This window comes from Filicampus tigris, chromosome 16 (assembly GCF_054856515.1).
Source record: "Filicampus tigris isolate MCC_2025a chromosome 16, RoL_Ftig_1.0, whole genome shotgun sequence".
NCBI lineage: Eukaryota > Metazoa > Chordata > Actinopteri > Syngnathiformes > Syngnathidae > Filicampus > Filicampus tigris.
In genome coordinates this window covers 13,171,789-13,315,967 of record NC_141232.1, presented here as the reverse complement: position 1 = coordinate 13,315,967, position 144,179 = coordinate 13,171,789, and the positions used below count along the sequence as shown (strand labels likewise).

The 144,179-nt window shown below is 40.4% G+C and overlaps 5 protein-coding genes and 1 non-coding gene across 28 annotated transcripts in view; 3 read left to right on the top strand and 3 right to left on the bottom strand.

Moving 5' to 3' along the window:
- Positions 1–10,301, top strand: part of nfixb (nuclear factor I/Xb) — a 139,874-nt gene extending 129,573 nt beyond the window's left edge. For all 17 annotated transcript variants that reach the window (XM_086055408.1, XM_086055398.1, XM_086055395.1 and 14 more), the window contains 2 exons: positions 968–1,059; positions 4,462–10,301. In XM_086055408.1, coding sequence (XP_085911534.1) covers positions 968–1,039 — 72 coding nt within the window. In that variant the 3' untranslated portion in view covers positions 1,040–1,059; positions 4,462–10,301. The remainder of the gene's footprint in view (positions 1–967; positions 1,060–4,461) is intronic.
- A 1,340-nt stretch (positions 10,302–11,641) lies between these two features.
- Positions 11,642–21,414, bottom strand: rad23aa (RAD23 homolog A, nucleotide excision repair protein a). Its single transcript, XM_086056248.1, has 9 exons — positions 21,129–21,414; positions 20,142–20,303; positions 19,329–19,540; positions 18,611–18,654; positions 16,363–16,490; positions 16,151–16,238; positions 15,075–15,205; positions 13,706–13,867; positions 11,642–13,394 (listed from the first exon to the last, which is right to left on the bottom strand). The coding sequence occupies exons 1-9, from the start codon at positions 21,192–21,194 to the stop codon at positions 13,281–13,283; spliced, it is 1,107 nt and encodes a 368-aa protein (XP_085912374.1). The 5' UTR covers positions 21,195–21,414; the 3' UTR covers positions 11,642–13,280.
- A 13,032-nt stretch (positions 21,415–34,446) lies between these two features.
- On the bottom strand, positions 34,447–46,511 carry gng13b (guanine nucleotide binding protein (G protein), gamma 13b). The gene is made up of 3 exons (XM_086056519.1): positions 46,094–46,511; positions 38,465–38,591; positions 34,447–37,626 (listed from the first exon to the last, which is right to left on the bottom strand). The coding sequence occupies exons 2-3, from the start codon at positions 38,560–38,562 to the stop codon at positions 37,521–37,523; spliced, it is 204 nt and encodes a 67-aa protein (XP_085912645.1). The 5' UTR covers positions 38,563–38,591; positions 46,094–46,511; the 3' UTR covers positions 34,447–37,520.
- Positions 46,512–52,583: 6,072 nt separating this feature from the next.
- Positions 52,584–63,788, top strand: traf7 (TNF receptor-associated factor 7). 2 transcript variants are annotated; one of them, XM_086054742.1, is made up of 22 exons: positions 52,584–52,698; positions 53,852–54,017; positions 54,209–54,266; positions 54,364–54,452; positions 54,549–54,665; positions 55,390–55,482; positions 55,863–55,896; positions 56,607–56,829; positions 56,931–57,065; positions 57,150–57,245; positions 57,379–57,500; positions 57,911–57,984; positions 58,700–58,748; positions 58,896–59,023; positions 59,227–59,309; positions 59,418–59,457; positions 59,550–59,666; positions 60,804–60,926; positions 62,115–62,234; positions 62,335–62,466; positions 62,543–62,662; positions 62,746–63,788. In XM_086054742.1, exons 3-22 carry the CDS (start codon positions 54,215–54,217, stop codon positions 62,758–62,760), a joined length of 1,962 nt encoding a protein of 653 aa, XP_085910868.1. In that variant the 5' UTR covers positions 52,584–52,698; positions 53,852–54,017; positions 54,209–54,214; the 3' UTR covers positions 62,761–63,788. The 2 variants fall into 2 exon arrangements, with proteins under 2 accessions (XP_085910868.1, XP_085910867.1); XM_086054741.1 differs by having other exon boundaries at positions 54,361–54,452.
- An 824-nt stretch (positions 63,789–64,612) lies between these two features.
- caskin1 (CASK interacting protein 1) lies at positions 64,613–140,957 on the bottom strand. Of its 6 annotated transcripts, none has more exons than XM_086054735.1 (24): positions 140,256–140,957; positions 104,997–105,048; positions 100,411–100,508; positions 100,165–100,310; positions 99,069–99,164; positions 98,772–98,902; positions 97,469–97,577; positions 96,252–96,360; positions 95,028–95,122; positions 93,438–93,555; positions 88,635–88,880; positions 85,596–85,700; positions 84,808–84,926; positions 81,972–82,053; positions 79,806–79,915; positions 77,892–78,002; positions 75,532–75,633; positions 75,259–75,397; positions 74,936–75,079; positions 73,642–74,774; positions 73,285–73,554; positions 71,647–72,304; positions 70,117–70,612; positions 64,613–68,391 (listed from the first exon to the last, which is right to left on the bottom strand). In XM_086054735.1, exons 1-24 carry the CDS (start codon positions 140,347–140,349, stop codon positions 68,295–68,297), a joined length of 4,860 nt encoding a protein of 1,619 aa, XP_085910861.1. In that variant the 5' UTR covers positions 140,350–140,957; the 3' UTR covers positions 64,613–68,294. The 6 variants fall into 6 exon arrangements, with proteins under 6 accessions (XP_085910861.1, XP_085910862.1, XP_085910864.1 ...); XM_086054736.1 differs by having other exon boundaries at positions 71,647–72,280; XM_086054738.1 differs by lacking the exon at positions 77,892–78,002.
- On the top strand, positions 112,203–112,275 carry trnak-uuu (transfer RNA lysine (anticodon UUU)). The gene has a single exon. It is a non-coding gene; the product is annotated as a tRNA-Lys (tRNA).
- Positions 140,958–144,179: the final 3,222 nt, after the last annotated feature.

The window sequence follows — 144,179 nt, the reverse complement described above, 5'->3', positions numbered from 1 at the left end:
TGGAGTGCTCAAGTGCTATCGGCACTGAGTTTATCAATGGGATTTAAATAGAGGTACCAATCAGAGGCTGTGGTAGTACCGTATAATAGATAATAGACTATAATAATAAACTAGTAGATAACAGCCCTCATTGGCTTAAACATGTGTAAGGAAGACGTTTGTAGATTTACACAACCGGAAAAAAGAATGCACCTTACAATATTATCTTTTCAAAGCCGTGCTTTACTAAACTTAAACTGCGTATTGTCCTCACTAAAGACATCAACAAGACCTTTTCCACTGTCAAGATCACACTTAAAGATGCTGGCTACTTGGGACCGTAAAGGACATCCAACAAAGATTGGATGCCGTTTTGCTGCTAGTGTAACTACTACATTGGACTATTTGTGTGGACTACTATTACAATTGTATTTTTCCAACAAAACTTCAAACCTTAAGACTGCCTTAACGAGGAATCAGGAGCCTTCATTTGCACCGCCGGGTGTTCCAAAATGACACTGCCCCTACCCTAAACCTGCATCCATGTTTGTAAAAATGGATAAGATCAACTATTATCAAGTTTCGGGAATGTCCTTCCAAAGGTCTGCGTCGACAACCTTGTCAAAACGTCTCTCAATGCTGCTTCGTCCTGGGAATGGGAAACACGAAAAATCCCTCCCACATAGCAAGAATAAAATTGTTGACTATCAAAGGTTAGTTTGACAATTTAAGTAAGATAAATTTGAGTAAATAGTAAACAAAAAAAGCTGCAACTCGAGACAACAAAGAAAGAACAATTTGTGTTACTTGCCACTCTGTTTCATACATGGAAGAAACAATATTCGTGCTTACATATGGACAACTTTTCTAAGTAATATTAGTGGGTGATGCTGGATGGACTGCACGATGCTAGGCTTGCTTCTTTGCCATTACACAACATCTGTCTTCGTGGCCACTTATGTCTTTTTGTCCTCTTCTCTTTCGATAGCATACTCCACGCCAGGCGCCACAGCTCCCAACAGGTTTGTCGGCATCGGATCACGGGACAACAACTTTCTGAACATCCCGCAGCAGACACAGGTGGGACTTGTAGTGTCACCTAAGACGTTTTGAGTGAATGAGGGGAAATTGTCTACTTGCCCAATTCTGTTTCCTCTCCTACGGGCCCCTCACACTATTCCACATTTCACATCTGTATTTTACTGTACGTTGGGGTTTGCCATATGTGGCCAACTGCATATTTGGCACAGATGGAGCCTGCCCTTCAGGCTACAGGCACACAACTGTGGCCTATTTGATTCCCCCCCCTCTTGCTACATCTAATTTATATTTGTTACCAAGCCGTATGCACTTCCACTTCATTCATCCTCATTCTTATTATTCTATACAGTATTGTTCTCTGCAAAAAAAAAAAACGTGGTTTTCTTACCTATGTCACCTTCTTCGTTTCACCACTGGTCATAAGCCACCCCTGTTACCACCAGTACTTTTCTCATTAGTATATAACCACACCCGCCCGGAGCCAGCTCAGCTACGCTCCCAACACATGGGAACCATCTGAATCTCCTCTGCTGATCCCTCCCTTGTTTCTCTGCCCTCCATACTTTCACTCATCTTGACTTTCACCAGTCCTGTTCTTTTCTGCCCAGTCGCTCGTACACTTTTATTTTTATTGTCTTTGCTTCTTTTTTTTTTTTCTTCTGTTCTCTTGCTGCTTTCGTGCACTGCGTTCCAAAACTGTTCTTTATTTTCTCTCCTTGAAAGACATACCTTAACTGTTTTTAATTCTTTACACACATATTGAGTCAATTCTTTTAGGCTGACCTAAGCCTGTTGTGAAAAGCAGACATCCTTTTTTTTCCCCCCCAGAAATAAAGTATTGGTTCCATTTTTTTCTCAAATTGTCTTCACAACAACACGAGGACAAACGATTCCAGTAGGTGCTGCACTCTACCTTAAAATTACAGTCCATTTCCTAACGGAATCTCAAGGACATGGCATATACGCGATTAAAAAAAATAAATAAATAAAAAATTAAAATCATAAATTGTGTAAGATGATGACTGGGTTCCAGATGCCATCTAGTGGCAAGTTGAATATGTGACAGAAAGTGGGAAAGGTAAAAAGAAAGGCGGGTGGCTAAACCCACAATAGAAGCCCTGGCAATTAGACATAATGTCATGGCCAGATGATCTAGAATTTGCGATGGGGTCTCTAAACCAACATTAAGGGTGGGCAGATGGAAAGAACATAGGTCTGTCAACTGTCTGCTGTCAAGGGTTTAGGGGAGGAAGTTGGCAATGATACCCCTTTTGTTAGCAGTAAACCTTAAACAATAACACTGGCCAACAGCAAATTTTAATGAGAGATTGCTTTATGTCTTCCTAAATGTAATTTTGACACCGATTTGATAAGTCTTTACTTTTTTCCTTACATATCAGGATTTTGAGATCTTTATATTTTGTACATGGCTTGACCTATAAAAGCTTAAGCAATACGGATTGTGCCATTAATTTATCGCTATGAAGTATCAGATCTCTGATTAAAAAATGTAGTAAAAATTTCTTGACCAGTGTAATCGTCCAAAATACAATACTGAGCAGGAGTAGGATCACTGAGGCAAGGGAGGTATGTGCTTACAGATCCATTCCATTGCCCATGCTGGGTTTGATGCAACATGGGGTCTCCCCTGGAAAGTCAAGATTTAAAGAGCATAGCAGACAGGTCTCAGCAAGCCAGAGTCAGCACTAACAGTAAACTTGGTCTTAAGGAAACTATGCACAGTGAGTCGGCCTCCCGAACCAAAATTAGAACTGGAGCGTAGCCTTATAGCTCAAAGCTCTGCTTTGCATGCTACTTTTAGCGAGTCGAGAGTAAACAGGGAGATGTTGCCATGGTTGAGGTCTGCAGGGACAGTGCCCATGGGAGTGGGCTAGTTGAGAAGGGCAGGAAGAGCATGTCGTCATGCAACCTCTTAGTCTTACCAGACAAAAGGCTTCTTCCCTGGGGGACCGGATGTTTTTCCCGAGGTTCGATTTTTAGAATGTTGCTACATGCTTGCTTGACCGTCACAAAGTATTCAACATTCCAACCTAAAAACAAAACAAAAATATACACTACTGTTGACATTCTGTCATTCAATTCATGGTAATCCAAAAAAGGTTCATTAGAAGGCAACTTGGGGCTCTTTGCTGATTAGAGAAGGCGTTTCACCTTTGCACCAAAAGCCTAACGTAATGAAGAAGGCCTTTGGTAAAACATCTTCAAAACCCAACAAGAATTCCAGTTGCAGTTGCGGTTGTATGTCGCATCATAGTGACAGGATTTTCATTCATCCAGGGCCCGAAACACGATATGGCAATGTTCATAAACCAAGATGCTTGGGCACAAACTTAACTCGAACTGTGGCTGTATGTCAGTCAATCGCTGACATTTGTATTCACAATCCAGCGGCGGTTAATCAGCCAAAGGACAGCCCACCTGATTTTATAGCAGTAACTTCCTCGCTTGAAAATACATCCTTATAAGTACTTAAAAGGATACACAACACCTTTGGGAAAATGTAGTTAACACATGCTTTAATTGTTTTAGTTTGTCTCACAGTTCGGAGAGATTGATGACCCAGACTGCAGTTAGCCCCCCCAGGGGGCAGTTGAGATTATTTGTGTTCACTTTGGGTGAGCTGTGAAACTCTGTACAGATGTTCATGGATCCCAGAGGATGACTCCTACTGACTGATTTGTTACAGTGCCACCATGAAGCCTTATTTTATGTTTGTGTCAAAATACCCACATATAGTAACTGATTGAATATTGTCAGTTTTACTTAAGGCATAGAACATCCATCATATCGGTGGAACGATCAAATATCTTAATGTTCTTTAGGCTAGTGCTCCAATTTTGGAAGGGCTCATTGACTTTGAACTATTCTTGTAACACACTCAAATGTATGCGGGTGTTTATTTAATTAATGCTTAGTGTACCTTTCAGTAACTAATTGGACTTCGGTATACATCATGTATTGTATGTTGTGCAAATGATCATAAAGTTGTCCAGTTTATCTCACACATGCCTAACTGTAATTTCCTGTGATTTATTCCATTTTATTTTTTTTGCAAAAAAAGATGCAAAATAACCCCTCCCATATTGTGCAAGGTTTGATAAAAAAAAAAAAAAATACAAAAAACGTTCACATTTGACGGATGTTTACCAGTACCAAGAGGTTGTTTGAAAAAAAAAAAACGGTACTTACATTCCAAAAGGATATTTAATGTCTAGTGTTGCAAAATTATGTAAAATAAAATGGTGATTTTGGCGGGGCGTATTATTCACAGTAAATTACGGTAAGCGATATTTCTCAAATCGCAAGTATTGCAAGCAACTTTTCATAATTTGATCACCAACGAGTTAGTCACAGTTTTTGCTTCCTCTGTTTTTACATTTGTGATAAAATATGATCACTTTCCTTTTTTCTCTCTTTCAGTCTTGGTTCCTCTGACAAGATCTGTGTGAAAACCAGCAACTAGAATTCTTTCTTTACAATCGGAAATAGATAATTGTTCTACAATCAACACAGCGACTGGCCATTACATCGTATCTCACTCACAAAGGCAAAACCCAACGGAGCGCCGCAGGAAAATTCAGCAGCATTTAGCGGATCTCTGGGCTCATTGGATTCAGTCAGAGGAAGGAGCCAGATGGGGCAAAGGCGGCAAGATAGAAAGGTGACGGCATGGACAAGAGGATGACAGGACAGTGAAGGGTAAGGTGGCGAGTAGCCCGCAGGCATGTCTCCTGAAAAGAAAGGAAGCAGCACAACATTGCAGCAATGCAGGAGGATCCCAAGGATGAGAACGGTGTCAACTTCGTTGCAAGGACGCAGTGGCCTCAAAAATCAAGCAACATTTAAACAAAACCCACCGTGAATTACTCAATTATGTTTCCAAGTGAAAGCTGCATTTCATACTCCACCCAAAACCAGTCAAATTGAGCAACGTGTCTCTCTCGGATTGACCAGTGACTCTTTAATAGCTCCCTTCCGCCCTCCTACTAACTAAAGAGACACTATGCCAAAACATAGCTTGAAGGCTTTGTACCTACAGGCTGAATCAATTAACATGAATCCTATCGATGTGCACTATTTACCTACAAGGCACGAAGGTCAACCCGACTGGCCTATTCCGAGGTTTATTGTAGAGGGGAAAAAAAACAAGGCACAAGAGGCCGACACATTGTTACTCTGCGTTTGTCACATCTGCCCATACGCGTTGTAAACAGGAAGTCCAATCAGAAAAAAAAATGTGTGCCATGAACACAGTATTTGTATACACTTAAAAAGACATTGTGTAGTATTTCTAGGAGGTGTGATCTGTAGTTACAAAGCGAGCCCAGTGAACTGTCACTACCTAATTGATTAGCAATCCAAACCAACGCTGTAAAATCAGTGTGCACCAATATAGATAGCAGCTATTGGTTCCCCCCCCTTTGCCCTCTTGTAAAGTAGGTGATTGCTTTTGGTATCTTGTGCATGTTCTTTTTAGTTGAATTCCTTTTGGATTTGTACTATTTTGTAATTGTTTTGTATTTGAATGACAGCACCTTATAAAGAAACACAGTCGGACATCTAGCAAGGTGGTTAAAGCCGAGCCCGTGGTCAGGTTTTCGAAAATAATATAAACCTTTTGGGAGACTTTTCTTTTCTTCCCAAGAGTTCTAAACAACGTTGAGGCCATTAATGTCAATATGATAAACATGAAGCTACAGCCCATTTAGCCTAGCAGAATTTGGTCAGCAAAGAGAAGTGTTAGCCTCGCCCTAAGCCTACTAGCACCCGTGTAGCTCTAAGCTACGCTAATCTCATTTGTGGAATCAATTAAAACGTGAAGTGCGAAGATGGCAAACTACCGTGTTATCGGCAGGGGGACGGAACACATAAAACAGAGAATTGTTTTTAGTTTGAGGGTGTCAGAGGCACAGACACGGATTTTGTCACCGTCACGAGCCAGGCTAGTTGTTGCTTTCCAGATTTGTAGGGCAGTTTTATATGTACCATCCAAACATTTTCTCCATTTAGTCCCCCAAAAAGAAGCAAATAAGCAAAGGAGGCAAATACGGTTGCTTTTGTCAGTGCAGACTAATGCACGGGGTTCATATAAAAACGTAGACATTTTGAATTGTTCCGGCTTTAAGATTAGGAATGTGCTCAAATACCATTATTTCGATAACGTTTGGCAATTGCGATGACCATGACTCATGGCTTATGACAAAACTGGGAGGAACATTTAGGAATGGTCAGTTCATCTGTTATGCTCATCTCCCCTATTTACAAAGTTAACATTAGGTTTTTCTGTTTGTTTGTTTGTTTGTTTTTTTGCAATTATATTCACAGAATGTGGTTTTTTTTTTGTTGTTGTTGTTTTTTTTTTGTTTGTTTTACCCCCAAAAAGGTGTATGAACCTTGCAAAAGAAATGTCGGCAACTGCACAAAGTTCAAACTAGAAGATTGTGACAATCAAAAGAAATCATATCCGGAACTTTGTTTTGTTGAGGTCAACAAAAGTGGCATCAAAACCTCACCTTCGACTATTTGGACCATGATTGGCTGCTGCTGGTGGTGACACTCTCGTATGACAAGTGTTGGAATAAGAGAAATGGAAGAGAAGGGAACGGTTGCTGAACCTGGGAATGTTGCTCTTTTTCTGTCTCCCGAAAACGTTTACCCTGTTGTTTACACTCCCAGACGGGCCGCTGCTCCAAGAGCGGAGGCAACCACACTGCGGAGCAAAATGAATATGTGACATATCGTTCTGTTTTCAGTCGCAATGTGCCCACTTTTTTTAACGCTGATTTGAAAAAAATGGGATGCACAGGATTAGTCTTTAGCTTAAGGAGGTGGCTCTAGTAATGTCAGCCCCAGTATTTTGTGAATTGATGAGCCCTTATTGATCAAAAATGCACTAAAGCAATCACGCCAGCCAAACTTTTCTACCACCAATTAAAAAGCAGTGTTCACATGCGTCTTAAATGCTAACACACAGACACACACCCTGCCCAAGTAAACTCGAAGAGGGAAGTCTTAAATGTCGACAATCTGACGAGGCCTTTATGCTTGTAATCCTTTTCTACGAACGTCATGATATTCCCAGCGCTTCACTTAGACTCTGATGGACGTCCGAAAAGTTCCATTGAAAGCACTCACCCGACCTCACAAAATAACTGGACTGCCTGGCCATGTTCCTCACTGCAGGGAAGCTAGATAGTTGGCCAACCATCTCATAGAGAGCGAGTTCTGATGACTTCACGGTGGCTTCTGTCATTTCTTTTCTAATCTAAAGGAAGTGCCTCTGTATTCCCATTATGCAATTTGTCAAACATGAATTCAGGTTCTTTTTTCATATATAAGCTATAGTGAATGGTGGAAAAAAAAAAAAAATCTATGGCAGGAGAGGGGAGAGAACAGTTCACTAGATAATCGCAAGCATCTTTATATATAATACACATATATATATTTATAGATATATACTTTTGTTTTTATTTGCAATATAAGCTCAGTGGCAGTCTAGTTATTTTTTGAAGCATGGCAGTCATAGGTTGCATCTCAGTAACGGCTGATTGGAGCTAAGTAGCAGCCTCTCAATTGCACAAAATGGCAGGTTTGACAAGAAAATGGATGGCAAACACAATAATAAAAAAAAAAAAAAAACAATCAGATGATGTAGATGAGTTCAAAACAAAAAAACAACAAAAGATCAGCTTATGTTTAGTTGTTTTCATGCTTGTTTTGATGGGAAGCATTGTTGTTGAAACTCAATGATGTGTGTTGATTGAGCCACGTGCAATGCCTTGGTAGAGGATTTGTGTGTTTTTTTTGCGATTGTTTGAGGGTGTTGCAAGAAAAGAGGGACAAGTCTCTCTTTTGTTTCTGTTTATCAGTTGTTAATTGTGTTTCAAGTCCATATGCTCTGGGACTCTAAATATCAGAGTGGAGAAAAAAATCCAACTCTTTGTAAGTAAGGGGGGAATTGTTTTTATAATCTTTTTTGTGGTCTTTTTTTTTTTTTTAGCAAAACTTCATTTCTAATCATTTGTTTTCATCATGTGGGAGGGCTGAAGAAACACTTTAGCAACTCAGAAACATGAAATATTACCATGGAAACTGGTGCTTTCTCGCAAAGAGTATTATAGCCATACCGAAAAGAGAAAAATAATACTACAAAGATAAATTGATAGAATTAGGTTAATAACCCTGAGGAAAAATTACATTTACCTACGTTTGTAAAATTAAGAGAATTTACACTTTTATGACACAGCCATTTGAATATTATGACCATTTACAGCTGAGGACTTCAGAAAGAATGAATTAAACCCGCATAATTACAACTTTGTTCCAGACAGCGACAACATTTTGTTGACACTTTATTGTTATGAAAGTACAGTTTCATTCTCATCATTTCATAATTTCGTTTCTTTTCAGTGTGGCCGTAATACTCCTTTTGTGATTTCTACACAAAAGTACCATAAATCTACTATAGGCCTACTATACATAAATAATACTACACATGATTACAAAATTATCATGAAAACAAAATTTGGGAAACCTGCATTATTCTATTTGTCTTTTTGTATTTACGGGTGGGCATTGTTTGGGGGAAAAATCGTTGTAACGAAAGGCATTTTTCCCCTCATGAACTTTTCACACCATATGGATTGTATCATCTCATATCCAATATGGGACACGCTCTTCCCCATTTGGGAGATGAACAAAAAGACCGCGAATGATGATTTGTTTTCTTGTCTGGCAAGAGTTTTGTTTTATTTGGTGTAAAAATTATGTCGGAAATTTGCATTTGCTCCGAGTGGTGCTGTCACCCATTCAAGTGAACCCCACCCCTTCTCCCCCCCATCACCCACTTGTAAATGACTATAAATATTTGTTTGGTGAAGTAGTGTTCTAGACTGAGAGCATCTTAAAGGTTGTCCCTAAAAAAAGTGCCTTTTGTTCACAGATTCCATCTTGTATACTCCTGAGATCCCATCTCAAAAGGAAAAAAAAGTCCCCTCCTTCATCCTTCTATATCCACTTCTTTCTCTTCTTCTCCTTTTTAAAGCAGTATACATTGTACTAAAGGCAATTGGTGTGATTTAGTTCCTGTTTTTAATTGTTGAATAAAAAATAACAAAAAAAAGCCAGAAAAATACAGAAAAACAGACAAAAAAAAAAAAAGCTTCTCTTTCCTCTGTATCTCGTCTTCTGTCTATCTTGGACACTGGAGTAGTCTGTAGCTGCCCCTCATCCTTTTTCCTTTTTTCCCTTTTCTCCAAATGGTGGGGTTTAAAAAAAATACACCAGATTTTATTTTATTTTATTTTTTTTGTCTGAGCAGAATGCAGTTAGCTCACATGTTATTCTTATCTGTATGCTTCACATTGTATTACCATACCCATCTTCTTCAGCTTCTCCATTCAACCGCTAATGTAAGTGAACAAGTTACGCCAGTGGGCTCTGGGCTGGGTTGAGGATGGACGAGGGCTGTCATGGGTCGGGGGGGGTTAGAGCGGTAACAAGCAATCATATTTGGGTTTAAATGAGGGGAGATGTGCTGTAGAACTGCTAGGCAGACCAATCCTTGTTTGTGTCTTATTTTCTTTATAATCAAATTTGGACTTGATTATTGATTTCCCCTCCCTCCCCCATTGCAGCTGCATATCCTCGGCAGCACTAAAACACTGCACTCAATTTTGCACATTTCAAGTGGTTGAATAAAACCCACTTTAAAATAAAAAATATATTACAAAAAACGTTTTTTTTTTTTTCTTTTTTAAATAGCACCTTATAAGCAGACCGGTTCCATGGTGTTGAGGCCAAAAGGCTCATTTTAAGCACAATCAAAAGAGACGAAAAAAAAAATGTCACACACTGCCTCACAATATGGAGTCTCTAAATTAGCAGTGTGTTGCATACGTAGGGACCCAAGTGGTGTGTACAGACTTTGGCAAGCAAAAGAAAAAGCACCTTGAAAACGTACCAGCAGCAGCAGACAGCAGTATTATCAAGCACCACAGTTGAGAAGCCATATTGGAGAGGGACAGGTTGCACAGGTCAGTGGGGTTGAGGGAGGGGGCGCATATAGACACCCACCGCCACCTAAACCACCAAGAGTGCTTCTCCTCCTCCTCCTACCCTTCAAAGCAGTATTCCATCCTCAGACACACTTCCAAGAGCCCCTGGTGAAATGCATGTGTTAAAGTTTCTTTTCCATAATAATAAAAAAACAGTTTGAAAAGAGCAACACTTGATTGAATAAAAGGATGTTCTTAACTGTACATGGTGTTTGTGTTTGATTTTAGAGTTGGGGGGTGTTTTCACCTTTATGTTGGTAGCGTATACTATCGGTGATTCTGGCATCAGAAGTTGGAATAAGTTTTGCTCTGACAAACCAAAGAGCCAAAAAATATAGTTTTGCAAAAAAAAAAATGTTTAAGTTGTATTAAACATCATTACTGATCCCAAAGGCTCTGGGCAGACTACATTTGACATGAAGCTGAGATCTGGCAGGACGAGAAAAAAATAAAAATAAAATCCTCGAATAGTCAAACCTTGAATTGAAACAGAGTCACAACCCTGTTCCACAACCAATGTTCCCTGCCATTGCCTAAAGTGTACCCTGTCTCTCGTCCCAAATCAGAAGGCACAGGTTCCGAGAGCACCAGACAAGTGGAATAGAAAATGCATGCTATATATAAATATTTAGCAAATATAACATTAGCTAACATAGTTCTCTTCTGGTAAGCGGCATATTAGATTGCTGGACGTGGTAGTGGTGGTCACAGACATGTTAAAACATTTGGGTACAGTTTTAAAATGTGGGGTGAAATGCATATGTCTTCACTAATAAAGGTATAAAAGATTCGATTATAAAAGATTGGATCAATAATAGATAAAGGATAGATCAGTATATATTTAACTAAAGCTCGCTTTCAATGCTACAGAACATTTATTTTTCTTATATTTGTGCCAACTATTGTCAATAAGCACACCATTGAGGGCCTGCTGGATTATACAAGAGTCAAAGGTTTGGATGCTTGTGAATAGGCTGTTGTGCTGCCCTCTCGTGGCAAAGAAAATGGAGTCGAAGTCCGCCCTCGTCATTCGTTATTCGCGGGGCCCGCCCGCGAAAAGAGGAAAATACGCATTTAATTGACGCCTATTGAAATGCATTAAGGAGGTTTTTTTTTTTTACTGAATAAATCTCCCCAAAAATCTTGCTGGATAAAAAAACGGTGATAAACATTGAACAAACGTTTTCCACGAAAATGGGGTGGTGATAGTGGGGTGTCGGTGGTGTCAGGAAAGAAAAAATACATATATTTTAAGATTGAAAAAAGTTGGAGGTGTATGGAGGACCAGAATACCAAACACCTTTTCCAAATTTCTTCCATTTAAAGACACAATTTTACATTGCACCGGGAATTAATGTGGCTGTTCCTCAAAAAAAAAAAAAAATTGGAACAAATATATTGCTCAAAATTTTGTGCCACTTTCAAGTTGAATCTTTGTGGAGGTCAGCACTCTACTACAGTGATTGCTATTTTGTTGTCCAAGTGAGGCTGGGATAGTCAGCTTTCACTGAATGATTAAATCAAATGATCCACACAGACACAAATGCCTGAAAGACTGCTGATATTTAATGTAGCACAGCATAGTCCAAGATCATGTTGATGCTGCAAAGACAGTCAAGCACAAACTGCCCTCACATGTACAGAATCACACGTTGAACATTTGCTCCTCTTATCCGATACAATTTGTTAAACATTTCCAAACAAATGAAAGTTCCATGTATCCTAGTTAGGTAGCATGAGGCCTGACATTTGACAGTAATTCCTGCTGGACGGGACAGTATGATGGCACTACAGTTGACCGTTCTCTTAGTTGATCCTCAAAATGAACTTTGAGGTTCAAGACTTTGTAAAATACACAGACAGAATTCAAATGTAAATCAGTCCAAACTGAGCCAACTTTTAACTTAATCAAATCCTAATTGGATCTCTCTTTACCACATATTGTTCGAGAAGAGAATTGACCAAATATAACATGGAAATATGATAAGTAAATTATTAGTACAGAATATTTGGGACAAATGTATAAATGTTTACCTAAGTTAAAGCTAATACAATTAACGAGTCATTGGGGGCAGCATGAAATCATTCACGATTGCATCTCACAGAACTCACTGGGCCTCAACTCTTATAGTAGGTTTAGCTAATGTGTAATCATTTTATAAGAACTGTCTACGGGTCTATCCCTGGCAAACTAATAGAAAGATCTGTTGATTGACATGGATTTAAATGGTATCTTCCATTAACTATGGGCCGGGGGTGGGGGAGCATGTTTCTATGCAACTATTAATCATTTACAGTTCCTATGAATTTGTAGTGTTAAATGAAGAGATGCAGAAAAACAGCAGCCTCGTGTTTTATTTATTTATTTTGTCATGTTGTAAACAAAAATTTAGATTCTGGTATGTGCACCAGAAGCGACCAGCATAGCTAGCATGAGTTACTTAACATGCAGAAGAGTGTGCGCGAATTAGGATTGGCTGCTGTCTTTCTGGCCGGTGTGGACAAACAAAAGGTGACATACAAGGGAAGACCAAATATTGTCAGTTGATTCTGTCCCCCCCCAAAAAGCAAAGCAAGACCAGTTTGTGTTGAAATGTTGGACACAAACGTGGCGCTAACAATGCTGCCCATGTTGTAGAAGGGACGAATGTGCTCAGCTACAGCATTAACAAACTTAGGCAATGCAAACTGATTACGTCAGCGTTATTTGTATCACATCTGCACAGGCACGCAGACGTACGTGCGTACGTACACACACACACACACACACGCACGCACACTCGCAGACACGCACGCACGCAGACAAGCGCACACACACTTAGCGCAGCAACTTCAGCCCCCCCTTTAAGTGTTCACAAAGCGCATCTAAAATCAAATTGTGGATGTCCCCTAAACAAAGCCCACACATTCCATTGGAATTCACGTGGATTTGTCCACTCTCTTTCACACGAACTTGCATGAGCTAAACGTATCATTAAGTCTGACCTTCCTGCACAAAACCTCCATTTTGTTTAGTCATAACGTGACCCCATCCCATCCCACCCCACTCCCTTCTGGCTCTCCCCTCCCCCCTCCGGTTGAGTGAAGCTGAGGTTGGTGGCTGTACAGTAAATTGGGGGTGCAGTCTTTGAAGAGGGGAGGGGTGGGAGGGGAGGAGCAGGAAGGCGGCCGTGTCTGAGCTCTTCAGTCGTCTTCCAGGCCCTGGTTGAGGAGAAAGTTGGCGGCCAGGTTCTCGTTCTTCTCGCAGGCAAAGTAAGCCTGGATGACGAGCGCCTCGGGGAAGCCGAGCGCTTTTAGCTGCCGGGTGTCAAGAAAGACGCTTTGAGGAAAACAATCCGCGTTTATGCAGAGGTGGGCACGTTCGTCAATTTCATCGGAATCGTCAGTGTAGCGTCATCGATGAATGATAGGACCGTCGGTAAAATGTCACCGGTCCGCCAATCCGTTAATCGTCAGCCTGTCGTCGTTATTTTAACCCATCTTCGCTAAATTCAAGTTTGTCATTAGTTAGTCTTGACTGCGTGTCCGTACATTCTACAAGTAGTCAGTCTTGACGGAATGCCCACCTCTGCTTTTATGAACGTACAACATCACTAAGAGGCGCTCACCCTTTCAATGGCTTCCTTCTCCTGAGGTGTGACTTGGATATAGTTGACAGGCGCACCCTCCTCGCCCGCCGCCCCTATCTCGCCGACTTCAGGCGCCTCCCCGCCCTCGCCCACCGGCTCATTCAACATCTGGATGAATAGCTCCTGGTGCTGACTGATTTGCTGCAGGGAGGACAAATCAGACACAAACGACAGGTCAAGGAAAGGTCATCTGCACAACTCTGCATGAATAAAAATCACTCTCTCTCTCACTCTCTTTTGACCAAAATAAATAAAAAAAAGAGGAAAATACATTTAATTCAAGGGCATTTATTCAGTATGGAGGGGAAAAAATCCCAGTAAGAAGTAATTATTTTACATCAAAACATGTGTTGCACAATTATCAGCACCCCTAATGTTAATACTTTGTACGACCCGACCCCCCTTTGCCACCTAATCTTCCCCTATGAAGTTTCACAAGATGGAAAAACAAAGAAAGTGGCATCTTTGACCAATCCTCTGCAAAATCTCTCTCAATCATCCAGTGACCTGGGTCCTCTCCTCGCCACTCTCCTCATTAGCCAACTCCACAAGTTTTCAATGGGGTTGAGGTCTGGGGCCTGAGATGTGAATAGCCTGATTCTGTGTTTGGTTAACCACTGCTACAATTTTTAGATTCATAATGGCCAACACTAGTGATGAGAAAATGAAGCTTGAAGATGCTTCATGAACCAGCTGAAGTGTTTATTGAGCCCTCAAGATGGCACTCTCTGTTCAACATCGGGGCTGAAAGCACACTGACTTTCTATTTTTATCCCACTTTCTTTAAACCAACAGTGCCATCTAGAGGAGTCAAAAATGCAGCAACTGGTCCATCATGAAGCAAATTTGAAACTTCGTTTCCCTCATCACTAGCCGGCATGCCACAGAGATGGCTGGAGGAGCAATTGCTTCGTTTTTAAAAAGGGAAAACACGTTAAGTTCATTTGCCTCTTACATCAAAGCAACTCTGTAAAATTGACTTGCGATGACGCTATTAACAGTCTGCAACACCAGCTCAACTCACGCACCTGGTGACGTCAAAGTAGCGCGACGCAGCCAACGAGTGAGGTAATAATCGCGCGGCACAATGAATTGAGAATGAAACCCGTTGCCAACACTTTTAAATATTGATTTTTATCGATATTGATTCGTTGTTTCTGACCTGTGACTTAATTTACTCATATAACAGATCGCTTTTCCACATTAAATTTGGTAGGAATGGGACTGATCTGTTCCTGCCCCAATACAACATTCTTGGTGATATGCATGGTACAGTAAGATAGAAATAGAAAAGCATCATAACAAGTTGGGACAGGACACATCTGTAAGAGTCATTCATGTGCGTTACCTGCAAGAGTTGGGGGTTCTCCCTGCCGAGCTGTTGCAGAAGAGCTGGAAGCATAGCTGGGTTCTGCTGGATAGCCTGCCTCATGTGTAGAAATTGGGGCTGAGTCCGCAGGAATGCAAGGGGGTTCTCTCCTGATGATGTACGAAAGAACGGCGTTATTCTACTAAAAGGGGAGATAAATACATCACTGCAGGCCAACGCGGTAAATATGTGCACGTCATTTTGCCTGTTGGTTTCCATTTGATGCCAGGGCTCATAAAATATTTTGCCTATAAATAAAATCCAGAGCTTAGTCTGATTATGCTTGCTTCCACAGAACCTTCATGTCTCTGGATCTCTACTGGAGGCTCTTCTATATATATTTAAAAAAAATAATAATAAATTACGGTAGCCTGTGTTTTAACAGTGGTGTAATGGAACAGTCCAACACTTAAACTGTTGAAAAAAATAAAAAAAAAAGGTTGCAGCGCTGATCTAGCTGCATAGCATACTTCTTTAGTTGTCTCTTTGGAAAAAAGTTACAAAATGTTGCTATTGCTATTCTACATTTGTTATCAATATTCCATCAATTTTCCGAACCACTTCCCTTTAATATTTTCAGTGTGGTAAACGTAATTGGATATTCTAACTAAAACCTTGAACTACTTCAAAGAAAGGCACTCAGGGGTATCTTTAGCAGCTGACTCGTTAAACGAACATGGAATATTCATTTACAAGGGCACCCTCATTTTTACAGTTTTCCATGAGTGGAAAACTAGAATTTGTGACACTGCGCGGATCTTATTTGCGCATGGAATGGGAAGCTGCCATAACTGATAAACAATCTGAAACCCACATGCGAGAGAAACATTCAGTTAAGTGTTGTCTAAGAGGCCTGTGTTGCGCTGATTATACCGTTAGCCTCAAGTTTAAACCATTAAATGTATTTTAAAAAAGAAAACGAAAAAGCAACCCTTAGACGTATGCAGAGTGGCAAAGGTACAATTTTCACTACACTGCGCACTTGATAAACATCTAGACGAGCAATATCCAGCATCATTTTCTCCATTCATCATCAAAGTATCCAAATGCTTCACCTTCTGCTAGAGACGGCGCTTCTGTGGGTCCAGATGCTGGCGTGTGCGCCGGGGGGTTCGTGTCCTGAATCGGGCTGCTTGGGAGACCCTGGAAAAACGCGCACCATTTTACACACCGACCGATTATTTTTCATAATTGTTCAGCCGTTCATTGCATCGTAGATGCAAGAAAAAAATCACGAGTGCAGTTGCAGTGAGTGAGCAAGACTCACGGTGAGAAGGTACTCCACAGCTCTGTGAGGGTTGTTGAAGCTGGCCCGTAGTGCTGCCACCACTCTCTCCCTCTCATAGCCCATAGACATGATCTCTTTAAGCATTGCTTCATACTCTGCTCCAGTCACTGAAAACAGAACACACACATACCGCTGGTTATCGATATTGGCAAATCTTAAGGTGGGCTATATTTGCATATTTTTTCTATTGCTTCTACCATCTGTAATCAGTGGAAACATGGTCACCTTTACCAGTGTGAACTGAACGTTTTTTTAAAGAGAAGTGGAGAAGCAAAACGAGGACCTAAGTCTCACTTGATGTTTTTTCACAGCTGAATGTCAACGAGTAAATGTACAGTGGTCTTAAGGCCCTGATGCACCAAACCGACGTCGGAGGTTGCGAAGCGTCGTGGCGTCTTTAAGCGAAGTCTGTTTAGCGTAGTGACCACCGTCGTAGTGTCGTAACCCGTTTCTAAGCGTCTGGGGGAGCGTTTATGCATGTTGAATCGGCGTCGCCAGTCGAGACATTTGGTCACTCTGATTGTGATTGGCTGTTAGCTAGCAAATCAGCGCTCGGAGCGCCAACGGGAAGTGACAAATTCGGATAAACAGCGAGCACGCCTCCGCTGCCTTAATCTTCTTACAAGTCCGAGAGCGAGGGTTGACAATGTAAGTATTTCACAATACCGTGTCAACAACGTGATGGTTTACTTCGCGTGGAAGTTCATCGTGAGCGAAGAATAGAGCTGAACGCATTGTTTACGTTGTTATAATCCGCCCCCGGCCAACAGCTTTCCGGTTGGATTTTTCGAACAATGAGAAATTGTGACTACCGCCGCCAATGGTACGGAAGGGTATTACATCTTATGCATGCGCAGAAGATACTTTTATGGTCAGCGTCGCTGTCTGTCGTTGCGGTGTGTTCCTCCAGCGCGACGTGCCGACAGCCGGCCGGACGCCATAGGGGGTGAGCGTCTGTCACTGTTGGCGAACGTCGTTTTGGTGTATCTAGGCCTTTAAATAGCAGAATGACGAAGGCATGTGCATAAGCTCAGAGTGGCCAACAGGAATCCCCGTTCCTAACTAGGACCTCACAATAGAGGCAGCTTTTGTTACTGTTTAAAAATAGGGAGGATATGTCTTGCTATGCAGCCTGTAATGTCCCCGCTAAATGGCAACAGCATCTGGGATACAATGTATGTGTCTGACATATAATGAAGTCTTAGGACTAATGTTGTACTAAAGGATTCTGGTATTGTAGCATTAATCTAAGGCATAATGTATGCTACCTGTCAGAAAAAAACATGCTACTGAAGTCATCTGAGAAGACATTGAAGAAAAAACAAACAAACAACAAAAACGCTAAACTCAATCAATTTTGTTGGGGGGTGAACAGCAGTCAAATTTTAAAAGTTGCGGTGAATGTCGTAGATATGCTTTTTTTTTTTAAGACAACCAATTAGAATTAAAGGAACAATCACTCCTAAACAATCATAGAAAACACTACACTGGCGTGCCCAATCCTCATGTTCATGAATAATTACTGCTCCTGTTACATGTATACAAGAATGTATTTAGCATAATTCAATATAAAGAATGTCCAAATTTGAGCCAATCGTTAGTTCATTTGAAAAAACAAGTGCTTGGAAAATGAATGTTTTGAGCTGACTGCTGACAAAAAAAAAATGTAAGATGCGTAACAGAATCGGACACAGGCCGTTAACTTGGACAAACTGAATAACTACATATAAGTGTAAAATCTAAATACAATGCATTGGAAAGATATGTTTTACTTTCTATTGTTGACTGAGAGAAACAATAGGAGACGCGCAACTTACCAGGCTGTTCCTCTGTGTGTGCATTCAGAGGCATAAGTCCACTTAAACATTTTAAATCATTAAATGTACATGCACAACATACAGTGGTTACAGTGGACATCCTGATTCTGAAAAAAACTTAATTGCACAGCTTTTCATTGGACTGAAAAGGGGATTTTTATATTCAACTACTTAAATTCTTTAACTGTTATGCATGTGTAGCGGCCATTTTCTGTTTTGCCTTCTTAAATTACACAGATATGGTGATGTACAGTAGCTGTTCATTCCCAGCATATTGATTATCGCATAATTGCTGTATTTGGTACAATCCTTAACATTGGAAAATTAAGAAAGAAAACGTTGAGTTATCCTGTAATTCCCACGCCAACTTTATCCAAAGCAAATATGGCAATGATTGAGTGATGACCTACCCAGTGCAGAAGAGGCATCCAAACCCTGGCTCCCTCCACTGGAACTACAAAACACAGTCAAGATGAAAAATTGGAATATGATGCAGCTTCACCTCCATTTCCATAAAAAGCAGAATGTGTACACTATGTATAAATACAAACAGGGAGACTGTTTTTTTTTGCAAGCATCCACAACCTTGAAAACAACATTTATGATATAATGCAGGGGCTATCAACCTTTTTGAATCCGACTTTTTGGGTACTGATTAATTCGAAGAACTACCACTTTCATACACACTTCTGAAATAACAAATGTGTTCAATGACCTTTTATAATGTTAGAATGGATTATTAATAGTTAATTACATTCATTTATGTGAAGGCACTGATGATGTTCACGATGTTGGATGTGCTGTGATATCAGCTAGTCAGTCTCTGGTGTGACATATACGATAATTGTCGGACAGCGACAATTCCTTTCAATATTACAGTAAGAGAGAAGTAAGTCTCGGGTACAACACCTAACACCCGGTCCTGGCTTTCCACTATACTCTTCAACACAGCTGCGGTCCCACCTCTATTAATACCATGAGGCAGGGAAATTCACGGATGTAATTTGGACTGCCCCATTTCACGTCAATGCTGTTCACACAGAACAGTGAAACAGGGAGCGGCTGAGAAAAAGGCAGCTTTAATGAGCAGTGTAAAAAGGGCATTACTACTGTAATGACATCGTGTACCTGGCTGGTTGTGGAGTTTCTGTTGCTGTAACACTTGGCTCTTCCTTGACCTCCTCAGGCGGGGTGAGGACAGCTGCAGGGGTGGATGTTGGGGCTGGGGTTGAGGTTGAGGTTGAAGTGGGGCCTGATGTTGATGTGGAACCAGAATCCTGGGCAGGAGGTTTGGGTGCTTCTGAAGCAGGAGATGCCGCAGCAGCTGCTGCTGTCTTAGCCTTTTGTTCATGTTAAAAAAATAAATACAATAAAAACTTCTGTGAGATTAGGACTTTCAATTAAGTTACGCATTGCAGCAAATGGTACAGTACACATTACATGCATATGTATGAACTAAATTTTAGGTGCACCTGCACACATCCACAGGAGATCAAATACAAGAACAGTGTTTTAAAAAATCCTTAAATATAATAAAGCTCAGTTTTGACTGACACTATCGGAGGAGGTATTAGTTTGACTATATATTTATTATTGCATTTACAGAATGCAGTAGAGTAGAACTGCACTGCCCCTCCAGATTGTAGAATTCAAAAACATTTGGAGTGTGTAAAAATAACCACAGACTGAAAATTGAAATTACTGCGGCATAGAAAATTTGTCTGCTCAGTATAAAATGAGCCACAGATGAAATGTTATGTTATCAATTACATACAAAAATTAATTTTACCAAGCAAATTTGATACTTTTTGTGCATTGGCAATGTGGTTATTACCTGAAGAAAGCATGACAACATTCTGATAAAGCTCTTGCATGACATCTCCTCAGATATTGCAGATGTACCTGAATGAAGTCCACTGATCTTATGTTCAATGATCTCACCTTGGACACCATGACTACAACAAAATTTTTCTCATCAATTTTATAGTCCTTAATTTGTGTGTCATCTTGAAGAATTTTTCCAGCATATATCAGCTTCTGTCCAGACACCGGAAAATTGTCTTTTCCTCTCTCCGCTTCTATCTTCTCTTTTAAGGCCTTCACCTAATTAAAAGGGACAAAAACAGACTACATAAGCCATGGCATGCAAGCACTCAAAGACTTTTTTTAAACCTTCTGATGCAAAGCACAACTAGCCTATGTATGAAATTTGAACCCTGTCTATGTCACCTCAGGCCAAACTTTCTACCACCAACTGTCCACTCTATAAAACATAATCAATAAAGATATATCTGAGAGTCATATATAGAAGTGATAGTAAGGGTGCATATTAAATGTAAAGCATAACACTAATGTACCATATCTCCCATATGAATGGGAAGTAATGTGCTGGTAAAGTGCCCCCACCCTTCCCAAAGTTGTTGGCGTTGGCCTGTCAGACTGCATATTAGGGCTGTGACCATGCTAACAAATTTAGCCTGCTACTTTGTAATGTTGCGATACCTGAACGGTCAACAACAATTAGCAGTCATTAGCGTTAGCATCAACATAGTAAACATGCACTTTGCCCTACTGTATAACCACATTTAGCACAACAAAGACAAACGTAGGACCGTAAATAACCGACGTTTTTAAGAGCACGTGCTCGAAACGCCAGCCTTCACGTTGGGCAGACTTACTTTAAACTGGCTTTTCAGCTAGCTAGTTAGCTAAAGCTAACAAGCGAGGTTTCGCGTTGTTCCCACCCCGAAGCAGCATGTGCGGTACCAATACCTAAACGCACAATGTCTGCCGATACCCGTGAATCATAACTTTCGACTCCTGACAATAACTTCAAACAGAAGCACGGCGCTTAACATTCGATCAAATAGTCATATCACCAGAGGACAGTGTAGCTAAAGTTAGCAAGTTAGCTACAAGGCTACTCACCGTTTGTTCGGGATCTATCTCAATTTGAATGGTCTGCTGTTGCAGTGTTTTTAGTGTGATTTGCATGGTGGCGGTGGCCAACGTTGTTCCCGGTGTTCTTCCAACGATTAAGTATCGGCTCGATGAGCGGTTAATTTGTTTTTATAGTTGACGTTTCTGGTAGGATAACGGCTAGCCGTAAAATGTGTGTATCCATGAGCACTCAGCAAATCGCCATCTTTGGTGACAAGTTGGTGGTGCGATCAGAAGCAGAACCCGGTCGAACGTATGAGATCTCGTTCAGTGGTGCGCGACTTGGCCAGTACCAAGTACCTAGTTCTATACTGTGTTAGGGATGTACAGTATTGAACAAAAGTAAAGAGAAAAATAAAGATTAAAAAAAAATCTAATACATAATGTCTTTTATAAAAACCATTTTTGTAACTTAAAAGTAGTGAAGGGCATATACATGTTGCTTATAGGTTGTGAAATGACTAATAAAACATCGTGCAAAATTAGCAAATTATCACACCAGAAAGATTGCATCTTTAGGCTATATTTTTTCTCACATAAGACAAAATATTAACCACAAATCACGCAGTAATCACTTAATTGCAGCAGCAACAACAAGCAGTTCTCTCAAATAAGGCTCCCTATGTGGAATATCTTGCTTATTCGAATCTGTTGATGCTCCCTGGTTCGTGTCAACAAAATAAATGCTTAATTAAAATACGGCTCCGTAAAATATAACGACTGAAACGTTAACATAGTTTTTATAATTCATTACTTCCAAGTTCCAACCACTGTTTTCCTGACGACTTTTTACTGTTACTCCGTACAGATTTTTTTCTGTTTAATTTGCGAAGGCTCATGACTTTTTTCAACCTCCACAGATGACGACCTGACGAAAAAAGACATAAATAGAGAAGTGAAGTCAACCTCGGTTGAGAACTTGATTGATTTCGTGATTAGAACTTGGGAACTTATAAGGCGGAAAAAGTAGGGCAGCGGTGGCTTGGAGAAACATGAACCGAAGAGCGTTTATAACAATGACACAACAGTCATTCATTCTGTTAAGCACAAAAATCTTGAAAAATACTGTAAATGGTCTCTTGATACTAATTATTTTAAATATACATACTGTATATACCTATGTATTTGGTAGCTGTTGTTCGTTTTAAATGTATTAAATGCTACATTTTGAATAGACATACAATGATGTATGATGAAATTAAGTGTGTCGTTTCGTTGTTGCAACTTTCGGCTTGTCCCATCAGGGGTCGCCACAGTGCAGCTAGTGCAGGATTTGTTTGTCTCCTTGAGGCAACCCATCCATGTTTTATATGTATTTATTTATTTTAATGTATTATATTTTCTTTACGGATTTGGTGATCTGAGGTGGCTGGGTGCTATGTGGCACTATGCCGGGAATCGAACCCACGCCCACTACACGTTTTGTCGAAGAAGGAATGGCAAAGCATCTAAACTGAAAGTAATGTAAATGGTAAATGCGCTGTCACTTGTATCGCGCTTTTCTACCTTCGGCTTCACTGTTACTGACTATTAGTAATATCATTAATAGTTGAATGTCATTTTGCAGTTATTTTGGTCATCATAAGATAGAAATAGCGCTATACGATTCAGATATTTGAATCATTCAAAAGAATACTATACAAGATGATGATGATGATGATGATAATAATGATAAAAAGAATAATTTTAAGTGACTTGCATTTGCTTATGTAAAGTAAAAAAATGTTTGAATGTTATATACAATAGGCCTACGCGTTCCATGTTGATGCAGTTCCTTATATGCCCACCAGATAACAGTGTTGAACACCTTGCCCACCTGGCTAACACCAGATAGCCTACTGCTGATGCTCAAAATTTGAGGACTGTTAAGTATATAAGAATAAAACATTTTTTAAAAATGCTGTTCTTTATCTGTAAAGAGTTTACTGCAGTCATTATGATATTAAATCCCCCCCAAACACACACACACACCTTTTCTCGTTCAGAAAATAATACCTTAAGTTGTAATAATACAGATTTACCTATTACTACATGCCATTCTTTTCAATCCTATAAAATATAACACTGAGGACTGCTATTAGACATAGCCTATATGCTTCTGTGTGGGATTTGTGCACTTACTGTGAGTAATTTGGATGCTGGACATACTCCATTTTACAATCACTTCTAATAAACATGAATAAACCACCCACTATTTTAGTTTTAAACAAACACTCTTTGTGTCACTTGAATGTGTGCCAGCCTTCCACACCATTAATGTATACACACATTGTGCTGGTTTTGGTCATCGGTCAAAAACATTCTGCAAAATCCCCAACATGAAAGTTTTAGAAACCTGTGCACTGATCCGTTGCTAAATACTGTACCAGCTTTGGCTGGGGCTCCCAATCATGTTCATCATTTTGCTATGTTCTCTTGTGCTCCTTCCACATTTGTCTTCACTAACTGGATCGAGCTTCATTTTCCATCACTTTCATTTATCCACCTATGGTTTATCTTTTCAATGGACTACTAGACAGTTTTTTTAAGTACCGGTAGTCAAAACAGGGATATATTGAATAAAACAAAGAGTAAAAAGACCATGTGGGAAAATCTGGAAGGAAAAAGAAGACAGGAGGGAAAAGATAAATTGGATTGAAATTGGATTAAACAAGACAGAGAGAAAAAACAATTACTGAAGGGAGAGAAAGAAGACAAAGACATTCTGCACCGTGCCCTGAATGTGTGTTCATCTGGGTTAATTCTGAAGGACAGAACTATTAAAGATTAACACAGAAACATCATATTTTATTGACGCATGCTGCATTCATGGGCATATGGCTCCAAACAGTCCTACTTAAAATGGGTGAATGCATGCATGTGCATCCTGCTTCGGGATGGCTTTTGTTTACACAAATAGACTTCCTTGTCTGAATTACATGTATTTTAGGCACTGCTTTCACTTGAATACAGCCATGTTACAGCCAATTCTAATTCAGATAAGCCTTACTTAGACAAGAAGTGCACTAAACCTCATTCACAGATGCAACGCCACTGAGCTGATGTATTATTCTTACTTTTCACCCTTGCCTGCATGGGTTTAAGTCTACCTTTGTGCACTGTCATGCAACATGAATTTCCGAGAAACGTTCGCTCTTACTTATATGCTACAGTAATCCTTAAATTGTATCCTCAAATGCCCCAAGCATCATATTATTTGATGTGTTTTAATATCCTGTAAATATGTCATAATATGTCTCCACTGGAATAGTTTGCTTCATGCTTCAGCACTGTAACGCTGCTAAGCCGAATGATACTGTTACTGAGGAAAAAAATATATTGGAGTTCTGTGTGGGTGTGACACACTGAGAGCCATGAAAGCTCCTGCATAGCTGACTGACATTGCTTGTTCCCCTTCAATAGACCATCTAACCTCCCATCCATGCGTCCTTCCATAAAATGTATCTGATGATTATCCTAGTCAGTGCAAGGAGGGCTGAAATATCTGTATATCCTACATTCAAGCCATTTTAGTCTTCAACGAATCTATGTTCAATTCTTTTGGAAATTGGGCCTATTGTTTTCTTGCGCACTCTTGAGCAAGGCATGAAACCCCACAACTCCTTTGAAGCATAACCCCTTCGCTGCCTGTATTTCACTCAGAAATGTACCCTTGGTGTTCATAGGATGTTTGCTAAACTTGTATATATCATCTTATTAGATACTGTGTATTTATTTAAAACATACTTCAATGCTTTCTGCAAGGAGATTAAAGAAGAAGTCAACCCAAACATATTTTTTTTCAAGAATATGTTCCCAGCAGGCCCAATAGTTGAAACACGGCATTCTGATTAATTTTGCGTTTGTGGAATGTAAAGTAAGCAGCAAAATGCACTCATTTTTAGCCTTCTGAGGGGGGGAGACATTTTGTCTTCTCTCGACTTAAAATGACATCACAACTGCTCACAACGACCAATCACGCCTGTCCTGTTTTCTGAAACTGAGCCGTGATTGGTCCTTGGGAGCCGTTATGATGTGATTTTCAGTTGACAGAAGACAAAATGGCTGCCGCCAGAGATGGCTAAACACAAGTGCATTTTGCTGCTTAACTTATATTCCACAAACGCAAAATTAATCAGAATGCCGTGTTTCAACTAGTGAGCCTGCTGGGAACATATTCTTGAAAAAAATATGTTTGGGTTGACGTTTTTCTCAATTTAAAATATTTCCCAGGTGTCTTAACATGTGCATGGCATGCGTTCTTCAAAATACACCACGGGTAAAAACTAAAGTATAGACATATTTATGCAGTATATTTGTGTATATTGTATATTTCATATATCTGTCTAATGCAGTGATGAAGCCAAAAAACCCACGTTCTGTTGGGCCACTGGTAAGTCCAGCTTTTGTTATAATACCAGTTGCCTGCTGGCGTTTGGCTGTCTCCTCCTCTTCCATCTTGCTTGGTGGTGAGGGTTCCTGTTTGTTTTTAATTGTGGAAACAGAGTCCAGAGTGTGGAAAACAAGTGAGTGCCCTTAGCTTAAAGAGTATAAAAAGTATTAAGAAAGTAAAGTATTTTAACTCAGGGATGGAACAGTTCACTCATAGTGGGAATATCCCCGTGGCCTCCCACTGACCTGTTAAATTGGGCTTCAGGAGCTTTGTTGAAACTGATGGAATATCCACCCCCATGAGAATAAAGCAATGCCCCTTCCTTGTTTGTCAACAACTAGGCATGAGAATAGCAAATAGAAGTAGAGTGTAGGAGCCTCAGAAAGCTGTAAGGATTCAGAAGGGATGCGGAATTAGCAACATTTCTGCTCTACAGGTGAGTTTATCACCTCTTTTTGATTTTGAATTGATTGCTGGGACGCATGCCTGCGGCCGTAGTGAGGATAAGCGGTTCGGATAATGGGTGGATTGATGAGTGTACGTTCTAAAAAAGATAAAAATTCAAACCGATTAATATTTAGTGTCAAAGAAACATTCCATTACAAATAAGTCACGCTACCAACGCCGCAGCCATGGATAACGTTAGCTTGTTTAAAGTGCAATGCAATTACTGCTCGTATTGCTTGCACTGGGAATGAATTTATATACATACGGCTCAATCCACACACGATCGATTTATTTGTATTGCACCTTTCAAAGAAAAGCTATATGGTGCTTCACAATAAAATAGATATGATGTGGCAAGTTTTAGGATTCAAAGTTTGCGTTCCACTCGTCTGATTTGTATGCCGATGAGATGACTCATTGCATCTGTTGGTTGCCATGGCAACGAAGAACCCATGACTCCTGCAGTGACAGCTGAAAGGCCATGCTGGGTAAACACGGACTCCCCCGAGAGGATGACAGAAGGTAATGACACCGCGGAGAAAGAAAACGCAGAAATGACGGAAGACATGCACGAACACACACACAACTCTCATGGGTCTTGTGTGCTTTAGTGCTTAACAACCCGGGCGTCAACGTCCCTCCCTCCCTATGCTTTTCTCACTTCTATCTATATCTGTCCTTTCTAACCCCTGCCTCTTCATCTGGCCCACAGGATTCTCCCATATTCAGTCAGAAGTGGGCCACACACCATAACCTACACGTGCACACAGTTATGCACATAGAGGCACGTATGAGCGACCATGCTAATTAGCTCAAATAACAAGTCTTAGCTTGTTCTACCTGTGTGCTTGGATGAGCCAGGTTGAGCGCGCCGGTAAATAACGAGTGTGTCAAGATCTTATTCTGTCCTCATCTACGGAAATGAAGTTTGCCCCACAAGTGACCTGAATCTCCTGACAAGGAGTCAAGAGAGAAGGAGAAGGCAGCAGAAAAGGAAGGACGGATGGGTTAAAGGAGTCATTTTGGAAACCATTTATACATATAGCACGCACTCACGGACCAGAGATGGGCATTAAATCTCACATAAATCAAGATTTTATTACTGGAGCTGTATATTCCCTTGTAAGGAAAAGGAATGAGGCTACATACAAGGGCCACACTCCATGGCTCAGTGCATAAGTCTCAATCAAGCACATCTTTTAATCCCCTCTCCATATACAGCAATGGGCTTCCACTTTGTGGTACTTACACGCCCATGTTAGGCTGTAAAAACTACGTCGCAGGAAAAGTACTTTATAAAGGGATGCACATTTTTAAGAATGGTAAAAGAGCAGCGGGTGTTTTGGTTTAGCTGCCATTATGCAATAACATCTGTTTAACTTCAGTGAGATTAGCCATGATTCTCACCCCCAATTACATATTGACAAAGCCACACAAAAAGGCACTGATTTAAGTTATCAAAATTCTGTGCTTTCACTAATTGATTGTCAGTATGGTAGCTATATTGATGAGGAGTCACATTCAAGTATATCATGGTGGCCTACCACATGTCAATGCTACACACAATATGACACAATATGCTAACAATGTAATCAGATGATGACATCATATTTTACATTATCCTGCTAGGACTCCTGGACAGCTTCTTTGTAGGACGCCACAATGTCATACTGTGTCTGAATCTGATTCATCTCAGCTTGCATAATTATGCTGTACCTAATATGGTCATATTTGGTAAAAAATGAGAAATGTGAGTGGAAAAAAAATCACATTCATCCTGGAGCAAAAGCATTATTTATTTATTTTTTTTACCTGTATTAAGTACATTAAAAATGTTATCCTTTTTTTGGTGAAATGTTACTATTTTGGGTATCACAGAAATTAGTATCGCTCATACTAACTGAAAGTGTATTTTTCCACACAGTTGAGCCCAACCCACTCATTTCAACTCACAGTACAAGCTATTGTACAATGTATACTTTATGTCAACTTGTTAACTCTTAGTTCCTCAAGGCTAGGGATGTTCTGGGGCCATCTTGCTTGACATGCCTCAGTAACATGGCATCGAGATTGAGGACAGTGCCTCTGGCAGACCTGAGTGGTGGTCGCCCTTTTCAAGAATTTGCCGAATCAATTTACACGTGGACTTGGAGAAGGCATTCGACCGCGTTCCTTGAGGGAGTCTTGTAGGCAATGTGCCAGGAGAATGGGACCTTTTGATGAAGACCGTTTGGTCTTTGTATAAGCGGCGTCAAGACTTTTGGTCCACATTACCGCAAGTTAGTTTCGATTTGCTTCCATTGAAAGCCACGTCCCACCCGAAGGAGGCCCTGACGAGGGCAGAGGACTTGCTGGAGGGTCAATGTCTCTGAGCTGGATTAGGAACATCCCGAGATGCCCCTGGAGGAGCTTGATGTAGTTCTTCTGAGGCTGCCCCCCGTGCAATGCGAAGCGAAAAAAAGATGGATGATAAATGCAAATACCTACTTCTACATAGATGTCTGCAAACATTATGTGACATACTGTACCTCTCCTTGCTGACTGCTGTTATAATCAAGTAATATGAATTGATTGGAGCTGGACTATTATTGATCTCAGTATGACTGACTTTACTTAATGCTGGTGCCAGCGTCTTGTCATGTTCTTAAAATGCATCTGGATTCTGGACACATCCAAATATAGATACATAAATCTGATTTGTATTGAACAGTGGTTGTTTGATCCGGCTGTGTTAGAATGCTCCATGTTTTTGTTGTTGTTTTTTTTTTCTAATGGATTTACTGAAGCACACATACATACATGACCGTCTTTGCGCTTGTAAGCATAAATCTTAATAATGTGTAAAGTAGTCAATCATAGACTGGGTTAAATACACTAGATTGATTTCAGTGATTTCTTTCTAACTATGTTTTAAGATAAGACCTGAAAAATATGTCCAAAGACTGCGAACAAGTGAGTTGTAATTATTGAGATATACAGTAGTCCGGCGTATTGAGGGCATTTCCTTTGACATGCGCCAGCCGCATCTGACAAGGTATTGTTACTCAATTGTGGTGAATTTGATCATGCCACAGGCAGACAGATTATGTGCTCCGCAGGTATGTGTGGTGGTTGGCATCGTATTTCATTCATATACCGATACATAAAAAAACTAATTTTCCCCCATTTCAGATTTTTCGGGGTGAGGCTTAAAACAATCCTAAATACGCACTCGGCTTTTCTTGCACTAATCAGCCCTCCCCCATTACATATTAAGTACTGAGGCCTTGGCCCATTTTTCCCACTACAAAATGCAGTTAGCCATCAAGCTATGACACCTAGCCTTGCCTCGGGGTGCTTGCTGGCCGGCCATGACATCTTGGGCCATCAGCCCGGAGGTAGCTTTAAAAGTCCAATGTGTAGAATTTAGTGCCGTCTAGTGATGAACTAATAGAATGTAACGACCTAAACTCAAAGTGCGTGCATTTTGAAGCGCTTGTACGACGGTGCCTCAGAGAGACCACACGTCGCAAGCCTACCACCAATTTCTTCAGTAGAGGTACCAGCAAAATGCATCACAAACGACTTCTAGTATTCCGTCAAGTGACAAAGTAAGTGCATTGCATTTGTTACACATGCTGTAGTCATGATGTGGAGGAACTACGTTCGCTAAGTTTGTCTCCTTTGGGTACCCGTATCAGAAAGATGGCGGCGAAACATGGCAGCCTCCTATAGGGTAATATTAAAGGTTACTTCACATACGATTATATAAAGAAATGTGCGTTGATGTGATAGAACTTTTTTTTTGCATAGTACTGAAATTAATAGTTGGTTTTCAAAATGAATGAACTGAAAAAATATAAACATTCCACACACTATCACTTTAAAAGAAAAACTGAGGAGGAGGAGGAGGAGGAGGAGGAAAAAAAAACATCCAGGGGGACCATGCGTTGCGCTGCAATGGCCGCCTCAGAATGCACCCTGGTTGGCTACAATCCAGCAGACGGCCTGCAGAATTTCAGCAGACACTAAGGAGAGGAAAATTTCCCCGGCAGAGCTGTTGACCATTGCGTTGGCCGTTTGGCCTTAGAGACTGCCTGGCCGCCACAGAGTACCTCTCTGCCACCGCTCGGAAGGAGCTGGGAAAGCGCGGACTTTGAGCAGGAGGCTAGCTTAGAGCAGGCATGTATTTGATTAATTGGTGAACCCTTACCAGCCTCACTCCACTTGACCTTTGCCAGATTGTCTTCGTGTCATGTCAGACTCCAGCTTTGCCTTGAGATTGACTACCTGGTTCCCATCCAGTTGTTCCCGATCTTCCCTCATCATGTCTGACAAGGAGGGAAGTTTCCAACCAACTGTCCTTCTGTACCCTGTGTTTCTGTCTGCCTGCTTTCTACTTACCTTGAGTCTGTTGAAAAACATGTTTTGTTGGTAAGTGAATCTGAGGTCACACAAACTCCAAGGTCTCATCTCTCGTCATTCTTCCCACTTACACTATTGCCTTTAGTGAGAAGTTATATACTAAATAAGGTTTAATGAGACTGTCACTTCTTGACAGCCGAGATGAAAGCAAAAGCCAAATATGTTTCAAGGACTGAAATAAATGTTGCCCCAATAGCTCTATGTTAAGTGCAGATTTACTGTTCCACAGAAGGCTCTGACAGCTTTTTTGGAACTGGCACAGACTTGTAAAACTTGAGTTTCTTGAACGCTCCATCTGTGTATAAAAATGTAGCTTGGAAGTCAATAAGCAGAAGCTGTGCAGGATTAACCTTTACTGTGATAATGAGAGCTGATGGTAACCTTGAAGACTTGGAAATCCACTACTCTTGCCTGTGGATCAGTGTTGTAATCTCCAGGAGCAGGCTCACTTTGATGCATATGTCACATTGTTTTCAACACACCTTCCAAGAATAAAAACACATTTTAGTGTGAGGGAATTACAACAAAGTGGAGGTAGGCTTTTAAATAAGACAAATAGCCTGCATGTAGAACAGGGGTTTTGAACTCATTTTTGTCATGGGACAAAGTTTTGGTGGGCCAGCATGACTGAACCCATATAAATTCACCATATATTATTATATATACTCAACAAATTGATGCATAACTAGTTTTGAAATCATAAGCCGTGTTCGTTTTGATTCTTTTCAATTGAATTCAAATGGGGGGGTTGGAATCCAAAAAATGCTTGCAAAATCTCAATGTTATTAAAAGAGAAGACAATTTGCAATTTTTGGGTATTTTAGCAAGAAACATGAAGTCAACGCACATGCCTTGCCTTGGCTGGCCGCAATGATGTGGCAGGCCGGACCTGGCCCCCGGGCCTTGAGCTTGACACTTGATGTGGAAAGAAAGAACGGTAAATGAATATATATGTTCAGAATGAAATTAAATCCAAGGTTTAAAATTTAAATGATGTTTCTAAATATCTAACATATACATCATGAATACAACTGGTTGAATTTAAGAAACTCTGTTCCTGTTGAGCTCTCTTAGTAATGTTCAATTAAGTTTGACAGAAATAACATGAATAAATGAGTGCCCATTCATTATTTGCAGTTTACACCAGAAAAGTGAATATTATATGAGGTGTGTCAGAAACGTTCCAGGACTGGTGATGCATTTGAAGTCCAAACTACAAACTCAGAGTTTTCATAGTAATTCTTCCTTCTCAACCCTCACTGACATGCCTTTATGCACGCTGAGCAGGATTCTTCTGACACCACTGTCACGGCCATCTTGATGTTCGCCAAAACTTGTCCTCTTGATGACACACTGAGCCATGTCGGGTCAGCGTGTCTGCCTCACAGTCAAGTGGTCTCATGTAGTTTTGAGTCTCCTCCCGTGTGGAGTTTGCATATTCTTCCTGTCCTTATCTAGGTTTTCTCCAGTTTACTCTGGCTTCCTCCCACATTCCACGGTATAAGCATGGTAGGTAGGTAAATTGAAGACGCTAAATTGCACAGGTGTGAATGATTGTTTGCTTTGCTTCAGATGGAATAGGCTCCAATTTACCCATGACCCAAATGAGTATAGTCACTAAATAGGACGGATGGATGGCTAGGTGTATTTGAAATATGTCACCACCAAGAAAATGTCATAACTTAAAGATAGACAATTATCTCATACACTGACAGACATTTTCAGACCCTCTTTTACCCTAACGTTTGAAAAAAAAAATGGAAGAAAAAAAAAAATACATTCGTGGAATTGAATGGCTGGACTGTGAAAAGACAAATAAATCCGTAAATGGCAGTGAATGAGTGAAAATGCAGTTTGTTGTAAGATCAAGATTATTGTTGACTGATGTTGATCGTTGCTTTTGGCGTGCACCCTCACCAAGTTTCAAAATGTTTACATTCAACGAGAGACTTTTATGCGGGAAGGATGACTCAATTGTTCAACATTAAAGAGTTGATGAAAGAGCAGTTGACCCGTGTGTGTGCGTTGGTGACAGAAAGGGAGCAAGAGATCAGCACTACCAGCTGTATGCATTAGCGATTGCTTCCAAAATGTGTGAATCGAAGTGTGCCACAATTTCCAGTGTAAATTATGTTAATCTTAATCCAAGCAGAAATGGTCGGTCTTTTGTGCGCTGAGTGTGTCCGTATGTAAATGCACAAACACTCCAGGGTGACTAATGTCTTTTTGAACGTGCACATGCATGAGCAGATGCACTGGTATGTGTGTTTGTGAGTGCCAGAGTGTAATCTGAGCATAAATTGGGAGTTAGAGGGCCATTAAGCAGCGCATTAGACCCAACTCAAGTCAGACAGTGAGGAGACAGCTAGTGTGTGTGCAGGCGGTTGGAGGATTCCAGGGGGAAAGGGGACAAAGGGGGTGCGGATTTAGCAGCATGAGGGTGAGCAGGGATTGAGAGCATTAGTAGGCGTGGAGCAGCAAAGAGGCAAGGGGATTGAGGTGAGCTGACCCATAAAAAGCGAAGGAAGCTGAGCTAGAGTCAGCTGTACATCACTTCAACTCTAACCTAACAAACTCTCTGACACAGTGAGCAATAATAAAAAAAGAATCACAATGGTCTGATCTACAGAAGAAATGAACAATGGACTGTCACTCCGACTCATCTTAAGCAAATAACACACACAATTGTCTCGTTCACTTGTGGAATGTTCCAAAAATTGTGTTTTTTGAGCATTTTTCAACTTTTAAGGGGAAACCAACCAATCAAACGAGCAATCGTGGCTCATCTTCAGAAAACAGGTCAGCCATGATTGGTTGTTACCTGGGCCCTGAGCAGTTGTGATGTCATTTTCAGTTGACAGAAGAGACAAAATGGCCGCCCCCTGAGATGGCTAAAAACGGGTGGATTAACTCGTATTCCACAAATGCAATATTTATCAGAATGCCTTGTTTCAACTAGTGGGCTTGCATAGAACATATTCTTGAATTAATATGTTTGGGGTGACTTCCTCTTTAACTGTCTTGTTGCCTCTGTCCCATCTTTTTTGGAATGAGTTGAAGGTATTAAATTAAAAATGAGAGAATATTTGCCCCCAAAAAAAGTATTAACGTTCATCGGGTTGATCATTATCTTGTCTTTGTAGTGTGTTCAGTTGAACATTGGTTGAAAAGGATGACCACATATTCTGCTTTATTTACATTTTACACAATTTCACTGCATTATTGGTTTTCACAGTCCATTTCGGAAAGCTGGCCAACCCCCAAAATATTTGTTACCCAAAATTGAAATGTAATCAATTTAGGGTTTTTGCACCACAGTTCTGAGGTTGTGGTTTTTAATCCACGGCTCCTGGCTTCCAGTGTGAATTTGCATGTTGTCTCCGAGTTTTTGTGCGTTTTCTCTGGGTACTCGGGCTTCCTCCCACATTTCAACATACACGCTTGTATCATTCAAGACTCGAAATTGTCCTTAGGTGTGCTTGCTTGTTTGCAATTGGCTGGCGACCATGCTCGGGTGCTCCCCGCCTCTCACCCAGTCGTGTTCTTCTTTAAATCAACAGCGCTTTGGCTGGTTGCAGCTAAGTGGTGCGCTCCATATTGCCTCAATGACTTCAAGACTTGAATAATGGACAAACAAATTAATTAATTTCACTCTTATGAATCCATTCTCACATTTTGCCAAAATATAAATACATTTTAGATTTAAAAATTTTGACATGCTACTGTATTAATTACTGTATGTACCATACACTCTAAAACAGTTGGTTTAAAAATAACACAATTTTGCCTTATAAATGGACCGATACACCCTTTGGCTCAATTTGACCCAACTTTTTGCTGAAAACAACCGCAAATATGGGTAGTTTTGTACAAAACACCCCCCAAAAAATTGGGCTGTTTTGTACAAAACAAAGCAAGAAGGTCGGTCAAATTGACCCAATTAGTGGATCTGTCCATTTTTTTACCCAAAATGGTGCTATTTTTAACTGTGTCTTCCAACACATCTCTAAATGCAATTCGCATAAAACCAGGCTTCTGAATTCAGGTATGAAAATTAAGCACACAAAAAAACAAACAAACCTCTCTCAAAATCGTCTACTTTATTTAATCATATATATGTTTCTGCAAAAAATTCAATAAAAAATTATCTTGAATTTATTGCTCGTCATCTTTACACTTGGGCTTAATCGGATGCATAATCGGAACTCCAAAGCACTCTCACAAAGAATATGTGGCTAGCTATTTGCACAAAAGTTTATATTGACATTATAATAGAAGTGACATACACACACAGACATTCTGAATATTTGAAAAGAAACAAAAACGTTACAGTAGTCATAGAGAAGAGACTTAAAACGAGGGGCAGGTTAAGTGCATCTCAAGCAAACACCATTTGCTGCTTTTCCAGCGGCCGTGTACAAGTTTGTTCAATTCATTTATTGGATAAGAGACTAAACATAAAATATCAAGATTGGAACTGAGAGCACTTGGGTCCCTGGAAAAGCTGAAGCTCAGAGGTTTAAAACAGTGGAAGCTTCTTTGTAGTCCGTCTTCATGCAGCGAGGGGGGAAACGTCATACGTTCATAGAGCTAGACTACACAAGTATTCAGCAACTAAACTAACAAAAACAATTAAAAACAAATCAGATTCTTCTTCTATTCTCGTATTAACACACAGTGAACCAAGTTTTTGAGGTACAGGATTTTCTTTCCCCATTTGCCTTCATTTTAGCCACACAATTTAAGAAGTATACGGACGGATTTTATTTTCCATTTGCCTTTATTTTCGTCACACATTTTAATAAATATGGCCAGTATCTTTTTGGTAAGTTGTTCCTCTTTTTCATGTTCTACAAGAAGCATGGTTAATTTTTTACTATTATTATTATGATTATTATTATTATGATGATTATTATTATTATTATTATTACTTTATTTTATTTTATCTTTACAGTGGAGTAGGTGCCTGATTAGTTGACAAAAAAAATAATTAGCACATCATAGACTACTTTCAATTAAATATTTGCAATTAATTCATTGTACAAAAGTCACCCAATTACAGAACAGCCTTTGGGGAACTGGGTCCACGAGAAAAAGCCATTATAATGAGAGTCATTACAGTACTGAGCTGATGTGAGGTTTCCCGTGTCGTCCTTGTCCTTCTCCTTCATCACACCAAGCTGTGTGTGCGTGCATGTGCGTTTTCGTGTTCTGTCAGCTGATGCAACCACGTCCAGTGTTTACGCACACATAACCCACGATTAAACACACGTGCCCGCACACACCCACACTGGAGTCAGTGTTGAGGTCAAATGGTGATGTTCAAACCTCATGCCAAATTCTTACATTCTTCTAAGGAGATGGTGTCAAAGGTAGTAGTTGATCCGACAAGGTGTTGCATCTTGGATTTCAATGTTTTCTTTTCAAATTGGAGATAGGGAGATGGAGACAAAGGAATTCAAAGAGGAACGTGCTAGCATTCATCACAGGAGAAACTTCTCATAAATAAATAAATAAATAAAATAAATAGAGCAATTAAAAAAAATGTAGTTTAATAAGTTAAAGGGGTTTGGCTGTACATGGCTGTCAAGAGCGTGTTTGTCTATTGACTGTGTGTTTATGCTGTCCATTGGGATGGTATGGAGGGACCCAGAGTAACAATAAACACACACTCTGACCTAATGACACCTAACAACAACATGCGTTATAATGTTAAATAGGAAAACCATGCTTTAAAAGTTAATGAAGTCAGAACTACAGTGGGATGATTAGTGTCAGAGCTGTAAACGTGTCTAGTTTTGCTGTCACGGTAAACATTTGTTCATTCCTGCTATGGGAAAAAAAGGCTTTGGTTGTTTGGTCACTATTCCAGGCAGTGAATTTAGTCTCGTGGGACAGTTTGTCTATTCTGGGGCGCTCAAATCTGTTATTTCCTGAAAACAACACTCTGTACATGCCGTCTTCAGTTATGGACCATATGCACAGAACTAAAGAAAGAGTGGACTCTTTTTGAACTTTTAAATCGTTGTTCCATGCACAAACCTTTTTGTGTAAGCAGAATCAAGCAACAAGCAGTTAATTTGCAAACGACTATCGTGCAAACTAATTTGAAGTTCCAACAGCAATGGAGGGCCACATATACAAGAGATTTTTTTTTTTATGTATGTATTTATTTTACTTTATTTCATGTACTGTACTATAAGTGTCATATCCTAATTCTTCCCTCCCTTTTTACTAATCATTTAAATTGCCGATTCTTTTTTTAAGTATTCATCTGGAACAGTCAAATAATGTACCAGTGAAAGTTGCGGTACTGATGCTTACTAACAAGCGACACACTTAGAACAGTGATAATAACAATACATACTGTTAGTCATGCAGTCACAATCATCTTTGTAGAAAAGACTTCTACTGAACTTGCAGTGCCCTAAAGTTGATGAAAAACATCTCAATTAAATGCCTCAAAAAGGTGTCGAATGAAGTAGACAGTCCACACTACAATCTTCATTAAGTCTTTACATGTCATATTATTTTGAGCAACTGAGGGTCTTACGATAATTATAAATCATTTCTGTGAGCCAAGATAAATCGGCGCTGATGCAAATAATGACCATTTGCAACTTTAAGGCATCATGTCAGCCACCAAATTAAATAACATTACATTTGACTGTAAAAAGTTTGTTTCAGTTAGTAACAAGTGAGCAGCGTGTAGTTCTAACTGTATCTCGCAATGAAAATCAAAGCCAGTAGATCTTCGGCGTGCCTGACAGCGTGAAAGCTTAATAGAGTGCATTAGCTCATCAAACATGAGTGAATGAAAGCATGTATGGATGTTAACTGCAAAAAACAGAATGAGACATTGTGCCTTCCGGCTGCATAAGTAGGTTGTCGTATATAGAGACATCGAGTAGGAGTACTGATCATGTTTGAGTAACGCTAATAATGTATTTACGTGGCAAGTACCGACTTGCAGTGAAAAGTGTGGCAGTCAGACAAAAGTGTGTGTCAGTGTGTGTTTGTGTGGCCTTGTCAGGGTGTGTGTGCTTGGGACTGTTATACATTCATGGTGAGAGGTTGTGAGGCAGAGTCCTGGGGGGCATCTGTAGGTCTGTGTTGGGGGTCAAGTTGGAAGGGAACAATTTGCTGGGTGCGTTCTCCTACAGAAGGATGCACTTTCCTTTCTCCACCCACGGGTTGTTCTTCATTAGCTCAGGGTTCAGAAAGGGATCCTCCGGGACGCCGTCTTCTATCCACTTCACCAAACTTTAGAGAGGGACAGAAACATGTTTTAAATTCCACAGCGACTTTATTACCACAATAAATCTTCTATGGACTTTCCATCCTTTCCATTTATGGTAACTAAGCAAGGATGCCACACAACTGCAGCAGTTGTCAATTATCTCTGCGACCAGCTTTATTTATTTATTTATTTATTTATTTATTTATTTATTCATTTATTTATTTATTTATATATTTTGCTTATAACATCCATGAAGAAAAAATGCATGGACCTGAGACCTGAGATTGTTCTTACTACTAGTTTAGATTCTATTATGTATTTTTGCAATATGCATATGAGACACACGAGCGCAACTTTACTTTGACATTTGAGTGACTTATTTTGAAGTGATCATGTCAACAATTCTAAAAACTCTTGATCATACCGCTGCATGAACTCCCGATAACTTGACCTTGCCAGATCCTTCTTGACCTTGCATGCACATAACAGCTTCCGGTCCACTTTGTCTTTCCTATTACCCCTGAGAAATCAGGCAATCTATGTTCCAAATTAACATTTTAATAAATAATGAAACGTTTGAGACTTACAGAGATTTACATCTAAGGTTCATTATCCGCTGTGCCTAAGGTTAAGTGTTTACGGTCAAACTCCAATTTACAATTGAACATCTATTATTGCATGACCATGGCATAAATCTTATCTCTTAAGGAAGACCATATGATTTATTATGATATGATGCTTTTACATGTGTTTGAATCTCATCCAAGTACTGTATAGTCACGGCGACTAATTGAAGGATGGCATCTATTAGAGTGGTGTTGCGTATTCTTTTTCTATTGAGACTTGATCAAATGAACTCACTCCGTCACGGTTTTGGAGGACTTCTCTCTTTTGAAAGCCAACTGGTACTTGAGGCTCTCCACCTCCTTCTTCATCTGGGGCAGGTCCATCTCATCCATGATTGCAGTCTGATTTAGAGCTTGTCTATCTGTACACAGTGAAGACAAGAGTATAAATATAGGCAGAGACAACCACTTCAAATGCAGAGAGTGCAGTGGGGAGCATGTGTGATTCGCTGCCGTGTGTGTTGATGTCTACCGAAAGGAGCAAGAAAATAGAGGCTGTCAAATTTATTGAGCACAAACAGCCTCAGACGGAAGTGGATAACCCACTTAACACCGCTGTAAATACTCAGCAGCTCCAAAGGCAATTTGGACGGACAACCAAAAGACCTGTTTCAAACTAAATAATAATAATAATAATAATAATAATAATAATAATAATAATAATAATAATAATTATAATAACTGCAGTAGAAAATGTATGCAAATTTGCATCATCATTTGCTATGGTCGATTAATGTGATTATTGTATGATTTATTAAATAGCTTTAAGGAAGGAGAGTAAGAAAATATGAGGTGAGAGAAGGACAAAAAGAACATAATGTACATGTATTTATTTATTTAGTCCTCAACCCAAAATCAATTGTTTAAGCTTTTAGAAAATTAGATAGATGTTGGAGGATTTAGTATATACATATATATATTTTTTTTTTCTCACATTTTTTTTATATTAAATCACCCACACTCAGCATCTATCTAGCTAACTATCTATCGTCCTTTGTGTGATAGGTAAATCCTAAGTAATGATTTCTCCTCTTCCAATAACATTGGAGGACTGCTCAATTCATCCTGTTTTAAGCCAAACCTCTGACATAAATATAAGAGTTAAAAATCTGATAAGTGCTTTCATTTTAACATCTTGGTTCCATATGCAGAACACTACTTACATGAAGTGACTCAACAGGAAAGACGAGAATAGACTACACTGCGTGGATATGTGTGTCTTTTTGTGAGTTTGAGGCACATTATTATACAACACATGTCTCTTACCAGTAAAAAAAGACCGAGTGGGAGGGCAATGGCCAGTCCCTGCCTGAGATCCAGTTTCAGCCCCCAGAGTCCTCCAGAGATGACAGGAGGATGTTTGCCTCTTTCAAGCTCTATAACTCGCCATCTCTTCCATCCCCATTTTCTCTGCCTTCATCTCTTCACTTTCACCTCTGCTTGTCTGCTCAATCTGTTTTAGCACTCACCCTAACATCACACCCTATGTCTTACTCTCAGACACTTTCATTTAGTAATAGCAGAATTTCTAACATAAAGTACATTGTGCACTGGATCTCATTAGATTATCTGATAGTGTGACCGTGGACTAATGAAGGTATTCTGTGCCAATGTCTAATTATCTGCCACGTTGTTATTTGTTCCTCCTCTAATTAACCGTCTCAACCTTGTTCAAGTGTTCTCTGTTCTCAGTTTCTGTAGTCTTTTTCAAGGAAGAATGCAAATTTTGGATTCAAAGAAAAGGAAAAAAGGAGACTAACTAAAAGCACTGTTAACTTGCAAATAAAATCCTTGACAATGGAGACAACAGTCGTGTGGAAAATAGCAGTGAAGATAAAGGACTCGATATACGTAGGCATGCGCTCAAACGTAAAAACTGGCGCATCTTCATTTTCATGCCGATTTATGCGTCTTTTAGCATGTTTGGAAATTTTTCAAACACCGTCCTGGGTGTTCCGGCGAATCGAGGGTGTTTTCTTTTACAATGCCCCCGGTACATCTGGCAATTTGGTGGTTAAAAGTAGACTAAACTTTACGCCTGCTGGAACCAGGTCTACATTTTTTCATAAGTGGTGTAACGTGATTTTGGTGAATTTGTTCGAGGTACAGGGAGTGACACACACAGACAGCAACGAGCGGGAGAGAAAGGGGTCTCCAAGTGGGCAACTTTATGTCATCCACCAATGGATGTCTGTTTGCAGTTCCTTATAAACGAAATTTGCATGCTTTGACTTCCTGCATGAATCTCGCAAATCAGTTTCTGCTTCCGCCATGTCAAGGTCTGTGCCTCCCGCATGCCAAATTTCAAGTGAATGAGAGGAGTTGCTTCGATTGGCTGCAGAGCAAGTCAGCTGTGTTCACACCCACAATGGCGCAAACCACCCATTTCTAACTGCACGCGTCTGGGAAAATTCCATAAGAAAGGAAACCCCGCTCATGAATACAGTTAGATTGCTGTTTGCGCTAGTCTTATGCTGGGCACAAGACCAAAGTGTTAAAATCTCAGCTGGTTGTGCTGGCCAGTTATATTAAAATATATCAATATATATATCAATATATATCAAATATCTTGGATTGCTTATTATCAGTACGACTCTGCCTTGTTAGAAGATTCAATTATACTAATTGTGTTTGATCTGTTCCAATCAATCCACCTTTAACCGATTCACGTGGTGGAAACTGCAGAGACAAAACCAAAACTCCTTCTTTGATAAGCTCCACCAAGCACAAGGTGTAAAGTTAATGTATTGATCGTGAACAGGATAACATTCAGCCAATTTCCACTTAACTTGGCTGCAAATTGGCCGAGGGAGAGCCCATTAACTTTGGTTGCTGATCAAGGAATGTATTGTCACATTTTATCGTGTGAATAGAACAGTCCAGGCGAAATCAAAATGTCCTTTCGTTGCAGCCAACACCCTTAAGTTAACCAGGATGTGTCCTGCCAACTAACAAAACAATGGCTTACAAACAAAAATGTGACAAGCCACAAATCAATTTTCTGCTGTTATAACGCAAGAGTCACACTGCTCTAATTCACTTTGGCTTGGTAGAGTCTAATCAGACTAAGTGGCATTTTTCAAACAAAAAGTGTACTAAAAGGCTTAAATTACACTTTTCATAACAGTACTCAACATCTATTTGTTACACGTGGTAAAATAGTTTATGGAGACTACAACGAAACCTTAAATGTGGCCATCCGATCATTTTTTTAGACAATATTTTCCACAGTGTTGTATTTTGAGGTATTCTAATGCAGTTTCGTTCTGGGTGAAGGTACTTAGGTTTTGTATGTTTGGGCTCACACCCAAGCACAAGGCAAATCGATATTCTGTTATGTATGCATATTTTGGCTTGGTGTGTTATCAAAAAGCAATCTTCTACATCTCGGCTTCAGGTTGAAAAATATCTGAACATGCTTACGTGCTCTGACATGTAAACATATATCACTGTATTGTGAATGTTTGGGATATGTTATTGTCTTGTCACACTGTGTATTATGAGACGAAAATAGCGCAATTGCGAATTAGACAGAGTTCCCATAGCAGCATTCTCACTTTCTTTACACTTTCACTGCTTCATTATAGCTGTTTTCTGCCTCCTGCTGTCCTTCACAGTTGCCTCCTCAAAAGGCTCCTTGCCTTTTTTTAGTCCTTTACAGTGTTAATGCATTAATCCACAGAAGCATTTTTTTATTATTCCTCTTCTTTGTTGTTGCACAGACCAGAAGTTGCTACTATTATAATCACTGGAAGTAACACGTTCCTGCGAAGTCCAACACCAGCGATATGGCCAACAAATGTGTTATTTTATTGAGGTTTTTTTCCTTGCTGAGCCAAGTAAAGAGGTTCACTTAAACGGGGAATCAACCCAAACACATTTTTTCTCTAGACTATATTCCCAGCAGGCCCACAAGTTGAAACAATGCACTCTGATTAATGTTGTGTTTGTGGAATATGAGTTCAGCAGCAAAATCCAATTGTTTTTGTCCTTCTCAGGGGGCAGCCATTTTGCCACTTGCTGTCAACTAAAAATGACATCACAGCTGCTCAGGGCTCAGGTAGCGACCAATCACGCCTCAGCTTCAGAAAACAGGTCAACTGTGATTGGTCGTTACCTGAGCCCTGAGCAGTTGTGATGTCATTTTAAGTCGACAGAAGTGACAAAATGGCCGTCCCCAGAAATGGCTAAAATAGGTGGATTAACTCTTATTCCACAAACTCAATATTTATCAGAATGCCTTGTTTCAACTAGTGGCCTTGCATAGAACATATTCTTGAAAATAATATGTTTGGGTTGACTTCCGCTTTAATTATGACAACATAACCCAAAAGGTTTGCATGCAGATGATTTAATTTATTTTACCTACAGTCAGGTGAAAAGCAGTTGGTCAGTCAGTTGGTTAGTTGGTTGGGTATTCTTCTCAGTATGAACAATTCTGAGGAAAGTGTACATTGTTGTACATTGATACTAGTTACTGCCATGTTATTGTCACATTTCGGGGAACTGACCTTTAGCCACTTGTCTAACGTACTGTGTGAAATTAGGCTGTCATAATGTTAAACATCAGCAGTCTCATCATTAAAAGTGTTATTGTATGTGTCAGTGTTCCATTACAGCTTTTGTCAACTCACTATTGATAACTACAGGTAAATAAATGCATTTTGCCAAACAACCAGTTGCATCTCTTAAAATTCTTAGTTCTAGACCTCTGAGAAATAAAATCCACAATTGTGTTTCCATGTTTGCCAGTATTCCCGAATCCTGAAAATCCCTGCGCACAAATAGCTATTTTGTGATGCTGCATGCAGGTTCACACTACATTGCTAACAAGCTTGGAGAAATGTGGAGAACTATGGAGCAGTAGCAATCTTACTCCAACCTGTGGGTGTGTTTGTGTCCAAACTGACGCTTATTGTTGCTTCAAACATACATGAGGGCACAGCAGCCAAACACACTAGCTGAGAAAGTTCATAGGTGAAGATCGTGGTTTTTAGTGTGGATGCAACGATTTACAGTTTTTACTTGCACTACACACAGCATTTCTAGCATGAATGTTAGTGTTAGCACTGAGACTGGTATCAGCCTCAAAACTCACTTGTTTTCAGGCTTGTTATCTTATGACATCTTGATGCCAAATTACTATGTTGATGTGAATTGCGGAGATTTATGTAGCCAGTAGTAGTGTTTTGCTAACATCTTGTAGCATCTTGGTCTCAAGGAACTACACTGAAGTGAGTTGAGGAGTAAGTTTATTTGGACAATATAGTGCTTTGACGCCACTTTGTATTATCTTTAGGTATATAATTTTTGCAGGGCTCAGTCCCTTTCCTCCACAAATAGCAAGGGGTCAGCAGGGACTTCACTGAATTCGGAAACGGGGTCCGGGGACGTGCCCAGAACCCACCGCACACTCTATGAGGGCTTATAATGGATTAACTCAAATACCAATCGTTTTAATTAGAAAATGTCTTCATTCACAAATAAAATCTCAGAACGTATTTAGTGATCTGAGGTTCCGCTGTACTTCGACTGAATTGCTGACACTCAATGTATACTTTCTTTATGAAGGGCTCACACGCACTTCACATTTTGTGCTGACTTTTTAAAACTATACACCTAGTTGTCATGGTAACAAAATCCATACTCAGAAATGCCCCCTCCCCATAGGGAACTTCTTAAAATATGTTTTCCTTGAATGTAAATGCGAGAATGTGCAGACGTTTAGTGTTTCATGTGTAGAGCTATTGCAGATCAGCACGTTAAGTCCTATATGTCAAATGCTTTGTAAATATATAGTGGGGGTGTGGCAAGGGGAATGTAGGGTGGTAATTTTATTGAGGGTATGTAGGTCACATAGTGATTTGGGTTAAAAGCATCCAAAGATTAACCTCTACCCCCTTTCTATTCTGCTGTCTTCCTAACCACAACACACTATTATAGTGTACACATGCACGTGCGTGTGTATAGCCATCTTCGAGTACTTAGTGTGTCAAATCACACTGACGTTAATGGTGGAAGAAAAAAAAAAGGGGGGGGGGGCTTTAATTGCTAAAGCAGTGAACCAGTGGTGAATGTGTTGGGAACAGGTGGGAGTGAATGAAAGAGTTTAAGGCAAAAGAAGGAAAGTGATCAGAGGCGAGTGACTAAAGGGAGAGAAACAGAGTGAAAAGACTCGTCTTGCCTCTATAGCTACTGCGTTGTAAATAGAGCCTAAAAATAGAAGGGAACAGGCAGAGCTCCTCAGACCAGCTGAGAGCGGAGATTGAGAATGAAGAGGCTCCTTGCTGTTAAACTGACTTAAATGATACTGATACTGCTTCACACTATTCCCTACTGCTGCTGCCGTGACACGACTTGTCACCACCGTGGGTACTGCCCATGTGGAAAAAAGATCCGGTCGATATGGGGCTGATCAATAAGCTTTATGGAATGTGAGCAAATCAGTATTATCTTCCTCCCTTATGGGTTCCAAAAGAGAAAATATGGAGTTGGTTTGCTGTGTGCATTTCTCTCCACCCACCTCTTCAAAGAAAAAAGAAAAAAAAAATCCACACCGTTCCCACAAAGTTGGAAGCACAGATTACCAAATTTATTCATAATCTTAATAATTAGGAGAACTAAGGAAGCCCAGACTCTGATTGACGAGAAATTGGGTACCGAGGGTTTATAAATAGTTTAGAAATGGTTATAAATAGTTTATTAATAGCATCACAGTGTCTTGGCAAATCATTAAATAACAGTCTGTCACTATTTGGCTAGTTCAAGCCACACCCAGTTTATTTATAGTTATGTGCTGCTGCAGTCACCACGACCATTTAAAATGCGCTAAAGAGAGCATTTTAGAGCTGAACGTGGGCTCACTATTTGGCAAAGAGTTGGTCACTCATAATTGCTTTCTAATAACAGTTCATTAGGCCTGAACAAAGTTGAACTAAAAAAATATAGATACAAAAAGACAGGGTGTAACCTTAGCGTGAAGTGAAGAACACAATTTAACCAAAGAAAATTATTATAGTGCTTTATTACAATCGCTCACTGGTATAAAGTAGGTTAATTTCATTATCCATCTTTTCATTTTCTGTACCACTTCTCAAGTTCAGGCTTATAGATGCAGCTTGAGCCCATTCCAGCTGACTTTCAGCGAAAAGCAGACTGGACCCAAGTCAATTGCTGGGCACTTATTTCCATATTTGTTTGGTGATTACTGGGGCAAAATCAGGCAAATAAGTATCGGATAATATAGTAGCCTATTTATTCATCTATCGATACTAGCGACGTATAGTGAGAGGAAGCACAATTAAATCAACTTATGTATCCACTTTTGGAGGCATTTTTGTTTAGTGGTGTGTCATGACTGATTTTTTTTTTCCAATGTAAAAACAAAGGTTGTGAAACACAGTTTTGTGTGTCCCAATACTTCTGTCCGTGTGCGGAATATAATACAGGCATCATCCCTTGAAACAAGGTTGGGCGAGGACACACAAAAAAAAGCTGGAGCGGCAGGAAGTGCAGAAAGATGTAGTTTTATGTAACATTTGCGGCTGTATATGCACGTACACACATGCACTGTCAAGAGGGAGGTAAAAGTGTTCGCACATCTTCAGCCTAGTCACTTGTCCTTGATTCACCCCTGCTTGAATAACCAAGGATGGCTATGATTCTTCACGAACAATGCAAGGGAGATTTTCAAGGCAAACAAGCACAAAGTTTAAATTGTTCAACCGCTTATTGAGCATGTTTATTATTCATTATCTAAGATACATCATGACATACAGAATGGTGTTTTTCCTAATTGCTTTTGTGCTAAATTATCCATGAAAACCTCATATTAGTCACAGAGCAGAATCAGACGCATAGTTACCTCACTGATGCGCCGCCGGAGGCTGTTGCTCTTCGCAACTCGGACCGGTGCAGGTAATCGAAAAGGAGGCCACGCAGGACAAGCAAAAAAGGAACAAGAAGAGGGGGGAAAAAGGTTGAACTGTATTTCCCGGTGTGAAATCAAGTCCAATCGGGTTTAATGGCAGATAATTATGCCCGCAAGGAGAAAGGATAAATCCGCAGTCACCGGCGGAGACAGACGGTCACGAGCCGTGTGAGGTAGTCTGGGGTGGGGGTTGGAAGAGTCGCTAGGATGTCGGTACTGTATAGTCTGGCTTTTTTGAGGCTGGAGATGCACGAGAATGAAGGAGAAGGACAGGAAGAGGACAACTTAACCAGCTGGGGTGCGGAGTGCGCTCCACTCTGATGCTTTGTGCGTCTGCGTGCATGTGAGCGTTCTCACAGAGAGAGAGAGAGAGAGAGAGAGAGAGAGAGAGAGAGAGAGAGAGAGAGAGAGAGAGAGAAGCGAGGTAAAGAGACAGAGTCACTGTCTGGAGACAAGTTGAGCAGTCTTTCATCAGTGCGAGTGTGTGCACGTGTAGTGCCACACTGCAGTTCTGCCCTAATATGGCCACTCAAAGCTGGATCTTCTGCCCCTGATTTGCAGACTTACAACATATACATCTATTAAGATTCAGCGAAACAGCTGTATCAAAAGGTCTAAATTTGCTAACACAATAGTGCTTGAGTTATATATATATATATATATATATATATATATATATATATATATATATATATATATATATATATATATATATATATATATATATATATATATATATGTATTTATATATATATATATATATATATATATATATATATATATATATATGTATTTATTTTAAACGACATCATATGATATACATCATTAACAGGTACTCTATATGGCTTTCCAAAGATCATGGGCCACTTTTATGTGACACTTTTAACTCTCAAAGGAAGGTGGAAGCTGGAGAGTCCCAGTGACAGACGGAAGCAAATCATCTCCTTCCAGTTTGACAAAGCAGAGTTGAAAATTGTGCAGGGACTCCCATTATTCACATCCTGTCAGTGCATGATGGATTGCTAATGGCCATTTCTCCACTGTCGACATCGAAACCCATTAGACAGACCTGCATGTATTTTGTGAAGTCAAAGTCTGCCAGTTTGATTGAAAAATGATAGCGGTGGACATTTTAAATGATGATGGCATCATCATCAGTCAGCCAGAACCTTTGTTTTTTGTTTTTTATCGAAGAAATGTCCATTACAATACAGCATTTTAAAAAGTCAAAGGGACGCCTCCTGAGGAATTTTACAGTCCTTAGATGACGTAGCATCATTGTCTCAGCTGAGTTCAATTACCATATTTGTTTCATTGTTCAATGTCTGGTCAGTTTTTTTGGGTGATTTGCACGACAATGAATTTGTTTTTGCATTCTTAATAATGATCTGATCATTTTCATTGCCAGCATTGGCAGTTTCTAGATATCTCTTTTCCACTGTGTCAGACATTTAGTTTTCACATGTTTTAATCGAGCAAAAAATGTGATATATTTGAAGGCAAATCTCCATTTGCATGCAGAGAGGAGAGTATCTAAAACCTGGAGACACTCACACAGATGGGGCAGCAGTAGTGATGGGACTGCCATCAGCGCTGGGATTTGTCTTACTCAGCAGGGATCATTAATTCATGATGCACATCTTAATGGATGTTGGATCAGAAACCTCTGCTATAAATGACTCAAGTTACAAACTAACAAAAAGCAAAGTCACAGTTGATGTTGTTGTGCATTATACAAATCGATTATGTGTGTGTGGAAAATAGAACAATCAATGAAAGTACATGACAACATCACTCACTAGCCAGCTGTTAATATATACGGACAGAAGAAAAACAGCACCTTTTTTTGTGGTCGTCCATTGTTTCCTGTATTTTCTCCCCTCCAGGCCCCCTAACATTGGCCCACTCATCCATTGTGTGTCTCCTTGTGGTGGAGTGGCATGTGGCTCAGCTGCACTTTAGCCACTAATGGACCCAGTTATGGTGGCGAGCTGCCACCCCGTTGTCTAAATTCAGGTCAAGTGTGTGCACATGCATGCGTTTCTTTGGCTACATGACACCCATGTGTATTTTCTGCATATGGTTGACGCAGATAAAACGGGTAGAAATGCGCAGTCATAATATTTCAAGTTAATTAATCTTATACCGTTTCAACAATGTATATTTTTGTACAAATAACAGAGCGCAGACTTGTACCCATAATCCCGATCGGCTATTCGTGCTGACGTCAGCAAGCGAGTTCCAAATTGATTTGTATCTTTTGCACGTTTCCAAAATAACACAAAATAAAATATCATTGTCCAGCAAATGAAAAATACATTTTGATAAAAAATGGTGATAAGTACACTTATATATAGCGCTTTAGCTACACCATAGAGTGGGTGCCCAAAGCACTTTACATGGCCTCACATTCATTTTTTTGGAAAATGTAAGTACAGTGGTGGCCACCAGCGCACTGACCGGCACTTTTAACTCCTAAAACTTCTTAAAGTTTTCCTTTTTATTTTAAAATGCCTTACTTTTACAAGGATCCACTTTTGCATTGTGGTCAAAGGTCATCTATTGCACAGATAGGTGTTGGACATAATAAATCCTTGTTTCCGCCCATCAGCTACATCCTATTGCTAAGATAGCTAACTAGCTGAGGAAATGGTCTCCGGGGCAACCTTCATTTGTTGCCCTGCGCGACACAGTAAGAGAGAGGCTGGCTGCAAACTAATGAGGGAGGTGTAGAAACACGGTAGAGGTGGGCTTCACTGACTGTATTGCCAAACATTTGATTTGATGCTGATTGGCGAAATAAATAAACTAATTCAATAATAAATAAATGTGAAGAAAATAATGCTTATTTGCACATTCCTAGTTTGTAATTGACAGTATTGTAATTCAGCAAATATGAAAATCATCATCTAAATGTAAGAAAATATGTGGCAGATGAAGACCAATATCACGACTTCAGAATTTAAATATTCTCTATTCTTTAATGTGTACACCAGATAATGGTGCTAAAGTTAATCCATCCATTTTCTATACCAACTGTTTTCATTCGGGTCTCGGCGCATATTAGGTGACTACGGGCAAGAAGCGGACAGTGGACATCAGTCAATTGCAGGGCATATATATACCATTCACACCTGAGCAATTAAAAGCCTTCATTCCACCTATCATGCATGTTTTTAGAATGTGAGAGGAAGCCAGAAGGCCCAGAGGAAATCCACATATGCACAAGCAGAACATGCAAACCCCACCACAAGAAAGCCTGATGCAAGATTACCAGGACTCAACCAAGTCAAACCTCTCGACTCTGAGGCTAACCACAATTCCAATGCGCCACCTATTTTTTATTTTCATTTTTTACAATTTATTATTGCCATTATGTAGATTTGAACATGTTGAAAAATTGAAAACTTTGGTGGAAAATGTCTTACAATAGTATCTCTAAAATCACAACTTGAACAACCCCAAATGACAGAGACCTTGAATTGTGCCCAAGCTTACAATAAATCAAAGAGAAAATGGCAGAATTTCAAGGGGGGAATGGATCATTGTGTGTTTTGAGTGGTTAAAAAATCAGTGATGATGTAATGTGCAGTAACACAATTTCAGATGTTTGAAGCTGTATTCATCTATATTTATGTAGAAGGGCATCTCTCCGTTTTTGACGTCCATTAAAGTATCGTTGAAAATACTGTAGACAAAAACACCTAATGTGTTTGTGTGTTGGACCTGATTGAGTGTCTTTGAGTATGTGCAGAGGGATCTTGTCAGCGCTGTCCCACACAAAGAAGATAAAACTCCTAATGGCCAGAGCTTCCTCTAATGGAAAGCTGTGTGTGTGTATACACACTGTATATGTGTGTGCATGACTGAGTGTGAGTGTGTGCACGCGCATGCATCAACAAAGCTGCTGCATTCAATACATCTCTTATTCATGGATGCATTACGGCATTAAGCCTTCACTGGTCTGCTTTTCTATTTACGGCTGCCCCTCTCCGTCTGGACATGCAGAAATCTCCTCACACACACCTACTCCTTCTCCAAGCTGCAGAGCTGCTCAAATGAACCGATAAAAGTCACTGCTGTCATCTTTCCCTTCATACAACACGTTGAAACACTGCAGTGAATGCAAATGAAGACAAACATTTCCATGTGCAACATGGTTCTCGAAAAATGTGACTTTTTGGTCTCCTTCCAAGATGCAACTTGCAATTGAGCCATTTTTCATAGTCATAACCTGACAGCATGTAAAATCGTAAAAATACATTGCACTTAACTATTGTCCTGTACAGGGTGAGATGTAGAGTACACCATGTATGGACTCGTACAGTCAATCACAGGACACACCCATCCTTTTGGTCTTGCATTTGTCCTCATTTGGGTTGCGGGTGAGCTGGAGCCTCTCAAAGCTGTCTTTGGCCTGGAGGTGGGGTGTAGTCTAGACTGGTTGCCACCTGGGAACAGAGAACAATAATACTCAGTTTGACACCTACAGCGCAGTAAAAAAGTATTTGCCTTCTTGTCTAATTGTTGTATTTGCACATAGTTTTCCAACTTTGATATTTAAGATCATCAAACAAATGTAAATATCAAAGATACTGTGACTCAAATAAACAAAAAAATAATAATGGTGATTTTATTTATCAAGGGGAAAAAACTTTTCAAAGCTACTTGACCCTTTGTGAAAAAGTACTTATCCCCCTTTTAAAATCATGAATTAACTGTGGCTAATCACATGAATTGGAAAGCTGAGTTCATTTTCACTGACCATACCCAAGCCTCATTACCTCCAGACCTGTCCAATCAAGAAATCTCTTAAAAGGGTTAGGATATTGGTTAAATGAATGTACCCGACATTAGCGATGGTTTTTACTCATTTTAACGCTAGTGTTCTCGGGTTAAAAACAGCATTATTTTGGAATGTGGGTGGGAGGCGGAGGCAGAATACCCACAGAAAACCCATGCATAGGAGCATAAGAATCACAGGTTCCAATTAGAGGAAGGTTTGAGCCCAGATTCAAACACCAAACCTCAGAGCTGGGAGGCAGACATGCTAAGCACGACTACTAACCAGTACATGCCAACCACTACACCACTTACCCCTACATTCACATTCACTCTTATGGCCAAAATAGCCAAATTACAAACGTGACATATTTTCACAATAGTGGCCTTTTCTCAAATTTTCCCATTTTTCCAAAGATGTTTTTGTTTGTTTATTTTTTTGTTTTTCTTTTCCCACCTTCAAATCTTGATAGTAAATACGTTTTTGTTTACATTTTATATGAATAGTCGAAAATTTAGGGCATTTTTTTTTGCATGTGCTGTGTATATTTGAGGCCCGCCTTGAGAAGAGACAAGCATCAGAGAGGATGTTTCAAGACACTTCTTCATAAATTGTAAGATGGCTGAGCAGCGTCCTCTTGTGGTAAAAATATGTACACTGCACAGACTAGTTAATCAAGTAAGTAGGTTTAGCTCTGCTACTTGTATGTTCTTCCCTGATGCAGCCCCATACAGTGTAGTGTGACAACATCCTGAAGCACCATGCTGCTCATTGGGTGGCAATTTTTTCTTCCCACTCAAAACATTTTCTTCAAAAGTCTTAAAGAATTCACATATTATAACCTAACCAGTAACTACTGCATATACGCAGCATATACTGTATGCATTTCATTAAACTGTATATACAATTCAATTAACGATCCATTTTGGCAGTTTTCCGCTACATCAGCTGATTCAACATTTAAAGTACAACATGAATAGATAACATATTCCTACTTGTTTATTTGTATGTATTTGAACATACCGGTTTGTATAAGTACATAAGGGACAATAATGACAATATGTAAGGTTTATAATCCGTACTGTTAACCAAATGCGCTACTGGCATTTGTTTTATAACGTGATTATGTGCGCCCTAGATTAATTTTTTCATGCAGCATGAGCATACAAAATTTAGCGATAATCACATTTGGAAATAGAAAAACATGTTACGAGGTGAGTGCAATTAAATCATGGCTTTTGTTTGGAGAGATACCGTCCAAAGGCCACAAAAATGCCGTTCACATGACAAAAATTGAATTTATATACCTGTTTCAAATAAATGTTAATGTATTTAGTTGTCACTTGTGTACGCGTACATATAAAACATCATTTATGTATTTATTTTGTATACACCGTGGTTTCCCGTAAATGTGCCAGTGCTTGCCGCATCATGGTTCGATGCTTGCAAGGACCAATGACAACGCCACATCAGATTGATAGTGGCTTATTTGGGAATTGAGCTCATACTGACCGCTCCAAAATCCAATGGCGTTTTCGCGAAGTCGGTCATGGGTAGTGTAGTCCAACTACTGAAGGAGAGGAAACTAGCCAACAAACAAGAGTGCGCGTTCGACTACATATCCCAGCATACCTTTGCTGCATTAGTTTGCGTGTGTGCGTGTGACGAGGAGCTCTGGGAGGGGAGGGGGAGAGGTGGAAAAAGGAATTTAAGAATTCGTCTGCAAACTTGGAGCAACGCTGTTGCTGAAACAATGGTATGTGCGTTTATTAAACCCGACATCTTTCAAAAACAGTATCTTGCTAGTTACGGGAAAACGTCCACATCAGTTGTCAGTGAGCAGAGCATCTTAAGAGATTGGTTTTGGTTGTGATTGCTAGTAGAAAACATTAGCTAACTTAAGCTAGCCAACAAGCCTGTTCAGCTAGCGTTAGCTACTTCGGTCTCGCAGTTAAAAATCGTTGCTGGCCAAGATGACAGCTGATAAGATCGTGTTGTTTCTGTTGCAAGAATGCATCACATTTTACATGCGGAAACTGGTTGTAAAATCACTGACATTTGGTTAGCTGTCAGGAGCCAACTTTGGTCCCTTATGCGTATCCGCCCCCCTTTTTTGGGTGAGAGGTTCCCCTTTTACGGGAATTTCCTTGTTGCGCAAATACTTGGTGACGCGTTTTGCGGGGCGATTAGTACAATGTCCTGGCTAGTTGTTGCTGCCAGAGTGTGCAGAAACCTTTGTCGTTTTAGGTGACAGTTTGCATATTTCCATTGGCACCGAGTCTGGTTGTTGTTGTGGTTGCTGGTTTTTGGCTGTCACGTTCTTCTCTCTCTTTGTCTGAGTTGCAGCCTTAGTCTGCCAAAGTGGGGCTTAAGAGTTTTGTTAATACAAGCGTGTCTTGTATCTCAAAAGGTTGTCCCATATTTTCTTTTTGATTCTGACTTTTGCTGTACATCTGTGGAGAAAAATACGTAATATATTGATCCTGGCAAAACACGTTGCCATAGAAAACCTATTGAACACTCAATCACACCCAAAGCTACTTTTGCTTGTGTCTTAAACCTGGAGTGGTAGTTTTGCATTTAACACCCATAAAGTTGGTCAAAGGTCACAGCTACCTTTATCCCTTCATTGGATACACTTGCACAATACATTCTGCAGAAGAGCTTTTTCAAAGATAATAATAATCTTTCATTTCAGTAGCTAAGAGGTGCAAAATTTGGAGCACCTCTCACTGTGATATAGTGCAGTTCTACAAACTGTGATCCAAACAGACATTTTTTTAAATGTATACAAAACTATGCACAGTTTTTCTTTGTATAGTCAGAACTTTTCATACAGTCTTCCATTCCATTAGTTGTTCTATAAATGTGATAACAGTTCCTCCATTTTCTGCCATGTGTCTTTCCAGGCCTAGGCAACTACCCGACTGCTGCTGTGTCCATCCCCTGCTTGTGTGTCAAGTAATGAGCAGCAGCCAGACGTGTCACTACAACAGATAATCCAGTAAAACAGCAACAGTCACAGCCACCAATCCCAGCAGCCCCTTCACCCCCACGGCTGACTCAGCTAGCGGGGTGAGACAACCTAAATACATAGGTTCACCGCACAAGAGTTATATAATACATTTTACATTTACAAATGTAACAATACTCAGTTTTGATTGACACTTTTATTTTTTGCTTGATGCAGTTGCTCAACCACATTAAAGGAAAATACACATATGATAGAAATGTTCACTCGTGAAATTGTCCTTGCTTTGCTGCAGAGCAGGATGGAGGCTTCATTCGGTCCAACCTTCGCAGCCGTGGCTGCTGGAGCAAAAGGTAAAACACACACCACCAACTACACACACCAATTAGTTTTTTGTTATAGTTTCGCTGAACTAATTCATGACAATTGGTATTACTGTGTTTTCAGCAGAAACATCAAGCACTTATAAGCAACATAGAAGAACTCCCTCCTCCTCCAGCACCTTGACCTACTCCCCTCGGGATGATGATGACGGAATGGTAGTCTTTCTCCCATCTTTTTTTTGTAATAATGCACATTTTAAACTGTGAAATTCTCATCATCTGACACTTTCTTTAATTGCCCCTTTGTTTAAGCCACCCATTGGTACCCCCCGAAGGTCGGATTCGGCCATCTCAGTGCGGTCTCTCCATTCGGAGTCTAACATGTCCCTGCGCTCTACTTTCTCTCTGCACGAAGAGGAGGAAGACATGGTGGGTCCAACACCCCGCACTTGTTTGCATGACATACTGTGTGCAGCATCATTAAGTAGGGAAGCACTGAAAATAAAGCCACTGAAAATGACTCAAAAGTGCATTTTTGGCTTCGGTTTGAAAAACCTTTGTCACCAAAACAACTAGGCCGAAACAGAATGTTATGATGACACTGAACTGAGTGAAGGTGGTGTTTTGACACGGGGGAAATGGGCCCTGAGCCAAAATTACACCGCCAAAATTACACCACCAAAATTACATACAGTAAATATGGTCCAGTGTCTAGGGCCTCATCTCATTTCCCCATTTGCAACTTCCTAGGTCCTCTCTCCTCATGTTAGCACCTTGATTTGGCCTGTGGAACCTTCTCAATGCTCGCACCTAACCTCGATGCGCGTTTCAGATAACTGAGACACTCCTTAATATGCCGGTGTGAGAACCTTCGGTCACTTTCTATGTTTTGAGGAGCCTGGCATGTTTCAATTAGAATACTTGAGATGAGTCCTCTGTCTCAGTTCTGACACATTTTTGCTTGAACGGACGGAAGGGTTTTAAGTTTCCCTATTATTATATTTTCTTTTAGTGTTTCAGTTTTCTGTTTTTGGCATTGGTTTCCTTGTTTTCTTTTCGGTGCACCCCAAATACTAAGCATATTGCAACATGTTATATTGCACACTAGCACGATTGAAATACAAGAGAAACAAAGCGGTCTGTGTATGTGTAGGAGCCCCAGGTATTTGCCGAACAGCCATCAGTGAAACTGTGCTGCCAGTTATGCTGTAACGTTTTCAAGGACCCCGTAATCACCACTTGTGGGGTAAGTTTACATCTGTCGGCCTTTTTGACTCTGTGTATCATTTTCTATAAAGCACCAACCTCAGTGTCTTCAAGTCATTCACTGCCATTGACATATTAATTTGTCTTTTCAGTCCAGCCATTCAATCCCGGAAACTAATTGATATTTTTTTCAAATCTTTTCAAACGTCAGGGTAAAAGAGGGTCTGAAAATGTCTGGCAGTGAATGAGTTAAATATTCCTTTTTTAGAAGCCTAGCAAAGGTACCAGGTAGCACAAAGAATTTGTGCTTCAATAGCATCATCATATTGTGTGTTGGGTTAGTCGAAGATAATATACTGTAGTCAAGTCAGGGTTATCGTTTGTAGAAATACACTCACAAAATGTGATTATTTTCCTCAGCACACCTTCTGCAGACGATGTGCCTTGACCTCAGGTAAGTTTGAATTGACTGTTGACTTATAAGATACCAAATTTTTTTTTTTAAATAACTAAGAATTTCACAATTTCAGGGTTAGTGATGCCTTGAGATATGACCAGACACAATTTTTCGAGAACCAGCCATCATTTGGCTGATTTATTTTTTGCTTTGACTTGCAAGCATAAATATGAGTGCAATACACAAGTCACATCACAATAAGAAGCAGTTTGGCAAATGGTGAATATAGCATCCAAAAAAGTTGAAGTTTACTGTCAAACAAAACAAAGAAAGAGGAACTAGCTTAACGTTAATATAGAATTGAATATCCCATTGACATGCTAACGTTAGCGTCGACAGTCACGGCTTTACAGCCCTTGAAACAATGGATATTTAAACACATTAGTGTTGCGACACATTAGGCAGACAATATAACAATACTCCCAGGCATGCGATTTAATGATGTTACTTTTTATAATGTACAATATTATAGAGTGATCTTTTTCCCATTATAAAAACAAAACACAAAACAATTTTTTTTCGTCTGGAGACTGGAATGGATTGATGGCACTTCCATTCATTTCAATGGGGAAAGATGATTGGTAATGCGAGCGTTTTGAGTCATGGAAAAACTCGGAACGCCAGGCTCCCGTGTAATTCAAATGTACTTTTTCGTAGCGTTGTATGTTTTAATCTATATATGACATTGATGTTTGGCCTCCTTGCAGACAAGTGTCCTGTGGATGCGGCGAAGCTGACGGTTGTGGTCAACAACATTGCAGTTGCTGAGCAGATCGGCGAGCTGTTCATTCACTGTAAATATGGCTGCAGGGCCACTGTCACTGGTGCAGGTGCGGGCGGAGCCTCCAACGCCACTGTGGCGGGGAAGCCCGGAGCGCATGAGGTGGACCCAGTGGGCTGCCCTTTCACTATCAAGCTATCTGCGCGCAAGTACGAAATACATGAAAAGGAAGAAGCGCAACACCCAATTTCCAGCATGCCCCGTTTCCAGTTATCCATCCCTCCATGACACCAAATCTGTTCCTGTGCAGAGAACACGAAGCCAGTTGCGACTACAGGCCTGTGCGGTGCCCCAACAACCCCTCCTGCCCCCCGCTGCTCACCATGAACCTGGAGGCGCACCTGAAAGAATGTGAGCACATCAAGTGTCCCCACTCAAAATACGGGTAAGTCTTTAAAAGTCGTTATCTTGCGCTTGGCTGTATCCGGGGTCACTGGTTTGCATCTCACTTGCTGTGTGTTGCCAACAGGTGTACTTTCATTGGTAACCAGGACACCTATGAAACACACCTGGAGATGTGTAAATTTGAAGGGCTGAAGGAGTTTTTGCAGCAGACTGATGACAGGTCAACATACTCGCTCCACTGCTGGACACATCAATCAAGCAGTCTTGCGTTTTATACATACATGGTCCATCACTTGTCTCGTCAGTTATGTCTCATCTCACTGGATGCCCTTTCTGACTTCTGACCCCATCAGATTCCATGAGATGCAGCTGACTTTAGCCCAGAAGGACCAAGACATTGCTTTCCTGCGCTCTATGTTGGGAAAACTGTCGGAGAAATTGGATCAGCTAGAAAAAAACCTGGAGCTCAAATTCGGTAAGTGTCAAACTGAAAGAGAGTTTCTTCTGGGGCCGACCGCTTCATTGAAATTGAATTCGATTTTGGCTTCTCTCGCTCTTTAAAACGTTATAATGAGAGAAAATCGATGAATGTGCAAAACAGCGCGCTGAGTTTACAAGTTCCCAACGTTGTGAAAGTCCCATCAATGCACCATTTTGCTTGCGTAGCAAGCGTGTGGAATGTATGTGATTCTGCTGTCCCTGAGCTTGCTTTAAGATGTTTAATGACACCATTGTTGGAGTTTATTGTAAAACTAATCCAAATAATCATGATTATTATTTTTTTCATATTCGTCCAGCTCTAGTTTCTTCATCATTTGTCTTGAGTGTGGGCCACACAGACTTTGTAAGTTTTTATGTTTTATGAACAAACCCTGTGTGCTTCAGACATGCTGGATGAGAATCAGAGTAAACTTGGTGAGGACCTTATGGAATTTCGCCGAGATGCTTCCATGCTCAATGTGAGTACGAATGTAACCATTTTTTTTTTAAATTATAGGTTTTATGCAATGGTGTTTTTTTTTCATCTAATATATTTGGCTCCACTTCAATACTTACTAGGTCTTACGTATAGATACATCATTACGTTCTACGATGATTCTACCATTTAACATAATAAGTCATTGTCCTGTTGCATAGCTCTACATACGTATACGGTTGATGCAGTTACAGTATATGGAGAGGAGAGTTTAATTCCTAAATGACTGATGACACCGACATCCCGTGGCTTTAAACAAGTCCAAATCGTGGTTCTTGATATTTCCAAACTGGTGATTTCCTCACCAGGTCGGTTCCGTTTGATAGCATTTAAGAGCATAAGACACCATGAAGAAGAATCATGAACGTTATCCTATTTGTTGTTCCATTCTCTTGCTTCTGTGCTGTGCAGCTTGTCTTTTAAAAGAAAAACACACAACATTTTGCACTACCCCGAAAGAACTCCATCGACATCACCTTACATGTGTAGGAAGCCTTTGACATTACGTAATTAAAGGGGTTACACATTCATTTGAGAGGACATTCTTGCTCCTATCAAACTACCGGTACTCATACTTTGAGTGGCGTTCATTTGTGATGATCAATTAATCGAGTCCATTTGATCATTAGTGCCTTTCATCTTTATTTCTTTGAAACACTGCATTTCGCTTTATTAACATCAACTGTGTGTTTCTATAGGATGAGCTGTCCCACATCAACGCGAGGCTCAACATGGGGATCTTGGGCTGTAAGAATCTGTTTTTCTTTCGTCCCTATCAAGTTAAAAATGCATCCGTGTTCTATCTCTTTGTATTATCGACCTCTTGTTCTACGTCCCTTCTCATTTTCGTTTACACTGTACCTTTGGCAATGCATTTTTGTTTTCTCTTTGTAGCATATGACCCCCAACAGATTTTCAAGTGCAAAGGCACATTTGTTGGCCATCAGGGACCCGTTTGGTGTCTTTGCGTCTACTCCACCGGAGATTTGCTCTTTTCTGGCTCCTCAGACAAGACCATCAAGGTTAGCACATGCACACACGCAAACACACACTTTCACACACAGTTTGTTAGCCGCCTGTTGTCTTTTGGATGGCCGCATGCGTAAATTGGCGCACCGGAAAAATTGACACGGTACATAAGGGGGGGATTTGAATCTCAAAGTCAGCGTTAAATCATTTATGAGACTTGACCCAAATGTTTTGCTTTCTGTCCGCATGCCTTTAGGTATGGGACACGTGCACCACCTACAAATGTCAGAAAACCCTGGAAGGACATGATGGCATCGTGCTGGCTCTCTGCATCCAGGGGTAACACAGCGTACATGTTCGCAAAAACACACAAGCTGTGACCGCTAGTTTAGAATGACCTGTCCATTCCCCAAAGCATGATCTGACCGTATATACCTGTCTCCATAGAAACCGCCTCTACAGTGGCTCTGCAGACTGCACCATCATCGTAAGGAACATATGCCTCAATTGTTTGCCCGTATTTCAAACAAACTCCACTGTTCCGCCGTTTTAAGTGTGTGTGTTGTTCACGTCGTGTAGGTTTGGGATATCCAGACCCTGCAGAAAGTCAACACCATTCGTGCCCATGACAACCCCGTTTGTACGCTGGTCTCCTCACACAACATGCTGTTCAGCGGCTCCCTCAAGGCCATTAAGGTGCAGCGACGGCTCATCCCGTGGAATACGTGTGGCTGTTGGGACATGAAATATAAACAGTTGTTACGCATGAATACATGCAAGTAATTGAAGAGAAGAGACCAAAAAGTAATAGAAGAATCTCAAGGCTGTAATATGTACGTGGATGGGATGTAGCAATATCTGTTCCCATGGTTACAGGGAGGGAAGCAGAGAAGAGGTGTTGGTGGGTCTTGCTACATTTTTTTCCCCCACTTGCCTTTCGCTAACGCAAATATTCACTGTCGACTAGATGCACACTACGCTCATGTTTTCCTGTGATGTCAAGCTTTAATTCAATTTACATAATCCGCTTTCTGCTTCTCAACACTCGCTTTCTTGGGACCCATGATTGGGGGAGAAAAGAAATTAGGCAAAGTGTGTGCAAAAAAAAGGGGAAATATAAACACAAAACACAGCAGATTAATTTTCACTACAAGGTAACCAACATAAACGAATGATGTGAAGTTTAGGATGCTTGAACAATAACAAAACAAAACAAAAAAATTCAAACATGAGATTTCACTATTTTCATAGAGATCGCAAAGTATGAAAATGACTAATGGGGATCAGAATAGATATTTTATCCAGAAGGGATCTCTTAATGTCAGATTTAAAAAGTGATTGTCATTTAATATTTTGAGGTTTCGATGTTAGTCCACAATTCCGAACCTTTTATTGAAATGCAGTACGTTTTAATCTTGTTCTCACATGCACTTGTTGGAGCTGATTAACTTGCTTGCTAGAATAATTGCAATCCCTAATTTGAAAATATTGTTGAATATTCTCTAGCGTTATGAAAAATGTCATACATTGAGTGATGTTTAAGTGCAACGATATCCAGAAATTTTAGAAGTCTCAATATATTAAATGATGGAGTCTTTAGAAATTATTCTGATTGCATTATTTTGAGTTATCTTCTGTGAGGTTGTAGGAGATGTGTTACCCCAAATTTCAAAACACTCATTTAAACATGGTAGAAATAAACTACAGCAAAGAAAAAAAAAACTCAACAAAGCACCAGTAACTGTATTAAATATCATTTTTATTGTTAAAGTCTGACTAATGCTGTGGTGTGTGTGTGTGTGTGTGTGTGTGTGTGTGTGTGTTTTTGTGTAGGTGTGGGACATTGTGGGGACAGAGTTGAAGCTGAAGAAGGAGTTGACTGGGCTCAATCACTGGGTCAGAGCACTGGTGGCCTCTCAGAACCACCTGTACAGTGGATCATATCAGACCATCAAGGTAACGAGAGAATTAGATTGCATATAAAATAGTCCAAATTTGGTCCATTGATTTTCCACATTGGCACGGCGGTTAAAATTCAGAGATAAAAGCTCAAGAGCTGCTACCTTGCACAGCACCGTAGAATTACTCGAACTCCTCAAATAGTGGCCTCGAATGGACTGCACGCAGCAATTTATTGCTGCTCCACTCCAATTAAAAACAAAAAATCTTTTCTTCTTACGATTTAGTGACTGATCCAAACTGTAACATAAGATCTACAGTGTTGACCCTTTTAAAATTACTTTATTTTGATTAAAAAAAATCTTGGCTAGGATGGTCCGTGTGAACTTTGCTCTCATTGCTATCTCATCCAATATGTGGCTGCGGTGCTGTCTGAAAAATATGTGAATCCGATTCATGTGTTGTCAAATGTGACTCACTGCTGCACTCAAGAGGCAGTTAATAGCACTGCCTCTTGACAGTGAATAGGAAGTGGTGGTTAGAATTCTGTGAACAGATTGGCATAATTGTCAAAGCGGAAGTCAACCCAAACATATTTTTTTAAGAATATGTTCTATGCAGGCCACACGGCTTTCTAATTAATATTATGTTTATGGAATATGAGTTAAGCAACAAAATCCACCCGTTTTTTGGCCATCTCAGGGGGCGGCCATTTTGTCTTCTGTCCACTGAAAATGACATCACACACTCTCAGAGCTCAGGTAACGACCAATCATAGCTCAGCTTCAGAAAACAGGTGAGCCGTGATTAGTCATTACCTGAGCCCTGAACATCTGTGATGTCATTTTCAGTCGACAAGTGACAAAATGGCCGTCCCTAGAGATGGCTAAAAACGGGTGGATTTTTGCTGCTAAACTCATATTTCATATTAATCATATTGCCTTGTTTCAACTAGTAGGCCTGCATAGAACATATTTGTGAAAAAAATATGTTTGGGTTGACTTTTCCTTTAATTACTGTACAGTAATGAATAATGACTTTGCAAAAATAACTCTAGTCAAATAATTTCACTGACAAAAGTAATGCATTAGACAAAAAATGGATATACCCGGTACTCTATTAGGGTAATGTGTTACGTTCTAACATGTTGCCGATGTCTCTGTCCATATCAAAACAAACTTGAGAATTGTGCTTTTCCACCATGTTTGTCTCCTCTTGATCGCTTCCTCCTTCTTCACCTGACAGATTTGGGACATTCGCTCTTTGGAGTGTGTCCACGTCTTGCAGACCAGCGGGGGCAGTGTCTACTCTATTGCAGTCACTAATCATCACATAGTCTGCGGCACCTATGAAAACCTCATTCACGTAAGATCTCCATACATACACTCACACTGAATTCACTTTTCTTCCACTGCCAAAATCTCAAAATAGTGTTTGAGACTGTTGAGATGTGTGTCCTGTTCAGGTGTGGGACATTGAGTCCAAAGAGCAGGTGCGGACCCTGACAGGTCACGTGGGGACAGTTTATGCTCTGGCCGTCATCTCTACGCCCGACCAGACCAAAGTGTTCAGTGCCTCCTACGACCGTTCACTAAGGGTGCGGAAAGACGAAAATAGTGTTAGTGTTTGACATGGGACCCAAACGCAGAGATTAAATGTGTGTGTGTGTTCAGGTGTGGAGCATGGACAACATGATCTGCACCCAGACACTGCTCAGACATCAGGGCAGCGTCACAGCTCTGGCTGTGTCGCGAGGTCGCCTCTTCTCTGGAGCGGTGGACAGCACAGTGAAGGTAGCATGAAAGTTTTTGACATCACGTCTTCCGAACAAATTCACACACACGCGCACTTGTTCATTTGCTTTTTGTCTCCCCAGGTGTGGACCTGCTGAACAGAGTGCCGGCCCTCCAGAGATTTTATCATGTTTTTCCGTGCCGGACGGACGTCCCATGCACCAACCTTTCCTCCTTGTTGTTTGTTCGACTTCACAGCCACAGCCCAAGAAGTATTCGCTCGAAGAGCTCCAACGTTTGACCCTTCAAGGTCATCAGGACCGAGCGTTCAACTCAAGGTCCTCAGTGATCTTATCACGTTGTGCATTATGGCAAGCTTTCATACGGTTGGCTGACTGAATGTTCTGTGCCTGTAAATGATTTTAATGACCACACCATTTCCTACCACATTGCAGCTAAACTGGGGACGCAACAACAAAGAATTCCTTGGGGCTGGTTTCACAAACACGCTTTTTACAAATAGTGATCATGTAATACACAGCCTCCCGTATTTCCTGTTTACAGTATTTTATAAAATGAGATTACACTCCAGGGAGACTGAAAAAGAAATATGATCATTTTTCCTCCGCAGCTCAGCTTTGTGAAACCAGCCTTCATAACATTCAATTTGGATAACATCAGACGTTATATCGCTCAGCCAATGAAGTACAGAACTTGTGCAGACTAACAGGACATACACATTTATGAATTTGTGTGTGTTTTAATGAGTGCCATATGCAAGGAGTCCGAGGATGAGCTACTCTGATTGTTTAATGTCACGTGGCAACAATGAGTGGAACACACATTAACATTACATCATGAGCTTTTTGCGTGTGTTAATAATCAACAGGAAATGATGGCAGATTCGTAATAAACTCGCAGAAGCCAATGCGGACAAAGTGCCACTGGGCAAACATGATGTGCAAGCGCCCATATTGGGTTAAATATAAGCCTGTAGTCATAGCAACATGTTGACCCACATCACATTTATAAGTAGAGCGCACCCACACAACATATACAAAAGTTTTCCAAAGTATTTTGCTTTCATGCTAGTGCACATCTGGCCAATACTTAGAGATTTCTTGTATACCTGTAATCATGTAAGATGAAATTGATCATCGATCAATAAAACTGTTGTACACTTAAACGGAGTGGTTTGAATGAACAGTCAATGTGATTTTTGTTCCTTCACGTGCTGTAACTGGTAAAGCTGTAATGGTTTTGTTTTCATATTCACAATGTGCTGAAGTTTGAAAGTGTGAGTACTGTATTGTGGAGACTATTCCAAAAAAAGTGAGGGATCTTGGGCTTTCAGGTGAAAATTCTGGATGGACCTCAAATGCAGAGCAACCTAATTTGACCTTCTATAAACGTTTGAATGCATGTCCAATGGTTCACTTCACCAAATGATGAGTCTTCAGCTCACACCACTGAAGTGCATGGACAAGCACTCCACACCTAGCACACGTGTAACAAGAAATACACAAATTCCACAATTTTGATAATGAAATTAATGGATTCAAAAAATGAACACAAAGCTTAAACAAGACAACTAAAATTATTTTTTAAAAAACCATTCATGTCAGCCAGTGAATATCTGTAATTTCCTATAGATGCCATGAGATGCACTCTAAAAACAGTTCGGTTAAAAATTAACACAATTTTGGGTCAAAAATGGACGAATACACTATTTGGGTCAATTTGACTTTCTGGGTTGTTTACCTAACCCCAACCTCCAAAAATTGGAGGGCTTTGCCCCAAACAACACAAGGTGGGTGAGATTGACCCAATTAGTGGATTGGTCCATTTTTGACCCAAAATTGTTATTTTCAACCCAACTCCTTTTAGAGTGTGGCAGCAAATCAATAAACCTTTGTTCTGTTTTTAATTATATTTAAGGCCTAGAAGTGTTGTTCATACCCGCAATATACCCCCTTGTGGACATACTTGAAATACATCAAAACTACAATACGCAGTTTGTATAGAACGTTTATTTATTTAGAGCAGATGGCCATACGACGCAGTCACTGCAAGCACACCAAACGCTGTCCACTCACTGCCACATACACACGCACAAGTCTCACGCGCATTTCACACAATCAAAAGCAGAGCAACACAAAACGCGCACTCACATTCGGCCTCCGTCGGTCACACCAGTCACTGCAGAAGAAGTGGAGAAACCGGTCTGGTATCCGTTCATATAAGCACAGGCAGGAATTCTAATTTAAACAGCTTGGCTTTTTTTTTTCTCTTTTGTTAAGAAATAAAATCAAATAAGACCATCTGTGTCTTTTTACCTACAATTTCACCACAACCCCAACATGCCTTTAAAATAAACCCAGAACCACAATGAGATCCAAGCAGGAGCAGATCATGTTAAATATTTTAAAACCAACAGCGTCTGACTGAGAGCTGCAGTTTTATCAGGTGAAAGAACACTGGCGTGAATGTATGGCAAGTATTTCCCTTTCACCATTTTCCTTTCTACACGTGGGTGATGGGTACAGTACATTTGTTTACCCTGCATTTAGGAAAAAAAAGCACAATAAACATACACATGGAAAAATTACACTTTTGTGGGGGCCTAAAGAGAAGTCGATAGTAGGAGTCAGCGTACATATTGACAATTCCGAATGATGATTGATTTTTTTTCAATGGGTGAAATCAAATCACCTTCATTTCAAGTGGATTAAACTAGTTCCAAAAGGTGAGAAGGGGCATGTTTGACATCATGATCCTTCAAGGTCGGATGAGAAAATGTTAACTATTTCATAGGAGAAGGAGGGATGTGGTTCATACTTAACGGTGTGTACTCTTAAGTCAAAGCAAAATCACAAAGCAAGGCACATGTTTTAAAGGAAAAACAACTGCCATCAATGAAAGCCAAATGATAAGGGCTGAGAGCAAGTCTTGCTTGTATTCTACACACATCGCTACAGTGGGACACACGTAGGCAAAAACAACATCCCAACAAGGAACCATACGACGACTCATCAGCTCGCACCACTGAAGCATGGAGAGCAACTTGACTCGACACTCAGATTAGATCTGTTAACTTTGAAAAATAGTCTTCAGGTTGACACATACATCATAAATACAATTCTATTTTTGTTGCAAATATCCATATATATATATTATAATCTCTATATGATTGAAATTGCACAATTATTCTCTGTATAAGTATAGTGGCTGCTTTGGGACCAGTAAGTTTTGGCTTGGATGTAATTTTGGGTTAGACTGAGCAATGTAAAGAGGTACTCCACCAGTTTTACACACAAATGTTGTTTTTGCTAGCACCACATGCGCCTAAAAATGATTTATTATAAATATAGTCAATATGAATTAATAGCCAGTTGCATTAGGGAGTGCGCCTTTAATGTTGCTCAAGCAAACCATCCATCTTCACCGATCTCTGCTGCCTCTGACTCTATCCTAACACATTTTTAAACCCATCAACACTGTTGTTGAGACTTATTGTGCAGTAACCATAGCAACTCCATTTGAGATGGAGGGGATGATAATGAAGCAGATTGTCATGGCAACACAGGGCGGGTGCTTGCGAGTGTGTGGGATGAGAAAGAAGACTTAAAGAGAAGAAGAGTTTGTATCCTTGAGACAAAAACAAATAGTCCAATGTCAGAATGTATTAGGTTATAAATAAAAAGTGATATGAAATCATCTGATTGACATTAAAACTCATTCAGTACCAGGCTTTTCCAGACCCATTGGGAAATGAGTTAAATGTGTTTCCATCACCAATGTTACCGGATCAGTCAGTGCTTGCTAAAACACACTGCTTGACAAACTTCAGTAGTGTGCATACAAATTTCAATATTCGGCCTCTCTTGGAGTTTTACATTTTCTCATGTTAATTGAAAGCAGATTTAATGAAGATGAAAAAAATCAGGATCTGCCACAGATGCGCTGTCTATGAAAATAGAGCTTTTGGACTTTGTCAAATTAGTGTAAACAGACAATTTGGTCACAATGACGAATTTTGTTCCTAGTGTAACAAAAAAACTAAGATAAATCAATGTGTGCCGATGTAGCAAACATTGCAATTAATAAGGTCAATTCAATTCAGTGTTATGGAAAATGTGTGAGTGACTTGTTGTTTTTCTCTGCATAAATGTCTTAAGGAGGAAGTCAACCCAAACATATTTTTTTCAAGAGTGCGTTCTATGCAGGCCCATTAGTTGAAAAAAGGTATTCTGATTAATAGTGTGTTTGTGAATGAGTTAAGCAGCAAAATCCACCCCTTTTTAGCCATCTCCGGGGGCGGCCATTTCGTCACTTCTGTCGACTGAAAATGACATCACAAATGCTCGGGGCTCAGATAAGGACCAATCATAGCTCAGCTTCCGAAAACAGGTGAGCTGTGATTAGTCGTTACCTGAGCCCTGAGCATCTGTGATGTCATTTTCAGTCGAGAGAAGTGACAAAATGGCCGCCGCCAGAGATGGCTAAAAACAGGTGGTTAAGTCCTATTCCCCAAACACAATATTCATCAGAATGCCTTATTTCAACTAGTGGACCTGCATAGAACATATTCTTGAAAAAAAATATGTTTGGGTTGACTTCCCCTTTAAAAGCTGCATTCCATCTACCATGTGGACGCTTTGAGATTAGAAATAGGAAGAAAAATGTGTCAGTTATTCTTCCGTGTATAATAACAGCAGTGGCCGGTGATTATGCGAAACTGTGGCTGAAGCTCCACAGCGACTGTGCTGCTTTTGACCTGCATTGAACTAAACACTTTGTATTTCTGAAATGCATCCTGGAATCCATCATTTGTAAAACCTACCATTTATTTCTCAAGGACAACCTGCTGTAACCCTCAATCCCCTTCGTTCACATCCGTCTGTATATTGTGCAGGCTCCTGTGTGTGTGTGTGTGTGTGCGTGCGTGCGTGCGTGTGTGTGAATGGGCCATTGTGCTTCTCCATGTTTGCATGTGTGCGTGGGTATGTATGTTAAAGGTGATCCAACGGAAACCAGAACTTCAGGTCAAACCCAGACACACACATGCACACCTATCACTCTGTCTTTTTTTTTTCTCACCAATCTCACACAAACACGCACCACTTTAGGAGCCGAACGGTCTGGTTTTGGTCACAGATTACATCATTTTACATGGTCAAAACACCAGAGGTTAGAATTCCACACAGAACCAAGACATCGATCCAAAGAGCGAGAGATTGATAATTATCTGTAGATGATTATATATTACTGTGCTAATGCAGGACTTTTTCAGTAGATATAAACTCTCCATGCTTAGAATGTACACATACCATACGATGGTTCGTCACACTGTTGCTTTTTCAATCACTATTAGTTTTCGTTTATTTGCTCACAAGTCTAAAGGATGACACCTATTTTGATTGCAGGCTCCCTCTCCTTGTCGCTGTCCTTCTTCCTGTCTATTGTTTTCCCCTCTCTCGTTTTAAAGTCAACGCTCTGCCTGTAGAGGAGGATAACAGGTTTCCCAGAGCAGCGCCGGACATAGGAATGGCGCAGGAGACAGGAAGAGGGCCAAGTCCGTGAGCCAAGGATGACTAGAAAGAGCGTCAAGAGAGAGACAGAGAGCCGAATTGCCCGTTGTGCCATCTGAGTCGCTTCGGGTGCAGCGTCGCCATGGTGACACGCCGAATGGTTACTCCAACATGGCGTCCAACTGGTCGGCCAGGTCATCGAACATGCTGCCGATGTCGTCGAGGATGCTCACGGTGGTCTTTTGCTCTGTCACGGAACTGCACGCACACACAGACAGATGGCGTTAGCCCATCTGCATAGGATTGATTTATTGTCAAATACAAACAAAACTAACTTAAAGATTTTTTTAACTGCAGTTGAACCTCAATTTAAAGGCACACACATTCGGGGGATTGGGTACCACCCGTGCACACACACGCGACTTTTCCGAACCTGATTTGCTTTTGCTGTCAGCACAATTTTTTTTATTTTCTTTTTGACAGTTGACTGATTTCTTCTTTCCAGAATTTTTCATTTATTTTTCATTTCTTTTATTTTTGACTCCAATTTTGACCGAGTTCACAAATATTTTTTTTTTCATTTTCTTCACTGTTTTTAATTTACAGTAATTTTATCATTTTCTACTATTCACAGATTTCATACATTCTAGACTTTAATTATAGTTTTTTTTAGAGGTTCACTCATGTTTCGACTCATTTTTTTTTTTCACTGAGTCTCCCGCCTCAGCAATAGGTTTTCTTTTGGAAGGTTTGCTTTTTCTTAAATGTTGTCATTTTGTACATCAGTTTGTACAATGGACTGATTGGGGGAAAGGGGTCGTCCATTGAAGCAAATTTTCTGTTACTTTGAAGGCCTAGTAACACCCAATGCAGTACAAAATTATTGTTTTGCACTTTTGTGTGGCCTAAAAAATATTTTTTAAAAAGCTTTTACCCATTTTATAGAGTTTATCCAAACTTACCTTGTTGGGAGGATAAAAGCGTATAGCTTGCCGCATTCATGAGCCACGATGTTAGCACTTCCTTTGTTCATCTCTGATACGCTTAGATGCCATAGAAAATGGCTTTACAAAAAAAAAGAGTGTACTGTACCAAAAACGGCCATGTTCGAGAGACGTGTACATGACTAGCGCCTGTTAAAAAGCAGCCATTGATAGAAATAGGTAGATAGGACACTCCTTTGAGTTGCGTGATTACGACGAGGTGACGCTAATGCCCATGCTTTGCATTACCTTTGACGGGAACATCGCCACGGCAAATAATGGCCGCCACGGTGACGCGTGTTTTAACCTGCTCTGGTCTACTCTAAGTCTGTTTACCTAGGACGAGAGCTACACAACCCGCCAACGTGACAAGTCTCGGGCTGTTGATGGTGCCACAGTGCCGTTTACTGGCAGTTAAATCGAGGTTCCACTGTACGTATTATAATTTTCAGGGTTTTAGAGTTGTTTGCAAAGTGACTGTGAAGGTCTACACTTCATCGTGTTTCATCGTGATTAAAAGATAAATTGTTTTCCCTTTGCCGCACATACCATTGCACTGTTCCTAGTTCATACCTGTCAACCTCAGCCAATTGCTCCCCTTATTGATGATTGCAATTGCCCTTATTAAGCGCTAATAAACCTTACAAACACAACGCGGCACCTATTTACTCACAGCAAGACAGACTATGTAGAATAAGAACAAAGATAATTTGTGTAAACAAGTTTATTTTATTTACCAAATAACGTTGTCGTCTGCTACCAGTGACCGAGACGATCCGGATTAGAGCCGAAATGGGCAAGATGAGATCGGTCTCACAAAAAAAAAAACGATTTAAAAAAAAAAAAAAAAAGGCCCGTACAAAAATTCTTATACGACATACACAATTTGAAATGACCAAAAAACTTATAAAATACGGGGAAAACTTATAAATTGACAGGTATGCTAGTTTTACTGAAACTAGGAACTTTTGTGTATATTTGTTCTCTGAGTTCTACTCACTCCTCCTGCCGCAGTATCTTGTCCTCCACGGCCTGCAGGGCGGCAGCTAGCGACGCGCTCGTCTCCTCCAGCTTCTGATGCACCAAAGAATCCACGCCAAAGTCTGTCGTTGAGGACGCCGGCGTATTCATCCCTATCGCCGTCATCCCGCTGTCCACAGATACGCCACCGATGGAGGAGCGAGGAGGCTTGACTGGCGGGCTGGGAGTGGCAGGGGTCTGAGGAGTTTGCGGCGTGGTGGGCGTCTGCGGGGTATGTGGACTTTGTGCGGACGGGCTTGGTAACTTCACGTTTGGTGGGCTGGGGGTGTTGGAATTGGGCAGCGAGGGCGGCGAGCTGGTCTGCCGGGCCACCGCAGGGTGCAGCTTTGCCGGAGGGGTGGCCGGGGTCGGGGAAGGGGGGCTGGTCATGGAGTGGATCAGCTTGGCTGGCTTAGGCGCCGTGGGTGGTGGGGCAGGTTTTGGTGAGACTGGGGGAGGGATCTTTTTTCCTTCCACTAGAGAAGAAAAGAGAGAGGAGAGCAAGAGGTTAGGATGGAAGTCTGTTCAGTCCCCAGGGCCTTTAATTAAGGACCAAAGTTCACAGTGTGTTCTAGTTTATATCAAATGAGGACATGGCCGAAGTAACACAGCACAGATGTCACGCAGAAAGCTCCATGTGTGGGGTAGTGGAAATGTCACATCGCGGCCATGTCGCGGCCGATATTTTGCCATGCCTCCAAAACGTGTACAGCTTGTCTCAAGTATAGGTAGAACTTGAAAAACAAGTTGAATTTATTCAGTGACCAAGCTTGAAACTCAACACCGGTATCTCAAATCACCTTTCCCCATTGAAATGAATGGAAATGCCATTCATCTGTTTCAGTCTTCCTACCACAAAAATAACCAAATCTGTAATATGTATTCTAATAAGTAAAAATATCATTCCATAATATTGCACTTCATAAAAACAGAGTCCTCTCAGCTCCTGTGGGATCAATAAAGGCATTCTTATCTTATCTTATCAGTATGACACTAATATTGGTAGCTCTTCGCAGAAGATAAATACTAAATGACTATGAGTGTTGTTGTCTTTCTACAGGTGTTACTGCGCATTTTGTCTTTTGCTTAAAGAGTTATAGCACCACAACATAGACACTCATTAGCAGAGCTTGGCATACCGCCAATGTGACGGACCGGTCCGCCTACCTGCCTATGACGGACACCCATTTGTAGGCGATAAACGATTGACGGGAATCTTAAAAAAAATAATTGTCAGACTACGCATAGTCGGAAGCTCATTTTTTCCCCATCTATGTAATCGTCTGTTGAGATAAAGTACTGAGACAAAGCACCGAGATAAAATTCATGGGCAAAGTAAAACCTTTGCCCGTAAATTTGATCTCAATGCACTTCCAATGTAAACAGTATGGCTTTGCAGATGACACCTACTGTATGTAACAGCATATTTTGCCCTCCTTTCATGTGAAATGTGTGGGTGGTGCTCCCAAACTGCCCTCGCATCCTCACACGCATACACACACTCTCATACCTGGACTGCCAGGTGTCCCCGGTCCCGGTAGAGGGACTCTCTTGTTAGAGGCTGTTTGTGGGCTGTTGTGTGGGACTCCTTGTCTCTTGATCTGTGCCACGGCTGGCTTCGGGGAGACCGGCGGCTTTGGTTTTTTCACTGGGGCTTCTTCACTGCCCACCGGAACACCTTTGTCCAAATTTTCCCTTTGAGGAGCAGGAGCAGTCACTTGGGATTGTGGTTGGGTTTGTGGTTGGGTTTGTGGTTGAGTTTGTGGTTGGGTTTGTGGTTGAGTTTGCGGTTGGGTTTGCGGTTGAGGTTGTGGTTGTGGCTGCTCTGTCACTCCAGCGTCAGAACCCGGGCGGCGTTTCACGGTGGCTGTGCCATTCTGGTAAGGTACTGGCTGCGTGGTGTTTGGCGGTCCGCTACCCAGGGGATCTCCATTCGGCCCTGCGAGGTCTGCGTATCCTTCCGGTTCCTTGTCGCGACTTTTGGGCCTCCGTTTGACGGTGGACGACTCCTGGAGGGTGAAGCCTGAGCCGTTCGGGTGGGTCTTGGAGCTGCGGGGCCGGCGCTTTAAGGTTGCGGTGGCTTCCACCCGGGAGATGTCTTCCTGAGTGTACCCGCCATCCCCCTGCGGTCCCTCGCCGTCACTCTGCAGACAGACACAAAATACACACTAACGGAAAATTCATACATTCGTGGCAAGAGGTCATTTTTGCACAGTCAAAACATTGATATTGGTACATGTATACAAAATCTGTTGATTACAACACAGAAAGTCTGTTGAGTTTAAACATTACAACATAGATAAAGTCTTGTGGTTTTAAACATCACAACATGGAAAAAAATCTGCTAATTTCAAACATTACAGCAATGAAACAGTGATCCCTCGCATATTCGCTGTTTTTTTTCTTGGAACTTATCCTGTCATTTGCTGAAAATTTTGGCATTACGATTATCACCGGGTGCAATCTTGGTGTCGCAAGATTTAAAGGGTAGGTTTTTTTTGAGTGAATTTAGCTGTCCTGTTTTATAATCAGTCTTTGATTACACCTCATGCAATTTCAAATGTGAAAGTATGTTTTAGCTCCTCTGTCAATGCAACTTCTAAAAGCTGCTGTAGTCTTCTTTGTTATTACATTTTGCCTTCACCATTTCTTATTGTGTGTAAATGCCGAAAGCTGAGTTTAATGACTCCATACCTTTTGTAAAAACTGCTTTGTTTGCCCTTGGGTGATGTTACGTTAGTGTGTGCAAGCGTATTATTTAGGCTAGTATGCTAGCTAATACTAAAAGAGGCATGTGACGGTAGTTTGTTTGAGTTGAAAAATGTAACTACTAAATGCAGTTGTTAATGGGCACATGTACATTCTAGATGTTGATGCTTTATGCTCCTCTCCATTTTAAGTGCTTTGCTGCCATCTTTTGACATCCATGCGCAATTACAAACTTCTTAAAGGGGGCGTGGTCGGATCAATAATTCACACATTTTCAGTATTCGCCACAGGGCTCTACCCTTAGCCCCCATGAATAGCGGGGGTTCACTGCATACTGTAGATAGATAGATAGATAGATAGATAGATAGATAGATAGATAGATAGATAGATAGATAGATAGATGGATAACAAACATATATATGTATATAGAGATAGCTACCTGTCCTTCTCCACGACCATGTCGTCGAATAGTCAGGCTTCCCTCCTCTGCAAACGGCAGGTTTTCTGAAGAACTACCACTTCCTCCAGGGCTCGGGTTGGGGGAGGACGAAGTTACAGGGGGCGGGGAGGATTCCGGCTGGGAGACGACAGACAGTATCGGCTGGTCGCGCCTTGCGGCTGCCACCAGCTCGGTGACGGGCCCACTGATGGTCCGTCGCCGGTTCACGACTTCACCGCCCAGACCGATGGTTTCACGTGTTTTCCCCGTCTGAAAAATCAACAGAACAACAACGTCGGTCACAGCATAAGTACACGTTCGTGGACATGATATCACGAATGACCCTCAATTCCATACCTGCAGGAAGTTCTTTTGCAGGGCCATCCCTTTGGCTCCACCCCCTATAGAAGACATTTCCAGCATGGCAGCAATGCTCCTCACACTTCCCATGCTGTTTGTGTCCACAGCTCCCTTTTCAATGGAAACTCCCAAGTCGCTGGCCCGCCGTTGTTGGTGGTAAGGCACATCCAGCATTCCGTCAGCGGTAGTCAGCACTTGGAGTGGCGCGTTCCCTTCTGCAAGGTTGGAGTTAGAGGTCGATATCGCCGAGCTGGAGCGTTTGGGAGGTGGCGGGGGAGGCCCTTTTTTCTTCTGGCGCAAAGTGATGGACTGCGGCTGGTTGCGAGCAACAGTTTTGTCCTGGTTGCGGACAGAGTGGCTGCGGCTGACGCGGTGCGTGACCGTGGCATATTTACCACCTTCTGCTCTGACGTTTGAGCCTTGGCCTGTTGTGATCTGCCCTTCCCCTCCCCGTCCTTTTCCAGCCGCCGTCCTCTCATCACACTCGCCATCTGATGCAGCATGCCGGTTGAGACTGTTGGCTCGCTTCTTGCGGAGAGCGGAGGGATCCGCCTCATCATCTGCAAGCTCAGCCTCGGGTGGGAGGCAGAGGAGTGGGACTTGTGGTTGTGTGCAATCCCCCACCTCATGCGGGTGGATTTGATTCTGCTGCGGGGACTGGACTGGAGCGCCACGATGGTTTGGAGACTGAGGGGTGTGTGAGCGTGGCGACAGCGGTGTTTCACCTTGGATGAACTGGGGGGACACCCTGTGTTTGGACTGGGGAGACGACGTGCTCTGGACGGAGGAGGTGGAAGAAGATGATGACGTCCTGGTCTTGGTTGGAGTGTGAGGTGGTGTGTAGGGAGGTGCAGGCTGGGAGTGGGAGTGGGAGTGGGAGTGACGGTGTTTGCCTTGAGAAGACACGCTGCTTCTGTGGGAGGAGGTGCTTCCTTGACTGCTCTGCTGCCTCATTGTCCTTGCCTCCTTCTTAGGTGGTCCTCCTCCAACGGAGTTCAACTCATCAGGATCCTTGTTGAGACTACGCGTCGGCTGTGCTTTGATCTCCTGAGCTGAATGGGTCATGGCATTCTGCAGCTCGCTACTCAACTCGCTGTCCTGGAACGTGCTCATTTTTGGAGACATCAGGTCTAGATTGGCAAAAGGGGACTTTTTAATGGTACAGCGCCATGGCTAGAAAAAATGAACTTTTATCTATGCTCCAAGCTCATTTCTCAGCTGTGAATACAAAATGCTCATCCAAAGTTGACAACGTCAACCCATTGTTTCTATATGTCACCTGTTAACTCACCATCTGGGGGCGGGCTTTCCATTGACATCACTTCCTGCTGCTGTGTAATTGGTGGGGGTTTCTTTCTGAGGGAGCCACGTCCATCTGAGTTGCGCTGCATTTCAGCTAGTCGCTTCACCGCCAACATCAGCTTCTTCTGATGGCCTAAAACGTTGACAGGTTGTAATGAAACTCGAGGTGCGCGATAACTATCGGACAGATAACTAGCGGACTGATATTGCCTTGTGTGTGTTGTGGGGAAAATGATGTTGATAAATAACGGTAAATAACAACCCTTGAAGCTCAAATGGTTATGACTACATGCGGTTTCCAGTATATCTTACCCAGTTTGGTAATGCCAATTTCCTGCAGGTCCTCCCAAGTGATGTCTGTGATGAATTCGATGTTCTCGTAACCATTCTGCACTAATACTTGGTGGTACTGACTTAGACCAATAGCACACAACCACTCTCCTAGACTGGACTATAGGTACAGGAAAAACAAATTGGATGACACACTCTTTGAAAAAGAACACACTGATTCAACACGCATCGTCTCTAGGCTATACATTTGCGGAAAACGTTTTCAATTTAAGTACTGTGTGTATGTGTACTCACCGGTTTCTGCTCAGGAAGCCACTCTGTGACACTCAGTTTATTAATCTCTGTTGTCATCTTCTTTCTGTGACCTGGTTTAGTTATTCCAATGGCTGTCAGATCCTACAAACACAAAACACATCGAAGTAATATACTGCAGGACATGCGCAGGCTTTCATGAACACATACACAGCGAAAAATAGCTGAAAAAGCACGAGAGCAAGAAAGAGGGTGAGCAAGAGAACGTGGAGGAAAAAAAACCTAAAAAAAAACTGCAAGGAAGGCGAGAACAAATGTCTGCAAAAAATGCAGTAAAAGAGAAACTATTGAAATATTTATTTTCCTCATATTTAAGAAGTTACGCTAAAAGTGATAGACAGTATTGCATATGCCTGGGCACTATAATGAATCAATAAAACGGCATCCACTTCCACTCATTTGGGGATTTAGGTGGATCACTGTGCTGGGCACAAGAAACAATTACAAACAGCAATATTAAAAGTGCAAACACACACACACACATACATGCACACACACACTAGGAATGCGATGCTCGGTATGCTCTGCACAGTACAATAAATCATTATCGGTGATGGACTGGCCATCGGGTGCACCGAGCAAGCGCCCAGTGGGCTGGTAGTCCTCTGAATGGATTACAACGCAGTTTTAGCTTTAGTAAGAGACTGGCCCACAATTGAGGGGACTGCCCATTGTACAGTCATTGGTCCATCTCTAATATAGACGGCGGACTGACCCAATCAGGGTATAGGATGAAAGCAGCCCCACCCCCCTTCCTTCGGTTGTCAGGCCGCTCGGTGACACTTGTGTAGAGAGCAAGAGCATGTTGCAATGTAGAAAAACGAAAATGAAAAAAAGGGGGTGCGTAGAAGTTGCGTGGAATTAAAGAATCTCATCTGAGATGCTATAAAATGTCCACAAATCATGGATGTGTTTGCGTGAGGAACTGTTGCAAATGTTCAATGCTGGTAAGTGTTGGATGAGGAGTAAGTGCCTGTTTTAGGCTACTTCATTAAATATTATTTATCAATGCATTGCAATACTTCACCCTACAATTCAATATCGATTCAGTATCCGCTGAATCGATTCACCTCCTGGCCAGTAGACACTTTGCATGTATTTTGTGGTAAGTGGATGGAGGCTGCATTCAACCAAACAACAACATCATGGCGACAAAAGCAAGCAGTCTTAAGATATTGAATAGAGATCAATCAATAGAACCCAATCAAATAAGATGGAACAGCAATAATTAGTGGATAATTATATACTATAGTTGTTTCCAGAAATTTCAAATGTTTTATTTTTAATTTATGTTGAAATTATGTTTTCAATTGATCACTTGGGTCGAGTCAAGCCAGGCTCTTGACGTAGCAATGTAACAGTTGAGACGAGATACTACATAATATGTATATTATACATTTTGCATAACATACACAACTCATCACAATAGTTAGAGTTGGGTTTGGAATAATTATAAAAAACATTCATTTGGGGAACGTATTCATCAGAGGAAATTACGGTAAACTATTAATATAGGCAATACCAGTCACTTTTTGGGTGACTCCCCTCACGCTATTGGCGTAATTTTCTATTTATTGTTGGGCATGGTCGATATCCCCTATCCACTATATCATAAATATGTGTCAAAAGCCCATCCCTTGTAAATAGTATAAAAAGTGTAATGCATTTCTATCAGTATGCAGTATGACCAGTCAGAACACATTTCAAAGCATATGACAATATATCACCTGGCCAACTGAGACTAAAATGGTCTTGTTTAGCACACTACAGGTCCAAATGCTAAATGCTTCAATATGTTGAAGTATGGTGATACACAAAAGTTTGACGTCCACAAAGGGGCTTGAACCGTTAATAGATATTTTTGTGAAGTAGAATGCACACTATTAACTCAATTCGTCTTCGACTTCTGTCTTGTCAATAACAAAATCTCCACATAACAATCACTCTTTTACATCAAATACTTCCAACTAGCAAGAAATCATACATTTATGACAAAAACTTGCAGTGCCTTTCTCCGGTTTCGCATGCTGGATTTGATTGGAGGCAATGTTTGTGCATCATAGGAAGAAACAAACCGTGTTTAGTGCATACTGTACATCGGTGACATAAAAAGACAACCAAGGGTCAGAGAGAGATGCAGGTCAACACCAGGGTCAACATGACAAGGGTTACACCAGGGCAGGCTTGGCAAGAGGCCCATTTGAGTCATTTAAATGTGCATATTTGATACCAGAGGGTTTTTGCATGCATAATCAGAACTACGGGGACAGCACAAATCAAATCTGTGCAGGCTTGTCTACATCGTGGTCCCCTGGACTGCCATTGGGGTCCAGTTGCCTTACCTCGGGGGTCATTCGGCTAATTGTGGGCAAGTCATACCCAGCACCCAGGAAGTTGGGAGCGTAGACCTGCAGCTGAAAGTCGCTCAGCCATTGGACAACTGCCTCTGAGCTCTACAGGAGAGAAGATAGGAGGGCATTGTCACTGGTTCCATGTCAGCCACTTTCTCTCGGCAGGGCCAAGTTGGGGCGCACGGGCCACGAACGACAACAAAGACCTGTCCTGTTGTATTGGTATATTGCTGATATCCTGTTGTATTGGATATTCCTGGTATCCTAAATACATATCCTAAATACATGGATTATTATTAAAATGTTGATAACCCATCCCACTGAATGTTGACTGGGTGAATAAATTTTGTTCTTTTTTTATTTAAAATTTTATTGAATATTAAGAATGGCATAATTGTGGTTTTCTAAGGAAGATCTTAACTTCATATCATTCAGTTTGTCATTTTATTTGAATATACGACATGGTGGATTGTGCTCGGTGAGAGAAATATTCACGCCCACCCTGATTTTTCCAGGCCCACCCATTAGCCACATTCTGGCTCCGCCCCTGGTGAAGTATTACAGTTTTTTTAAGACCATGGAATAGTGGATTAAAGATTAAGTCATTTTTAGGGAAATTAAGGGCTCAGGGTTAGTGATCCACCCTAACCCTAACTCTTATTTATTACATTGCATTATGACTGAATTTGGAGATATGGCACATCTGGTACTCATATTCCTCAATTGGAGTCGTTATCATATAGTATGATAAAACAGACATACTTCTCTGAACCTTTTTCCAAAGTTTTGTGACAACCAATAGTAGAGCGTATACAGTAGTTCATTTCAGTTCAGGTTGGTTCAATTTTCTATCATTTAAATAGCTGGGTGTACTTCATTCGCTTTAATTAAATTCCATTTATGATTTCATAATTTGCATAACTTCAATTTGGTTTCCTTAAGATCCATTTTATTTAATTTTATCTTTATCATTTTGTGGCCCTCGTGAGGATAAGCAGTTCGGATAACGGATGAATGGTTTAATAGTTTCAGTCTGTTCCATTTTATTTTTCTGGAATTCTGCATTTTTTTCCCCATCTTGTGCTGTTTTCCTTTCTTTTTCTTGATAAATTCTCTTTGGCAACTTTAAACTAGGCCTGCCAAATGATTATACACTGAATAATGAGGGTTACTAGATTATTAGGGACTGCGCTAACAGATGGTCTGAGGAACATGACACATACACACACACACAAACACAAACACAGCCTCATACACACATTACCCACAATTAACAACAGCCACATTATCATATCTCTGCTACGAGATCTCGTTGGCATACCACCTTTAAATAATTACAAAACAACAAGTGACCTTCAAAGTGAGCCCACACACGCACTTCAGTAAATGACAGCTTACTGCACATGTTGTAAACTCCCGTTTCACACCTCTCGCGGCAAACTAATGAGCCCACGCTGCGCGTCAGCACACAGTACGCAACCACACACACACGTACACGCACAACGACTAAACTAAGACTTGTGCCCCTTTCGGTGATCAATATAAATATATATCGGTAAAATATGTAAACGGAAGCCTCAACTAAAAGGAGTGGATGAAAAACCAAAATAGATAGAGAGCATCAGATAAAGCACAGGACAGGATCGTTCGCATGCAAGCGTCACAGATTCGCATGTCATAGGCCCACTCACCGTGTCGTGGCCGCATCCGAACACTCGCAGCACGGATGAGGCCAGTTGGGAGAGAAACCGCTGGGACATCTTGATGTGTACGGGTGTGTGTCAGTGTTGAAGTTATGTTCGATTAGACTGAAGGGCTACATTGTCCTCGTGTTGCTAATTGTGATGTGTGTGATCCGTGCGTGTTTGTATGAAAGATGGAGAGGGGACTTTGGGATTGTCCTACCTTCCCTTCGCCTGGCGCCTCCCCCTTCCTGTTCACTGTGGCATCATAAGGCGGCGCTTCGTGGAGAGGGCAGCCCGATAGGCTCGACGTCCGAGAAGAACTGGCAGAGCCTACCGGGAGAGATATCATTGGCTGGGTTCAAAATATCAGCATCGAGCAACAGATGATTTGACTTGTCTCTGTAAATGATATATCACTGATTGCCAATCATATTCAGTGTTTGACAAGCAACCAGTCATATTGCAGGCTTGTCAACCAATCCCTTCCTCACGCTTCCCTTCAACATCCCCTGCCTTGGCCATCTGTCTGTAAAACAAGCCAAGGTGAGGGTATTTATGTTTGTGTGTTTCTGTGTATATAGAAGACACAAAGTGAATTCTTAAAAGAGCAGAAGAATATTGTTCTTTTTTTGTAACTCGACTCTCCATTGCTTGTCTGTTTAACACACCTCCCTCCTTGTTGTTCTCGCCACTTACATAACACTGGCAAAACGAACTGTTTCACAGAACTTTGTGGTAGATTTTGTCTGTTTTGCATTTTATTTTCCGAGTTTGAAATGTGCATTCATCTCAGTTTAACATCACTCATTTATCTTTGACAATCCTAGTATCAATAGGAGGAGTAACGTAACAGTCAATAAAGATGATGGGGTTTATTTTTGTGCCCAGAGTAACACTGGCACAAAGCTAACTGTTAGCATGGTTGGAGTTTAGTCTCTTTTGGTATTTTTCGCATACAGGCGCATGTAGAAATGGGCAGTTTGCGCCTTTGAGGGTGTGAACACAGCTAACTAACTTTGCGGCCGATAGATGTGACTAATCGCTGGACTACATGCAGAAGATCAAAGCGTGCAAAGTAGATGATGTACTGTAAAGTTTGCCTGGGCGATTATAGATCCCCGCTGTGAAGTGGGGATTTGGAGACCGCCTTCTACCCCAAGCGTTCGTGTTCATTTCAGAATTCTTCGGAGACGTTCCATCAAATTCAAGGCGGGGCTCTGGCTGGACCACTCATGGACATTCAACGAGTTGTTCTGAAACCAATGCTTTAATATCTTAGTTGTGTTCTTGTCTTGCGGTCAAGATCTTTACCTCAATCCTGAGTGTCTCCCCAGTTCTCGTGCCAATGAAAATCATCCCCACAAGACGCTACCAGCATCATGCTTTACTGTAGGCGTGGCTGAGTGATGAGGAGTTGTATCTGGTTTCTTCCAAACATGACTCCATTCATGTAAAAAACTTCAATCTTTGCCTTGTCAGACCAGAGAATTTTGTCTCTCGTAGTCTGTGAGTCCTGTGGCAAAATCCAGGCAGTCTGCCAGGTGTCTTTTACCAAGGAGTGGGTTCTTTCTGGCCACTCTACCATACATACTTTTCCTTCCCAAAGAGGAACACAGGACCTTTGACAGACTCATGGCTAATTCTCTGATTAAGACCCCTCATGCACAGTTCAGATGGGTGGCCAACTCGAGGAAAATGACTGATGGCTGGTGGTTCCGAACGTTTTTAATTATAGATGATGGGGAATACTGTACTCATTTGGACCTTCAAAGAGACAGAAACTCTTATGTATCCTTCCGCAGCTCTTAGCCAGAAGAAATTCCAGTATCGGAGATCTGCGGACAATTCTTTTGACTTTGGGCATGGGTTGTGCTTCAACATCTACATATAACTGTTTGACCTTACGTAGACAGATGGGTATTTGCCCTTTCAAATCAGGTCCAATCAACAAAATTGAACACAGGTGAGCAAAGTGTGTAAGTGTAGTAACATCTCTAGAATGACCAGTGAAATAGGAGGCACCTGAGCTCAATTTTGAGCTTCATTGGAAAAGGCTGTGAAAGTACAGTTGTTTTTTTTCAAATGTATTTTTACTACACCAACATCTATAAAAACCTTTAAATAAGGCTGTAACAAAATGAAACACTTTCCATGATGAACTATAGTTGCACACTGTTTAGTGTTTTTCTCTTTAAAACCGCATATGGAATGAGTGAATTATTTACAGTAGGTCATTCAGTTTGACCTCCACAATCCCCCTGAACCAAGATGCCCACATTTTGGAGGCTTTAGGCTGAAAAAGGTTTTATTCTGCAAAACCATCAAAACACCAAGCATAATGTCAGCTGTGATCAAGTGATTTTGTACTTTATCTTGATTGCATTACCTGCAGGCTGGTCTACAGACTTGGACTGCTCCAGTAAATGTTCCTTGGCTTTGGCCGATTGAGACAAGACTGTGGCTAGAAGCTGTAATCATGCACACAAAAAACAGACATGCACACAGGTCAGGGTGGATGAGCTATTGACAGCAAATAATCGGTGTGCGAAGACTGTATGTACTACTTTTCCTATTTTGTTCAGAGCACATAATGTATTATGTACATAATGGACTAACCAATTAATTCATCAGTTGCACTAGAGGCTTTTGTTCCTTCTGACACTTAATTCTTCAGCATACTGCATTTTTATATCGCATGTGTATAACCTGATAATTTTGTCTGCATTGTGCATAAGCTAATGTGCCAGTTGCGCATATCCAGACAGATGTTCTGTTTGTCCTTGGCGGTATTCCACATTTGCATTTGTAATTGTCTCATTTGTGTCAATCTGAATTGGGAATGAACCGGTTTGCATCCCCTGCTGTTAATGAATCCATCATGGTGCAAGCCTGGAGAATCATTAGCAATAATTTGGACTCCCTTTTTTTTTTAGCAGTCTTGTTTTTTTTTTTTTTTGGAGGGGGGGCAGGGGGGGGGTCGTTTCAGCAGGCTCAAATATTGGCCTTAAATAGGAACAGCTAACACCTGGACAAAGTGCTTGACTTTACAAAAAGACCTTAAGGTTGAATATAGGCAACTTGAGCTCATGAGTTGGAGTCTTGTGAATAACGACATAATCTATCTATCTATCTATCTATCTATCTATCTATCTATCTATCTATCTATCTATCTATCTATCTATCTATCTATCTATCTATCCATCCATCCATCCATCCATCCATCCATCCAAACCCACCCATCCATCCATCCATCCATCCATCTATCTATCTATCTATCTATCTATCTATCTATCTATCTATCTATCTATCTATCTATCTATCTATCTATCTATCTATCTATCTATCTATCTATCCATCCATCCATCCATCCATCCATCCATCCATCCATCCATCCATCTATCTATCTATCTATCTATCTATCTAACTATCCATCTATCTATCTATCTATTTATAGGAGCTCTTGAAAAAAAACAATGTTTTTCTGCTGTTAGTAGCCTGGTAAAATAAAAAATAACATTTTAGAGAGGCTTTTGTAAAATGGAAAATGGTAAGTTCACATATATAACTCTACTTCATGATTTTATCATTATATTTGTTGGCCTTGGTTTTGTCATCCAAAGAATAATATTCCACGACACGGGAGGATTTTTTTTTTTTTTTTAATGGCGTTCTCGTTGTCTGAACTTTGATTGTCCCGACATATGAGTGTCAGAATTGTCCTAGGACTGACTGATGTCACAAAATATATATTTCAAATCCAAACGACAAACTATACGTTTTCACCTTCACATTAATCCCCCGACATAAATTGTTCTTCTTGACCAGGAACTGTCAAATGCTCAGGGCATTGTGAGCAGGCGATCTGACTTGGTGAAACAGATGCGAGTCGACCTGGCACAAAGCAAGTGCAAGGCGAGACAGCTTTATTTATATTGCACATTTCATACACAAGCACGTCCGCCTCACAGTTCAGAGGTCGTGGGTTCGATCCCGGCTCCGGCCTCCCTGTGTGGAGTTTGCATGTTCTCCCCGTGCCAGCGTGGGTTTTCTCCGGGCACTCCGGTTTCCTCCCACATTCCAAAAACATGCATGGTAAGTTGATTGGATACTCTAAAATTGGCCCTAGGTGTGATTGTGAGTGCGGATGTTTGTCTCTGTGTGCCCTGCGATTGGCTGGCAACCAGTTCAGGGTGTCCCCCGCCTACTGCCCAAAGACAGCTGGGATAGGCTCCAGCACGCCCCGCGACCCTTGTGAGGAGAAGCGGTACAGATAATGGATGGATGGATTTCATACACAAGGTAACTCTACGTGGTTCACATAATTACAAATACAACATTTAGAATCATTTAGAAAGAATTGAAGTAGGGGTGTTCTGATCAGGGTTTTATGTTGCTGTTTCCAATCATCCATGAGTGAGATCGGCTGATACCAATTCTGATACCAATCACATAGATTAGCTGCAATGGATGAGCTTTTTCAATTTTAGAGCCACTCTGTTTAATCTGTCAATTATTTTTTTCAATTAATTGCTGAATCAGATTTTTAAATTTTTTTTTTAAACATTCTCACACAGACGCACGCTTCTGGGTGGAAGTGCCCACTTTATAGCGGCCAAATGTACATCATCTGCAAGTGGAGATCTTCCTGCAGTTCCTTATAAACTTACTTTAAGTGCACTGATCTCTTGACTCCAGCTAGCTATACCTTGCTATAGCTATACTGCGCGTCCGACCTGAAGTTAAAGGGAAAAAGAGGAGTCACTTCGATTGGTCTTTATTACCCAAAACAATTATCACTGTTTTGTTTTGGTTTAGTTGAAGTATATTTCATCCAGATATTCATCCAGTTTTTAATTTGTTTTAGCTGTGTGTCATCTGCATTGCGACGATAGCCAACATCTGCGTTCTGAAGAATTTGATCCGAGGCTAGCAGAATACAGGCTGAAAAAAAAGTGGTCCAACGACTGACCCTTGAGGGACCCCACATGTCATGGCCATTTGATCGAATTCAAAACTTCCAATGCAAAGTAACTCCTTTCCTCCAAGTAGAACCTGAACCATTTTAGGACTGCTCCATTTAGACATGCTTGTTGATCGTCCGGCACACACTGAAGAAAAATTGTACTTTGTGTATGAAATGTATCTTTTGTGACACCAGTCTTTGAACATTTCTGACATACCTTGTATACACATACATAAATAACTGAATATGTGTGTAATACCTTAACCCCTTCAGCCTGTGCGTGGAGGATGTGTGCAGCACTTCCAGCACTCTGACCACTACCTGATGACCTCACACTGGTCACACTGCCAGAACTCCCTAAACTGCTGCGGTCTCCACCTGCAACACACCCACATTCACAACAAACAAACACACACACACACATACACACAGGGACGGATATGCATTCATATGCATGCAATCGGCCAAAACAATATCATTGCATGCAAATGCATGCATGCGACACAAAAATGGATGCATTCGCACGCACACGCACGCACACACACCCGCACACCCATACATTGGGTGGTTTAGCTGATATCCAAGACAAAGTGATAATTGGTGACTCTCCTTTGTAATGCACTAGGCAGCATGAGATGGGATGGACTGGACGGACAGTTGATTGAAGTGGAGTGAAAAAGACACACTTGTCATTGTACACACAGCACACACACAGTCACACACTACACTGCCCTCTCATTTCTGTTGTTGTCTTCTCGCTCTCTAGTCCTCCATACATCCACACAAGCCACAGACCAATGCATATGGCTGCAGTCCGAAACAGAAAGGTCAGCGAGTTTATCTAAGCTTGAGATGGAAGGACAGCGGAACAAGACTTCTCGCAGGTCAAAGAGTATCTGATGACCTTTCAGTAGCCAAATCACTTTTTCATAATGACTGGACGGAGTCTTGGCTTTTGGAATTTTTTGAATGGACGGCAGATACTGTTTGATGCCTGCTTTGGGGTTTCGAAGGATTCGAGGGCTCAGCGCAGCGCGGCTCAGTTACCTGCCACAGGCTTGCGCAGTACCCAGATATCTTCATTGGAGCCTCCATGGGGCCCACAGGATGTGGTGGGGGAGCTGTGAGGACTTGCCTCTGAGCCACGACAACCTTCAACACAGGACACTACCGTTAGCTGCTAACTGGGCTCAAATTAGACCGCAGTGCATTGCTCTATTTGCTGCCGTTAGATGGAGACGTTTCGTAATGTTGGGCACATTTGGAGCTGTCAGCTTTACGAGTTGGTTTACTTGACAATTTGTTTTATATAACTCCACGTGGAGCAATATTAGCGGGAATGTGTGGAGTTTTTGCCCATGTAGCAAATATATCCTTTATGTTCCGTTCAGGGCTCCACTGAAACCTGAAGAAGCTCTTAAGACCTATTGAAGGTTTATTGATGCTTTTAAATTGGACATTACTAGCTGTTGCAAATTAGGATAATGAGAATGTCAGCCAGGACCATAACATAAAAATGAGGCCTGTGTCTCTAAGAGGAGAATGGCAGTATACTTTCTGGTGGCTTTGCTTAAAAAAAACAACAAAAAAACAAAAAAAAGAAAAAAGCTTTTGGTGTAATACTGTCAGTCGAACATGAATACTTTTTCAGCATCATTTTCTAGGACAAGGGACCATTTGGTAGCATAAACTATAATCAAATTGAACGCACACACCTTACTATGAGGCTAGCAAGGAAAGATAATGAAACAATAGCTACGCCAATCTATAAGCTAATGCCATCATTATGTATACAACAAACATCAAATATTTTTTCGAATGGATTAAAGTAAATTAGGGTTGTAATGCAATAAGTGCATTTCAATAAGTGCATTTAGTGCTGACTGTTCTTTTTACGACTGCAAATGTACTTGTTAGCTCATATTTGACAACAAAAAACATAATCAATATACTTTGCCTGTGAACTAAATCAAAACCAAGCCCTATCATGGTCTTTTTAACTTAACTGTCTGTGCTCTGTTCCCATCTAAATGTTTTGAGAAAGAGATTCTCCCTCACACACTTGCACTCTCAGTACACACTCACACACAAACACAGAAAAAATACAGGATATAGATATATGAAAACATGTATAAAAACATTGTACTTAAAAAATTCATAGCATGATTTTCTGTGTATATACACATGGGCCATAATGTACATACACGTACATATATAATGCATCCATCGATTTGTGATTATATATGTAGGCCTTTTCAGAATGAGGCTGCTGTAAGTGCATTTGGAGAGTGTCATAAACCATTATAAGCATCTGAATAGTTTATAAATGGTTTAAATGTGTAACCAACAGTGCTGCAGAGAAACAAACAATTTCTTTTTTTCTTCATGAAATCACGCAGCTCCTTCTCGTGGCCATTTTGAATCCCTCCAAGTGATGGCCGTCAAAGGACCTCAATGATGAATTGATTTGAGTCATGCAGTACGATTGAAAATATGATTTGTTGTTTGGGGCAAATTTAATTAGTCTGACTATAAGAGCGTGTGTCCTGGAGGAATCAAAATGATCTTCATAAAGCAGAAAAAAACCTTTAGGCCTGCAAACACCTTTGTCATAAAAGCTTTTTTTGGCACATTTGTGAACTTTATTCTTAAGGCTGTTGCATAATGAATGACATTTTCACCAAATGTCTCACTTGCAAACATTTGTGTGTGCATAGTCACGACCTGATTTTTGGCACTCACTTAAATTTTGTTGTTTCACCAACTTGGTAGCTTCACTTTTCAAGTTGTGTTATTCACATTCGCTTCTGTATTGTGAAAAGTTGCATTTATTTTTCCAATAAGAGTGATTGGCTCCAGATGATGATATTTGATACACCTTACCTGAGAGGAGTCAACGTTTTAACTATTGACTTTTTGCACAAATTTGATGAAATAATAAAATAAAAGTCTACCACTTGTATCAAGTGAAAAGTGTTGTTATTGTTGTTATTAATTTTTCATTATAAAAATGAAAAGTTGAGTAAGTAAGGCAACAGAAATTTGAGTCACAACTGTAAGAAAAAAAATCAGCATAGCGGTACATTCATCCTGATACCTTTAAGAAACTGATTACTGCTGATGAAAAGGACAGCTCCCGTTATTGCTGTATACTCTACCCTATGTACCAGATCTCAATTACTGTTAGAAACATAATTTAATAAAACATGATTCAAATCAAGATGAGCTGGAGGACGGAAAATTATGACTGGTAATTTAAATTTATTTTAGGAATATACAGTATTGGGGCGTGACATTGAACCACACGCATGGATAGAAAAATGCTGACAACAATGGATGGCTCAGAGGACAATAATGTTCAGTTAACAATTCTAAACATAGTAGTTCAAAAAGTGTGTGTGTGCGAGTGCGTATGTGTGTGCTTGGGTTGTCCGAGTGGTTGGCAAAACAAAAAGAACTCAGACTTAATAGAAAAAAATCAAAGAAAAGAAATACAAAAATAAACAACTGAACTGAACACAGGCGTTGCAAAATGGTGTGCTGTGGCTGTATTTATTGAGTTTACCCTCAATAAATTAAAAATAACACCCAAAAACGGAATTATTCTGATTCAGCTTTATCAATAATTTCATCTTTTCTTCATTTTAATTGATTATTTGTGTACATTATCCACTATAGTGTTTTGCTATAGTAATAATAATAATGATGATGATGATGATGATGATGATGACAATGATAATAATAATACTAATAATAGATTTTGTGATTCACTACCTGAAGACCAGGGAATTTGCTTCTACAATATTAGTCTTGCCAAGTAATGACGTAGATTTCAATAGTGGAAAATGAACACAGCATCAACAAAAACAAAAGCAAGTCTGTATGAATAACATATAAATTTACATAAATAATGACCAATAACAAAAAACTTTAAAGGATGCCTTCTTCAAAATGATTAAATCAAAAAATATAATTTTTCTTAGCCAATTAGCTTTTTGAGCCAGTAATAATTCAAGAGAAGTAGAAAGCATCCCTTGAAGTTTTAATAATAAAAATAGTAATAATAGTGAAAAAGGGGGCGTGTACCTGGGGCAGTGGGGGTGTCTCCCTGTGGGGTTGTCACGGGCGACCTGTTATAGCCAAAGGAAGTGAAAAGTGGAAGCAGTGGCTGATGGGAATGTGGTGGAGGAGGAGGCGGTGGAGGCAGGATATGGATCTGATGGAACGTGGTGTCGTTGCCGTTGACTACCACGTTGGCGGGGGCAACCGTCGCCGGGGCAACCAGCGGTATCTTTTGAAACTGTTGAGTGCAAATGACTGTGCTGGCCAAACCTAGATACACGCACCGTGACGACACACACACACAACCAGCCAACAGTGAACCACCGCCACGAAACAAACGACAAAAAGGAGACATAAGAAACATAAGAAAAGGCAGGGGAAAAAAGAAAAATTATAAACAAAGAAGGCTAACGTTAAGACTCAAACAATGAGGAGGGAGTTCATGAAGCCACATGATACTTGAGAGAAGAGGGAACAGACAAATGTGCGTGCTCTGGTAATGAAGTGGGCATGAAAAACTGAAAATGATACACTGAAAACGATAATCAAAAGCAACCTTTTAATGCGTGCTCTTAGTAACCCGCTAAATCAATTGGCTTAACTAATCAAAACTGAAAATCTTGACCATTACACCGTGTTCTTTTGCATGACGTTAACTAAAAATATGCATTGCTTTGGCTTTCTCTTCCTGCCTTAGACAAGGAACCGTATGTTAGATCATTGCTGTGTATTTTTGAACCGGACTGTGCATGACATATATGCAGAGATGGGTAGAGGAGCCAAAAATTGTACTCAAGTAAAAGTACTGTTACTTCAGAATAATATGACTCAAGTTGAAGTAAAAAGTAATCACCCAAATAATTACTTGAGTAAAAGTAAAAAAGTGCTTGGTGAAAAAAGTACTGAGTAACTATAGCAACGTCTCATTTATTTTATGTATTTGTTTTAAAAACAACCATTCAATCAGATGGAAATACAAAATCATCTTCAGGCAAATTAAAGTCCATCCAATCAATAAAATTAAAAATTAAAAATTAAATTAAAGAATACGTTAAAATAATCTTAAAGTTAATTCAAGTACTTTAATAAACAATGAAATAATAACAGTATTAATTAAGTACAAGTAGCACAAAATTTCAGCCCCTGTACTTTTTTTTTTTAACATGCTCCGCAGGCAAGTAGCCTGTGAACTTGTATAAATTGTGTGTGCGTGTGTGTGTGCGTGCGTCTGTGTCTCAGTCTGTGTGTATGTGACAAAACATGCAAAAACAAACATTTTTCCCAAAGAATCTCCTCTTCTGTGTCTGCATAGTCAGCATGTAACGGGTTCAATGTAGCCTAATGTGGCGGAGTAAGAGTATAATTTCTTCTTCACAAATCTACTCAAGTAAAAGTAAAAAGTATAGTGAATTAAAACTACTCCTAGAAGTACAAAATTTCCCAAGACTTACTCAAGTAAATGTAACGGAGTAAATGTAACTCGTTACTACCCACCTCTGCATATATATTAGGGGTGTAACGGTACGCTAAATCACATTTTGGTTCGGTTTGTTTTTTTGGAAACTTCGGTTTTTCGGTACAAAAAAATGATTTTTTTTTTAAAATATGTTTTTTTGAAATGACAAGTAAATGGTACATTTTTTTTTAGAAAAAATAAGTAATAGCGAACCATTCCGGTGATATTCTAAGAAATTACACCAGAATAAAAAATACACCAGCAATAAAGATCTCTTGATTTTGTAAATTATTAAAACAATGAAATCTTCAAACACTCAGCAGCAATAGCCTATGGCACACCTAAGTTTCCGGGGTTCATGAATGCACCGTACGGCACGTGAGTGGGGCAGCGGGGAAAGAAGAGCGCGAGCAGTTGTACTTGGATTCATAAAAACGTGATTATTAAACTATGTCTGACCTGGAAGACGCTACAATATGATAAATCTCTCTGTTTAAGTTGAACGTTTTTGCTCCCTCGTCTAAGAAACATTCACAGTCGGATGATGCCGTGCATGTTAGACGTGCTACAGTATCTGCAACGGAGCCGCCAATCTCATGTAGCAATGTCGGCACACAACTTTGGGACTCCTCCACGTACCTTTCCCCATCTGCGATTTCAACAGGAAAGCCAGAATGTTCCCAAACAGGAGACCGCAGTGTACGTGGGGACCTTTGAGCTCTGGCTCTTTTCTGGCTCTCTTTTGTGCACCAATATTCGTCATTTTGACAACTATCAACATCGGCCGTTTTTGGGGAAATATAAACGGCCCCAATACTTGTGACGGTAGTGTATGTTCAAATTGCAATTAACTTGCTATAATATATTATAAATCCATCCATCCATTATCCAATCCGCTTATCCTCACAAGGGTTGCGGGTGTGCGGGAGCCTATTCCAGCTGTCTTCGGGCGGTAGGCGGGGCACACCCTGAATTCGTCACCAGCCAATCGCAGGGCACACAGAGACAAACACATTCACACCTAGGGGCAATTTAGAACTTACAATCAACCTGCCATGCATGTCTTTGGACTGTGGGAGGAAACCGGGAAAACTCACGCAGGCACTGGGAGAACATGCAAACCACCACAAAGGAAGGCCGGGGAGGTATTCGAATCCACACTGTGAGGCGGACGTGCTAACTAGTCGACCATCGCCCATATTGAAAATTATTTTGACAATATCCTGCTGATGTTGTACTCGACTACCTGGGTTGCAAAACGCGACTTCTAAATGATTAATGGCACTTCACAAAGAGTGAGTGGTGATAGATGGAAGGAAAAATAATTCATAAATGGATGGAAACACATGAGCAAATAAGTTAGACCTCTTGTTAGAACAGTGGCACTCCCTTAGCATATGTTCGATAGTGATTACTGCACATAGATTAGCTTCTATAGTGAGAAGTGATCAGTTCCCGAGTAAGAAGGTATCAAGGGTGAGAATGATGAGATGTTGATGGGGGGAGACCACCAGGAGATCACAGACAGAATGTGACACATCCGAGATGAAGGAGACCATCACACATACAAATCGACTGAGACAAGTGGACGCAAAACTCGACAAACAGAACTATCAAACTGATCGATAAACACCGATACACATTTAAAAACTGACACCAGCTTGTGTTTGTGAAATGATGTGATGGATCTGAGCCAGAATGTGCTACTGTTTGTCGCACCTGGTCAACCTACTTGTTAGGTCATTTAAACGTGTCCATGAGAACTTAACTTATAATTTCTCCCCTGTTATATAGACCATTAAGGCTGGAATTACACTGCAAGTCCAAGTGCTCAACTCCAAATTTTGAATCAGAAGTTGACTGTTTACTCGCATGTAATTGTACATTTCAAGTGACACATATCAGATATGGCATGAAACAACCTGCATGAGTGACTGAAATTGCATTACAATAACTCCACAAGTGTCAACCCTGAGCATTTATAATAGATAAATAAAACATATTAAACATTAGATATTGTTTAGTTGGCCTGGGCTGACTCCACATATACCATTATGCCACTGCCCAGCCTCAGCATTTATTTTGATTATCTAATGAGCGATACATCTCCAATATAGAATATTTAGACCATATTTAACTCATTCACTGCCAGACGTTTTCAGACCCTCTTTTACCCTAATGTTTGAAAAAATCTGAAAAAAATATAAATAGGTTACTGGGATCGAATGGCTGGACTGTGAAAAGACAAATAAATATGTCAATGGTAGTGAATGAGTTAATGGGGAAGTCAACTCAAAAATGTTCTTTGTAATAACATGGTCTATGCTCATTTCAACAGGTTACTCAGGCCCTGAGCAAGCGTGATGTCATTTTCAGTCGACAGCAAGTGGCAAAATGGCCCTTTAATGATCTAAGATTTCACTCTGCTGCACGTTTATTGTGTGTGCATACATCTTTATATCTTACAGTATATTATTATTCCGATGATGACGTTTGACACCATCTAACTAATCCATTTAAATTGCACTCGCAATGGCAGTTATTTGATATACACTGGATTTTTATCCACATTTGCAAGAGATATGATTCCGATCTGAGGATATCCGATTCCATGCTGTTTACTTCATGATGTATAGTATAGTATAGTATAGTATAGTATAGTATAGTATAGTATAGTATAGTATAGTATAGTATAGTATAGTATAGTATTGTATTGTGTCACTGGAAATATACAGTGTTAATCCAGCCTCAAGGAACTGTTTAGCAATTGGACGCTTTATTTTTGCTTCGAATAAAGCTACCAATTAGCAATGCACCACCATGACTTTTTTGCATAAGCTTTGACACTATAGAGAATGTATGCAGGAATTAACTGTACTGGCTGTTGACTTCCATAAAATAAATGTTATAAATAGGAACTACTAATGACTACTAACAAATAAGTACATTGGATCACTCCTTGTGCTGGCTATTTTTTGTTTTTTCAGCTTGCTATTATTGAGTGGGTAAAGTGTCAGCCATGAGAGGTGAATAAAATAGGTTTGCAGATTTGCAGTAGTTTTTGTTACTCAGCAGGCACTTTCATTGTCATGCACTAAAGAGTGATATATTCCCTCTGTCAAGTAGAACCAGCCGGGTGAGCTTCAGGCTGAATATGTGAGACGCGAAATCGCGACGCGTCTCCAAGTGTTAGAGATGTTAATTAAATCTTCATTTGTTTGCATTTATTTGACAATTATGCTTGAAAAGCAACCTCTTCAATATCCTCTTCCCCGATTTCATTCAGTCGCTTAGGTTCAGTCAAGAACATTTCAACTCACAACACACATGCGCACGCGCACACAATCACACATACACGCGCATGCACATACCTGTTCGTTTGCTGATGACCTCCACCATTGTGGAGGGGAAGTAGCCCACCCTATCATTTCCTGTTCGGTTGTCATGGATACAGCCTTTCCAGCGTCCATCAGGATGCTGCTCCAACACCTGCCAGATAACAATGTTTACACACCGGAGGATCTGTGTGAATTCAATTTATAAATAAATATATATATAAATTATATAAATAAATGTATATATAAATTATATACATATATATATATATATATATATATATATATATATATATATATATATATATATATATATATATATATATATAAATAAATATATTTTTTTCCAGATTTTTTTTTTCCCCTCAATTTTCTCATGTTTGTTCTTCCAAATATTTATTTTACTTTTGACTGATGATCATGAACAAGAGCTTGAGAAGAATTTTTCAAGGCACTGTATATAATGTATACAGCATTCAGAGGGCTTCAAAATCTTAGCATCATTCAAATGTTAACAGTTGAATGAGAGCTTTTAAAAATTCTGTGATGGCATAAAAGCCAATGTGTTCTTTCAAACCCTTAGGGAGGAAAAGAGGCACTGCTTGGCTTCTCTAACAGTCATAAATATTCATGAATGGTGCTGGAGACGAGATGTAGGCAGTAAGTACGTTTCTCTCAGCATGTGTAGTAAATGAGAAATGCTGAATTAGCGTATTCTCGTGTAGTAATCAACCCAAAACAGCGCACTCATTCCCAAACAAAACTGCTCTCTCAGTATCATAAGCGTCTCGACGCGTTGAATGGGATTTGATATGTTGAATTTAGACCCTGCATAGAAAGAACGGATTTTGTTCATTGAATTCATTCAATGAAATTATCAAAATCTTTCTCTACTCCATCCAATCAGCAGAGCCAACACAAGCTCTCATTGACAACAAAAACGTGAATATATATAGAAAATTAATATAATATAAAGTAGATCTGTCTTATCTATCACTATAATTTTCTTTTGGAAATTTGAAAGGCTCTCTCCGAATTATAATTGGAGTTTTAAATCTTTTTATTGCTTGAATGAATGCACTAATAATAACTTGCCTCCTACCAAAAGTATTTCTTACAATTATTTCCCACTGTGCATTTTTTTGTAATTATTCCATTTCTGAACAAACTTCTACAAACAGAACTTGCTTATGTGAAATCGGCTGATAGCACTCTGCACTTTCCTCAAAATAAAGCAGCGCTACTTCTTCAGTGTTTACAGTTCCACTTTGCGCATCCATGTGTTTGTATGAGTTGTAATAAAAACGTCAGTTAACGTTTGAAGCTAAAGATTCCATCAACCTCTGAAAGTGGTCTGAATTAAGACCAGACTTAAACTCAAAGGCTGTGATCTAGCAGATCCCATCTCTGGCACACTGCCGGCATTAAACATTTCATGGCAGGTAAACCTCATAGTAGGTGTTTCATTACTATTGCAGGCGAGTGTAACTTTTTTTTTTTTTATAATGGATGGATGGATGTTATTCAGTGGGGTAGTGCAGGGTATGATTTGACATGTATAAAGAGTGTGCGTGTAGCCATTGAGTAAGCAAAGAGTGTGCGTGTGTTTGTAGGTGTGTGTTGTACCGTAATGACATCTCCTGCTTTGATGTTGAGGCTGGTTAAGTCATAATTGTTGCAGTAATCTTTCAAAGCCCGAACCTGAAGAGCTGCAGACGCATCTATAACACAAAAACAATTCTTTTTTAACAAATCTAGAATATACAGTATATATATATGCCACATATACATATATATATACACACATACACATATAAGTTTACGCGTTTTTTTACATTTCACTCTTGATATGAAAGCGGGCATTCCAAAGACACATCTATTTGAATACAAACAATAATTAAAAAAAATCCACAATATGTCCCCTTTAAGTCACACAAACAAGTGTATATTGTCCCACAAGGTGTCAGAATGACATCACACATGATATCAGCATAACTTGTGTAACCTCAGTATCCAAGATATTTATGCATTATTATTATTATTATTATTATTATTATTATTATTGTTGTTGTTATTAATACATTTCTCATGACCTCAGTTCAGCGATGATCCTTTTGGCATATTTCCTTTGTATTTTTCATATGGGAAAAATAGAAGGAGAAAATCAAAAGCAGTGAGCTTCCTGGGAAGCAAAGACTTAAGGGCCCTGATACACCAAAAAGACGCTGGCCAACAGTGACAGACGCTTACCCGCTGTGGCGTCCGGCCGGCTGTCAGCACGTCACGCTGGAGGAATACAGCGCAACGACAGACAGCGAGGCTGACCATTAAAGTACCTTCTGCGCATGCATAAAATGTAATACCCATCCGTACCATTGGCGGCGGTAGTCACTATTTCTCATTGTTAGAAAAATCCAACCGGAAAGCTGTTGACCAGGGGCGGATTATAACAATGCATTCAGCTCTATTCTTCGCTCACGATGAAGTAAACCATCACGTTCTTGACACAGTATTGTGAAATAATTACATGGTCAACCCTCGCTCTTGTACTTGTAAGAAGATTAAGGCAGCGGAGGCGTGCTCACCGTTTTTCCGCATTTGTCACTTCCCGTTGGTGCTCCGCGCGCTCATTTGCTAGCTAACAGGCAATCAGAGTGACCAAATGCCACGACTGGCAACGCCAATTCAACATGCGTGAACGCCCCCCAGACGCTTAGAGACGGGTTACGACACTACGACGGTGGTCACTACACCAATCAGACGGCGCTTAAAGACGCCACGACGCTCCACGACCTCCGAAGTCGGTTTGGTGTATCAGGGCCTTAACAGACAAGTCCATCCATCCTATACCCCGGAGTAGTTGCTTGATCTCTCTGCTTGCTTGGGTTGCAGTGAACTGATACACGATGTCCAGCGCAGTCTGGCTGTAGGTGTTTCGCACCGTGGCATTGATACCACTCTGCACACACAAAGACAACACAGAAAATGAGACAACAATTGTCACTAAGTGAAATTTGAAACGCATTATCCATGTTACTGCATCGCTCGCTGTTAATTACATTTCCACGGGAGAAAAACAGGAGCAGTTGTTTCAAAACCATTAAGCGCTCTGTCATAATTAAACTCAGCGGGCTGTGGTCTATAACGATGATGACTTAACGAGACAGGCAAAGGCCAAAGAGCAATATCACATTCACGTAACATTTAAGGTCAGAAAAATAAAGATGATTGTAGCCACAAGATAGTCCAGGATAAATAATCATAACATAACGCACCTGAGGGGATGTAAATGGAAAAGTTAGTTTTCATGCTCCTCTTTTCCATAAATTGGGTGGCATTTTAATGTCACTAGCATAAATACGGCATTTGCATAATCTCTCTCACACAGCTTGTGCTTTGCATCCCAGCACTTTCAGAGGGCCTCAGTTTCATCACGCCGGGATGATTTTACAAATCCTTTTATGAGCAGGCTATATGTGCCAAAGTGCCGTCGTTAACACTACTTCATAGATGGAAATGTGTATGAAATACATAACGCATGAACGATGAAGCACTGTGAACTTTTAAATGAAAATATTCAAGAGGAATTTTTAAATAGCACATTTCCATGCAACGAACAGCAATAATGACATTATCTAAAGTTTTGCTTTCAAATGTATGCTGTTGAGTGTGAGAAAACATACAGTAGAGGGATGCTCCGATTGGACGATTTGATCGGAACGACGCGATCGGAACATTTGATCAAAGCCTTTTATTGCCGATCCAAAAATCAAATCACCCGCAGCTCATGCTTTGCAGCCATAAGAATCCAGCCTGTGTGCAGTGTTGCGTCACCGCCACCTGATGCAACGCTGTCACAGCACAACTTAATTGACAAAGACGAAAACGAAGGACATTTTCACGATAATTAAAGTCAGTTCTAGTTAATTTTATAAACAACAAGATGTCATTTCTGTTTTTTCCAATGCAGGGTGTAGCCCCGAAAGTCATTAGAGACCACCCCAGTTCACCGGCGACCCAAACGACGACAAGCACTCCAGTAAAGAGTTAAATAACGTCCCACTTACTTCCAGCAGGAGTCTCACTGCATCCGTCTTGCCGCAGAGAGCCGCCTCATGCAGGGCAGTACCCGCTTTGGTCTGTCGGTTGATGTCAATTCCCGACTGGATCAACAATCTGCCCACGGAGTGTAGACAGAACCAACAGGTGTTGGAAGCACAAGGAAAAACATGTGGATATGGAGGACTGGAGTGGGTGACAAGAACTTGAGAGGCATCACAGATGTACACTGATGAACCACACAGAGCGAGCTTAGTGCGAATAGCATACCAAGAAAAGAGCAAGACCAACAAAGCAATCAGTCAGTTATAGTCACCCACCCTTTCATATTTTTTTACACTCGTTCGTTCCAACTGAAAATGCAAAAGGATAAACAGAGGGCTCCACTACCTTCTCAACCTTTTGTAATTCTTGGCATGACAACAGCACAGCTAAGCAGTACTTTAGAAACCTAGATTGGAAATTACCCAAACTATTACAGAGATTCAAAGCCCATTCAATATATTGAAATAGCTGCAATTCATTCATTGAGCTATTTTGTTGATTAGATGCTGCAGCCTCCTGTCTATTATCCTGACAAACAAGGCAACATGCATATTTGATGCACACTCCAGTAAGAAACACACTGTAACATATCGGCCATGTCTTCTAAATATTGTTGTTTCGTTAATTTTGCATGAGCCCTAATTGTTAGCGTTCCAAATAAAGCAATCTTGTCTGTGAGCTTGTGACTCTGTATGAGTATTTTCTCACCACATAATGATTTGATTTCCTTTACTGTATTGCTTTATTCTGGCTCCTTGCAGGGAATAACCAGACATAACATTATTATTTGAAAATCTTGGTCATTGTGACTGTGGCAAAACAAACCAAGGCTGAAAAGGAAGCTGTCACAAAAGTCCAAAAATGTAATTGTTCTTTGTTGTTGCTGTGTTTGCATACATGCGTCTGTTGCAGACCGCTGGCCGTCACATTGAGCGATCTCTGTTCCATCAATTATGACAAGATTTTTACTCTCTATGAATTGTGGCGCATAGTAGAGTGTGTTTACCTTCTACTGTAAACAACTGCAATATTTAACCTAGAGTTAAATGACTACCTTTTTAATAATGTCAGTCATATCTTCAAACCTTCAAATGTAGTATAATCTAAGAAGTGTAGTAGTACCAAAAAAGAAGTGGCTAAAAAGTGTGTAATACCATAACAGTGTAACATTTACAAATCAAATGGCATGCAGAAAATAAATGAGTATCAGCACCAACGATATTATATTTGAATATGTGTGCACGTGTGTTTACGTCCGTGTTGTACCTAATTATGTCAATGTGTCCATTCTTGGCAGCCAAGTGAAGAGGAGATGTCCCGTTGGGATCCGTGGTATCTCCTTTCTTGGGTTCCAGCAGAGCAGCACACATGTTACTCGACAGCAATAATTGGACAACCTGCATACACACACAAACGCGTACAGACACGCGCGCGCACACAGACAGACATACAGGACAAGCATGCACAAATGCCCGCACACAGGAGCATAGCAACACGTTTCCTGATTAGTTCTGATTCTGTTCTGATATTTGTAAGTAGCTAGTAAAAAGCAAAGTTCCATACCCCAACTCTGCCGAACTCACAGGCTAGGTCCAGAGGTGTTTTGCCTGCGTTATCCACAATGCACGGGTTGGACTGGTGCTGCAGCAACATTTCAGACTGGAAAAAGAATCCATATTTACTGTTCATGAAAAGTGTACAAAATCAAGGGGGATAAAGACACGGTTGCATAAGTTTTGACAACATGACACAGATGCAGTTCCTACTAATTCTTTTTTTTAACAAACCTGGCTTACTATAATGTGCCGGCAAAACCACTACTGCGGTTCCGACTTCGTCCCATACTCACTAACGTTTTGAGAGGAGAAAATATAGTTTAAATGCTATAGAAAGTTTAAATTTAAGGAAAAATTGTTGATAATCTAAACCAATTCATTATTAAGTGAAATGTGTTATTTTCTCTTCTGTATTCATAATTGTTCTTTAACCAAGCAAAAAAAAAATTTTTTTGGTATTCTATCTGAATACTTGATTATTCGATCGAATTTTCAGTAGTATATCTGAATAACAAAATATTCGTTCGCTGCAGCCGTATATGAATGTTCGTGTATTGGAAACGTCCCTTCTGACTGTTCTTCCCTTTCCTTTGGAGGAATGTTTTTATAGTAATAGTATTTTTCCACTTATGCACCTTAATGGTTTTCAGCACAAATCATATGACGGCATAAAAGATGTATGAGGAAAAAAATGTAAATGATGACCACATGCAACCTGCAGGAGGTCACTGTTACTCAATAGCTGACAGGAAGTCCTGAGGCTGTGAGCCACTTCCATTATCCCCAGCAAAATAAAGGTTAACACACTTGTTTTTATAAATGCCGCCATTTTTCATCATTACATCTCGGAGGTTGGTGTAGCACTTCCTGGTTCACAAACATCTTTCAAAATGTTAGTCGAATGAGAAAATTGTCTTTAGGCCTCGGAGCATCATGTGACAAGCAGCACAGATGCAATTACACACCACTACAGTATATCAAATTAGGTTCAAGGGATAACACCCTTCCGGTATTGTGATCTTATTGCACAATGTGTGACAAGGTCGTCCCTTCAAAACCTTTTTAAATTGAACACGCATCCTTTACGAGATGATGTCACTCACCACATCATAATGGCCGTGCTGCGCTGACAGGTGGAGAGGAATCTGTCCTTCATCTGATTGGATATTGACAGACGAACCAGATTTTAGGAGCGTCTTCATAGGCTCCGCCTTCCCCTGCCAGGCTGCGTAGTGCAGTGGCCGCATGCCTGCGCACGTACCACAAAAAGGCAGGAAGTATTGTCACAAAAAGTCAAAATGTGTATTTTTTTTTACTTATTTGAGTACTTGTGAATGTTTTCATTTTACCTTTCTGATCTCTGATGTCAACAGCTGCCTGTGACTCCAGCAACAGAGTAATAAGCTCCATATTCCCGTTGAGGGCTGCATGATGCAGAGGGGAAAATCTACAGAGGACACAAACTCATCAGTGCCGATCGTGTGAATTACACTTGTGAACTCTGGCCTTTACTAATTGACCATTGAGTCTGCAGATCTCAGAGCTCTACAGGGTTTATATTCAATCAGCATTTCATTCATGTATTCGGGACCCAAACCATTCAGTGATTTTTAGATCAGAAGAAAAATGTTAAAATCTGTTCTACAATTGGGAGGCAGTGTAAAACCCGTTTCAAATGCTGGGCGCACCGGACTATAAGCGATTACTATTTTAAAAAAGGCGGATAAACGGACGGCGGACGTATACCCTGGCTGCAGGCGGAAATTTTAGTACAATGCCCAGCTCTAATGTCACTAATGAACATGGTGAGTCCGTTATTCAATTAGTATTTCCATTGCTGGGAGCAAATCAAATGTTGTTGACATGCAGGGGATTGTTCAGTTGGTGCTAATTCCGTGCGTGGATACTCTCCATTTGGCTGTGAAAATTCCAATGAATATCAAAGCAGAGCATCAGCATCCTTTGACCTTCCAGTCGCCCTCCAATCCAGCGCTGCAGGTGTAACGGCCCACTGAACAGTGAGTAAAAAGCACGTGTCATAACCTAATCCTACCCTCGGTTTCCCCTACAGGGTTAAGCAGGGATACATTTCACAATGCTTTACTAGGCTGAACAACATGCTGTTTGTGTGTGTTTGTTTGTACCTCCTTTTAGTATCAGTGGTTGTATGTACGGGGGAAGGGGAAGGCAGCTCTTCTCTTTGCCAAGTAGTAAAACGTGTCGTGCAATATTTATACCCCTCTTCCTTTCTCTATATCCATCTCCTTCCAGCGTTCGCTCTCATTCGCTCACCTCCCGTGAATCCTGGGCCTAAAGCTATTTTGCTCCGTTTCTTTGATCACTCTTTCCAGTAACCCTGTTACTGTTTGTTGTAAAATTGTGTCGCAATATTCCAACATTACGATTCCACGATTCACCAACTGTTCTGTGATTCAAGCTTCAGTATTTTACAGGTTATGGGGAAACTTCACTGTTCTTAGTTATTTGTTATTTGATTACACTGTGTTCCCATTTGCAGGAAACAGTGTACGATGGGAAGTTAACCTTATATGCATGTTTCTGGAATGTAGGAAGAACCCTAAGAAAAAAAGAAAGGAGGCAAAGAACATCCAAACTCCACACAAGAAGCCAAGATTCCAACCTGGTACCTCATCACTTTGTGGTAGACATGCTGACCACTAGTCTGCCATGCTGCTATAACACATCCAAACAAGCATAAGATGTCCATTTTTTTTTTCAATTTTCTTATTGTTACGTGAATGGGGTTTCCGTGTTAGAGACACTGAAAATTATTTTTTTTTCTAAAATTTGACATAAGTGTTTTTCACAGGACAGCGATGATAAACAAGTTGTCATTGAGCCGGATGCATTCAACAGTCCAATTAGATTTGTTTTTCTCATTCTTTAAATGAAGTTGGAGTCCACTTAACCTAAAAGTAAAAATAAAATAAAATAAAATAAAGAAACATTCACCACCTAATCCACTTCACGCAATTACAAATAAACCCATACTGGAATACAGGCCAACCAATTTAAAACATGCTTCATAGTCACTCTGTAGATGCTACTAAAAATCCCAGGAAGAAACATATTTGAAGAGCAAAAATGTGGGGTTGGTGCAAACCTTTTTTGTCTTTCTCAGTGTCTGTCATGATTTATACATTTAATATAGTTGTATAGTAGTACCCAAAGGCTACTTACATCCTAGAGTTGTTTTCTTTTTTTCTTTTACAGCCAGTCAATGTAATTTCCCAACATATCAGCCAATTCCCTGAAAACACCATTACTCTCACACTAAAGTGGAAATTTTAAAGTACATTAAGGTCATGGTTCAAGTTACATGGAACCCAATGGAGCAAAGCCTCTGCTAGGCCATAAAAACAATACATTGGTTGATTTCGTAGTGGTCAGTCTTTCATTCATACTGAGCAATGTATCAAAATAGATGACCGCAGAAAATGACACCAAACATGATTATGGTATTATATGAGAGTTTTGAAGAAAGCTTTGCAGACAAAGAGGCAAGGAATTAGCCGCTCAGCTGTCTTTATTTGTCTGTCTCTCTTTCTGCTCAGTATATTGGATCTATTTATGTCGTGTTTATTTTCTCAGGGATAAGACAATAGATTTTATGCTGCACAGCTTGTTTGCAAACTTTGCAGATATACTTTTGATGACGTGACAAAACAAAAAAGTAGGCTTATTCTTTACAAGTTTAAGTTTGGAACACTGTTAAAATGGTAAAACAGTACTTTTGAACAAAACAAAAAAAATCATTATCTTGAAAACACAACATTTTCTCTGGTGGTTGACAATGGGGAAAAACAAGGCATCCTGGCGGTTTTACTATATCCTCCATTATTCTTTGAAAAATTCAACTATTTTCTGTTTTTGTTACTCAGGCCAAAGTAATAAATAGATATGCATTTCCGCCATCTTGGCTCGTTGGTGGCATCTTTGTGCCTAGGAACTACGTTGAAGTAAGTTGAGAAGTGTCATTTAGGCAAAAGTAGTGATTTGCCACCATTTTGTAGTATCTTGGTTACAAGGAACTATGTTGAATGTTGTATGTTGTATGTATAACGCATGCACGTCTAACGCAATATGCTGAGTTGAAACCTTTTAATGTGACATTTTTAGAAACATATTTTTCATGACTTTAGGAGTTCGACTGTAGTTGTATAAAATCAATGTGTGGCGTAATACAACTGTGCAAAAACTTAGCTCATTCTTTTTCACGAGCATTCTCATCCTTGCCCAACATTTTGTGATAGGACAGTGGAACACCAGATTGTATACTGTCTCATATCACAAATTAGCATATCAACAACACAGGATGATAGACTTTGTAAGTTGTGAAATTTCAGTACAGAGCACATTGATTGTGACTCTCCGGCCACTGCCAAAAAGACAAAACAATTCCTGCATTAATGAGCTTGCGCTGACTCATTAGCCTTGAGTGACCGTTTGGAAATCATCTTAAAAAGTGTGATCTTTGCTTTACAAAGGTAACTGTATTCATGATTTATTAGCAAAGAAGACACATAACAAGTTAGCAATAAGAGCTCTCTAATACATAGAGAACCAAGATTCAATGAATGGGTCAACTTTAATCGATTTTCTTTCCATTAGGGTCACGGTTGAGCTGCAACCTATCTGAGCTGACACTCACCCTTGACTAGTCTAATTGCAGGGAGCAAAGACACAATCAACCATTCATACTCACTTTCACACCTGTGGACACTTTTGAGTCGTCATTTCAGTTTTATTTAAAGTAGATGAACACCTACTCAAGAGTCATTTTTATTCTTTTTTTTTTTTGTGCTCCCCTAGTCCCAGAAAAGGTTCACAGATGAACAGTTACTCAGCTGAGAAAATTGAAATCAAGAGAAGAAAGAATAAAACGCCACAAAGGACACCCAAAGCATCTCGTTCCTCACCATATGTAAAACAGCTGGAAGGATCAACAACATGCTCCCATGATAATTCATTCCACTCGTATAAAATACTACAGTATTTATAGCCAATGAGACTTATTTGGAGGTTCATTATTTCATATTTTAGAATTACAATCTATAGTATATATTTTTTTTAAAAGTTACTTGACTTGCAATATAAGCTGTATTCAAAATTAATTGCTCACCACCAAATGTGTTTGTATGCATTTTTTTGGGTCAACATTTGATTTATTTATTGATTTATCAACTATGATTTATTTCTTTGAGAATAATGCGCAACACACACAACTGAAGCACATGCAGGAGAAGAACTGACTGCAACCAACGGGAAACATTATGCTAACTGGTCCTTACAGGATTCCTTCATGGCTCTGTGACTAGGTGAACACTTTGTGTGCTTGTACACAACACCTTGTTATGGTTGAGTCGTTCAAAATCTTTTTTTAATCTTTGTGACGCTAACGGCCTCAATAGAAATAATGAAATCAATTACATTAAATTCATTTAAAAAATGAACTTCATTAAACCAATCAAGTTTTGTTGTCTGTTTTCATAGCAGAGCCAGAAACCTTTGATTGTTAGGTACTATAATTATGAACGCCAAAACGACTCCTATTCTTCCATCCTCACGTAGCCACATCCTGCTCACATGCAACCTCTCAAATGGAAAGATATGGACAGATGTATACAAGCACTAAACTCATAACAGCAGAGCATTAGTCCTTACTTTTACCCACAAATAGGACATAAACACGCTAGTTTGAACTTGAGCTGAGTGGGATTTGGGCTTATCCTCAAGCCCTTTCTACTACAGAGGCTAAACTAACTAGGACAATAAAGCTTTTATATGAATGGCACCAGAGGAAGTACGGGGGGAGGGGATGTCAGGATGACTCCTAACAAGCAAGAGTGACAGGGAGAGTAAGAATGAGGGAGAACAGCAAAAAATATGAAGGGAGGAAAATGATGGAACTCACCCATCTGTATCCTGGAAGTTGACGTTGACTTTCTTTGCAGACCCAAGCAACTCTGGAAAACAAGCAGAAGATCGGTTACTCTTTGCAGCAGATAATGCATATGAATTGGTGGTGGATATCTTATCTGATGTACATTTAAATCCAAGTTAAAAAGTCAAGGCAGCCTATAATTTGCCAGTTTTATTGTCGTTTATTAGGAACTTAAACGTCCCTTCCACTTCCCCAAGGCAAAGACAAAGTCAGAATTAGGCAAGTTTTCATTAGCTAGGAATCATCAGTCTCTTGTCATTTCCTCGGGTGTGAGCTTTCAGGCTGATATCATGAAGAAAACTCTTCAACTGTGTGTGAGACACGACCAAGCAAACTCAGACGCAACAAGCAGTCCATCCTAAACTCTTTCAAGAACAGAAAAAAAACATTAAAGCGAAAGTCAACCCAAACACACTTTTTTTAAGAATATGTTCTATGCAGGCCCACTAGTTGAAACAAGGCATTTTGATAAATATTGTATTTGTGCAATAAAAGTTAATCCACTGGTTGTTAGCCATCTCTGGGGGCGGCCATTTTGTCACTTCGGTTGACTTAAAATGACATCACAACTGCTCAGGGCTCAGGTAACGACCAATCACAGTTGACATGTTTTCTGAAGCTGAGCTGTGATTGGTCGTTACCTGAGCCCTGAGCAAGTGTGATGTCATTTTCAGTCGACAGATGTGACAAAATGGTCGCCCCCTGAGATGGCTAAAAACAGGTGGATTTTGCTGCTTAACTCATATTCCACAAACGCATTTGTAATTAGAATGCTGTGTTTCAACGAGTGGGCCTGCTGGGAACATATTATTGAAACAAATATGTTTGGGTTGACTTCCGCTTTAAGCATAAGTACTGTCCATGCTGCATTCAAGCAACAAAGCTGAAAAAACAACAACTTTGTCCTTATGTTTTTCCCCCGGCTAACTTCCACCTGTGATGATACAAAAACTGCCCTATTTTTTTGAAAAATGTTCTAATGTCAAATAAATTTGACCTTACTTTTTAAATATTACTGAACTTAGTAAGCAGATGGTATTGCATTATTACTGTGGTTGAATCTGCATATCTGTTTTATCTTGTGGATTCTATTAAATGTGCTCACACACACAGACTGCAGAGCACAGAAAGCACAGGCACTCTATTGTAGAGGAGACAGCTCCCAGCACCACTGGAGAGGAACATAGATTTCCTAACTGGCTATTTCTGGATACTTAATGCAGAGATTCAGTGACACACACGCACACACACACACAAACGCCCACACCCACACACACGCGCACACACAGACACAGCAAAAACACTTAAAACCAGTATCAGTACCTACTGTGTGTGTGAATGTAGGGTGTTGAATATTCATCGGCTGATATTAAGGTGGTTTCAAAAAGATTTTTTTTTTTAAATTGAAAAGGAGTTTGTCCCAGCTGACTGGTCGAGAGGCAGGGTACACCCTAGAATGGTCGCCTGTCAATCATAGGGTACATATGGACAAACAACTATTAATAGTCACATTAACACCCATGGATAATTTAGAGTCTTCAATAAATCTTGCATGTTTTGAAATGTGGGAGAAAGCTGGCAAAGAGAACATCCATTTATGAGAGCTGCTTCCCGCCTGTGTTGCATGGAGTTGACCAACCTCGGTCGGAATTGAACCCACACTGCCTGCACATAACATAAGTCAAGCAAATGATCCACTGCACCATTAAATGTATCAGGGTTGTTTTAATTTGGACAGCATCTACACAATGGTGCCCTCTTGATAAAATTCACATGAACAATACTTTCAATAATTTCTGTTTCTGTTAAGCAGCAGCCAACCGCAACCTTTTCACATCATAAGGACCCGGCAACCGGCAATGAGTTCAGAACGTTGCCTCGGTGTGCCCAGTTAAGTGTAATACAAAAGCAGCAGTTCACAAGAATAACATTTCCATCTGGGGGCATGTTGTTTATTTGACTTTTTGCATAATTAAGTCTTTTGAGACTGCTGATTATTTTGATCTGTTAAAAACTGTGTTACTAAAAGCTGGTAAATTTAAGTTTTTCAGTTATCTTTGTGACTGAGTAATTGTTGTATTGTGCCAGGAACGCTTTTGTATTTCTTCATGCTTTTTAAAATACATACCCGGTATAGATTTTTGTCAAATTTACGGCAATAATATGGCTGTTTTTTTCTTCAGATAATATTGCATAATAGCAGTCACCATAAATAAATGGAAAAATATACAGACATTCCATGTGATCGGAATCTGTATCGATATCGGCCAATCTCACTCATGCATGATCGGTATCGGTGTGATAAAACCTGATCAGAACATCCCTACTAAAAGCTTGACTTTTTTATTGCTTTTATTGTATAAAATACTGGTCGTTGAGTCTCTGCTAGTCTGGAATACTGCCCAAACATCAAGTATGAAATTAAACAACCAAGCACATGTTCGTTTGCTGCCTTTACCTGAACATGTGTCAGCGATTGAGCTGTTGTGAATTTTGCCGTAATGTGCCAGCGCGGTTGTACTAAAGGGAAGCACTATCTTTTCAAAGACAAAAGGTAAACCAAGCTGCAGTGTTAGTAAAGATTAGCATTAGCAAACAGTAATAACTTCTGATAACTGACAGATACTCAAATGTTTAGCTAAGTTATTGTCATGGGAGCAGGGAGTGTTTGTTTTTGCTGCAGAATTAGCAAGTGTAATTCAGCATCTTAGTGATGAAGTTCTGCCTCCACGAGTGAAATTATCTGTTGTGGCTCCTTCAAGTTGGTCAAGTTGAAGTAACTGATCATTTGAATGATGAATGATAATGAGACATTTTGCAAAGAAGACAAATGTCTCTATTTCCAGTGGGAATGTATATTCTAAATGAAAAATAACAAATGTAAAAATTGGTAGTAAATTAAAAAAAGTTGGACAGGCTGTTCAGGAAAACGTAAATTGTGAAAATTGTGGAATGCATTCCTCGCATGACTATGACAGTGGAAGGCTGAAACCTTGAAAACTGAGGAATCCAATAAAAATATTGAACTTCCTGGGATTTAGAAATTACAACTGTAAAAACTGTAACATAAACAGATGGATTTTTTTTACAGGTGTATAATTATCTTAAAACCTGGAGAATAATTAAAATATGTTGAACTCCTTGGGATTCAGAAAAAACACAAAATAAACAAGTGAATTGTTTATAGCAAGCAGCCATTTTAGCATCATAAAAAAATAATTTCAAAAGTAAATCACGTCTGAGAGCATATACATTGTACAATATTGTCCAATCCCCAGTCAAGTATTTTTGAACGTGTCGCAAAAACAAATATTTTCAAAAGTACATACACTTGAAATAATGTGTTAATAGTAAAAATATTACAAACTATAAGGTCGAAAGACAAAACAATGCATCTTAATGCTGAAAAAAGTATGAATCATCTGCTCATAGGTGAATTAAATAATTCTGGTAAATGTTGATAGCTTTTTTTTTATATAATGCACAAAGTTTACGGCAATGGCTTTTAAGACAGAACTCTTTTTATTTTTTGGATTTGTTCAATGGGCCCACACCTATTCCAATAATTTCACACACATACTCTTTTCTCTTTTCAGACTTACAGCCTGTTGCTTCATCCATTCCCTCCAAGTTTCTGCTCTTTTCCTCTCTCTCGCTCTGCCTGGCAGTGAGAATGGAAAATCGTGCGCTGCACTCTGGAAAGCTGAGAGCAAACCTGTTGTGTTGGCCCTGATGAGTCCGTCCCCAATTCCTCTCCTCTGGCAATGCATTCATCTCTCCGCTACATTTATTTTCCACATTTTTCAGGTTTGCAAAGTTGAAGTTGATATCCTTTATTTTTCTCTCTCTCTGTCTGACTGTTGTTGCTGCCATCGCAATACCTGGATGGAAGCGTTCTTGAAGATTCAGTGATCTTATCTCTGCCGACCGTGAAAACACAAGTATGTGAGATGCAATATTGTTTTGTAATAGCTACTGTATTTGTTTGCAACTGAGTAGGCTTATGCAAAAACTACCAATTAAAATCTTGACAAAAATTGGGAAGAAGTTTCCCCGGCCCCGCAACGCAAAGGGTCTTGTTTGACAAAAACACCATACTCCATTAACTGCAAAGTAGCCTGTGATCAACATACATGTACATACAATTGATTGCTCTTTTGAGTCATAATGAAAGTGCCTCAGAATAGAAACGTAAAGGTCTTGTCTTGTCATCCAACAGTATTTAATCCTCCATGTGCAAAGTACTACATGTTGTGTATTGTTAAGTTTGGCTTTATGTTTATGCTTTATGTTTAGTGACAAGATGTTGGACAAGTGCTTCCTTAAATGGCTGTAAACAGGACAGAAATCCCTGTCCGTGTGTTTCTGTGTGTATATCTGCCAATGAACAAGAGCATCAAGCAACAACAAGTGTCATTCACTGCCTTCGTGTTATCAGAACACATACCACTGATTTCAGAAATTGTCGCTCATTACAGTGGGGTTAGACCAGGGCTGCGGAATTAATTTTGCAAACGTGGCCACATGAGAAATTGGAAGTCTTGTCGAGGGCCAAGCTAACATGCTGCTAACTTCAACTTTGTCTGTATTTTTTTTAATGTATTTAGAAAAAGCATATTGTCTTGTTTCAAAAATTGCTACATGTGTATATATGGTATGTATTGTTATAGTTAGAAAATACAAATTTGAAACCAAATTATAAGCGGTCAATAAAATTACAACTTTACACTTAAAACATCAAATTAATATTTTGAACCATTCCTAGTCAGGACTCCCAAATATATAGATGAATGTGAAGCATATTATTGTTAACAGTGAAATATAAATGTTGACTTTTAATACACCCAATTGGTACTATGAAACTGTAGATTTGCATACAGTATTATGGCCGAATTTCTTGGCCCTCTTCCTCCACTGTGCAGAATATACTGTAATGACGTTGATAACATTAGGACCAGGTTTGTCATTTTTGCTAGTCTCTTTTTTGGAAAAACAGTGGCTAGAGGGGTTTGAACAGTCGCTAAATATCGCAAAAACGCCATAGCTCTGGCTCACAACCTCGCTTGTACTTGTGTCCACACGTGTGCACATAAAATAAAAGACCAACTTTCAAAATAAAACAACCGCATATTTTACATACTCATTTGACTTCATGGTCACTGTGAGGGCCAGTCACATAATGTGGGCGGGCCAGATGTGGCCCCCGGGCCATACTTTGAGTTAGACTCAAAAGTTCAACATGATTGACAAAATGTACTTTTACTCTATGTGTGAATTAAAGAAATGTTGTGAAATGTGTATGTTGTGAAATACATTTTTGGTATTCCTAATGCTTGTTTTTTTTAGTAAACTGTGTTGTTTAAAATCATTTTCACTTTGGAAAAGCAGTGTGACATAAAAAAATCCACCCAAAGCAGAGATAGAAAAAAAGCAGAACCTGCAAAGTATAAGACAAACAAGTGAACAAAGTGTGTAGTACACAGAAAAGCTGTTTCAAGTCCAGCTGTGAGACTTGAGGTGACAACTATTTCTCTCCTTGCATGCAAGCTACTGTGTATAGTGAATTTGTTTTTCCATGCACTAGCTACACTCCTTCCATGTCTGCCCTCATAAAAGGACCTGACTGCCCCTCATGACTCATGTCATCAAATAAGGGCCGAGGCTGCGTACGAGACATCATATAAGGACAAAGTGGGAGAGAGTGAGCGCTCTGCCAATTTCATCCTGTTCCAAAAGCCTGATATAGACACACACACACACACACACACACACGACAATAAACTACACAACCTTCTGTTTCATGAAGACACACACCCAAACACTTACAGGCAGATTCATATCCAAACCTAACATCATAACACGCTACAGTGATTTGTGAACAGGTTTTGAGCTTTTATGTCATTCTGAAATTAATAAGCTTCAAAAAATCTGTTTATTTGACATCCGACAAATCTGATAAAATCAAGTTGTAAAACATTACAACTTTATCATAATCAATTGCACGTGTGTTTATGGTTGTGGTTGTAGTTTGCAGTGGTGTGGAACTGCACTGCATCATAATAGTCTTTTTTTTTTTTTTTTTTTTTTTAATCATCTCCTGTATTATCCTCTCGTGGCAAAACAAGGTAGCCAAAACATTAGAAAAAAGCTCTCAGTATCATGCAATGCATTTCAACACCACTCCAAACTGCAACCATAAAAATATTGTTTATACCTTTCTGGAAGTGGCCCACTTCACTCTTTCTAGTACGATCATGAGCAGATAGCAAATGCATGCCATCAGCATTCTTGCGGTGGACACACCAACAATGATATTTAGAGGTGTATGTTATGGAACATAGCATACATCAAGAAAAAATATACACTGGGTGTCAGTGATGCACAAATAACTCCTGAAACACCAAGTTTGGATCTACCAGTATTTATGCAAAAGCAGTGACAAAAAAATAGTGAAAACGATTTTATTGATGAAATGTGCAACAACACGACTGAGACTCAGTGTCCTGCCAAGTAGCGAGACCAACCAGATATGGAACAGAGTGGGGATTTTGGGATCAGTTATCATCCAAGTTCAAGTGAAACCAGGTCAAGCTACCAAGCTGGAGGAAAAAAATATTTAGAGCACTTGACTATATGGTTTTACAATCCAGCAATATTCTGACATTCTTAGCACCTGTATCATGTTAACCCTCATGCTTGCTAAATTTTATTTTCTTATATTTCCTCATGCCGCTCAACTGCAATAACAAATGACAAAAGATTTGAAATGCATAGCGGCCGAGTGATTAGCACGTCAACTGCATAGTAAGGTTCAGGGTACAAAGGTTCAGTCTTCCCGTGTGTGTTTTCATGTTCTCTAGCTACACAATTCTAAAAGCATCCATGTTAATTGAAGACCCTAAATTGTCCTTGTGAATGTCAATGTGCTCGCGAGCGGTCCAGTTTGTCGCACTCGTCTCGCCCAGTCAACTGGGATAGGCTCCAGCTCACGTGCCATCCTACTATGTGGATAAATGGATAGTTGTATTCTGATTTTCAAATTATTCCTCCAAATTATTTCATTCATATAAAAGCATAATTGTCGTGTATTTTTGTTATTTAGATGATATTTAGTTTTTCCATTCCTCTTCCAAATTCATTCCGTTATACTCGTTAGGGTTTCACTCAATTCATAGGGCCTGGATAGCTCAGTCGGTAGAGCATCAGACTTTTAATCTGAGGGTCCAGGGTTCAAGTCCCTGTTCAGGCGGATTGTTTTTTCACGTAATCTTTGCTTGACGATTCTCCACATGGTTTGCATGGTTGCTACAAAAGCTCAAATGATACCCTTACATTACGTGAAGACTCTCCACACGTTTGTGTCACGTCTGTATTTGTCATAGTTGCTTTTTAACGCAATGCTAGTTTAGCTCATACCTCCGGAGACAAATTCCTTGTGTGTCCAGGTGTAGCTCGTTGTCTCATTAGTTTGCTTGTTTTTAATTCTGTTTTCTGTCAGTCAGTTTCATTTCATTGTTTCGCTATGTTGCTGTCAGTGGTCATGTAACCTTTGTCATGTCATGCTTCCAATGATGCTTTGGTTTCCTAGTGTTTTTTTATACACTTAGAATTTTGATTTGTTCAGACTTTTTTTTCCACATTCCTTGTCCTTTTTTGGGGGGAAAATACATTTTCTTTGAGACACCTGCACTCCTTGCCTTCCTGCTTCCCTGTGATATTTATTAATATTGTGGGTCAAACTCAGGGGATGTCGTTAATATTTCTCAAGTGTGGGCAAGTGACGCCCTTTGAGATGTTTCTGAGATTAATGGCTATATAAATCAATTTGACTTGACATGAATTAAGGGTTAAGCTCGGCAACAGCTTGAATTTTTTTTCGGAAACGTCATAGCTATAAATTAAAATGCATGGTAAAATCCGTATTGCACGAGCTTCTATAGGTCAAACTTGAAAACAAAAAATCTAAAATCTGATGTGCTGGAAAAAAGCAAATACATTTTTTAAATCAGCGTCAGAAAGATGTTTCGTGATACTTGAAGCATCGCTGGTTAAAACTTCCTGGAGGCTGCAGGAGGTCAAACCAAGGAACTTCACATGTATTGCCATACCATAGTTTGCTGCAAGCCAACAAAACAACAAAACACTTCTGTGACAGCCACAAGATAAAAGGAATAGAAGACCCCACATTATTATTTTCAGACACGTTTTTCAACAGTGCACTCTGATTTGTTTAGGCAGTGGAAAATACATGTGATGTTAAGATATGTTGAAAGCATAATAAAACAAGTCTTCTGACAAATGAATGTCTCAAGAAGTGTTAGTTATACCTAATTACAAAACCACATCTTTAGATTTTACTTTAAAGTTGAAATGTATTGTTAAACAATTTAGTCCAGGCAGATGAATGTATTGTTTGAAGCTTATCCAAGTAATGTCTTCATACCAGTGAAAGGCCGGCTGCAAGAAAGACGTGTATGAAGATAGCTGATTCCACCTCTAGATAATGCTTTATTGACTCAAGTACAGCGACGCTGGAAGAAAAGGTTCTTCCTCCTAAGCAGATTGAAGATTTGGTGGCAGAAAGTCAGTCTAAAGTAGCACCTGCTCGGACCACGTCTAAATAGCGGCGCAGATGGTCTTACTCGATTTTGTTGAATATGATCAGGGCACAGGCAGACAGATTCTGAGCCTCGGGTACATGCGCATGGATGTTTCGTATTCATAATTTACAAATGACCAGGGGTGGGGATAGATACATGAGGTCCACGGACATATTTTAATTGTCAGCTGTTATCAGCAGCTCATTCTGTATTTAATGAGGGTACCTACTTATGTTTTCTGTTGCCACTACACTTAACCAAATGAGCACACGTATTACTCTCCAGCGCCGCAAGCTAGCGCGCCCGTTCTACAGCGAGGCCGAGACGCCCCACGTCAGCATGGCCTCCTCGCCCACGGGCATTCCAGCGAGCGCCGCATTTCTTACAGCTTCCGAGCCAGCCCCATCCGGCCACCGCACCGGCAGCAGCTACAACGGCGGAGGCCAAGGGAGAGCGTGTGTGCGCGTGTGCAGGGATAGCTAGCCTGTCACCGGGCCGGCCGGCCGCCAGCCAGCCTGGGCCTGGCTCCGAGGCGGCCTGGTTGATCCTGCCAGTTTTCTAGTCCAAAAGATTAAAGCCTTGCAATTCGAAGTCCACTCGGCCCGTAACCTAAACTTTGTAACCTTCTGAGCCTTTGGATGTTCACAATTAAGGACTCACCAGTTTCATCTGCCGTCATAATAGTTGAAATAGCAATCCTGGTTCATCTGTGATATTCCAACCTGTCCACTCATTATGTCCTTTTTATTAAAGTGAGATGTGAGTTCACTTGGACAGTATATTGACTGATAAACTGCAGCTGTTCTATTCCTGCCAGCTTGGCTGCGTAAACAAACACAAATGGGGATCAGTCACGTGACGTCCGGAGCTCTATAGCGGAAACCTCCTCTACATCGGGATTGACTGAAAATTGTCATAGTATATCATACAGGTGTGTGATTGGTCCGCGGATGCCACAATGACATAATTGACTGACAAATAACCAAATCACAGAATAATGAGAATTTAATATCTTCCGATAAGCCCCCTAGAGGGGGGTTGGTGTACAGCAGCAGCAAGTGAATGACAGAAATGTCAACAAGTGGCAGAATAATATGAAACTATTTGACTATACGACTTCTGATAGGTCCTCTCCACAGCCACGGTGTTGTACAGAATCGCCTGCGGGTTGGTCAACTCATCATGGCAAGAATATAAAGTGATTGATAGAAAAATCAACAATTTTTTATTTTATTTTTTTTAATTCTGGTAGGCTCTCAACTTCTGTAAGTCCCTAGGCTCAAAAGCAGGTAAGCCCATTGCTAAATACGGCCCTGCTAACACCTGCTGAGATAATGTCCGTTTTGTCGCTTTTAATCTCGTAGTAGCTCACTTGCCGGACTACCGTGCAAACGATAATGCTTAAGAGATGTATTAATGTATGCACCTTCCAAGGTAAACATAAAACAATCATTCCATCAATATTGTAAGACACTTGTCCTCATTAGGGTCACGCGTGACATGCAGCCTAGCCGAGCCGGATGAGAGGCGGGGGAAACCCTTTACTGGTCGCCAATGCACACTAAACATGCTAAATTTGCTACGGAAAATACACATTTCATAATATTGCAGATGAACTCTATTTTCAGTGCCCCATACACACACACACACACACACGCACACAACTGCAGAGCCCACGGTTGCATAGAGAGGGTTGCTAGGCAACAAGCATCCTCTCTATCATCCTACACATGCAAGTGTGCTTGCACTCAAACCGCAAAGATTCAGATCATGCACCCACACACACGAACACACAGACACACACACACATGCGCGCAAACCAACACACTGAGTGATGAGAGCATGAGAGCGTTGGCATTTTTATTTGCCGAAGATCAGGCTAAAACAATCTGCTTCCTCTCGAGAAACTATTTATCCAAATGCAGCCATTTATTTGACTCCTGAACCAAGAGCAGTCAATCATTTCTGCCGTGCTCATTAATTCTAACACGGGTTATTTCTACATTCTTTCCACCCATATGGGTTGGTGGTTGTAAATGTAATTGCTTATATTAACCAGAGCTGCAAGAGCCGCCTGAGCAGCTTCTATGTAAATCAAAGCAAACCAGAGAGAGCAACACGCATTAAAAAAAGAATCCAGGGCAATTATAATTATAAACAATAACACTAGACCATTTTATCAGCATTCATGGTACAATAATGACTCTAATGTAGGTTTTTGTTCTAGATTAAATCGGTCAGCAATTGATGAGGGGGGGAAAAGACTATTTCCAGAATAGCATGCTGATGTGTGTTAAAAGCTGCAGGCTGAAATTATAAATAATAATACAGACACTATGTTGTTACTTTCTCTGTTCCCGCGTTTGATTTTTTTTTTGCAGTGTCTGGGGTGCGCATTGGTGGGTGGAGCCACCTTTGTCACAATTGCTGTGGGTTGCAATCTGGTTTATAACTACAGCAGTGGCAGAAGGGAGAGGCTGGATTATCAACCTGCACACTGTCACTGTCACTTGCTGTAGCACTCATTGGATCCCCTTTAACTTGTTATCTTGGTCATACATTTTGTGTTTTCTGGCTACCTATGCTAGCAATTAGTACCTCAGTTTTGCTGTATGTTTATTCATTCCTTGTGTAGCATCAATTCTGTTTTTAGATTGCATTTAGGTCATCCTTATTGGTGTCATCTTTCGACTTACAAGTCCTTTTGTCATTCTTGTTATCTTATTCAGGTATTCTTCCCTCTTTGAGTTTTCTGCAATACATTTTATTATTAAAACATACTGTGACTTAAGTTTGTATAAAATAGTGACATCCAGGTCAATTCCTCGCATGGCTTCCAAAAACATCAAGATTTGTTTTGCTTTGAATGACAGGTCCATAGAACTTATCGGCAAATGTCATCAAGGTTATGGTATAGATTTAAGTGTAATAAATAATGAGACTAGTGTTTCTTGTTAAAACTGGTATAAATGGTTTGAGTACATAAAGGTAAAAACAACTGGCAAACATCGCCCATTTGGAAGATTATTTTGGCTGATGTTTGAAGGGCCATAATCGGACGATTTATCAGTCGGGCAACCTCAAGTCAGAGTTGCAGTCAGCTGAATTCATGTACTATAAATACACACATTGTAACCTCTTTAATGCTCTCCACACAGAACTACGTACTCTGCTGCACATTCTCTCGCATGAGTGTAAGCCTGACACATCTGCTTCTAAACCTCCAACAAAAGTGGAGGAGGGAACGTGTGTGACAAAACATACTCCCACATGTAACCAAACCTCTTGGTCTGATTCCATCACCTGCAAATTCTCTCCCATTTTTACTTTACATTTTTCCTTTACATTTTTACTCCTGTTTCCATCCTCTTTGCATGCTTCCACAATTCCCCTTATCCTCAACATCCTTTCATGTTTTTCTTTATTTCATTTTTTATGGAAGCATACACAGTCCAAAACCTTCAGACATGCTCACAACACACACACAATACAAATATTACCACTTAACCACTTTCCATAAAACTTTGCGGAAAAGTCAGTCATGGGAATGCCAACAGTGTTGCACCCCTGACTTAAGCTGAGAGGGTTGTTGCCTTGCTCAAGGGCACCACTAATAAAGTACTCCAAATGCCTCTCTACTTAGCATCACTATTCATGGGAATAAAGAAATATTTCTCCAGATGTGAGCTGGCGTGGGATTGGAAAAGCAGACAAGACAAGATGGCCACTCTGATTAGTTTGGGTAATGGATAACCACATTTGCTTAGCTGCAGACACACACAAACACACACACGCACGCACGCACACTCCCATAAATGTGACTTCAGAAGCAGGTAAACAGGAAGTTGGCTGATTAAATTAGAGAGCCGAGACGGGAGCGTCTGATGGGCAAAGAGGGAGAGGCAGAGGCGGAAAGTGGGACAGGAAGAGCTCATGCAAAGTGATCAATGTAGACTAACTGTTATAGACAACAGAATTGTTGTTTAACAATATGATGTATTTGGCACCAATATGCGGCTAATGCACTCGGATCACTTGACATATGGATGTTGTCATCGGCATCCATTAGTGTCATTTGCCCTTTGGCAGTGCACTTTCAGAAAATCGGGAATCTATTTTCACGTAATTAAGCAACAAATTGCAATACACAACTTACATGAAAGAGAGAGCGCTGTTGCTTTTCATTTATTCATGTGAAATTGCCTTTCTGTTGTACTTGTCCTAATTTGTATCTACATTTGACTTTTTTCCACAAGTTTGCTAATATTAACGTTTCCGGCTTGGAGGCTGGATGTACTGCTGTCACAATAGGGTTTGCAGACAAAGTATGGTGTATTGAACATTGTAGGCTTGCACTGTACTAACGAAGTAGATATGGTTCAAGGTTAACCTACGATTTATATGTGCAGTGAAACATTATTCCCTGATATACACACAAAGCACACACACTTACAGTAAGCAGTAGACTGCAAATATACTGTAGTGTAGGGATAAGTTCAGGTTCAGACACAGCAGCTTGTTGATGATCTTGTCAACTACAGAAAATTACTGGACAGCTGAGAGAGAAAAATATAATGGATGTCCCTGAGATATACAACACCACTTTAAATTCTCAGAAAAATATGCCTCTGAATTTGCTCAAAACTTCTGATGTGAAATTGCTGCTCTGAAGACTGAAATCTTTCATGCAAGGTGATGAAGGTATTTCTTTTTTTTTTTTTCGGTTTTACACTTCTTTGTACTTTAACAAGAAATTATGCTACAGTTGACCCCTGCATACTTTTTTGTGATCCACACATTTTTGTGATGTGTTTGTTTTATTATAAATTTGTTTCGGCCATATCAGTGTTTTGTTTTGTTTTTTAATTTATTAGGGTTTGTAAAACTTTTTTCTTTCTCGCAATGCATTTCAATGGCCGTCAGTTATACGCGGATCTTTGCTATTTGCAGGCTGGCAATAGCATAGCAGGGGTTGACTGTATTTGGGGGAAAAAATATTGTAGCACCCAATACAGCCAAAAAACAAATTTTAAGTTGAAATTAAATGTTTTTTTGGTTTTTTTTGTATTGATTTTAATTGCCAGAGGACTGAGAGTATTACGTTTGTAAGAGTTAGCAGTGCACCTGCACTCTATAGTTACCTAGCAACAGCTTTCTCACTTGGTTTCAAGGTTATCTCGCTTGTGGCTAACATTTGTCAAAGCAAAACTACACACACATACACACGCACACACATACACACAAACAGGTCCAACTGACTTGCATATTGTTAAAAAACAGCAAGCATTTGCTCGCCTGCTGCTTTTTAGTGCACGTTTGTGTGCACCGTTTAATTCAACTGTGGTGTTGTCAGTGGTGGTCTCAGTCCGAACACTGGGTGGCACCACGTAATCACATACCGTTACTTTCTGGACTACAAACCACACCTGATTAAAAGCTGCAACAGCTAAATTTAGTCAAATCTATACATATATTGATCGCTTGGTACTACAGTATTACTACTACTACTATCGCCACGTATATTGTATAACATGGGACATATGCAAATAAAGAGGTAACACGGATGAATTTTTCCTAACTTTTAGTTACCTGAAACACTGGTAAACGCTTTTCTCCAAACAATGCCGAACACGTCTATTATTATCTTAGCATTGCCTTTGACACCATCGATCATAACATACTTATAGATAGAACGCCACGAAATTTGTGCTGGTAGTTCAGGCTCAGCACTTTCTTGGTTTAGTTCGTACCTCCCAGAGAGGATGCACCGTGTATATCATGGTAAGGCACCTTCTGAGTTTTGTCATGTTTCATGTGGAGTTCCCCAGGGATCTGTATTTGGCTTGCTGGGATTAAACAATGGATGTCTTTCAGTGTTTTGCTTCTTAAACCTGAGATCTTCAGATTTTAAAAAGTGGGAACTTAATACACAGAGAACACAATGTTAGGTGTTTTCTGCTTCTCTGGGGAATACAGTATGTGCAAAGAGCTCATTAGACAATTGTGCGAAAACTAAACTAAATTTTTTGACTGCATTACTACATTATGTGCCATGAGTATTTCAGGTGGGCTCCTAACCTTTGAGCATGACGCTTTTATAAACACAAATGGCTGGAATTGCATTAACTTAACTGTGTCTGCATATGGGATACTGCTGGATGAGATACTATGTCACACCCTACCTCATCTTTACTGTCCGTGCGGTTTACTATCATCCATAACGCCATGAGTGGCGTGCCCTTAAAAAGAAGAACAGGGAGTCAAATGGGGCCTTTTGGTTAGCCCTGAGAGAAGGCACAATTTCTGCAGCAAAGCGCACATAAGAAAGACAGTACTTGTACTGCAGATAAGCGGTAGAAAATGGATAGACAGATGAATGGATGGGCTCCATACACATTCTCTTTTAAGACGCGACAACATGTAATATCCGTGCAATTAGAAATACTACGCTATGCAGGTCTTAACAGTCACACAGATGCCAATATTACAATTTGGGCTTTGGGAAGCAAGATGACCCCCTACCATATTTACTGTTGAGTAAATATATCAAAACATGCCCAACAAAATCCAGCGGTGTTGAGTACAGCTAAGCTGATGTGTATTGCCTTGAGAGGATCTCATTATAGTCAGATTAAGCCCTGTGGTGCTGTGCAGACTGCGCCAATGTCAGGACTAAACACGGTGAGATGAAAGTCCTGAAATCTCATGAAAACATCCAGGATTAAAGGAAAAAAAAAAAATATGAGAGAGGCTGTATTTTAAAAATTTTTAAACACAATATTGTATTCAACTCTGGACTCACTGGTGGTTCACTTGCAGATGTGAGTCTGCCTCACATATAAAGTCATCTGTGATAGGGTCCATTTTACCTGTGACCCTAAACAGAAAAAGAAATTATAGAAAATGGATGGATGGAAATATACTATTTATGTGGTTTCTTCTTTTATTCATTATGAAAATATTATACCTGTATTGGTTGTTACCATGGCAAATAAATATTGTCACCTTCTTAAAATGATGGCCTAAGTTATATTTTGACAAATATATATATTTTTTTTGTCTCAAACATCTCCTCAGGATGTTTCCCACCTCTGCTAAAATGAGCTACATCCTCATTTAAACATCATTCAATTCTACCCCTGAAGTGAAATTATTTATAAACATAAATATAATTTTTAAAATATGATTTCTGAAAAAACTGAAAAAAAGACTTAGGCTATTACTTTAGGAAGGTGACGATGTCAAAAAAAAAAAAAACGTTTCCCTGCATTCTTTTGTTCATCTTCACAAGGGATTGCACATTCGTAGTGCTGACTTTGTTATGCTGAGTGTGACAATAGACTAAAGAGTGCAGATCTCAGGAGAACCCCATGATTACTGAACTATTACCTCATCACGCACACACACACACACACACACACACGCACACGCACACTTACACACACACACAGATTGTTAGGCCACAGTTTTAAGCAATTTTTCCGAGCACATGCTGAGACATGCACAACTATCCACGCAGGCCAATGTCTGCCTATTCATTTGCATTTGTCACGTTTAAATAATGGAAGTACAATATGGCATACACCTGGTGGATATTTTAGTTACAGGGTGTTATTAAGGCTTCCTGTCTCTGGCTCTCCATCATGCAGTATGGGAAGAGGTGGGTGGAGCGAAAGAAAAAAGAGAGAGGAAAGTGGGGAAAACAAGAAAACAAAATGTTTAAGTGTCATTTTACGTCATTTCATGTTCAAGAACAACACTGAGCACTCAATTGAGACCAAGGTTCAGTCGAAGCAAGCCCAGAAGAACCTCCAAAGTTGAATGTCCCAAATGCCCATGAAAAATACACCTCAACAGTTGCACAAAAACTAAACGTTTTCGCAAATGTATTTTGCTTTTTTGTGGGATTTTAGCCATCACAGAAGATAAACATTAAGAGCAAAGAGGAATAGAGTGAGTACATTAAATGGATGTTATTGTTAAGTCATAAAGGAGCCCACACGTTTCCATCCTGGCTGTTCAGTGCAAGATGTCAAGAAGTCAAGTCAACAATAATAATGAAAGAATACCGGAATGTACCTTTTGAAATACTGCCACAACATGGTAAAATAGGGAATAGATTCACAACATTTGGGATTGTGTTTTCTCAGGTGTGACAGTAAGTCCCAGTTGTCTACACGGCTACTGGATTGTTTTAATCTTGTCGTGTGTTTCTATTTTCTATTACTTCTGCAGCATTTATTTGTTGATTTCATTCTTTGTCAGAGCCTCCTCAGCCTTTGGTTCAGTTTGACACAATATTTGGCCTCACAGAGTCTTAATCATTTCCAGCTGACTATAACTGCAATGGAACCTTGACTTACGAACATCCCTGTGTACGAACAATACAAGTTATGCAAAGCATTTTCATATTTACCTATATTCACATACTATTTTTGGTATACAATGGTCTTGGCATGGATGAAGGGATGGATCTATGTTGGGCTTCACCTCATGTTGCGTAACCAACATTCGCGACGTGCATAACGCATTGCTGTAAACTGAAAAATAGCTGTATCCCTCCACAGTGAAATATTCTTTGTATATGTACATATAAGTCCCACCTCTGCATCCTGGATAATCCAATCACAAATGGTAGCCTAATAGAAGTCAGAAAATCATTTTATTTCTGTCAAAATATATGGTAATATCTACAGAATGCATGGTATGCCATTTATTGAATTGTAGCATGTCTATAATTAAGCAAAGAATGGTTGGTGTAATCACGTGAAACTACCGTCCACTCATTTGCACTCATTTCCACAGATGCAGAAGCAGCCGCATCCATGCCAAAGAAGCACGGCCTTCAGAAAATAGAAAGCGCTCACTGATGATTACGTGAGCGAGATAATAAAAAAAATGATAATAATGATCAAAAGAAATGTGTAGGAAATTCAGATTTTAAATGACCATGTGACATCCCACATTATGATTATTGGGGAACATAAAAAGACAAGTTTGCCTGGATCGGTATGCAAAAATCAACCAATAGATTGGGATGGAAACAGACATAATTAAAAAAAACAACAACACTTGAATGTGAAATTTTTTATTATAGAAGAAGACACTTTTTCAAGAGGAGCTGTAGTCCTCCTGCCCCCTCCTTAGTTAAAGTTAATGAGCAATAAGTCATTAGCGGGTTTTTGTAAAGCGTTGTATTTCTTTATAATATAGTTTGCAAGGTTGTCTAATGATGGCAGATAGGAAGGAGGGAACGCTTGAAAATACCCAAACAATAGTGGGGAGAGAGAACAATAGAGGATGGTAAGGGCCAACAAAACATGGGCGGCGATCAGTGGAGTGGAAGAAAGAAAGGAAAGTGAGATAGAAGTGACAAATTCATCATAACACTGTCAGCGATCACGGCCAGGAATAAATCAGCTCTGGATTAGAATCACATGCAACGCTGCAGGACATAACACCATAACAAACAAGAACCTCTCATCCTTTCCTCGGCCATCTCGTTCTCTCAGAGTGGCTTTGCTATCGCAAAAAACTGCAATAGCTTCCTACATTTACAGGTACACTGTAACATGGGGAAATGAGGAAGAGTCACAGAAAGACAGAGATCACGTGAGATTAAAACGTTTACAACCTAAACAACATACAGTATAGGTTGTGAAGCCTTGGCCGTTAATAAAGAAGCACAAAGTGTGTACAGTGGTCTGCATGACCTTTAAAACGCAGTAAATCACCAATGGAAAAGAGGAGTGCAGACCTGTTTGGATCATTAAAGCGGAAGTCAACCCAAACACATTTTTTTAAGAATATCTTCCCAGCAGGCCCACTAGTTGAAACACTGCATTCTGATTAATTTTGCGTTTGTGGACTATAAATTAAGCAGCAAAATGCACTCTCTTTTAGCCATCTCTGGGGGTGGCCATTTTGTCTTATGTTGACTGAAAATGACATCACAACTGCTCACAACGACCAATCACGGCTGACCTGTTTTCTGAATCTGAGTAGTGATTGGTCGTTGTGAGCAGCTGTGATGTCATTTTCAGTCGACAGAAGACAAGATGGCCGCCCCAGAGATGGCTAAAAACGAGTGGAGTAACACTTATTCCACAAACGCAATATTTATCAGAATTTACCTGTTTCAACTAGTGGGCTTACATAGAACATATTCTGGAAAAAAAAATTGCGTTGACTTCCTCTTTAAGGAGCTCTTTGAGATATTTTAAAAACCTCTGGGGGCAGATCCCGTGACAACGGAATTAAGCATCTTGATTCCCATGCGCAAGGCTTTTGGGCTCACAGAGTGTCTGATCCCAAGCTGGACCACGCCTATTAGTTTCAAAACAAAACAGACTTTCTGGTGCGTCATAGCTGCTGTTGAAGTCCCAAGATGGTGTTTTGAGTTTACACAATGCTGTGCATTCAAGTTTAGACATCTGTGAAAGACCATCAGTTCTTGCATGCCCTTTGACGCACACTTCTAATCGTGTAAAATCCTCCTTGCTAGTTCCCTGGTCTTTTCTGCACTTCTATGGTTTGTTTATCAGGTGCTTGAAGCAGACTACACAGGCAGTCAGTTACTTTTTTAAGCTCCAACTTCTTAGCTAAGTGCGAGCAAAACAGCATCAAGCAAGATTGGTCAGAACCATTTTAAATTAAACCTTCGACCATTTTATTCTAATAGTTCCAAATCTAAATGTTTCTCGACTATAGGCCACCATTACGGAAACATCACACTTGCTCCCGTCTATGTTTCTTTAATACAATACCAGCATCTGTTTGGGTGAATTAAAATGACTTGGATTTTTTTAAAAAAGTGACATTATAAGCATATTCTGACAAGCAAAGAGAGTTTACCAATCCATATTTTCAAAAAGGTTACCCAATGATGTCAACAGCATTTCTTAGACAGGATGACTTTGTCTGGTGAAACACAGTAAAATAAAGTAATCATATGTATAGACACCTTAGCTACGAATATTTTCTAATAGTTGAAAATAGGAGAATGTCTTTTAAAGTAAGGCTTATGCCGCTAAATGGTTGACTTGCAGCGTAAGAACAGTCCGTTAACACTTTCAACACGTCTACAAGTCTTAAAACAACTCAGCTGTTGGACTAATGTAAACATTGACACAAATGAGAAGGTGAATTGTGGAGCTCAGTACTCAGTAGCTCCTTTGTACTCTACATCTTGTGGATGTTCTGCACATCAAGAAGCAGCAGTAAAAGTCAACAGCCATCCTCAACATCTCTCATGAGGGACTCCTTGGCCACCGAGCAAACCTTAAAAGAGACATTTTTTTTTTGCTTCCCCCTTAAAATCAAAATCAATTCCCAGGTGTCTTAATAAAATGCATCCGAAATTATTTCGCCAAAATACCCAAAGGATAAAGAATTCCAGCGTACTTATGTTCTGGATCCACAGCTACAGTATGTTTCTACCGAGTAGTACAGTAAGATCCCATGGATCAGTCTGAATCACTATTACATGGTATACTAGCAAGAGGGTGTGTAAATGGCCAATTTAATTAAATAGAGAAAATGAATAGCAAACCCGATCACAGCAACAGTGCACAGTGTTACGCACGAGCTCGACACTGAGCTTGAACTGTCTGTAGGGCCTTTGTCTCCCTGATGACTCCAAACAGATTATGAGAAGCTCCAGAAGGCCTTTTGATGCCTGGGACTGTCAGTAATGTTTTTCTCCAATGGCCCACACTGTCCCAGGGCATGACTCATCGTGATTATGCCCAACTCACAGAACCACCAAGCACCCTCCACACGGTTCATCCCTTTCAAGCTCTATCTGCCTCTACATCTTTTTTTTTCCCACACTCGCCTCTTTTCAAGCCACTCTTCTTTCTTCTGGTACTCCTTTCTTCTATCTTCCTGCTTCTTTACTTTACCTTTCTTTCCCATCCTTACTCTCATTTCTCTGCTTTTTCCATCATCCTCTTATTTCATCCCTGCCGGCCAGTAAACTCCCATTTATTTTCTTCTCTTATAGCGGCTCTCTTCACCCTCTTTGTCCTTTTCTTCACACACACACAAATAAAGTGAGAGCTCGCACAGCACTTATCAGCTGTACCTTACCATCTGCGAAAACACTAATTTCTCACGACATTTTGGTCTAGAGGCTAGTTAGCGGCGCTATTGTTATGATGGACAATTAACGATGTTGATGTGCTTATCAGCAGAGACATATTGTGGCTGCCCAGTGAGAACCGTGTCACATTTCTGTTTGTAAGGAGCAATTGAAACATGTTCTACAGCAACATATGTCATTCAAACGCACCACAAACAACTGTTGTTACACTGATTCAGCACACGCATCATGTCAAAGCGATCACTGTATGCTGTATTTATGCATTTTTAATCCGACTCGTCCGGAGTGTTCCACGTTATCAAGCAGGCTAAGTCACAGTTTTTATGCATAGACTTTCTGCTGATTTACAGTTTAAAATATTACAGTGCCTCGTGAAAGGAATGAAAATGACAAATTAAGACTTTAAACAAAATCATCATACTGTTAAAAAAAATTGTGTGACTCAGAGAGCAAACATGTTTGCTCAGACGAAGGCGTGGTAGAGAAAGTTTCTGACCGTCGGTTTTTAGCAGTGAGGTAAATAGGAAAAAAAGAACTACTTTCAGACACAAATGCACATTGAAGTGCACGTGATAATGACATCAACGGTCCCTGAAGTGTCAGAGAGCTGCATCCAGCAGAGGGACGCTCACATCTGACTCCAGATATAGCTCATGAACCAGGCTGCCTGCGCAGCGCATGTGTGAACATGTGAGGCTTGTGCAAAAAGAAATCAACTATGGTGTACATCTGTACTAGTAAGTAGATTGTGTTAATGATGTGGGGTTTTTTTTTCACATGTTCTTGAACATGTGTTATTGATTCTTAAAGTATCAAGTTATGCTAATACTATTTTTTACTTTGGGTGCCTGGGAATGAACAAAAATGGAAGAGCTATGCCACAAGATTTAGTGCAGAATATACAGTACTGTGATACCAAAATAGCTTTTCTTCCTTGGTTGCAAGAAGCAAAATAGTAAGTTCAGGATGTTAAAATCCAAACGTGAGAGCAGAAGAGGGAGTGAGACTGAATTTGAGAAGGCTTTGATGCTCATGATGGTGGCCCCCTCTCAAAGGTATAAATGTCAGGTGCCTAACTGTGTGTGTGTGTGTGTGAGAAGCGTGTGTGTGTGTGTGCGTGTGCATGAGCGTGTTTGCCGAGGTCTTAATGTGGATCTATTCCCTTTGTCTTATGACAAACACAAGGCTATTTCTGTTCGATTGCCCAGAAAGAAGAGCAACTGGATGCAGTGCTGCACACTTAACAGTAACAGTATTTGTATTGGCTCTTCTCCTGACATTTAAGAGGCATTAAATATTACGTAGATGTGGTTTAATCGAGTTGGATAGTTTTAAACCATGCAGTACCACTAAAGAGTTGCCTGCAGGAACCATGTCTAAGTTTTGGCGCAAGTGGTCTGAAAGCCATTTTGGTGAATTTAACCAGGGCACGGACAGACAGGTTCTGAGCTTTTTCATGTCATCGTATTTCATTCGTAAATATGACAACAGAGTGCATCGAACCCTCTCATTTCATTGAACGCATTATTATTATTATCATATTGATCATATATATATACATATGTATATCTATATATATTTTTTTTTTAATCATCCCACTTGCCGTGGCACAACTTTGGAGGGAAAGAATTGTGGGGGCGTGTCTCATAGCGACACTAACAAACGTGGGTGGAGGTCTCCAAGTGCTCCTATTCACAGCAATGATCGGTGATCATCCTGTGCATCATCCTTTATTTAAAGGGAATGAGATGAGCCACTTTGATTGGTAGCAAGTGAAATCTGCTGTGTTAACGCCCACAACAGCGCAAAATTTTAAATCTGCCAAGCTTCGCCCTCTTGCAAGCATCTGTAAAAGAGACAAGGTCTACCCTGCCTTGTGCTAGAACATATAGAGACCTATGTTTACGCAAACCCACTGGTTTTTTTTTCTTCATCACTTTTTAGCCTTAGCAAAGCAGTTAGCCACAAAGTATGACGCTCTCAAGGCACCTACATTTGTTGACAAATCAGTTTTGAATTCTCCATAGACTGCACATATTGTTGTAAAGAGCGGGCTTCCTTCCTTGAGTGGGAATCACTTATCGCCATAAATCCATATTTCAAGTAGGTCTTCTGGTATTGTCTGTGAAATGAACCCTTATTTTTCTTCTTGGGCATAGGCTCTTGTGTTGAATTCTCACTGGGCCTTTTCTCAATTGCAAACTTTCCAAATACGTCTGTTTATTTTGCTCATTTGCTAGCTTGTGTATTTAATATTAACGTTACAACTTGACGTGTTTAGAGTCAGTCATAGATTGATGAAACAGAGAGAATCCGGTCACTTTTCAAAATAAAATATTTTTCAGCCTTGGTTAATAAATATACCGGAAGTACTGTACACTTTTTTTATTCTTTCATCTGTGCCGCAGCCCGGTCCTAAGTAGCCTGCGGACCGGTCACGGTCCGCGGTCCGGTGTTTGGGGACCCCTGCGGTAAATGGTGTCATCAAACTCTTTTTCTTGGCTGATGTAATTTTGACCCTTGGAAAAAAATGAACACAGCAGAAGACAATTTAGTAGTATAGTCCGGTGGGGCATGTAACGGTGAGTAATTTAGACCTTGCGGTGTCAGCAGGACAGCCATAATTTACGACAGTAGCCTTAAAAGAAGCCACAGTGAGCCAAGATTGAAACTCAGAACCTCTCAACTGTGAGGCAGACATGCAGAGACATTCCACCATGGAGCCCATTCAATTTTGAATGTTTTTTATTTATGTTTTTAAAATCTGAACAAATTGGAGATCTAATTTGACAGACAAACATAAATTGTGATTCTATACAAAGTATATTCTGAAACTTGACTACCACCTCATTGTATTCTCAAGTTAAATTCTATAATCATTGTTCATTGAAGTGCAAATCTGAATTATAACTGTGCTGAAGCACATTCTCATTACAATTTGAAGCATTGTTAAGGAAGTGGGCTTTCACTGAGCTTAAGTTGATTTAAAATAACACACTGAAGTCCTTGACGCCAAGCACCCAACTTTCTTTCGCTCACTCTGGCTTGTCAACCTGCTAAATGCCCCTTTGTATGTTGCCTATTCACACGCCCTAAGCAGTGGAAAGCTTTGGGCTGTTACTCTGAAGAAGTGTGTGTGTGGATGTGGATGTGTGTGGTAGAGTTACATTGAGAACAACAGCCTGATTGTACTTATATCTGTAGCTACTGTCTACCCGTAATTCAGCTCTGCAATGAGGACTTTTTATAGATTACTCCGTGCAACAGATCATATTCATTATTTTACAGCAGACAATGTTTGGTTTGTTTGTAATGCTTTTAACACAGGCCATCCAGATGTCAAGCTAAAATATGAAGCATGTAATAGCTTTACAGTATGTTCATAAACTAGTTCCACCCAGCAGATTTACAACAAGAAATACGTGATGACTTTTTTTTCAAAACAACAGCCAAACATTGAGATTCTGAATGAATTTAAAAGTCGTGCTGACACTTCAAACTATGCCGCAGTCAGATACTCTTAACCATTTTAAAAAAGTCAAATGATTTTAAACCCTTTTTTGGGGGGGGTTAGCACTGTTAGCACTGGTGTAGTAATGGCAAGGCATGCAAAAGTTTCATTTTATAACATTGTGATGTTGGACCACAAAATTTGCATTTTTTTTAGACTGGGGAAGAATATACACTCTTTATGTAATGCACAACACTGATACTGTACATTATGTATTTTTCCCTGCAATGGGAGTGTCATTTCTTCATGTGGATTGTTTAAATCAAGTTTAAGTGTTGTGGCACAAATCAGTTGTGCCAAATGTGGACAAAAAACATTAACTCTGTACATTTATCTTTCAAAATGACAAAAACAAAAAAAATGTAGACCCTTGCTAATTCGCATGACATTGCACGACCATGATTATTCATGACATAATATTATAATAATCATGAGTCAAACCAGAGGGGGCGAATGACGTGAGCTCACAAAGGCAAAGGGTAGGAGCAATGTACAAATAGATCAGGGAGGCAGGATAAAAAGGATGTCTGATGGATACAGAGATGAAAAGGATAGCAGGAAGTCAGAAAGGTTGGGGCCCTGGATTGATGGAATGAGGTGTGGAGAAATATAAAAGAGGAGACGCTTGGGAGAGAGAGAGAGAGAGACAGACAGACAGACAGAGATGAGGTGATGGTGGGGGGACACTAAGAAACAAAAATGAATATTTTAACATATTATATGACACTAAAATCAGTGGACCGGTAATTCTGGTGTACTAATCCGTGTTGACAGATTATCATGTACAGTAATCCCATACTGGATCACACACATCTGAAGACCAAAGTATGTGGCTATTTCCCACGGTGCTGAGTTGAAATATCTGCTCTAACAATTTCCAACACAGACAACCAGTCACACTCATGTTCACAATAGCAGAGAGAGGAATCTGAAGCCATGCTGTCTACATCTAAGTGAACCAATACACTATCATCTTTGCACTTGCTTCTTTGTTATAAGGCAATATTCTAATTCAAAGATCAAAACATCTCGGGATGAATCCCAATTAGTAACCAACGGGGTTAGAGGTGTGTGCAGTTGGCAGTGGCTCATTTGCAGGACAACTCAAAGCATGAAGAGACACATGAGAACTGTTTTCATTTGTGGCAACATGGCATAATGTTTGCTTTCATGTGGAAAATTGACTTTCTATTGCTTGTCTACAAAACGTTGCGTCTCTGAAGTGCCTGCCCACCATCAAGTGTGCAACTACACAACCAAGTACTTTATCAATTATATGGCTATTTCTAAAACAAATGTGTCTGTGAGCAAGACTTTCTGCTCTACTGCCCCACTTTTAAGAAACACTTAGGGGCTACTTGACAAAATAACCACCCCCTCATGCAAAGTAACTTTGCAGCTAGGCTGGACGAAATGTTAGAGTGAAAGGAGCACTTTGACGTGGCTGCTGGAGCGCTATCATCAAAGCCAAAAGGTAAGCACACCTGCAGCGTTAGTGTAGATTAGCATTAGCTAACGGTGTTATATAAGAGGAATATATAATGTTCACCTAAAATATCGATGTTGGGGTACAGGTATACTATTCATCAACTCATTTTTTTGTTTTTTTTCCCCTGGTAACCAAACCTTTGCTATTCCCTGAAAAATTCCCCTATTCACATTTTCAGCTCAATAAGATGCAGTGCCGTTCTCTCTCTAGGCCTATACTGTATATATATATATAGCAGTTCTAAAATATCAGGTGAATGTGAAGACTGCCTTTTTACTACGATTAGCGTTCCAGCTGTGCTTGCTCCACAGCGTTGTGTGTGCCCATATTAAAGTTCTGATCACCCACATGTGGCTTGGGTCATGACCAGAAAAGTATCTTTGAACAAGCGATTAAACCCCCAGTTACTTGTGATACCTCCTCATAAGTGGGTGAATTGTGTTAAACCCATGTGAGTAACTAAAGGGAGAAAAACACTATACAGGTGAAAGGAAATTTATGTTGCCTCCCCACCATGCCTTTGTTTAGCATTTCTAGGTGCTGTTTTTCTGCATTTTCCCACTGAACCCCCCTTCCCCCAATAAACACCTTTCAGCTAATAGACACCTGGTCGTCTCTGCAACTGAGCAAATCAACACCCTTCGATAAAATAAGAGGAGCTATATGAAAGAACTGAGTACGAGAGAGCGGAGAGTGAGGAAAGGTAAGATAGGAAAAATGTGGAAGCTTGGCATCAACTCATAACATACACGCAGCATGCACAAACAATCAGAGCCAAAAACACATGTTCTGCATGTGTTGCACAGCTGTACACAACTAGCACATCAGCCAGAACATAAACAATTATGCTCATTGGGTCGGGGAAGCCTGTGCTTCGGCGCCATTGGCCAACTAGCTTCAAACAACGTGACTAGCCCAAAGTAACACATCACCTACTGCAGTGATCAAAGGAGACGTTAACTGAATGCGGCTGTGACCGCATACGCAATATACTGTACACACTTGCAACAAGCTAAAGCGCTGTTATCTTGCTAAATGTCAGCTTTAAGGACCAACCATGAAATCTTCAAAGAAAAGAACATTTAAACAGACTGTATGTGTAGTAAGTCATATGCACAAAGCAAAGCAAAGCAGCCAGAAACAACATTCTCTTTTCTGGGGTTCGAGAGAAGTGTAGATGTTACACCACTGGGCTAGGTCATCCGGATAACGGAAGTGCTCAGGAAGCAAGCCACTGCCAGACCGGATGATTATTTTAGAAGGTAGAGAGAAACCTAAATTAAAAAAGGATCTAAAGAATAAAAACGGATACTTGCTTTGTAGCCTTACTTAAGCGAGACTGCCAGTGCGTTTCACCATTGACTCAAACAAAACAAAAAAATAGCACACTTGTTGGAAAAGTGTCTACTAATGTCATATTTCTTAAAGTAGAAGTCAACCCAAACGTATTTGTTTCAGGAATATGTTCCCAGCAGGCCCACTAGTTCAAACACAGCATTCTGATTAATTTTGCGTTTGTGGAATATAAATTAAGCAGCAAAATGCACTCCTTTTAAGCCATCTCTGGGGGCGGCCATTTTGTCTTCTGACGACTGAAAATGACATCAACTGCTCACAACGACCAATCACGGCTGACCTGTTTTCTGAATCTGTGCCGTGATGGCTAGAAATTAGTGGATTAACACTTATTCCACAAACCCAATATTTATCATAACGCCCTGTTTCAACTAGTGGGCTTGCATAGAACATAATCTTGAAAAAAAATATGTTTGGGTTGACTTCCCCTTTGCCCAGCCCGGTGAAACATAATTGGTTCATTCTTAGAAATAAAGAGATGTAAGATATCTCTGACCTTTGATTGTCCTGTCTTTGAGCATTTTTTTTAGCTATTTACAAAATTTTGTTTTTCTGTATTTCAACTTCTTGTGATCGGTCACGTGTTAGCACGAGTCTAGTGCTGTCGAAGCAGACAGAGAAGTTTCAGTTCAGAAAGACAGAATAGCGATGCTCAAAAACGCCAAGGGCAACATTCTGAATAATACAGTGAGGTCTCTTTATTCCTCATCATTTTCTATCCATTTCTCGTTTTAAGGCGGATAAAGTCTCCAGTGCAATATTGCCAAGTTCTCCCAGCTGTGTTGAGGATTAAATTCAGATCTGGTCTGATACCGCCACAAGTTCACTGATCATCTTAAACCAGTCAGTGTAAACACATTTAAGAAGGGCACAAGCTTCCTGGAAAATGAATCTGACCCACATTATTTTATTATCCAAATCAGCATACGCGGCATCCCCACAGCCACAGACAAGTTAGGATGAATTATTTATGTTTGGGCGAAGACGGGGATATTTATCACCTGTTTTAAGTATTGCACTAAATACTGCAATTATTTAGAGTTTATGGTTAATGGAGTAACTAAGCAAAGAGGACACAGAAGAATTGTGAAAGTGCATCCAGCTGAGGGGTGAAAATTTTCGACTGTTGGCAAAAAGTTCTATCATTTCAGGATTCGTCAGGCTTAGCTAGACTTTAAAATCTCATGAACTAATTCATAGTTGAATTGTTCGCCCATTTTTGACCGGCACGAGTAAATCCGTCTTGATTCAGTGAAACAAGATATCACATGATAGGATTGAAGTTTCTTTTTTTTAACACACAAGCAGGGGCATAACAAAAATATAAAAAGATGTACTTCATTAGTTGCTCAGACATAAATTTAAGGTAAATACACAGTAAATTTCGTAGAGTACATTTTACTCTAAAAAGACCAAAATATGGTCCCAGTAAATTTTACAAGGAGAGTTTTTGAGTCAATTTTACTTGTGTTGTACTAGTTTATTTAAAAAAGTCACACAAAGGTTGAGCAACGTACCAACCTGGAATATTCCTTCATAGTGACTCCGAGGACACGATGCTTCACAATCTAGCACACACCTACATACAGGTAGTTCGTTACATAAAAATTCAAAAATAATATGGCTCATCCGTCTGTTGTTTCCTTTGTTACCCCTCTCATCCATCTGTGATTCATTAGCCAAGTCTACAGAGGATTTTGTTGGTATTTTAGGCTGCCTATCTGCGTGCGTCTGCCGTCTGTGTGAGTGACAACAGCACTCACTTGCTGGAATGCTTGCTTGAGCTCCACCGTTCAAAACAGTAACATCAATTCCCCAAAACTTTTTCTAGGGGGTAGCAGCGTGTGTGTGCGTGTACAATATGTGAGTACATGTCCACATAAGACAGCACAGTCGGTGATTAATGCCACCTAATTGGTGCTGATTGAGCAAAAGAAGTCAAACTTTGTTCATATTCTCCCCTTGTGGGTGGTCTTTATGTGCAGACAGAACCACTTATTGCCCTGGCCATTCCAATTTATATATCCGGACAACTGGGATAGAATCCAATACACTACAATGCAGCAGGACTCACACAGAGCATTTGCAGGTGCTGTCGATTCAGAGTTCAAGCAAGATTTCACACCACCGTCATACATGTAGCGCCAGCTAGCATCATATAATTAACTCTGCGTGTATGTTTAGAATGTTCTTCAGCTGAAGGAGGACCACCATCCAAAAGGTCCGTTAAAAGGGAAGAACGTAAGAAGACTATACACTGGAGGCAGTAAAGAGTAATGTCTCTCAGATGTTTTGCCCGGACCAGATATCCCTTGTCTATCCATCTATTCATTTTGTATTCTGTTGATCCTCATTAGACTCACAGGCGAGCTGCAGACTACCTCAGCTGACTTTGGGCAAGAGGCGGGGTGCACGCTAGTCGCCAGCCAATCATAACCTTGTCATTCATCATTAAAGGGGACAATTTGAAACTTGACGTATTTGTTGGCTATTTGTATACAAACAGTTGGGTCTCGAGAGTGTCTGCTCACCCATCAAGTTTTTTATTTTTTGAAACTTGATCCTATAATTAACAACATTGAAACACTACTCAAAATATTTTCAATTTCGTCACCTCTCCTGTGCTTTCCTTCTCCTTGAACTTGCCAGTGACCCATTAAACTAGGATGTTATTTTTGGTACAGCATTGTGCAGATGAGTAAGTGTTGGCGAAAGAGATAGAGAAGCTTGCACAGTGTGCTCAGTAGTCGAGTAATGGAAGAACAGAGAGGTGGAAACGATGCCGTTTAGCTATGCCATCTGTTACATCAGCTTGTTCCCCCTTTCATCTATTTCAGATTTTCCTTACCCATCAGTCATAGTCCCTTCAGTAAAAACATCTACTTCGATGCTGACATATGTATCTTGCGCTTTATTTATTTTTTTCCTTCTTTTGAGTGGCTGCTCCTAACATTTATTATTTTCACCAAAGCAAATTTATTAAAAAAAGAAAAAAAAACTCTCCCTTTTCCCCCTCCCCATCTGTTGTGTAATTCAATCATAGAGGCAGTCAGCAGCAGCAGGAGTGACTGATGATGTTTTGGAGCGAAATGTAGGCAACTCAGATAGGCAGCCCCCCTCTTCCCCACCCTCCACCATAGCTTGTAATCAATAAAACTGCCATATCTTTTCCACACACAAAAAAAGAAACACTCATACACTTTTATTGGGCAGTCTTCAGCTTTGATTTGACTGTTTCATTCGATAGACAGCGACAAAAGGCTTACAATGTGTGTAATACTAATCACAATGTCAGAACTGAACAGCTACATTAAGCATACACCAGATATTTTCAATGGGGTTTCAATTTGAACTCCGGTGGGCAGTGTATCATTTCTCATGCCCCTGAATCGCTCTTAAGGCCCTTTTATACCGCACTTAACACAGCACATGCACTGTTGGGCAACCCAATCACTGTGTATGAGCTGCCTCTGCGTAACTGATGCCATAAATCTGCACGCTATGAGAACATCACACCACGTCCAATAGGAGAGATGGTGGCAGAGTGACAGCCAATAACTAGAGATTATGGTTGAATTTCACATTGAAAATAGTGTGCAGAAAATAGAGGAAAAAGTCACCAATGAGGTGTCTGTCCCAGTGTCCCGCGTTCTGAGACACAGGACAAGCATTGTACAGGAGGCACAGCAATATCCACTACTGTGAATGTACCAAATCGGTTGAAAATGGTAGAAATTTGTGATTTTAGCATTTTGGTCAATGTTTTAACTCAAAATAAAATATAGCATAGCTACACATACACTTGTATCGCGTCACCTCCTCCTCCTCATTATAATCAATTTACATCCAAACTAGTGGGAAAGGGCACCAGGCTACTTTTTGTTCAGTATCTTAGCAACCACAACCAAATATGGGCAAGCTAGCGCTGGGCCACGTCGTCCCTGCATCATCCTGCATTCTGCCAGCAGTCTGATGAATCCTACCATTATCATCTTGGAATAAGGCTCTGCTATCTGGGAAGGGAAACAAAAATCAACTTGTGGAAAAACCTGCTCACGTAGTAGGTCTTCCTCTGACCTCATCTGGGCACTTGATACACCTAGACCTGACAAACGGAAGCAAGTCCAGATCAATAAACTGCCCCCACAAATTAAGCACTAGACATGACCTCTCTTTTTACCTGATGTTCCCATATTTATTTTACATTACGGTTAAAAGTCTCAGCAGAAAACCATCTCATCTGGCACCTGATTGTCAGCATCTGAATTTATTGTATAGTTTAATATAAATAAGGCTGTGTCTCCCATCTTCTAGTGAGTCATAAAGAAAGAACAGGACGGATAGAAAGAAGAAGAAGAAATGTTGGTCTTTGAATTACTGCCCTGACTTTCCTCTCTCCAGCACAAATAAACGTCTTGTGCGGAGGGCATCCGATCGGTTTCGAGCAGTAATATTTTACTGCTATGACCACTAAAGGACAAAGGGCGGATATAGATGGCATCCACAAAGCTGCAATTCTATCATATTTCTCTCCCTGAGGCGTCTAGCAGCCGCCAGAACGCAGTTAACACTGCATTGACTCCGGCTGACAGCATGTGAATCCTTCCACTCTGCCTCTCTGCTCCTTTGTGAATGTGCAGTGGTGTGGATGCAATCATCTGCTCCCCTCCTCTGCCAGCCTCGCATATCAACACACAAAGATGGGCGAGAGAGAAAAAGAGGGAAAGACATTCTATCAAGGGGCTTCGACGTGCATTTGTCACTCCTTCTCTACCGCCTCGCACTTCGGAAACCGACAAAGGAAGGAAGCAGAGGTTGAGTCATAATCCTTTCTCCGTTTCCCCCCTTTAGACACACATTAATAGGGAGAGAGCTCCGTTAAGAAAACTTCGGCCGCCACCCATGATGCACAAACAATGAAACAGACCATCAACGAACGGTGACCTCACATCACACGCATCCACAGAGCCATGACCTCATGTGGTGCAGAGGGCAAGCTCAGTGGCAGCCAACTGATGGCGGCTCTCCAGATGGTGCCAGGTGTGTGTGCGCGTGCGTACATGCGTGCGTGTGTGTGTAAACAGTACGTGACACGAGTAGGAGCAAATGACTTGCAGCGGGACAGAGCCTTTGCTAGACCCTCACACACACACATCGAATTTAAACCTTTATAGTATTCTCCCAATGCTAGATACCTTTCTGTGCCACACATGCACTTATTATCACCACGCACCACACTTGTGTTTCTCTTTTTCCATCACAAACAAGTACCGGTACTCAACACACTGTGCGCGTCACATTTAATGCTTGATGACAAACAGGTTTGCGTTAACGTCGCACTGGCGTTAAACTGCCTCGATTGTTTGTCTGAGACTCTCAGCTGCACTTGGTCATTATTACCTAGCTGCTTTTGCCCGGATCGTTTTCTGTTGTTTCGAGCCAGTAGACCTTTGTACTTATAGCCCTGTGGGGACTGCGCAGGCAATCTGCGGGATATGCTGACTTTTTTTCAGGGTTACAACTAAACACAATATCTATCCACCTATTTTCTGGTGAGCTGGAGCCTATCCCGGGTGACCTTTGTCGAGAGGTGGGGTACGCTCTAAACTGATCTCTAGCCAATCACAATTTAAAAAATTGATAAAATATATATATATATACATATACATGTATCTAAGCAGTGATAATTTGAAATATTAATTTCAGATTTTGTGTGTGTGTGTGTGTTTGTTCTTTTAATAAATGAGTTTTCTGAGAAATTGACATGTTAAACAAGTTAGTGTTGAGCATGAGGTTTTATTTCAAATTTGATATGGGCACCTGACAACCAGCTTCTCATCAAATGATATCACAAGGAACACATACGGGATGGAAGACATAACTTCTTGTATGCTATTCAGTAGACATTCTCGCTTCTATCTATCTATCTATCTATCTATCTATCTATCTATCTATCTATCTATCTATCTATCTATCTATCTATCTATCTATCTATCTATCTATCTATCTATCTATCTCTCCATCTCTCCGGGTATCCGATAATGATTTATGAATTTAAAAACAAATTTGTTGTTTACTTGAAGCCCCTGAGATTTTAAAGCTACATCATGTAAAATTCATAGCTCACTCTCCAGTTTGACGATGGCGCGTATTCTGCCTTTAATGAATGACAAACGTATGCATTAACATGTTACCTACCAAAGCCTCTACTGAAACTAAGGGTACAGCCCAGAAATACGACTACATATTGTAGTAACACAGCATGCAGCAAATAGCAGTTATTTTGCATACCATCGCATTTATTGTCTCCATCTTTGTGCTACAGCAATTTCAGTAAAGGTTCAACATCAATTATCTCCATTTACAAATTTTCATGGTAACTGCTTTACCAATCTTTACTAGGGACTTCATACCAGAGTCATTCTCGCAGGTAGATTAGAAATACTGTACATTCATGTGTGTGATATTTTTGGAAATTACCCGATAATAGCCTCTGTTCATAGTGACCTTGGTAACACGATCCAACGTGAACAGTTTGTAGAAAACAGCCTCAAAAGCTGCTTAATACTTCTTAATGTCTAAGACTGAGGTTCTCTTCTCAATAAACACTTCTCTGCGAACTTGCATCTATTATGCAAAAGCCCAATTAGCCGGAGTAATGAAAACATCTTGCCTTTATTAAAATGGGTGACTCAGAGAGAATCTTCTTCTGGCTCTATTTTATTCAGGAATAACAGTTTTGTTAACATAACACGTAGAAATGTCTAAGAAAGAAAAAGGAGGACTATACCATTAGTTAATACATCAAAACATTTCACAAACAATACTAGCGCCAATGAATATTGTATGATATTCTACCAATGTCACTGCATCATTACAAATCGGGGGGTAGGGTGCCCCAGTACTTTACCGTAGAGCCCAACGCTTCCATTTCAAATGTTATCCTTTCAATGTACTTTGCTAGCATGTCCATTAGGACATAATGTTGCTATTGCAGAATGGAAGAACTGCTCGCTGAATGCTCTGAAGTACTGTTTCCATTCCAGGCAACAAGCTTCAGTAGTTAATACTTCATTGACAAGGCCACTGCAGCCAATTCGCCACCAATTGCTTTAATACGTCAACAAACATCCATCCATCCATTTTCTGAGCTGAGTATCCCCACAAAGGTGAACTCCACACAATCAATATAATTGTTATAGTTGTTGTCTCCATTTTGCATTTTCTGTTTTAGAATAACAAAAGTAGGCATGTTTGACTCTTATTATTCACATGGTTATGTTTAGACTGAAATGGAAATAATCCGTTTTATGAAGCCTTTAATTTGAGCATTCGGATCAAACACAGTTTCATTGACAGGAGCAAATACATACAGTAGAGTGAACAAATGAATATACTGTCATTTGAATAGCATTGTAAATGTCCCTATGAAGAAGAATCTTGAGAAATAGCTGCCTAAGTTTAGATAACTACCAACCAATGAAATTTATTAATGGCTTTAACATAATAATCTACATCAACTTTAATTGACAAAGAAATGATGCACAGGTAATTATGCACCTTCTGCCATCTAGTGGAAGAGCATTTATTAGTTCTGCCTGTCATTATACGTCACTGTCATGGATAAATGAACAAAAATTATTTGTAGTAAGTCAATAATTTTCAGACCCATCAAGGAAATTGGATAATCTCCAACAGTGCACGTGATGATGGCTCATTACACACAACTGGTTAGGAATCACTGATCTACGGAACACGCTCTCTCTCTCTCTCTAGCAAGACTCTGTTGCCCACACATTAGAGTGGGATGTGGACGTGGAATCTTGCTGGATGCGTAAGTGCTCTTGCAGAAAATAATCAACATGGAGCAGGGTCATACAAGGAAGCAAAACATGTATGTCCTTGTGCATCTACATTCCTTGATACAAAACAAACCTATACGTACAGTCAAAAGGCCGAAGCTGTCATTTGCGAGACTGGGGTCAAACCAAACCCATGCACCCCTACACACCCCAATTCTGCTGCATTACATTCACACTCAAACTATTGATGCACACACACCTCGTAGAAACACCTGCAATACGGTGTGACTCTCAACATTTTCCAGCCTCTAAACGAGATGATTGCGTGTGACGTATTGTGGACACTAAATTAGAATGCAATTCCTTACTTGCTTTCCCTGGCCGGGGCCTTTGCAGCAGCTTCTGCACGGTGAGCAGATCCTCGGTCTTCACCGCCTGCAGCAGCTCCTGGTCCTTCCCCATCTTCCGCTCTGAGACGTGCTACTCCCGCAACATCCTCCGACAGAGGGGCATTTCAGGCCGGCCTTCCCATGCGGAGAGTGCGCCACCACTAGCCTCCCTCCCGCCTCCTCCTCCCCCTTTCTCGGTCCCTGGCTAGACGAGACCCCTGGAGCTTTGGTGTATGATGGTATGAGACAGGGCAGAATATGAGGGGCGAGGGAGGGGTGCACTGGGAGGGAGGGATGCTATCGTAAACCCCCCCCCTCCTTTGCTAGATGCAGCACCGAGAGATGCAGGCGGTACTGGGAGGTGCTGGGCCGCTCTTGAGACCGCTGCCGTCGCGAGGTGGAAAGTCCACGGCTCCCTCGCGCCCCAACAGGGGAGACGAAAGGCTCCCCACAATAAGATTCTCCGACTGCAAAAAACAGCGGTGGCCTTCGTCGAGGACATTAAACGTCGTGTCTACATATATATATCGCAATTTACCGCATCGCGGCGGTTGACGCGTGGAAACTGCGATGAAACAGGTCCGTGCTCTGCGTGGTAAACAGGTTCCAGGGCTGCAGCAGCAGCCATCGTTCCGCGTGCGCTCTCGCTTTGGATTTGGTTTCCCCAGCGTGGGGGTAGGAGGAGAGAAAGAGAAAGAGGGTGTGAGGGGTGCGTATGTGTGTGTGAGGAGGGGAGTATGGGGAGGGGCGGCAGATGGGAGGGGGGGATGTGGGGCGGCCCACGCAAGCTACAGCTGTGCCAGCTCGTGGCGCTAATGTGCTTGTGAGTCGTGTTGCAACAAAGCCGGGACAGAGCCGGCGCGAGGTGGTTTTCCCGCCGACTTTTCCTAGCCTGTTTGTTATTATGCATGCATCGGGCCCAGGGATAGACAAAGTGGATGCTGACCAGGCTCTGGAGCCAAGCACGCAGGCTGCAGCTGTCGTTTTCAGTGCAGAATCACCACATGATGCCAACATAAGATGTTCCATTTTCATTTTATTTAAGACCAGAGATTGGTAGTAACGCGCTACATACTCGAGTAACTTTTGGGATAAATTTTACTTGCCCGAGTAGTTTAGGTCCAACATCCTTTTTTCTTTTACTATACAAAAAATGGTACTTATACGTACTCCATTACTTAGAGCTGCATTCTGTTCGCTACTTTTATTTTTATCTATTTATTAATTTATTGCTTGCGCAATCGATTTTTGTTTTGTTTTTGTTTGTTTGTTTTTTTTAGGGGGGGGGGCGTCTGCGAGTCTTTCTGCTTGTGCAGTGTTTACCAATCAAATAAGTACAGTAATACTTTTTACTTGGGTCCTATTATTCTAAAGTCACAGTGCTCTTACTTGGGTACCATTTTTGGCTACGTCCCACTTCTGTTCAAGACACACAATCAACTCACCCAGTAGAAGAAAGCAGGCAGAACCAGTAACGGAAGCCTGTTTGGAATAAATGAAATGGCGGACCGCCCTATAGGCGATTATTATTTGGCAAAGCTGGGCATGTTACCACTAGAACGCCCAGAAGATGGCCATAAATCATTAGACTATTTCTGCTTTACATTTGACTATGTCACCCTGCCATACCCCATGCTGCTTTGGCAGGTAATGGCTTATTTACAAATTAAAGTCATCTACTTGTAGCCAACAGAGTTGTTTGTCAAATATCACCCAGATTTGTCATTCAATAGTTGTTGTAAAAAAAGTTTTAAAAATCCCTGGATATTCTAGTGTCACAAAAAATTGAGCGTACATTATTCGTCATCCATCTGCAGCGTGGGTACCCTTCCGTCGTCCATCATTCGCCTTTTTTCCCTGGGGGAAATAAAAAAGCACCCCTCTATAGGCTGGTCAGCCTCTAATTTTAAACGGTCGTCCGTCGATGAAGGTGGAACACTTGAGATTTATTTATAACTTGCACATACAGTATGTGACTTAATCCCACCTCTGTTTTTTTTTTTATTTTTATTATTTAATATGGATGGTCATTCTTATGCTGTTTTACTCTTTCCTTGTTTCAAATGTCTGCTGTAGCCCTTCAAAGACAAACAGGTGCATTTTCGTGGGAATCTGTTCAAATGTGGTGGTGACACAGACAGTTCTTTGGACTTTCAAGTTCCCTCGTAAACACTGTTACCACTGTTCCGTAAATAATTAACATATTTATGGCACATTCAGTTTCACATTTTCAAGATTTTCCAATTACCACAATTTTCCTGAATTTAACACTTTGGTGGATCGAAAATCTATTTTATTAGTGAAATTTGACCCAGAATAGCCACAGTGTACACTAACTGTGTAGCACTAGTGCAAAACAATAACATTTTAAAAATATTGTTTATATATTTTGCTCATAAAAGAAAAATTCAACAAATTTCAGGTTGCTATTAAATGTCAAAATATGGTCACACTTGACTCAAAGTATGAAAGAAAAGACAGAAAACAGCAGAATCTGTGGAATCTGGTTGAGCAGTGCCTCATACAGTACTGAAGATAATATGCCGTTGCATACTAATTGTCATAAAATAACTGCATTCAGCCAAGATTTAAATGTGAAATGCTATGTGCAGTACAAACACCCACGATTTTCAACTGCGCTGCCCCTTTCTTTGTATATGTGTGTGTGGTGTGAGTGCATGTGTCTGTGCGTGTGTGTTCAAACAGTGGGCAGTAAGCAGTGCATGGATACTGTTCTCTGCTTCCCCCGCATCTAGCGAGTTATGTAAGAAAAAAAAGTAGCAATTGGAACACTTGGAAATACAGTATCTATAAATTTGTCCCTGTTAATGTGACTCACAACCCTGAAAATTCATCGATTACTTTTATGAATTATTATCAGTTTTGATGGCTTAATGTGACTATAGTCTAATAGTGATGTGGTTTTCAATGTTTTTACATCTAAAATCCTGATGTGTTGCATGCTAAAGTATGCAGCCTCCTTTACTCTGATGCTGTAGCTGAAATATCTCAATTCATCAGGCTTTACAGAGAGAAATCTTAGTATTTTCATTGTAAATAGTTTCTTTGCAAAAGCTCTATAAGTCAAATTTAAATATTAGTTGTCAGGTGTGCCAAACCCAATAGGTTTGCAGGCTATATCATTTTTAAAAAAATATTTATATATATATATATATATATATATATATATGCTAAGGGCCACTAGAAAATGGTTGGTGGCCCCGGGCCATAGTTTGGACACTTCTGCCCGATAATGATATACAGGAGGAGTGGGCAATTAATTTTGCAAGCAGGCCGCATGAAAAATTGGAACAATTGCTGAGGGCCGAGCCAACATGTTAACCTCAACTTTGTGTATATTATTTTTAATGTACAGTATTTAGAAAAAGCATATTGTCTTGTTTCAATAAAATGCTTTGTGTTTAGATATTGTATATATTGTTATAATTAGGAAATAAACATTTTAACCAAAATTATAAGCGGTCATTTAAATTACATTGTTACACTTTAGGGCGGCACGGTGATCGACTGGTTAGCTAGTCCGCCTCACAGTTCAGAGATCGTGGGTTCGATCCCGGCTCCGGCCTCCCTGTGTGCAGTTTGCATGTTCTCCCCGTGCCTACGTGGGTGTCCTCCGGGTACTCCGGTTTCCTCCCACATTCCAATAACATGCATGGTAAGTTGATTGGACACTCTAAATTGCCCCTAGGTGTGATTGTGAGTGCGGATGTTTGTCTGTGTGTGCCCTGCGATTGGCTGGCAACCAATTCAGGGTGTCCCCCGCCTACTGCCCGAAGACAACTGGGATAGGCTCCAGCATGCCCGCGACCCTTGTGAGGATAAGCGGTATGGATAATGAATGAGTGAATGTTACACTTTAGCTTTAGCTTAGCAGAATTTTGA

What these genes read in the sequence shown, in the direction of transcription:
- rad23aa (XM_086056248.1), bottom strand. Translation starts at nt 21,194, where the DNA reads ATGCAAATCACACTAAAAACACTGCAACAGCAGACCATTCAAATTGAG. An exon ending in GAAACTCCACAACCAGCCAG is followed by an intron (nt 18,655 to 19,328) that starts GTACACGATGTC and finishes TGTGTTTTGTAG; the next exon opens with TTCCAGTGGAGGGAGCCAGG. An exon ending in CTGTGGAGTACCTTCTCACC is followed by an intron (nt 16,239 to 16,362) that starts GTGAGTCTTGCT and finishes GCGTTTTTCCAG; the next exon opens with GGTCTCCCAAGCAGCCCGAT.
- gng13b (XM_086056519.1), bottom strand. Translation starts at nt 38,562, where the DNA reads ATGGATGAGATGGACCTGCCCCAGATGAAGAAGGAGGTGGAGAGCCTC. An exon ending in TCCTCCAAAACCGTGACGGA is followed by an intron (nt 37,627 to 38,464) that starts GTGAGTTCATTT and finishes CCCTCTCTAAAG; the next exon opens with TTTGGTGAAGTGGATAGAAG.
- traf7 (XM_086054741.1), top strand. Translation starts at nt 54,215, where the DNA reads ATGGAGGCTTCATTCGGTCCAACCTTCGCAGCCGTGGCTGCTGGAGCA. An exon ending in ACGATGTGCCTTGACCTCAG is followed by an intron (nt 55,897 to 56,606) that starts GTAAGTTTGAAT and finishes GCCTCCTTGCAG; the next exon opens with ACAAGTGTCCTGTGGATGCG. An exon ending in CCTACGACCGTTCACTAAGG is followed by an intron (nt 62,467 to 62,542) that starts GTGCGGAAAGAC and finishes GTGTGTGTTCAG; the next exon opens with GTGTGGAGCATGGACAACAT.
- caskin1 (XM_086054735.1), bottom strand. Translation starts at nt 140,349, where the DNA reads ATGGGGAAGGACCAGGAGCTGCTGCAGGCGGTGAAGACCGAGGATCTG. An exon ending in AATTGGCATTACCAAACTGG is followed by an intron (nt 75,080 to 75,258) that starts GTAAGATATACT and finishes TCAACGTTTTAG; the next exon opens with GCCATCAGAAGAAGCTGATG. An exon ending in AAGATACTGCGGCAGGAGGA is followed by an intron (nt 68,392 to 70,116) that starts GTGAGTAGAACT and finishes GTGTGCGTGCAG; the next exon opens with TTCCGTGACAGAGCAAAAGA.